The 141674-nt window shown below is 40.4% G+C and overlaps 8 protein-coding genes and 5 non-coding genes across 26 annotated transcripts in view; 12 read left to right on the top strand and 1 right to left on the bottom strand.

The window, feature by feature from the left end:
- Nucleotides 1–9638, top strand: part of micu3a (mitochondrial calcium uptake family, member 3a) — a 27708-nt gene extending 18070 nt beyond the window's left edge. For 3 of the 4 annotated variants that reach the window (XM_069166624.1, XM_069166623.1, XM_069166621.1), the window contains 6 exons: nt 5834–5928; nt 6021–6192; nt 7431–7539; nt 7634–7791; nt 9193–9257; nt 9547–9638. In XM_069166624.1, the coding sequence (XP_069022725.1) occupies nt 5834–5928; nt 6021–6192; nt 7431–7539; nt 7634–7791; nt 9193–9257; nt 9547–9553 (606 nt within the window). In that variant the 3' untranslated portion in view covers nt 9554–9638. Of the gene's footprint in view, nt 1–5833; nt 5929–6020; nt 6193–7430; nt 7540–7633; nt 7792–9192; nt 9262–9546 lie in introns of those variants that run through there. The other variant, XM_069166622.1, reaches the window with a different exon arrangement.
- Nucleotides 9639–12179: 2541 nt separating this feature from the next.
- Nucleotides 12180–12395, top strand: LOC138209713 (small nucleolar RNA U3). Its single transcript, XR_011179183.1, has one exon. It is a non-coding gene; the product is annotated as a small nucleolar RNA U3 (small nucleolar RNA).
- Nucleotides 12396–13688: 1293 nt separating this feature from the next.
- LOC138209715 (small nucleolar RNA U3) lies at nt 13689–13904 on the top strand. Its single transcript, XR_011179185.1, has one exon. It is a non-coding gene; the product is annotated as a small nucleolar RNA U3 (small nucleolar RNA).
- A 1290-nt stretch (nt 13905–15194) lies between these two features.
- On the top strand, nt 15195–15410 carry LOC138209716 (small nucleolar RNA U3). Its single transcript, XR_011179186.1, has one exon. It is a non-coding gene; the product is annotated as a small nucleolar RNA U3 (small nucleolar RNA).
- A 1916-nt stretch (nt 15411–17326) lies between these two features.
- On the top strand, nt 17327–17542 carry LOC138209714 (small nucleolar RNA U3). Its single transcript, XR_011179184.1, has one exon. It is a non-coding gene; the product is annotated as a small nucleolar RNA U3 (small nucleolar RNA).
- A 303-nt stretch (nt 17543–17845) lies between these two features.
- On the top strand, nt 17846–18030 carry LOC138209717 (small nucleolar RNA U3). The gene has a single exon (XR_011179187.1). It is a non-coding gene; the product is annotated as a small nucleolar RNA U3 (small nucleolar RNA).
- Nucleotides 18031–18998: 968 nt separating this feature from the next.
- On the top strand, nt 18999–28338 carry vps37a (VPS37A subunit of ESCRT-I). 2 transcript variants are annotated; one of them, XM_069167065.1, is made up of 13 exons: nt 18999–19185; nt 19363–19499; nt 21160–21234; nt 22010–22127; nt 23212–23315; nt 23562–23784; nt 24057–24127; nt 24301–24428; nt 24544–24602; nt 24718–24786; nt 25290–25433; nt 25546–25634; nt 25878–28338. In XM_069167065.1, the coding sequence occupies exons 2-12, from the start codon at nt 19390–19392 to the stop codon at nt 25624–25626; spliced, it is 1182 nt and encodes a 393-aa protein (XP_069023166.1). In that variant the 5' UTR covers nt 18999–19185; nt 19363–19389; the 3' UTR covers nt 25627–25634; nt 25878–28338. The 2 variants fall into 2 exon arrangements, with proteins under 2 accessions (XP_069023166.1, XP_069023167.1); XM_069167066.1 differs by having other exon boundaries at nt 19000–19499; nt 23565–23784.
- Nucleotides 28339–28617: 279 nt separating this feature from the next.
- nsmce1 (NSE1 homolog, SMC5-SMC6 complex component) lies at nt 28618–33433 on the top strand. Of its 2 annotated transcripts, XM_069167067.1 has the most exons (8): nt 28618–28851; nt 29691–29822; nt 30179–30300; nt 30454–30531; nt 31026–31172; nt 32143–32259; nt 32827–32953; nt 33275–33433. In XM_069167067.1, exons 1-8 carry the CDS (start codon nt 28803–28805, stop codon nt 33307–33309), a joined length of 807 nt encoding a protein of 268 aa, XP_069023168.1. In that variant the 5' UTR covers nt 28618–28802; the 3' UTR covers nt 33310–33433. The 2 variants fall into 2 exon arrangements, with proteins under 2 accessions (XP_069023168.1, XP_069023169.1); XM_069167068.1 differs by lacking the exon at nt 28618–28851 and having other exon boundaries at nt 29693–29822; nt 30184–30300.
- A 1101-nt stretch (nt 33434–34534) lies between these two features.
- LOC138209179 (trace amine-associated receptor 13c-like) lies at nt 34535–35527 on the bottom strand. Its single transcript, XM_069167575.1, has one exon. It carries the CDS (start codon nt 35525–35527, stop codon nt 34535–34537), a length of 993 nt encoding a protein of 330 aa, XP_069023676.1.
- An 8838-nt stretch (nt 35528–44365) lies between these two features.
- On the top strand, nt 44366–52212 carry LOC138209156 (neuronal vesicle trafficking-associated protein 1-like). 2 transcript variants are annotated; one of them, XM_069167545.1, is made up of 5 exons: nt 44366–44607; nt 46607–46849; nt 47542–47664; nt 48474–48587; nt 50599–52212. In XM_069167545.1, the coding sequence occupies exons 1-5, from the start codon at nt 44455–44457 to the stop codon at nt 50959–50961; spliced, it is 996 nt and encodes a 331-aa protein (XP_069023646.1). In that variant the 5' UTR covers nt 44366–44454; the 3' UTR covers nt 50962–52212. The 2 variants fall into 2 exon arrangements, with proteins under 2 accessions (XP_069023646.1, XP_069023645.1); XM_069167544.1 differs by having other exon boundaries at nt 50596–52212.
- A 35534-nt stretch (nt 52213–87746) lies between these two features.
- LOC138209074 (homeobox protein MSH-C-like) lies at nt 87747–90229 on the top strand. The gene is made up of 2 exons (XM_069167426.1): nt 87747–88334; nt 88971–90229. The coding sequence occupies exons 1-2, from the start codon at nt 87914–87916 to the stop codon at nt 89381–89383; spliced, it is 834 nt and encodes a 277-aa protein (XP_069023527.1). The 5' UTR covers nt 87747–87913; the 3' UTR covers nt 89384–90229.
- Nucleotides 90230–91495: 1266 nt separating this feature from the next.
- atp5pd (ATP synthase peripheral stalk subunit d) lies at nt 91496–96020 on the top strand. The gene is made up of 6 exons (XM_069167939.1): nt 91496–91564; nt 93347–93473; nt 94036–94132; nt 95059–95130; nt 95395–95457; nt 95563–96020. The coding sequence occupies exons 2-6, from the start codon at nt 93352–93354 to the stop codon at nt 95692–95694; spliced, it is 486 nt and encodes a 161-aa protein (XP_069024040.1). The 5' UTR covers nt 91496–91564; nt 93347–93351; the 3' UTR covers nt 95695–96020.
- Nucleotides 96021–96425: 405 nt separating this feature from the next.
- On the top strand, nt 96426–127455 carry pnpla6 (patatin-like phospholipase domain containing 6). Of its 8 annotated transcripts, none has more exons than XM_069168486.1 (36): nt 96426–96506; nt 101736–101824; nt 104008–104052; nt 104360–104447; nt 104559–104641; nt 104765–104856; nt 104986–105126; nt 105238–105397; nt 105740–105820; nt 106245–106373; nt 106583–106663; nt 107670–107805; nt 107946–108017; nt 109069–109169; nt 109455–109634; nt 110569–110646; nt 110824–111029; nt 111230–111361; nt 111505–111628; nt 111938–112051; nt 112124–112199; nt 112288–112437; nt 112578–112641; nt 112930–113098; nt 113247–113429; nt 113558–113676; nt 113968–114124; nt 114317–114433; nt 114565–114634; nt 118094–118210; nt 122146–122294; nt 122513–122665; nt 123811–123927; nt 124061–124148; nt 124489–124634; nt 125489–127455. In XM_069168486.1, exons 2-36 carry the CDS (start codon nt 101777–101779, stop codon nt 125561–125563), a joined length of 4041 nt encoding a protein of 1346 aa, XP_069024587.1. In that variant the 5' UTR covers nt 96426–96506; nt 101736–101776; the 3' UTR covers nt 125564–127455. The 8 variants fall into 8 exon arrangements, with proteins under 8 accessions (XP_069024587.1, XP_069024585.1, XP_069024588.1 ...); XM_069168484.1 differs by having other exon boundaries at nt 113555–113676; XM_069168485.1 differs by lacking the exon at nt 96426–96506 and adding an exon at nt 99959–100038 and having other exon boundaries at nt 113555–113676.
- The last annotated feature ends 14219 nt before the right edge of the window (nt 127456–141674 follow it).

Genomic DNA, 141674 nt, shown 5'->3' with positions numbered 1-141674 from the left:
AAAGCCTGATCATCACAGCACCGCACTCATTTCGAATCACGTGGAATTCATGAGTAATTTCAACTACAGTAGGTTATTTCTGAACTTTGAATTATAAAAGTGTGTACATTTAGAAAGAAATGTAAAATGTAGTTCAGCCTTTCAAATCAAGTCGGGACTTTAACTACCAGTAGCTGGCAAACAACTCGCAAACGTTTCTACTTCCATGATTAGACGGCTTCAATTTTATTTATTGCACATTCAAGTACTTTTGGTGAGATTTAATATTAAAAAAAACACACAAAAAAACAGACTGCAGGAGAGTCTCCAGCAATGCTCGCAGCTCCGAGGCTGTACATAGCCATAGTGTTGCTAAGCTAAATGCTAATGTTAGCATGCTAACATGTCGATGTTCAGAGATTATGTTCACCACGTACACCAACTTAATTTACACGTGTTTTCCCTAAACACAAAACAGAGCTGTGGCTGAAATTATTTTTTTTTTTACAAATGTTTAGTTATGAACCAAAGTATTGGTGGTGTAGTAGACAAACTGACATAAATGTGTTTTGTTTTTTTCCAGGTGATGATGTCGCTGGATATGCATTAAGGGGATGAAAGTTATTGTCGTTTATCCTGCGGGGATTATGAACGTTCCGAATTTAAGGACAATTCAATAACTGCCGAAACATTTCTCTAAAAATTCTCAATGCCTCATGGTGGCGCTAGAGGAGAGGCCAGTGGGTCAACGAAGTCAGTCGGCTTCATGCTTTCAGGACCAAGAATATCTGTCGATCTATCTCGTAGCTGTTGAGATATTTCTGTGTGGACCGAAGTGGACTGACTGGAGTATCATAGCGTCCAGAGCAATGCTACTGGCATCAGATCTGTTCAAAACAAACAGACAAACCGGTCTAAAATTTAAAAAAACTTAAAAAAAAAAAACTTTTACACTGTTCAAAATGCTGGGGCTCTTTAGATTTATATAGCACTTATAATCTTTTTTTTTTTTTTTTTTTTACCTTTTCATTGTTTACATGTGTAACTCACATTGTCTGTCTGATCATACAAGGTGAAGGTGAAGACCAGTAATGATTAATAACAGTTAACGTAGTGCTGACAGGCTAGCTGACTAATGACAGGCTGTGTGCTGCGGTGGCAGCGGAAGCTGAGGTTAGGGTAATGACAGTGGAGCATAATGGGGCTGACCTTGTATTTACACCGAGCAGCCTGTCATCTGCCGGGATGTAAGATGGACAGAACAGACGAATTAGACAGAAGGGAAGGAGCAGTGAGGAAAATAAAAAGAATGAGGGATATCAAAATTAAGAGGCAAGAAAAAAAAAACATCTGAGATTAAAAGTGAGAAAGAGGGTCACACAAAAAATGAATAAACAACAGATCTGTGACAAATCAATAAGAACACCTGATCAGATAAGCAGAAAACCTGAGGGTGAGGGAAAAAAGAAAGAGATACAAATCAGAGTCAACAAACAGGTGAGAGGGGCCAAAGCAAGGTGACACAGGTCAGTAGACAGAACAAATGTGGAGGAACAAAGTGGGTGAGAAGAAAAGAGGTTCGGGAAGTGCATTTAGGGGAAAAGAAAGAAACAGGTTGTATTTAGCGAAAGATGTGTTTACTCAACAGATTAGTCACCATTATCCCTCTTTGCTTTTGTCTGGAGGAGGAGGGACTGACTGACAGGCAGAGCAGGGAGGGAGGTAGAGGAGCAAATCACCTCCGTGTTTGTCAGGTGAAGGAGGTACTGACGGGTAGCACTGAAGAGAAAGGAAATCAGAGTAATCAGAGCAGGGCCAGGACGAGAGAGGAGAGAAGCGATAAGAGAGGGAAAGAAAAAAAGGAAGAAAGAGAAGGTGGGAGATGAAGGTGCGTGCGGGAAAACGATGAGGTCGTGAGAAGGGAAGGAGGGTGAGCTGTTTTTTTAACCCTGAGAGGTGTGACTGACTGACAGTCTAACTGACTTGACTAAAGACCGACAATGAGCTCTTCCTGCGGAGCATTACTCACAGATAAGGGAGGGTGAGGAAGAACGTTTAGCGTTTACATCAGTAATTACTGTTTTTACCCTCAGCCTCATGATCAAAGCTCGCAAACACACACACACACACACACACAGATGGACAAATAGACACATGCATACACCAGGTGTTGGCTCGTGCCTTGTGGGCGTGGTAACCATTACGTTGTCACGGGGATGTTGATGAGCTCACACCGGTGCTGCCACATTTCCAGGAATGATCCGCTTGTTATGGTCAGTTTGACGTTACACTGATTTGTCTTCTTAAAAGAAGAGGCAAAAAAAAAAAAAATAAAAAGCACCAAACTTGTGTACTAAGAAAAACTCCTCCGTCAAATTCTTGCATAGCACAATGACACATTTTCCTCGGTTTGACATGATGGAAAAGGTAATTGATAAAAAAACAAAAAAAACAGCTCTAACTCGAGGGACTTACAATACTGATGCATAGTGCTACATCTATGTTAAACAATCATCAGTTGCCAGCCAGTCATCCAAATAGGTTACTACTTGGATGATAAAATGCTCAATGATTGTCGGTGTCGCTCCATAGTGATGAACCCGCCGAGGATTATTACCTGACTTTGTAATTCCTCTCAACTCTATGAAACACCTTTGAGCTCAGTGTTCATTGTTTTGGTCTCTTGGTTGCAGGTAGCTGCTTCTGTGAAAAAGCTCTAGCAGACTTCCTCCCCAGCTCCAAAGGGCAAGCAGACAGTGAGCTAATACCTGGTCAATATAGTGGAGCGTTTAGCAGCTAAAGTGACAGATGAGTTCGTAGAGACCAAAACAGAGATCAAAAGAGAGTAAATATTGGATTTACGTTTTGCTAAGTGGCTGGAAACGTAACACCAGTTGTAGTGTATGCTACCGTGTTCACCATGACAACTTTATGTTAGCGTTGGGTTTACAGCCGCTACTGCTGCCCCCATGTGGTCAAAAATGATTCCATGCAACTTTAATAATCATTTTTGACCTGCTTGTTTTACTCGTATGGAAAGAACAGAAGAGTGTGACCACTCCTGTTTCATATTGGACACCCATCGTGTTCAGCATTCAAGTCTTAATGATTGCTCTTTGTACCTCGCTCAGTTCAGGTAAAATCACAGCAACCAAAGTGTCCTCCACTTCGGTCCAACACTCTTTTTTTAATTACAATAAGTGCAAAACGTGGATCTTCCATAGATTACTATAACAGTGTGTAAACATCCATTGATCATTATGAATTAATTATTCCCAAACATGCATTTTACTGAGGATAAGCAAAATGCTTTTCGTGTTTTAAAAGCAAAACAACAAAATGTTTGAAAGTTTGAAAATAGAAAAAAACAAGATGAGGGAATCCTCATAGGAGGGACGAGAGGCAGAAACACACCACCTGGATGCTGTCTGGATGTATGAACAGATCATGTGTCATAAAGACATCAGTAATGCGTCAGTCAAAAGATAAAAGAGCAAAAGTGTTTTTGTCCTGTTTTTCCGTAATCAGAGGCTTAATGAAAAGACCCTCTAGTAAGTGAGACACAGAAAACAAGACGGTGAAATGATGAGTCTGTAATTGGTTCAGTTTGTCTGTGTTTATAAGAAGGATCTCTTCCTTTGTCCCTAATCAAAGACTAAAAGGCAAGACTATAAAATGAATCGGAAACACACTAAACCTCTGTGGTCCTAAAACACCATTTACTTTTAATGTTGGTTTCCCAGAAGACATTTTTATCCTGTGAGTTCCAAAGGCCTTTAATCTATGATGTCTCGCTGTTAATCGAATGCATTGATAGTCGGAAGAACCCAAAACTCTTCTGTCACATCTCAGATGCTTACACAATTTACTTTAGCCAAAGGAATTGTTGTTATTAATCGTCTTATTCAGCAGTTCTCACTGTGGAAAGTTGTGATCAACAAGTTAAGAAAAAGGGGTAAAAACATAAATAATTTGCAGGACATTTGTCTTTGCATTGTTCTTGTAAAATACAGGGCAGTTTTATTATTTTATTGTTTTATTATTATTATTATTATTGTTATTATTATCCAGTGTACTGTATTTTATCATTATATCTTTTTTTTATATTTCACCCTGATAATTGAAAATATCCTTTGGATTTCTGGACTTTGTCTTGACTTCAGTTTCAAACCACTCTTACTTGGCTCTCAGCCGTATCAATAGTTGTCTCTCCATCAACTCTCCCGCAGCTCCATCATAGACACTCGCTCATTTCTGACTAAACGATGACACACTCGCACCAAATAAGCATAACAAAAACTACAACATCTTGTTTTATTCTGACCTGTGTCATCTTGTTTGACATTTTCTTCTTATCCCACATTGGATTTTAGGATTTTACCCTTGAGGTAGAACCACGAATGGCATCGTGGTGATGATGATATTTATGATGATGATGATGATGGAAATGGCACAAATGCTCCTCCTCCAGCATGGCCAAGGATTGGACTTGGGGGGTGTGGGAGGGGGGGTGGAGGTTGGCTGGGTGGGGCATGGCAGGCAGTGATTAAAAAAAAAAAGAAAAAAAAGATTTGCTTTTGAAGTTATTTCTTTTTGCTCTAATGCTGGTTAAGTCCTTTCTGTAACTGCTCTAAAGCACAGTCACCTTTTTCTGAGATAGATACATGTTGCGCAGCATAAACAAAGGCAAACATTAAACTGCAAAGGCTCAAAAACTTCTTAAAAAAGGATAGCGCGAGCAAACAGAACAAGCTGCCTAATGCTCATTGAATGGATTTCAAAGGGATCAGCGAGTGAACGCGCACTCCAAACACCTGAGGGAGGATAAAAGGATATTTAACCACAAAATAGAAAGAAAGAAAGAAAAAAAAAAAAAAAAAAAAAAAGGCCATAAAAGTTGCAAAGGTGACAGCCGAGATGCTCAGATGTTGACGGAAAAAGGTGGAATCGTCTTCACAAATCCTCTGCATCTGTGCTTGTGTGGGTTTTCGTTCGGCGCTGCTGTTTGTGATTCGAGGTTCTGTTCAGGTGTGGCGTTTGCAGAGGAAAGCATGGGATGTGGTGGCTTTGATGTGTCCGTGTGTGCGCGCGTTTGGCATCTCGGTGTTTTGTGTTTGTCCCTATCACGCTCAGTTGTTGTCCCACAAGTCTTTGATTCCCTCTTCTCTTTCCTCTCACCGTTGTCCTCTTCTCTCCCGTCAACATACTCTGTTTAACGCGTTGTCCTCTCCCACCGGCTCAGCGAATGAAGGCATGACTGTTCTTTACTGTGTGTCTTTATTTGGGCTGCCGCCCGGACGTTCGTGTTGTCTTCATCCGTCGATCAGCCTGTGTTTTTTTTGTGCTGCTACAGCAACTCTCCCCACCAGTCTAGGCTGCGTAACGAGAAAAACGCTCCATACCTTTAATTTGGTTTCTGTACTTTACTTTTATAACCCGATGACGATGGTGACGATGATGGCCTCGATTGTGAGAGTTCAAATGGACCGAAACCTTCCCGTTCATTTTACCTTCAAACCCCAGTTAACTTGTACATATTTTTTGTTTCTGCACACACGTCATCGATCTGAAAACGATACTCTGCGTTACATTCTGCGGCCTAGACTGGTACGTTTGACGCCATGATGGCCGCTTACTGTTTGTCCTGATTCTTTTGATTGACATTTTGTTGTGGCTCACCCGGCGCACGTTATGCACACGTGCAGCAGAAACCTGCTCCCTGCTCGCCTGGCACAGTGATGGCCATGTTGGATTAATTACGGACCCCTGCGCCGCCCACTGCTTCTCCTCCAACCACACCGAGTTATTATCGATTAGCCATTGATCGTCCGTCTTACTCCTCCCTCTCTGATAGCGAGCAGACGAGACCATCACAATTGACACAACCCTGCTGGTCCATTTCTTTGGGAAGAAAGGGAAGGCCGAGCTTACGTTTGATGACTTCTACAGGTACGAGACGTTCGTAGGCCGCACAGAGTGTTTCCAAATGTGAGCAATATTAATGAGTGAGTCTTTGCGCTTCTTTTGTTTCTGCTTTTCAGGTTCATGGATAACCTCCAGACTGAGGTGTTGGAAATTGAGTTTCTCACCTACTCTAAAGGGATGACCACCATCAGTGAAGAAGACTTCGCAAAAATCCTGCTGCGCTTCACCAACGTGGAGAACATCAGCGCCTACCTGGAGAATGTCCGACAGTGTATACCTGACGAAAAGGTACAGTGCGTACTAGCACAGGGTTCTTTACTGCGCAAGGATCTCTGCGAGTATCAGTTTAACACATTTTTCTTCAGATAACATCGGGTAGGTTTCTTAATCTTTATCGATCTTTTAATTTTTTTCCCCCTCTCAATGGGTGCTCCTGCCTTCCAGCTCTCTACAGGACCTGTAATTTCACACTATTGTCTTTTCGCCTGAGGGTGTTGTGGCTCTCAACACTTCAGCGCTCCATTGCTTCACTTGACCTCACACACACACTCGCACACACACACAAACACACATTTGACTTTTCTGTTACATGTGAATGTCTGTCTATTAAAGCATCTTTGTATCCTCATACCAATCTGTCTATCTCTATAGCTATCAAGCTATCGACCTACGCTAGCTAATAGCTACCTAGCTCTACTTAGGCATGTCGTCCTTATGCAACCCAACTCTATTTCTGTCCCTCCCTTCTTTCCTTTTCACGCTGTGGAAGAAGCAGGAGGTTGGTCCCTGCCTCATACAATGCACAACCTGCAGTTACAATCTGTCAGTCTGTCCTGCTCGTTAGTTCATTTGCCATCTTCTTTATTTTTATCTGCATCTGTTGAATACATATTGCAACATTTCTTTATTTGCTTAAAGGTGTGGATTGTTTTTTGTTTTTTTCACGATTATCATATTCATTTCTCTGTTATAGTTTTGAACTTGATTCACAGCAAAGAGCATGTGGCAAAATGCGCAACCATTTTAGGTTTTGCCCACATGGGCTTATGTCATTCATTTAATTAAATGCACAATATTTTTATGTTTTATATAAATCCCTCTATTTGTTTGAAAGTCTTAATGTGAATAAGATCCCACTGAATGAAATTGATTATAGACTTCATGTTTACATTGACAATGTAAAATCTCATGCTACCTGCTTTCAGTTCATGAAACACTGCTAGAAGGCTGCTGTTTAAGTTTTCCATATCATCTACACTACCCATTCATTAATGACTTCTGATGTCATTAATTGGGCTATTTCATGGAATCTCTCGTTTACAGATTGATTGTATGAGTTTTTTTTTATTTTCCAGACAACAGAGTGGATGTGCCTTAAGGAATGCTGTATGCACGTCTGTTAAGGCCCCTTTTAAATCTCGCTGAAACCGTCATTGTTCTCAGTTTGGTGCTTCTTTCTCTCCAGCGAATGACATTTAGCTCAACGCTTTCCCCGTGGTGACACTCACTTTCTCCTTTTGTTTCAGGGAATCACCTTCGATGAGTTCAGGTCATTCTTCCAGTTTCTCAACAACCTTGAAGACTTTGCCATTGCCATGCAGATGTACAACTTTGCTTCGCGCTCCATTGGACAAGGTAGTAAAAACTGTTTTGGGGCGGAGCAGCAGCCACTGAAGAAGCAGCAAGCAGCCAAAATGATTTAAATGTTTTTTACTTTGTCTCCCGCCAGATGAGTTTGCGAGAGCGGTGTATGTGGCCACGGGGCTCAAACTGACACGTCACCTCGTACACACCATCTTCAAGATCTTTGACGTCGATCACGATGACCAGCTCTCCTACAAGGAGTTCATCGGCATCATGAAGGACCGGCTGCACAGGGGAGCCAGGGTGAGGACCTCTCCGCCCGTTTAGAAAAAGTTCTTCTTAGTCCAACTTGTGCTAAAAAAAAAAATCTGACCCAATCTCAGCAATAAGGACACGAGGATGAGTGAGATTTTATTGATCTACTTTCGAGAAATCAACGTCCCTTCACAGAGGTCAAATCAGCTGTATAACACCTGTGTAGAGATAGTGTTCGGATTAAGATTCAGTGTCTTCATTTCAGCAGCATACTGATGAGCCAAAAATGATGACATTCTCGGATGAAGTGAATAACGCTGATCATGTTTTAACAGCTCCTGTTAAAGTCTGGGATATAATACACAATAAGTGAACAGTTGGTTTAATGTGACAGAAATGGGCAGGCCTCAGTGGCTCTGACGAGGACCAAATCAAGATGGCCAGATGAGTTGTTCAGAGCATCTCTGAGGTGTTAAGGTCAGCAGTGGTGAATACATAGTGAGCCAGCTGGGAACAAGCGACTGGGATGTGCTGGAACCAGTCTGTCCCACCGGATACCACAAGGCACCTTCACATGTCCTGTAGACTCATGTAGAGCTGTTTAGGCTGCACACAAAGCACCAACTGCTCATTATGCCAGGGTGGTCATAATGTTTTGGCTGTAGACTGTGTAAAAAAAAAAAAAAATGGCAATGGCCTCCATGACATCACCCATAGGTTTTCCTGAGGAGCAGTTTTGAAGGTCAGTGTGGGTGGCTCAGACTGTCCTCTTCTTGGCAGCACCTAACCACCTAAATTCTGGCTCATCCAAAAATTGTGCATGGGAGGAGCTGTGGTGGGCCAAATAAACTCTGATTTCTGGAACCAGCACCATTAATAGTCTCTGTACAGCTCCGACTGAAAGTCTTTTTGGCTTCACCTTGTGGTTGGCAGGCCAACTCCAACAGTGTCCACCTATCACTCAAAGCAGCTCCCAACTGAGCTGGAAATCACCTTGAGTGTCTCCATAGTGTTGGCTCTAAAGCCCATACTGCCCTCCAGTGGTGTATTGTGATACAGCGCTACAGTTGAGTCATATTTTACAGAGGTGAAACAAACACGAAATACATTATGTAGGTATGAGCTTAGAGTTTGTCTATTTTTCTGCAAATTTCACTAACATTGCAACCCGTAGGACGTTCTATAGGTTTCTTTTGATACTGTCTGGGCCTCACAGTCTTGGCTTTTTAACAATGTTCTCCTTTTCTATGTCTCTTTTTTCCTCTCTCTCTCTATTTGCTGTGCCTGAATCTCTCATCTCCTCTCTAACCCACACCTCCTTCCCCGTTTCCATCTACTGTCCTGCCCTCGCCCCCCCTGTTTTTGTCTCTGTCTTTCCTTTCATCTTCCCTGCTTCCTACATCTGTCCTGGTTTTCCTCTGTAATGATGACCGTCTACTGACATCTCAGGGCTATAAAGCTGTGGAGCGCGCCACCTCCTTTAAATCCTGCCTGAAGAAGGAACTGGCTAGCAGATAAGTATCACTATACCTTAGTGTTGTACTTTAAGTCTAGACTTTCAAAATGTTTCTGGAAGTCATGCGGCGGGGGTGGAGCTCAAACAGCTCAAAATCTTGTTTTTTCTAAATGTTTTACTCCACTTGAGTGCTTTTAACCAGAAACAGAATGATATAAAGGAAACAGTTAAGGACAGTGAAACCAAAATATGACATTTATTTGGAAACAGTGACTGCAATTACTATCAGTTAAGTTGAAAAGAACGGACTTGTTGAAATGAACTGTCTCGCTTTGCTCTGTGTGTACCAGGTGAAGGGCCAACACCACGCCTCCTTCTCCAGCTGTGTTCGCTCTGAGGCCAGAAGACAAGTGCACCGGCTGTGGAGAAGGTACAAGGAGAACCCGTAGAGGATGGAAAACATCCGACAGAGCGGCGACTTTAATTAGCCAGCATGCTGAGTCAGCAGCATTGGCTCAAGTCAACCTCCGAACCAGAAACCTGTAATAACTACAAGCATGACCACACACAGCTGACTGATGCTCTCTATGCTGATGATAAGCAACATCATTTCTTTTTAGTTTGCTCTTTTTCCAGTTATCCATCTTGATCTGATGTCAATCATCTCCAGTGTGATGTAGTGGATTAAAAAAAAAAAAAAAAGAGTTGGAATAGAATAGAATTTTATTGACCATGAATGGGACCTCCACAATGTTTCGACCTGCAACTAATGATTACTATTTTCTGACAGCCTCAAAATGCTTAAGTTTTAGGATTTTGTAATTTTCACCAATAAAAACTATTTATATTTAACGAACGATACAGTCAGTCTAGCTCTGCTCTGCCCGGCAAACAGTAACAACCGAAAGAAACATATTTCCATAACAAATTCTATCTGATCATGGTGACATTATACAAATGACATTGATAAAAGTAATATGATAAAAGCTGCACATCACTCATATTTTAGAATTAAATGAAGGTTTGGTGAATATGTATTGTCCTCCACCTCTTTTTAATCATGTCGGTTTTGTTTCTTTTTAAATTGTCTGATCCAGTCGAGTCACTATCTTTTGGTTATTTCACTGACAGTATATAAACACTTCCATTACAGTTAGGAATACTACATTATCCTACTACTACTAAAGCACTTGGGATGACTTTGACTTGGAAATATCGTACAACATAATTTTTATTTTTTATTTTTTAATTTCAATGTTTTACCTTTCTTAGTCTGTAATATCTTGACCTGTTTTGTGTTTGAGTCTCAGTTGCATGTATGATACATATTTCCCAATACGTGCCTTCTGTCCTTTGTTCTTCTAATCTGAAAAGTGTCACCTACGAACCCACTTTTGGAGCAATAAATCCAGCTTTGTGTATCTGTTTATAGCAACATAGCTGCAAAACATGTGCTATGAAAAACCACGTTCCTTTTTATTATATGTTGTTTATAACACCCATATTAATAAATGAATATGATTTGTAGACGCCCTCCTGTGAAATATGGGATATAATTTGAATATATCGTAGTAAAAAAAAGAAGTTTTGAAGCATAAGAAAGTTATTTCTCATACTGTAAATTATTCTCATATTTGCAATAATCGTGTATTTTTCGTGTCTGTTGATCTGTTGAATGAACCTTCATGCATGAATAAACTATTTTTAGCGAGACGTGCGGAATCCGCGGGTTTCATTTGCGCATGCGCGACGCAACGCCTTTACGTAACCCGCGGGACACTTGCGTCACCTGAGTTTATTTAGTGTAAAAGCTATGAATGTGCTACAGGCCCACGGTCTGTGACATTGGTAAGTTTGTTAGTCTCGTTTCTGCTCATAAATGTGTTATAAAGAAAACGTTGACAAAAACCAGAGTTTGACGCATATTTGGAGCAAATTAAGTTAACCGTTAAACTCGCTTGGACAGTTTGCGTTAGCGTGAGCTACTTTAAGGGAGGCCTTCTCCTGCCGCCCTCTTCTCATTTTATTATTGTAATGTGAAGCTTTATTGCTTTTGGTGGCGCTTTAACCAGCTTGAAGACTGGAAAAAAAAAGAAAAAAGAAACGTGTTTCACCTGGCCTCGCTGGTTGAGGTGAGGGACTTTCTGGGTAACCATGTTGAAACGGTTACGCAGCTTTTCTAGAAAGTTCAGAAGCGTGCTTCTTGAAATTAGATTTCAATTTCAAGTTTGGTGTTTTCAATTGTGAATGGCTCTTGTGAAGTTTGAACCTTGTTGGCCGATGAAATGCTGACCTCGTGTGTCGAATCCAACCAAGTGCTGCCGGATCTCTAACCGGAAGACGGACGCATTATGTTACGGAAAAAAGTATACGTTAAAAACAAATATTACGGATTATTATTTTATTTTTTTTGGACGTGACGTTCTCGGGTGTCTGTTGTCAAAACAAATGTGTCGAATATGTCAACATTTAAACTGTATTAAGATACGGCACATTAAAAGCCCTTTATTCAAAGCGGTTAGGCTTGCAACCGGAACTATTCTTCCTTCTGTTCTGTCAGGAACATTAACGACGACGCACCGTGCTGCGTGTACCGCTTTGTAAACCTAAATAAGTAACTGTCACTCCTGCTACCTAAGTAATTTTTTTTTTTTTAATTTATTTATATACATACTGTCCCGACTAATATCAACGTAATCTCCCGTATGCCCTAAAACATGAATAAATAGATTAAACACAGCGGCATGTTCGCAAAGCATTCTGGGTCACGGACATTAGAATTAACAATTAATAAACAGCTTTAGGAATAATCTAGACTCACGCGATGGTTGTTGTTGTTGTTGTTTTTACCTCTTTTATGTTTTTTAGTTTGGTGACTGCTGTGATCTGGTCGTTTTGTTGACGTCAGGCAGCAGAGATGAACTCTGAGTGAGAACGGTTGTCCTGAGAATGACTTCGTGTTTGAGCCCTCTGTTACGTTAAGACTATACTTTCAGGGATCATTTCTATAGTTCTTGACTTGAGAAATGTGTTTCTAAACTGTTTGGTCTCGCTAACCACGATGATGAGTCGTGATATTCTCTTCTGAGCGTGAAGCGGACAGAAAATAATGATTCACTTCATATGTTTTCTGTCATTGATGATCGTTCTTTGCTTCCTCGTGGAGCTTTGAGGAAGAGAATATGATCAGAGTGGTTTTTTCATAAATGTGAATATAAAAAATATATTTAATTAGCTTTTCTGTTTTCAGTGTAAGTTCCTTTTTCGTAGCTAAAATCAGTATTTATTTATATGTTCACATTAATAGAGTTCATTAATAACTATGATATCTTGAGTTAGTTTCTGTGACTGTTCAGTGTTCATCCTCAAACAAAACAACTTTTCTTTCAGACTGATTTTCTTCAGCTCCTATAATAATCTATTTATTGTGTTTTGTTCAGGCAATCAAAAATATTTCCTTTACTTTCTGATTTCTATTACTTGTACTTATATTACTTTCTGATTTCTATTACTTGTTCTTATATTACTTTCAGATTTCTATTACTTGTTCTTATGTTACTTTGATTTATATTACTTGTACTTATATTACTTTCTGATTTCTATTACTTGTACTTATATTACTTTCTGATTTCTATTGTGCTTATATTACTTTCTGATTTATATTACTTGTACTTATATTACTTTCTGATTTCTATTACTTGTACTTATATTACTTTCTGATTTCTATTACTTGTGCTTATATTACTTTCTGATTTCTATTACTTGTTCTTATGTTACTTTCTGATTTCTATTATTTGCACTTATATTACTTTCTGATTTATATTACTTGTACTTATATTACTTTCTGATTTCTATTACTTGTACTTATATTACTTTCTGATTTCTATTACTTGTTCTTATGTTACTTTCTGATTTCTATTACTTGTGCTTATATTACTTTCTGACTTGAAGTAGACAGAATAATGATTGTCACTGATGTGTGATGGACATGAAATTGAATATGTCAACATTTAAACTGTATTAGATAGAGCACATGAAAGCTCTTTATTCAAAGCGGTCAGACTTGAAACTGGATGTTTTCTTCCTTACTAGCTCTGTTCTGTAAATGTCACTCCTGATAACTAGGTTATTTTTTTACTTTTATTTTTACACGTATTGTCCAGATAAAGATCAACGTAATCTCCCGTACACATGTATGCCCTAAAACATGAATAAATAGATGAAATACAGCGACATGTGTGACTATTTTTGCAAAGCATTCTGGGTATTGAATATTGGAACGAACAATTAATAAATAAACAGCTTTAGGAATAATCTAGACTCACATGATGGTTGTTGTTGTTGTTGTTTTTTTAATACCTCTTTTATGTTTTTTAGTTTGGTGACTGCTGTGATCTGGTCGTTTTGTTGACGTCAGGCAGCAGAGATGAACTCTGAGTGAGAACGGTTGTCCTGAGAATGACTTCGTGTTTGAGCCCTCTGTTACGTTAAGACTATACTTTCAGGGATCATTTCTATAGTTCTTGACTTGAGAAATGTGTTTCTAAACTGTTTGGTCTCGCTAACCACGATGATGAGTCGTGATATTCTCTTCTGAGCGTGAAGCGGACAGAAAATAATGATTCACTTCATATGTTTTCTGTCATTGACGATCGTTCTTTGCTTCCTCGTGGAGCTTTGAGGAAGAGAATATGATCAGAGTGGTTTTTTCATAAATGTTAATATAAAAATATATTTAATTAGCTTTTCTGATTTCAGTGTAAGTTCCTTTTTCGTAGCTAAAATCAGTATTTATTTATATGTCCACATTAATAGAGTTCATTAATAACTATGATATCTTGAGTTAGTTTCTGTGACTGTTCAGTGTTCATCCTCAAACAAAACAACTTTTCTTTCAGACTGATTTTCTTCAGCTCCTATAATAATCTATTTATTGTGTTTTGTTCAGGCAATCAAAAATATTTCCTTTACTTTCTGATTTCTATTACTTGTACTTATATTACTTTCTGATTTCTATTACTTGCACTTATATTACTTTCTGATTTCTATTACTTGTTCTTATATTACTTTCAGATTTCTATTACTTGTTCTTATGTTACTTTGATTTATATTACTTGTACTTATATTACTTTCTGATTTCTATTACTTGTTCTTATATTACTTTCAGATTTCTATTACTTGTTCTTATGTTACTTTCTGATTTCTATTACTTGTACTTATATTACTTTCTGATTTCTATTGTGCTTATATTACTTTCTGATTTATATTACTTGTTCTTATGTTATTTTCTGATTTCTATTACTTGTACTTATATTACTTTCTGATTTCTATTACTTGTGCTTATATTACTTTCTGATTTATATTACTTGTACTTATATTACTTTCTGATTTCTATTACTTGTTCTTATGTTACTTTCTGATTTCTATTACTTGTGCTTATATTACTTTCTGACTTGAAGTAGACAGAATAATGATTGTCACTGATGTGTGATGGACATGAAATTGAATATGTCAACATTTAAACTGTATTAGATAGAGCACATGAAAGCTCTTTATTCAAAGCGGTCAGACTTGAAACTGGATGTTTTCTTCCTTACTAGCTCTGTTCTGTAAATGTCACTCCTGATAACTAGGTTATTTTTTTACTTTTATTTTTACACGTATTGTCCAGATAAAGATCAACGTAATCTCCCGTACACATGTATGCCCTAAAACATGAATAAATAGATGAAATACAGCGACATGTGTGACTATTTTTGCAAAGCATTCTGGGTATTGAATATTGGAACGAACAATTAATAAATAAACAGCTTTAGGAATAATCTAGACTCACATGATGGTTGTTGTTGTTGTTGTTGTTTTTACCTCTTTTATGTTTTTTAGTTTGGTGACTGCTGTGATCTGGTCGTTTTGTTGACGTCAGGCAGCAGAGATGAACTCTGAGTGAGAACGGTTGTCCTGAGAATGACTTCGTGTTTGAGCCCTCTGTTACGTTAAGACTATACTTTCAGGGATCATTTCTATAGTTCTTGACTTGAGAAATGTGTTTCTAAACTGTTTGGTCTCGCTAACCACGATGATGAGTCGTGATATTCTCTTCTGAGCGTGAAGCGGACAGAAAATAATGATTCACTTCATATGTTTTCTGTCATTGACGATCATTCTTTGCTTCCTCGTGGAGCTTTGAGGAAGAGAATATGATCAGAGTGGTTTTTTCATAAATGTGAATATAAAAAATATATTTAATTAGCTTTTCTGATTTCAGTTGAAGGCTTTGGTGCCTTTTTCGTAGCTAAAATCAGTATTTATTTGTATGTCCACATTAATAGAGTTCATTAATAACTATGATATCTTGAGTTAGTTTCTGTGACTGTTCAGTGTTCATCCTCAAACGAAACTTTTCTTTCAGACTGATTTTCTTCAGCTCCTATAATAATCTATTTATTGTGTTTTGTTCAGGCAATCAAAAATATTTCCTTCTGAGAGTCAATAGCTCTTCACATTATGTGCTCTCTGTCACATATTACTGTTCTTTACTCCTCCATGGAGCATATGATGAGAAGAAGAGACAATATGAGACTTTAGTAGCAAACAACAACTGACCTACTTTGTGTAATTAGAATTATTACTTTCTGATTTCTATTACTTGTACTTGTGTTACTTTCTGATTTCTATTACTTGTACTTGTGTTACTTTCTGATTTCTATTACTTGAACCTCGGCGTGACACTCGACAGTCAACTCTCTCTTTCTGCCAACATCGCTGCAACGACGCGTTCCTGTTGATACATGCTGCACAACATCAGGAGAATACGTCCTCTTCTCACTCAGAAGGCGGTCCAGGTTCTGGTCCAGGTTCTGGTCCAGGTCCTGGTCCAGGTTCTGGTCCAGGTTCTGGTCCAGGTTCTGGTCATCTCACATCTGGACTACTGTAACTCCCTCCTGGCAGGTCTACCTGTTAGTACCATCCGACCTCTGCAGCTCATCCAGAATGCAGCAGCTCGACTGGTCTTTAACCTCCTAAATTCACTCCCACTACTCCGCTCCTCCTCCTCCTCCTCTTCCGCTCCCTTCACTGGTTACCGGTAGTCGCCCGCATCCGTTTCAAAACATTGGTACTTGCGTACCGTGCTGTGAACAGATCGGGTCCAGTGTACATCCAGGATATGGTCCAACCTTACATCCCAGCCTGCTCCCTCCGCTCTGCTTCTACCAATCAGCTTGTTGCTCCTCACTGAGCTAAACACTCTACAAAATGAAGACTGTTTGCTGTCCTGGCTCCTAAATGGTGGAATGAGCTCCCCACCGACATCAGGACAGCAGAAACTCTGTACATCTTCCGCCGCAAACTAAAAACACACCTCTTCAGACTTTACCTTGAACAGTAGAACTTTAGTAGCGCTTAAAATGACACTTACTGATAGAACTTTGTAGTTTGGCTTTCTTGAAGAAATTGTATTTTCTTGATTCCTGTTGTTCTGGGTTTTCTACCCTCATGGTTGAAATGCACTTATTGTAAGTCGCTTTGGATAAAAGCATCAGCTAAATGAAATGTAATGTAATGTACTTATATTACTTTCTGACTTGAAGTAGACAGAATAATGATTGTCACTGATGTGTGATGGACATGAAATTGAATATGTCAACATTTAAACTGTATTAGATAGAGCACATGAAAGCTCTTTATTCAAAGCGGTCAGACTTGAAACTGGATGTTTTCTTCCTTACTAGCTCTGTTCTGTAAATGTCACTCCTGATAACTAGGTTATTTTTTTACTTTTATTTTTACACGTATTGTCCAGATAAAGATCAACGTAATCTCCCGTACACATGTATGCCCTAAAACATGAATAAATAGATGAAATACAGCGACATGTGTGACTATTTTTGCAAAGCATTCTGGGTATTGAATATTGGAACGAACAATTAATAAATAAACAGCTTTAGGAATAATCTAGACTCACATGATGGTTGTTGTTGTTGTTGTTTTTTTAATACCTCTTTTATGTTTTTTAGTTTGGTGACTGCTGTGATCTGGTCGTTTTGTTGACGTCAGGCAGCAGAGATGAACTCTGAGTGAGAACGGTTGTCCTGAGAATGACTTCGTGTTTGAGCCCTCTGTTACGTTAAGACTATACTTTCAGGGATCATTTCTATAGTTCTTGACTTGAGAAATGTGTTTCTAAACTGTTTGGTCTCGCTAACCACGATGATGAGTCGTGATATTCTCTTCTGAGCGTGAAGCGGACAGAAAATAATGATTCACTTCATATGTTTTCTGTCATTGACGATCGTTCTTTGCTTCCTCGTGGAGCTTTGAGGAAGAGAATATGATCAGAGTGGTTTTTCAATATTGTAAACAATAACATGTCATATATTATCCTTAGACGATAGTGCTCATTGTTTGCTATATAATCAATGTAATATAGACCGTATTATAATAATATAATGTAATTATAATTATATATATATGTATATATATAAATAATAGTCTCGTGTGAGATGACAGCTTATGGTATGACATCTTGGGAAAGTCACTTTGTCTCTAAATGACATGAATTATTCACTCTCAATAAAGACAGGACTTTTGCTTTCAGATATCATTTTACACTTTTTTTACACTCCAATTTAAGTAATCAGGTTTTTTTTCAGTGTTTCATCAGATCAAGCAGATCGATGAAGTGTAATAATATATAATAACCTCGATGATGAGTCGTGATATTCTCTTCTGAGCGTGAAGGGGACAGAAAATATTGAGTCGCTTCATATGTTCTCTGTCATTGATGAGTTTTCTTAGCTTCTCATTGAAGAAGGGAATATGGTCAGAGTGGATCTGAAAGTAAGTTAATATCACAGCTCTTAAGCACGAACATTTATTTGTTTCTCATTTCCTTACAAAAGTTAGCTCTAATCCTTTTAACTCATAAAAATACAATTTTTTTTTTAATTATTTTGAGGATAATGCTGTTGGTTGAGAGAGAGCTCAGGTTTAGTGCTTAATGCAAGAATCAATCAATGGTTTTGTTGAGTGAGAGAGAAAAAAACATAGGACTTAAATAACCAATCATCTGTTAATTTTGTATTTTGTATTTTGTAAAAATTAGTATTTTGGTACTATTTTTTGACAATATGTAAATATAAAGGTTCTGTGTGTACGATTTAGGTCGATCTGTTGGCAGAAATGGAATATAATCATAATAACTTTGTTATCATTAGTGTATAAATCACCTCAAACTAAGAATGACCCTTACGACTCTCCATTGTTTAGAACTGACATATAGTCAGTGTAACGTTTGTGACCTTTATGATTTAAGGTTGAGGGTCTCCCATTTGACCAATCCCCGCAGCAGTTACATTAACAAACATTAAATAAAAGAAAGTCTAATATCCTACTCAGCTTTGTCCGTAGTTCTTTTCAGGGCCATTCCCTTGATCTCATCAGCTGTATGGGGCTTATGTTTTACATTATCATCGGACATTTCTGACATTACCATTGCCTAGCTATCCCAAATGATTTTCTGTATATCAAATACCTGTTTTTATATTCATCATGTGAATTCATGAATCAAAGGAACTATTGCGATCATATATTCTCTTCATCTCTCCCAGACTTAGAAAAGGAGGGTTTATATGCAAACATGTCAAAGGCTGCGTCGTTTTTTGTCTTGAAATCATTACACAGTTTGAATTTTGAGTTTTGTTTTTTTTATTCTAAAAAAAAAAAAAAAAAAAAAAAAAAAAAAAACAGGAAGTGACGCACTACGTACGTAGACTTGTTGCGTGACGTAACACGTAAATAAGTTGATCAAGCTGTTATTAGCTGGGTTGTTTTCCTCCTTTAGCAGCTAACCTCTCTCGCGTCAGTGATATTAATGACAAGAGATACAATTACGCACAAACTCTCGGAGATAAAAAAACAAAAACCGGAGGGGACATTTGAAGCGACACAGAAGGATATGACATCCGACTTTGTAACGTAAATACAAAGTGAGCCTCGTGTGGACAACAAACCGAGTCTTTTGACCAAGCTAACGGGGGGGGGGGGGGGGAGGTGGGGGGGTGTTAGCGCCACAAAATCTCCACACCGTGTGCCGCTCATGCTCACTTTCTCCTTCGTCTGTAATCGGCCTTTTTTCTTCTTTTTTTAAATATTCTATCACCAAGTTCAGTCTGTGGTTTCGCCAGGAGAGAATGAACTGGCTCTTCCCCCTGTCCAAAGGCTCCGGACCGCTCCCTCCTCTGAACAGCCTACAGCAACAAAGACAGCGGCAGATCGAGTCGCTCAAAGCCGCTCACCCGAGGTAACGACGACCCCCCCCCCCCCCTCCTCCCCTCCTCGGTGCTGCTCGGTAGCTACTTAACATTGTCATTGTTTTGATCAAATTAAATCGACAACGGTTTTTTTTTTTTTGCCACTTTACTAACGTAAAATAAGGGATCGAGTCGACTCGGTTTACGCAGACAGCTGGTGTTTACGTAGCGTCGTTAGCTCCCCTTTGTAAATGTGTCGAAATGATCTCACGGGATTTTGCATGAACCCACCACCACTGCTTTGGCACACATATTGTGTGGTTTTGTTTTTTTTTTTTTGTGGGTGTGCTAACCTTTCCACAAAGCGTCACCCAGCGTCAGCAAACTGGCTAATCAAGTCAGTCGGTGACATTTAACAGTGTCATTAGGGAGATAATGACACAAGTTTGTGGCTTGCTGGCAGCGTCCTGTGATCAGTCCAGTGTTGGTCACGCGTGTAGTTTTAGGATGAGCTCGTTCATTATACGTGGAGATTAAAGTATTAGCCTTTGTTTACCAAGCAGTTCTTTCCCCTCAGTAACCCATTTGTTGTAGCTTTGTTCTCTGACCAACAACATGTACAGACTGTTTTACACGTCCAGCCAGATGCATAGAATCAGTCATCACCCTCCAGATGTAAAAGTATGCAGAGTCCGTGACAAAGATTGAATTATATACACTTTTTTTTTTGTTTTTTTGTGAAGGAATCATGGGATTTTAGAGGCTAATATTGCAGAGTTGACACTGTACCATGACGGTGATTTTTTTTTTTTTTTACAAAATACCAAGTATTGTGTAAGAGGACACAACTCTGTACGGGACCATGTGAAAGTTCTGGCTTTCTTGACAACCCGCTTTCACCTTTTGTATGTGTTTATTATTTGTTATATATTGTGTATAGATTGTTTTTCAGAAATCTGATATAAATTTCAGGACCAAAATAAACATTACAAGCTTTTAAATGTTAATTTATTGTCATAAACTCTTTCTAGCAATGACTGCATACTGTAAATATTGTAGTATTTTAGTTATTGCGTAATTTGAGGTGAATGTCACTGGTTGAACGTACCCACGTGAATGAGTCAATTAAAGAGTGGGATCAGAATTTGGGGCAATGAACATGCAAGTTGATTTTCTTTACATATTGGTGAACACTTCAGTATTATTTAAAAATAAAAAATCAACAAAAACAAGTTTTCTGCTGAGTAAAACTTCTTAAATCTGTTTATTATAAAGTCAGATACAAATACAGAAATGTTTGCCCTAACATTCACACTGCTTCATATCAGTAAATATAAAGTGTAATACATGTGAGGAAATGTAAAACTGGATAAAGTCATCTTTAAGAAGCAGCAGCAATTACACATGAGCACGATACAGTCCACCCTGTTTTTGATCAAACCGCTGCTTATTTCTATGCCAATCCACCAAAACTTTATTTTATTTTGCTCACAACTGGAAAGCTGTGTTCTACTTCAGAGCTGTGTGCGACTTGGATTGAGAGTTATTGAGATATACTTTACAGACCTGCTTCTCTCAATCTGTCTCTTTCTCTCCAAAGCAGCAGAATGTTCTTAAACGCTCATTGTAGACATGTAACACATTTTATCTACGTGACTATCAATGCAAGATTAGAAGTTACGTCATTTCTGTGTTCCTGTTTCTCCACAGCCTTGCAGAGATCCAGAAGGATGTGGAGTACAGAATACCATTCACCGTCAACAACTCCACCATTAGTGTTAACATGTGAGTAAATCTTTCTGCATACAAACACAGTGTGAGTTTATCAGCAGCAGGAGGTCGGCCGGCCGACCTTTAGCCACCGATGTGTTTGGAAATCTGACCTCGAGGGACTGCTAGCATCACACTGCAAACAAGATACAAATTGTCTTGTCTTTTTATCCACTATTTGAAAAGTTGACAAGGAAAAAAACAGGAACCAGATGCATTTTTTATATTCACGAGAGATTAAAGTGAGTACCGTTAACACGTTCTCTCTTATCAGTGCTACACTTCTTTTTTTTTGTCCTCTGAAGCCTCAGAGAACACAAGGCTTCGGTGTGTAGGAAATATGTGTGTGTTATGAAGGCTGGTCTGAAATAGGTTGTGGTACTGGATAGGTCAGAACCGAAATACTGCCGTCAGTCAGTGTTTTCATGTCCTACTATATCTCGTATATATTATGATGATTCGCTCATCAGTGCAGTGAATTTATCCCATCATTTTCTTGCTGTCAACATTCACCAACGCGTTGCTCTGAGGTGTATGACGTGTTTTAAACACTTTCTTAAATCTGATGTGTTACCTGTTTTGAAACATCTAAACCACCCGTGCACATGTATTCGTTCACTGCTTTTAACACATAGGAGTCTCTGTGTAGGTTGTTCTTCCTGTATTTAAACACATGTAAGATTAACAGCCAGTCATCAAAAATACCAATCGTTTATTACAATATTGATATGCATATCACATTATTATATTCTGATAAAGCTAAAGCTGTCACACTTTTGCCTTCTTCCAGTCTGCTGCCTCCTCAGTTCCCTCAGGAGAAGCCGGTGGTTAGTGTCTACCCTCCCGTTGGTCATCATTTAGTCGACAGCAATAATGGCACCATGATCACGAGCCCCCTCATCAGTAATGTAAGTAATCGTCTTGGATCAGGGGGGTGTTTCATCAGACGCTTGTTATGAAACATTCCAGTAAAGCTTCGGCTAATTTGTTTTCTCGTTAGACGACTGCAGCGGATGTTAATTCAGAGTTTCCCTGCAGTTGAGTATTTAGTCATGGTGGTGGTTGGTGCTAATTCAGATTTTGTCAGTTTCATTGAGCCTGTTCACTCTGTAATCAACCCTCAAAATGAGACTTTGTGTCAATACTGTTGATACTTGGGATCAATCTGCCTCCGTCGACCCACCAGTGGTCGAGGTGGGTTGGTATTATTTAGACTGGTAACATTATCTTTCTTGCTTTACATTCATGCAGTTGTTAACTACAAGTATTGCTTCAACATGTTTTATATACTTGGTGAAAAATCTTGAGACAACCCAGCTCAGGGAAAGCACTGCTGTGGCAGCAGTATGGCAAGTTGAACGGAAAGACCATTACTCATCATGGCGTCAGAGGTAACGAAATCTAGCCTCTGACTGAAAGTGAAAGTGAGCTGAGTAATTCACAGTAAGGTGGTTTCCACAGCCAAGCAATCGGCCTTTCACAGATAGAGACACATGCACAGTAAAGAAAAACTGTGTGCTGAGTCGAGCTTGTCTTCTCACTGCATCCAGTCAAGTGCTCTGACTGTTTGATATTATGTTGACATGGAAAATGCGTTTTGTTTTTTCCCCTCTTTTTTCATGAAGTATGTGGCTGATTGTGTCTGTGGAGCCTTTGTTTGACCCGCTGAACGTCCAAGCCTGTTATTTCTGTACCAAACTCGGTGTAATGTCATATCCAGTTTTCTGAATCTAGGGTGCGTTGTTTAAACACACAAATATATACCAACCCATAACAAAGACACGGAAAGAAATCTGATAATTGAGGTTCAGTATGTAAGCATAGCTTTTTCTCCAGAATTCTTTGGTAACCTTGTTTCTCATTTTCCTGACTTCTTTCTTTCCTAATAAGAAAATCCTTTTACTTTATTTCAGTTTCACACTGTAGCTTTAACTGTAATATTGTTCTCACATTTCTGCAAGTATTTAGTTTTTCTTGTTGTCTGTGTTGTAGTTTGGGATGCACTCCGATCTAGGGAAGGTCATTCAGAGTCTGCTGGACGAGTTCTGGAAAAGTCCTCCTGCCTTGATGTCTGCTGGCCCTGGTGGCTTTCCGTAGTGAGTCTCCTCTTACATTCATTCTGAAAAACGGACTCCACTTTCTCAGTACTGTCTCAATGCAATTCTCTCCAACCTTGTTCTTGGTTAAATGTGTTTGACGTCACACTTCTATTTGGTCAGTGCAGCAACCTGCTCTAAAAAGCAGTTTATTATTAATATGTAAATTTAGGGCTGTACTTTGTAATTTCTTTCACTTCCAGATACATTTGACATGCTTGTTATTTCCTCCCACATTTACCTCAGCAGTATGTACAAGCCTGCAGGCATCCCCCCTTACCCCACTCAGGCTTTCCACTATGGTCCCCGCCATGTGGGTCCCAGTCAGACGCCGCCTCCTGGTCCGGGCCAAGCTCCAGCTCCCATGCCTCACCCAGGGGTCGACAGTACCCACGGGCCTCCTCGAGCTCCAGCCCCATACGGACTCATATCGGACCTGCCGCTACCTGTACCTACCGGAGACTTACAGGTACACTGAAGATGGAAAATGTACACGTGTGCAGGCTTGGTAACATCCATCCTGACACTAACCCGCGTAGAACGGAGTTTTTAAGAAGTGAAATAAATTTAGATTTGTCGAACTGTGAATGGCTTGTTGTTGTTTACCATATTGGAAGAAACTCCGCAGCTCTAAAGCAAATATCAGGTCAAGCATTTGACAGTTTGCGAAGCATCAGTTTCCATTTAGGTGCATGTTGATTGTAGAATGTGACGTGGTTGTAATACCTCTGTGTCTTTCAGGCTGGACTGAATGGACACGTGTACAGGATGCCTGATATTCCTGAGTCTTTTCCTGAACTCTGTGACATGAAGTAAAGTATTCCAGAATATTTTCAACCTGAAATGTCTTTCAGACTTAATTATTGAGACACAATTTAAGCAATTCATAATGTGTTTTTGAGAAAAGCATTGTATTTGATGGATTCTCTTGTTCACCGTTTTATCTCTACCTGTGTGTCCACCTTGTGCTTCACTCCCACTCCAGTCTGACTCAGTTGTCGACTATGTCTGAAAACGAGGACGTGTTGCTGGAGTTCTTTGTGACTTTACCGCAACTCAAACAGGTCACCACTGATAAAGAGGAGCTGGTCACCAATATAGTGGACATGGCTAGTAAGTTCCTCTCCTGTCCCACCTTGTACAGAAAGCCTGCATGGTCAATCATAAAAGAGGAGCTCAATTGAGTTGAGATTTACAAAGACCTGCTTGTGTGTTTGTCATTTTACAGAGAAAAACCTTCAGATGGAGCCACAGCTGGAAGGAAAAAGGCAAGAGATGCTCTACAAGGTTAGTTCTTGCGTCAAATCTCTCTCTCTTTCATACACACCCACACGCACAGCAAACACGTTCATGCCATTGTGTTGCTGCTCACGACGTGTGGTTATGTCTGTTGTGTTGACAGTATGAACAGCTGACTCAGATGAAGTCGGCCTTCGAGACAAAGATGCAGAGACAGCATGAACTCAGTGAGGTAAATGGCTGCACTCATCACACGTTGGTTTCATTGAAAACAGATCAAACACATGAACACTTCCGATTGAGGCTTCTGATATGTTTAGATGCTTGATGCAATTTTATTTTCACCATTTCTGTGACAAAAATGGGCAATCTTGGTTTTTACTTCAGTTATAGGAACAAAAAAAAATCTCATAGTGCCGTTTTCAACTTAAACTAAGCATGATAGACGGGTTAGTGTCAAATACACTGGTCTGTAGTTAAGAGAACAAAAAGCTTTGATTTATGCTCCAGTCCAGACTGAACTCACTAGTGACCACATATTGATCTCTCACTACACTTGTATTTTGAGGATCTATTTTCCATGTTTGATGGGAATAAGTTACCTATCCCAAGTGAAGGAGGTCTATTATAAGTATTAAAGAGATTAAAGAAACCAATCTAAACATGCCTCTTATCGCTCAGTGAAATTTGCTCTCTCATTTTTTATTTATATTTTATCTCTTTTATCCCCACCAGAGCTGCAGCCTCAGCACTCTACAGGCGCGGTTAAAAGTTGCAGCCCACCAGGCCGAAGAGGAGTCGGAGGAGACGGCTGAAAACTTCCTGGAGGGACGCACTGACATCGACGAATTCCTGACCAGCTTCATGGAGAAGAGAACGGTGGGTGACCAGAAGTGCAGTGTTTATGTTTCGTTTATTAAGTCTGAATGTTATCGGAGGTGTAACAGCAGAAGAAGAACGGTACATTGATGAATTTTGTGTCGTTTTACAGCTTTGCCACAGCAGAAGGGCCAAAGAAGAGAAGTTGCAACAGTCCATCAACACACATGGACAGTTTCCTACCAGTCACTAGAACACAAGGTAGAACACAAACACACACACACACACACACACACACACACACACACGCACGCACACACTCTGTCACACCACATTTGTCTCATGATAAAGGGAAACTGGTGGTTCTCAGCTGACAGTTACTCAACAGGCAGAGCTCCTGGTTGGGGTTTACAGATACAGTTTCCACCGTTTTAAATTGGAGAAATCTGATTTGTCACAGGCACATGTTCTTTCTACTCCTCATGCCATATCTCTGCTCCACAGGTTGGATGTTTTCTCAGCCAGCTGCTGCCAACTAAAAAGGAAAAGACATTACAGGGGCCGAAAAGCACACCGATTAACCAATGGGCAGTTTGTAGAAACAGGAATATGGTGATGACAATGCTGGGCTTCAGATCTAAGCTAAAAAAAAAAAAAAAAAAATGGGGAAAAAAAAGAAGAAAAAAAACTGTTCATGATCATTTGAGAGCGAGATGGAGAAAGTGTTGAGTCAACACAGGAGGCCGAAACTGGGAGGATGAGCGACACATGCCTACGTGCTCCAGTCACAATAATAAGGAGGTTTCTTTCTTTTCTTTTTCGTGCACATTTTGTTTGTCTAGTTTTGATTTGGCGATGATGAGAAAGAGTTGTTTCCTCCGGGAATTTTATGTCTCGTGGCTCAGCTCAGAGGATCACTTGCACTAGATCAGAGTGGTCAGTGATGTGAACTCATTTGGAAGAAAGTGCAAATTGCTTAGCACAGCACTCCCAACCATAGGTTTATACATGCCGTGACTAAATTAATATCACTTTGAAATTATTCTGAATTGTGCTCTCTTGAGATCATTGTCCAGTCCTTGCTTTATTATCCCACGAAGGCCGTTTCTTAGTTTACAGAGATGCTGTGCAGCCATTGCACGTCCATAATCCTGTTTACATCGGAAAGGGTGTTGTAAACATTTAAAACACTTTTACCAGAGGGAGTGTCTTTGAAATAGGCAAGATAATTTGTCTGAGACATTTCCTGTTTGTAATTTAACAAAACAAATTCGTAATTTACAGACAAAAAAAAAACAGAAGCAAGAACAGGGCGCTGGTGTCGGTAGACCGTTAACTCGGGCTGTTCAAATTGAAACTGTGCATTTTCACTGTGGAAAAGTGGTTGATTCCTTATCAGGTTGTTGGGCTTCCCACTTTGAACGCTGTCTGAATATAGTGTGTTTACATAAACATGTGTAAATCCATGTTAAAGCAGTACTCTGATGATCCCCATAACAATTCCATCTACTGTACGTTGTGATGAATGTTATGAAATCAAAGTCAACGTAAACCAGAAAGCGTAACAGTTGTGTGTCTTCTATATTGTAATTCTGCTTGATGAAGGTATCGTTGCAAACAGGATGCTAACATGGTTAGCAGTTGCGGTTCCTTTTGTTAGCACAGAAAACAAACACCATTTGTTGTCTTATTTTGTGGGTCAGACGTTTACTGCATGTCAGCACACATTATTTCAGCCACGGACCAGTTAAGCTAATTATGCAATTCAAATCTGAAAACTCGAGACCATGTGAATGGTCAGTTTTACCTTAATGCCGTGCTTTTGTACATCCTGATCGCCACTTCGCGCTGATATGCACAGTTCTGACAGCCCGACTTTTTTGTGACACCTTCTGAACTTGAAATATCTGCTGAAAAGCCTCAGAAGATTTGGGATAAGGCTGAGAAATATTAGGTTAAATGCTGCCGTGAAAACTCGATGACATTGGATACTGTATTTAAATAATGTTAATAATAGGCTATATTGTAATCAAAGACTCAGACACCTTGTATTATATGTTCTTATTTAATTTGTTAGAGTAATAAAGCATTTAGAATAAATACTGTGTATGTGCTGTTTGACAGTAACTACTAATACACTCAAATAATAATGAAATAAATCCTAATAGATCGGTCTTAAACCCAGTCGGTCTTAGATCTCATAGGAAGTAAGGAACTGTTCATTCACATCAGCAGAATGTTTTACAGTAATGTGTGATCTGTCTTCCTTCAGGGTTCCTTATTGCCCTTAAAGTTTGAATTATAACTGGCCAGATCAAACTAAAAAACTTTGGTGGATGTTACTTGTTACAACGTAAACGGCCATTATGGGTTCTCTTGCAGTTGCTGAGCTTGTTCACACATCTTTGACGAGTCAAACCAGGAGTGGGTTCAACATGCCAACAGACATTTATAGTTGTGAGCAATGAAGGTAGCACAAGCTAAAGATTCTGCTTTTTGACAAATCGTCAGAAAAAAATATAATGAGAGATTAAATAGAAGCTAGCAGAATAAATCTGGAGAGGTACTTTCACGACGATGGACAGGACATTTGTCAACGAAAGTTTTTTTTTACGAATGCTCATACAAAATGTAACATTGAATAGTAAATGTAAAGGACAAGAGCAACAATGATCAATTATTTTTGAAACATAAACCGTTTACACTGCGATGATTTATTAAGAAATGTCAACAACAATTTACGGCTTCAGCATTAAAGTAATTGTTCAGTCATTTACACAGTAGAGACAGATGTGTCAGACCATCATGTCTCAGACAGAAGGGCCAGTGCCATGGAGAGAGATCCGTGTATGGCTCTGCTACATGACATCAAGAAGGTCGGTGCATTTGTGGAAGCTGAGGAATGACACGGATTCAGCATTTGTTCTGCTTAATAAGAGTAAGGAAACTATGGCAGAAAGAAGGGGGGGGGGCTCAATCAAACCGTGGATGTTGTAACTGAGTGTTAAACATTACATATGCCTTAAGCCAATCGAACGTCCCCATTAAATGAAAACAAACTTTCACTTTTGGTTTTCAAATAAAAATGGTGAAGTTAAAAGTACAATATTTCTTTCTGAAATGTGGACATTTGAAAGTATTATGTAACTACAAATAACTCAGTTAACAGAAATTCCACCATGAGATAACAGTCAAAAAAAAAAAAAAAGCTAGCATTGTCATGAATATGAACATAGATTTCAAGGTGCGTTTCTGTATTTTAAAAAGGAAAATGTATCTTGTATTTGTTGTTGTTGCATGGTGTGGTGCGCATGCTCCTGCACAGCGGCAGGTGGCAGTAATGTAAACAAGTGCCAACTACCGGAAGTCGGCGAGCAGTAGGAGAAGACGAAGAAGAAGAAGAAGAAGAAGAAGAAGAAGAAGGAGGGGATGAAGAAACACGGAAGGCGCGCGGCTAAAGAAGGTAGAGGAGCAGCAGGTACGTTTGTTTTCACTCCTGAAGTTTTATAAATGAAAGCTGCTGTAAAACTGAACACCAAATAACCGAGGTCAGCCGTTCACTGACAAAGTCTCCCCGTTGTCACAGGTTGGGAAACCGTCAACGGTTAGTTTGTTAAACGCTCGTCTGTCAACGTTAAGTAGCATTAAATAATAGTTCAAAAAAAAAAAAAACGACAACACTCAGTCGTTCATATAACATTCATTAAATTAAAACTACAAGTCGTTGACAATAGTTTTAGGTTCAGTTTCCCCGTCGTGGAGTAGTTCTCAGTTTTAAATGTGCTCTTCACGGCCGTGCAAATACTTCACTGTTTACTTGGCAGGCGTCAATATTTTTCTTTTAATGTGTTGTATTTTAAAAACTTTTTTTTTAATATTTTCCGTTGTGTCAAAATCTATATCTGAAGAGTAACCAAAGCCTCCAAGTAAATTTAGTGGCGTAGAAAGTACAACACGGCCCTGTGAAATGTAGTGCAGTGAAAGTGTAAAGTAGCATCACGTGGAAATACTCAAGTAAAGTACAAAGAACTCAACATCGTACTTAAGTACAGTACTTGAGAAAATGTACTTAGTTAGTTTCAAACACATCTTCCAGACATGTTCAAATATTTATTAAAAAAAAAAAAAAAAAAAAAACCCTCCTTAGTATAATAATTTGTTTATTTTTCTTTCCATAAAAAAGTTAAATTACCTGGTTAGAAGATTTTAAGATGACATCGACACTCGTGCCTCATTGAAAACAAACTCCTCGCAACAAACGTTTGTCGTCTTAAAAGTTGAACTGTCGTGTAACTCTCGTTCCTCTTGTGTGTCCAGTTCATTTTACAGACATGTCACAACAGATGGGAGACGGCCATCGAAGGTTTCTACAAACCATGATGGCAAACGGCATCGTTGATGAACCAGAGGCAAAGAAACTCTACCAGTTCTGTTGTCAAAAACACAACAGTGAGTCATTTTCTAAGAAATGACCGTCGTTTTCTTTAACAATTCATCCTAAAACTGTCCCATTGGCCTTAACGTTAAATCCCCACAGTAAAGAATTGTAAAACTCGGGATGAAAAGCAGAAGAAGAAAAAAAATAAAAATCGGGCATTTTAAATGAATTTTTCTTTCTGCCAGATTCAATTTGTCTAAATTGACTGTTAAACTAACTAAGAAATATATATAATTACATCCGAAAGCTGCCAGGTCGTCGGATTTATTTAACTGCTAATTTGAGTAGGCAGAAGAAGTGCAAATATTATGGGGGGTACGGGTACGATTTCTTGCAACTAAAACACCTACTTTTGTCTTTCTTGCAGCACAGTGTGCCCCTGACAGACTGGACAATTTCATTGACACCATAAACTCGAAGCTTCAGCCGATGTTCATGCAGATTAGAAAAGGGATTTCTGAAAACAACGGTGACCAGTACTACGCCTTGGTGAGCGGCTTTAGCTCCAGTATCAGGTCTGCGGTGTCGAGATCTGTTTGTAAAGCGATGACTGTTTTAAAGTTACGAGGGTTTTTGGTTGTTTTAGTGTGTTGGGGAGTGGGGGGATGTTGTTATTTACAGTTCTGCTGTAATCCTGTCCAGGTCAACATGGCTGAAACTGAAGTCACCAGGATGTCGTCAGATTACGCTGACAACGAACTGGAACTGTTCAGGAAAACGGTGAGTTAACTTCACTCCAAGAAAACCTATTTCTGACAGATTTCTAACATCTAACATGTTTACGGGAAAAATTCCACATGTATTTTTTTTTTTATTTTTTTTTTTTTTTTTTTACATTTTGGCTCTAGAACAAATCCAACCCTGAAACATCAGCTAGCTGTCATGTTGTTTACAGTATAATGCAATTCAGTACAAAAGTCAAATAATACATTTGTAAATGTGTTTTTAAACCAGTTAACATTTTGTGCAGGCCGCCATTGATCAGTTGTTCACATGAATTTTTAGTTTTAACACATCAAATTACTTGTCGATGACCACAGACTGAGAGGTTTTTTTTTGTTGTTGTTTTTTTAATGAAGTTCTCAATTGCTCATCTGTGAAATGTAAACTGCTTTTCAACAAGTTGAGTAATGGGGCATGTGGAGAGCTTCTTCAAAACCAGTGTTTAACACTGAGGTTGGTTATTGTGAATAAGTTGACCTGCTAAAATTCAGATGGACCTGATCGTGGGCTCTGAAAGCGGCACAGCCTCCTCCATTGATATCCTGAACAGCGCCGACACCATGAGCACCAAGAAGTTAAAGAAGAGTGAAACGGAGCACCTCTTGCACCGACTCGTGCACGACAGATGGCTCAGCGAGGTAAAACGCAGTCGTCTCCCGCCGTGGGTCTATTTTTAATCGTTTGATAGCAAAGCGCCGAGCAGACGGTGCGCCCACAGATCAACAAGCAGTTGCTCGCTGCGTCGCCGCACAAAGTTAGTTTCGTGTTGGAGGTGAAGCGCAGAAAACTGCTGTCATCTCAAAGATGAAACTAAAGATGCTTCTCATCTCATCAGCTGTCAAATGAAAGTGTTTCTAAAGTTTGATGGCATTTATTAAGCAAGAGTTTATGGCGTAATGACTCGCTCTCTTTCGTTTTGTGTGTGCGTGTGCGTGTGTTGTGGGTATCTTTGAATAGTAGTCCAATTGTTCCCAGTGAATATGTTTTATTTATTTGCTGACAAAGCTAAACCCTGTTCCCTTCCAGGATTTCAAAATCACATTTTCTACAAACTATTTGCAGCGTTTGTGTTGACAGAACATTTTTTTTGTTGCAATTTCATATTTCACATTTCATATCATTTGGTGCCTCTTTTCCAAAGCCAGTTTTTAAATACCAACGGGTTTCACGTCAGTGGTGCAGCTGGTAATGAACGACCTGCGTTCCCTGCGCATTCTCTCGAAAGCTTTGTGCATTATTTAATAGGTGGCGTTTATAGTAAATCACACAACTACTGATCCTTGCTGGAAAATGAGATGACTGCAGCAGGGAAACGTCACGTGATTCGGTGGGCTGGAAGATTTAAAATGTGAAAGAAGATTAGTGCGCAACAAGAATGTAACTGCTAATACAAAAAAAAAAAACAAGGTCGTAATTAAATCCAGACTTTGCCGCTCACATTGTGGAGCGGCAAAATGTGAAACAGGTCAACACAATAATGATGCGGTATTCACAGTGTAAATGAATTTTCATCTAAATTACACTCGCGCGCGTCCTTGACCAGATGAAAATGGAAACAGTCTCTTTCCTGTATGGCGTCACCACCTCTTGTGCTGTTTGTTGAATCAGAAACGGGGTGAATACAGCTTGTCCACCAGATGTATCATAGAGATGGAGCCGTATATTCGCACAATGTATCAAGACCAGGTCAAATTGTGCCAAATCTGTCACAACATCGCCCTCCAGGTAAATGTTACCTTTTTATTTCCGTTGTGCATGTATTTTGGAGCATCACGTGTTCACCAGTCTGACTGATTAACGTTAACGTGCAGGTAGAAATACCCTCCCGGCGAGATTTTTGGTTGTTTTAATCTGCAGGTTGGCCGCCGCAGTTACATGACTGCATTTATAGTTGTTGCCAAAAAAGTTATCCTTATCTGCAATATTTTAATTAAAAGACGTGTTAACATTAAACATATCAGGTTTTTTGTTTTTTTTGTTTTTTGTTTTTTTTGTTGTATCTATAAAAGTTTATTGAATAATTTTGCGGTTCTTAAGCCATCTGGACACGAGTGGTAAAAGTAATTTTTTATTTGCTGCCGCAGTACAAAGAGATGCATTGAAATGGATTTGATATTCAATACTGATGTGGTTTGTTGCTTCTTTTTTTTTTTTTTTTTCTTTCTCTCACTTTCATTTCTGTGACATTTTTACAGCAGCTTGATGTAATGTTGTGTTGTTGAATATAATTGTGACAAACCCTGTTTATTGTTTGGTCACAGAATCTGAATGATTTATTACATTTTTTTTCAGTGCCAAATTTGCGAGAATCCAAGTTGCGGCATAAAAATACACAACCCATGTGTGGCCAAATACTTCAAAGGACGACAAGAGCCAAGGTGTCCGGCTTGTGAAGACTTTTGGCCACATGAAATCCCTGGTATTTATCATTAATTTTTCATATATTATATATTTTTCATATATATTATATATATATATATACATACATACATACACATATCACATCACACAAGTGTCACCCTGCAGAGTCTGCTTTGTAAAAACAGATTGTACATTATAAATTTCATGATTCAGTATATTGATCTTTAGAAATAAGGATGGAGATGAGATTTAAATGTTGGCTGACGTTATCAATATGAATCGTGTTGTGTATTTCATTTCATGTGAATGGCAGCGTGAGTTCAACAAGAAAACACGCTCGCGTCCTGCATACTGCTCATGTTCTTTCTTTTATTTCCAGAGTTCAGACGAACCCGTTCTCAGTCCAGGAGATGAGGAGTTCACTATCAGCTGGGTTTCTTTTTTATTTGTAGAAATTGTAGTTTGTAACATACCAAGTTGTTAATATGCACGTCTTCATCAATATTTTTTACCGAAATAAAATAGACATTTAATTTAATTTCATTCTTTATTTTTTTTCTATTTATATACATTCATCAAAAAAAAAAAAAGATAGTGTCTTATTGTGCTCATGTTGCAAACATCATGTCATCTTTTTTCTTTCCTGATAGAATTATTTTCCTTCCAAATAGTTCCCCTCTACGGGATGCATCATCCCACGATGAGTTATAAAAAAAAAATAATAATACATTTCTTTCCAACTTGGTTCTTAAACTAAGAGAAATCAAGTCTTCTTTCAACAGTGTTGATAGTGTTTTCTAACCAGCAGAACGTCTGCAGCAAAACATTTTCCCCATAAAGATAAAGGTGGTTTGGATATTAGCTTTGCTCAATAACTGCATGTTTAATTCACTCTGAATTTCTGACATAATGACGAAATACATGCAAGTTAAAATGTTGAGTTTTTCTTTAAACTGAACTACTCGGCAACAATAACTGCTTTTCAATGTTATTGTTTTTATGTTGCTAAATTCCCTGACAACAAAATCATTGTGACACAAGCAAATTAAACTTAAACCATTCCAGCAGAAAAATCAATGTGTAGTTAAGGTCAGAATTAAACAGATTTAATATAATATACAGTATATATTTCTCCCTTTTTTTTTGGAAAATACCTAATGAAGGGCAAAAAAAATGATCACTTTTTACACAAGATCAGCAATATTTACATTTTTAAAATGATGTGATTATTTTTTCATTCAGGCCGTCATCAGTTTGTATGTAAAATAGTAAAAACTGTTGTTTTGTGGGTACAGTAGTGTAGAAACAAAATGAAGAAAAGCAGCAAATCCTCACATTTTAGAAGCTGAAACTATCAAAAGTTTGCCATTATCTTTTTGATATGTGACTTAGATGTTTAATTATTGAGTAGCAGATTCATTTTCTTCAGATCGACAGAGCAGTTCTGCATTACAAATTAGTGAGTCTCAATCCTGGCGGACAGAATAGAGACCGTGGCACAAATGAATTAAGACTTACACAGATGTAAAATGTTAGAAAGTCAAACGTGCTACCAACACATGTGACCTATAACTGTTTAAATTTATTACACTCTCTTGGCCAGGTGATATGGGTCATAAAAATATATACAATAGTGACTTTAAAGCATGTTTGTCTGAGAGGAGTCTTGCTCGAGTATGTTCAGGGTGACAATGTACCGAATAGCTTTTCTAAACCACGGGTAGAAAAAAGCATAAATCAGTGGGTTCAAACAAGAGTTAAAATACAGCAGCCAGGACACAATGGCCCAAGATGAAGCACTGTTTGAGATGTCCTGCCCTGCCAGAGAGGGATAGTAATATGGACAGAAACTCATCAAAAACACCAGAATCACAACACCCAGGGTCCTGGCTGCCTTTTTCTCCGACTTCTTGGCAGCGACTGTGACTGTGCCCGCGGCAACAGCCGTAATATGAGACCGCATGGCACGAGCCTGAGACACGGCCACGACAAACACCCTCATGTACAGGAGGATGATGACGGAGCAAGGGCAGATAAAAGTGAACACGAGGTCGACGGTCCCAGAGATGTAGTTAATCACCACCAAGCACTCCCCGTGGCAGGAGTTGTATCTGTCTGGCTGCCTGAGATGGTCCTTTAAGATCAGCCCGTTGTAGAGAAGGGAACAGGCCCAGCACACACTCACAGACACCACAGCCCTGCTGAGAGTGATTTTGTTGGGGTACTGCAGAGGAAAACAAATGGCTACATAGCGATCAATCGATATGAGCACCATGTTCCCCACAGAGGCCGAGGTGAGGGTGAAGCCGATAATGTAAGACAGAGCGCACATGAGGTCCCCCAGCAGCCAGCAGGTCTCTATGAACCGCACCGTTTCCACCGGCATCACCAGCAGCCCGACGAGCAGGTCTGAGATGGCCAGGGAGAGCAGGAGCACGTTGGTGGGGGTGTGGAGCTGTCTGAAGTGGGAGATGGAGACGATAACCAGCAGGTTGAGAGCGACAGTGAGCGCTGCGATGGAGGAGAGCAGCGAGTAGAGGAGGACGGCCTCGGAGCGAGGGCGCATCAAACCCCTGCAAGACAGGTTGAGGAGCGTCGGGTAGCAGAGTTCAGCTCCGTCCCGGCTCTCCATCACTGTGTACTGAGGAGAGGTCGGCCTGCCGAACGCCAGAAAGCTCTCTGATCCCTACGAGACACCGCACAGCTCATTTATCAGTGATGGCACTCCCTACTCCTCCTCAACTCCCCCCCCCCCCCGTCGTCCTCTTCATCACTGTCTGCTCAGCTCATTCTCCGCTCTCTCTACTGAACCTTTTCTCACCTCCCTGCTTGTCTCCTTACTCCTTGTTTTTTTGGGTTGTTTTTTTTTACATTTCTCCTCACCTCCTCTTCCTCACCTCCCCTCCCCCCTCCCCTTTCATCACCCTGTCAACATGCTGTCATGAAAGCAAAATGGGGGCAGACCAAATACTAAGCTACTCTGAATCTCATGCACGTTTGTCAAATCCAACTTTTCTTATATTATCCTTAGAAATTAAAAAAAAAAACGTATTGAAATGGAAGCAAATGTGAAATCGAAGTATTTTCACCCGTCATCTGTAAATCGTTGTAGTTCCAAGTTTTTGTGGCTTTTTGGGCTGCTGGTCGGACCAATTACTGTTTTAACGAAGTAGTCTTCTGGCAACTGCTGTGAGCATTTATCTTAATATTAGTAAAAATTAAAAAAAAAAAAAATAGAAGACAAAATAATCACAAGTTGCAAGCCCGGGCTTTCAGGGAGGTGAGTGAACAGGTCAATGCCTCAAGGAAGACCTCATGCCGACCGCTCTGTAGCTTATATCAGGTGGATTCGTGTCATATTACTGCATTAAAAGCTTGTTGAGGCTTTTTTTTTTTTTTTTTCCTGTGGTGCAACTCAAATAAAGAGTGTAAAGCGGCCAGATGGAGCTGTTTGTGGTCGGGTACTAGGTGTGGTATTACATGTATACATCTGTCTGAGGTACTAGAGGCACCTATGACTTTACTGGGTCACAGCTGCAAGTAGTTATTAATCGGAACAATCTGTTCATGCGTTTTCAGAGATCCTGCAGCCTCGTGATTTTGATGACGCGTACAAACATTTTACTGCGCCGCTGTTGGTTCTTTTAGGAGGAGTTGGATTCGGTTCGGTGTATTTGTTGGCCTCTGCAGCTGTGTAGGCATTTTCACGGAAGCCATATTGACATATTACGCCAGGAAAAGCGCCGGTGTAAAATGTAAAGTCATCGATAGCTGAATTTGAATCAGCGGCTTTAGTTTGAGGGTCCCGGTCGGTCGGTCATGTTATTAATCTGTTGAGTTGGTTATGATGAGGAAAATAGCGGAGTACTGCCGTCTTAAAATGTTAGTGGGGAGTTTGTGGTTACAACTCCGGAAGCCTTGTGCACATGTGCCTGGCGTTTTCAGTGGTTTAAGTCGTGAGAGCGCTGTTGCTAGACAGCAGTAACACGGACGTCTTCGAGCCCGGAGAGGCAAGCAGGTGGGTAACGTAATGCCGGAAACCCAAAAGGCAGAATTATAGAGGCCATTTGCAACATCAACATTTCCCTCGGACATATTATTAGATGATTAGGAAAAACTCAATACAACTAAATCAACAATGCATTGGTTTAACATCCAAACAGCAGTGAACCTCCTCGGCCTGCACACCATCCCCGAAAAACGTTGACAGCTCGTGAACTCGGCCCTTCAGAAAATTCTGAAATCGTAAACACCACAAGATCTGGACTCTTCTGGTGAACACAGGAAACGGTACATTTGAAGGTGGCATCTCGTCTCCCCCTTTCTGCCTGTAAGAGGAACATGTGGGCACCACATAGACTCAACCGTGGCCTACTACGTTGCTTTGCGGCTGTAAAACGGTGGATAAATAGTAGTCACAAGAAGAAGAAGAAGAAGAAATTAAATTTTTTTAAAAATGGGGGCTCACAACCCTGTTAGAATTTGATCCATGTGATCAGGTAACATTAAAAAAAACCTCCAGAAGAGTTATTTCATTCCCGTTCAAGTTAGCGTGAGCTTAAACCGGAAGTCAGCCGGCCACTACGGGAATAGAAAAACTCTGTTTTACTGTCAAATACAGCGTGATTTATCCGGTGGTGTTCGGCTGAGCCAGCAATGTCAACTTTTTTGAAAAGGGGTTGAATGTAACATATGCTCATTTATTTCTAAAAGTCACACACTAAAGCTTCAGGTACTCCTTTCATTGCATGCGGCTGGTCGTGGATGTTGAATTGTTGAATATCTCTGCAACCTCTGGAAGACAGTTGTCATCGAAATGAAGTTTGATTTGCACTTGCTGCAACTCTGAGCTACTGAGAAACTGTGTGTGTGCGTGTGTGTGCGTGCGTGTGTGTGTGTGTGTGTGTGTGTGTGTGTGTGTGTGTGTGAGAGTTCATCAGGTTAAAAACAGTACGCTGTGTACTACCTCATCATAAACTGGTCCTGCTCACTGGACCCCATTAATTACATGTTCAGCTGATTGTGTATAATGTTCACTTCCTCATGAGTTGGTTTCTGTCTGAACTCTTTCTGCCAAAGCGTCCAGGCCAGATTTCCACTTTCTTTCCTTCACAGAAAGTTGCATTGACTCATTTCTTCCGTGTGACGTATCTCAGTGTGTTTTTAATGTTTGATGTTTGTACCATTTTAATTGCACATTCGACCCTTTGCTTTTTAGATACGAGTACATTCATGGTTGCATCAGGTGCTGTTGTTAGAGAGTGTTTATGAACACCTTTGACTGGAATTCACCTGTGGTTTAATGTGTTATCAGACATAATTACAAGGTGTCCCTCTTGTGCGCAACACAGTCAACAACTTTGATGTTTGTTTTTCTTTCTTTACACCAATGTATTATCTGAGGTATTGAGGACTTTTAGTTTAAGTGCGTCATAAAAAACGTTTGTCTTTAAGGTGCAAAGTAATATTTTTTTTTTACCACAGTACCTTTATCTAATAATTACTGGTCGTTTTACATTCAAAGTCCATCTCATTAAATAATACGCTTGACTTGAGTTTAAAGTGGCATTTTAAATATAGGGATGTCAAACTTCAGTATTGAAATTATTAACATTTAATGCAGGTTCATGTAATTATTGGAACCATAATAGTTCATCAGACTGCTGACCGGTGCATTCACAGATGATGAAGCAGAATGTGAATGCAGGCCTTTCTCTTGTAACAGCTCAAAGGTGTTTTTTTTTTATCCTTAAATGTGTTGATATTTGTAAGGAGAGGTTTTTTTTAATTCTCATTTTTAATTAGTATTTTTTTTTTTTTTGCTAACAAATGTTTTTTATATTTTGATTGCTTTTTCTCAACTTCTAAAAGAATGCGTTGGGTACACATTGTATTTTTCAAAACATCTCAATACATTTTTTTTAGTTTGTCCCAAAATGTTGGCTCTTGTTCGAGACCTCTGAATTCCTGCCCACAACTTTAGAGGTTCAAACACAATAAATGCACAGAAATGAAGTGAAAAATATCAGTCCGACTGTCAGGATAAGAAAATGCAGCAAATCCAGTTTACTTTTGCGAGTTCACAAAAATATAAGACATCCGAAACTTTAAATTTATGTGATTAAAATGTCAAAGATCGTACATATTATTAAGTGTTTGTGACCATTTAGAATGAGTTAAAGAAAGGGTCAAATCATTTTTTTCATGAGCACTTCATGAGGCTTGAGGTAACTAAACAAGTTTGGGAGCACATTAAGAAGCTAATGGTTGTCAATGGACCATCAAAACAATTTAAATTAAAATTAGGTCATTTTTAAATTTGCCCTTTTAAGAGCGGGCCATGAAAATAAGCTATTGGGCCAACTTTACAGCTCATTTTCCTGCACCGTTCCGGTCAAATAATTAAAATAAATCTGCTAATTCTAATAATCTTAATCTCCATTGTTGATACCATCTTTCCACATGTGCATGAAAACCCAATAAACAACTGCTTAAAATGATTTATGAGCCAAATTTGTAGAGCACCTTGGAAACCTTTTAGTTCACAATGAACATATTGTAAATGAATGACTTAATAATTATCTGATTTTTAATGTAATTTATTATTAATTGACTTGACAGGGGTGATACATGTAAGCATTGTAACAAATGTAATCTTTATAACTCAGGCTTTTACGGAATAAAACATAATACAATTCCGATACGGGCATTAGTAAGACTAAGAATAAAACATAAGGCATGAACAAAGAACAACTACGAGCAGTAACTGAAACAACAATGACAACAAACAACAATTATAAACAATTACTGAAACAATAACATATCAATTCTGTTCTAGATTATCAGAATGATACTTTGTAAGTCATCATTTGCATGTTTGCATTTTAATTTGAGAAGTTTTGCTATTACAAAAATATGACTCATCACTTTTCCTTTCCTATGAAAACCACACATAAAAGATTAACTTTTTATGACCTAAAAAGAAAAATCAGTTTTAAACTTTGGGACCTTTTCATGTCAGCCAGCAATTCTAAATAACAATTTTAGAAGTGTTCATTTAGCTTAAGAAATGGGTGAATTTTCTCAATTTCCTTTAGTGATAATATTGTCACTGACAACCTCAGAAATGCAAGACTTTCAAGGGATCATGACAATAAAAATAAAAACTTCCTCTGTAGTAATAATTGTAGGATACAAAAATCGTGTCTGAATTATTCTCGAGTAACAGATTGTTTGTCCAACTATCCGATCAAGGACATCTAGTAGATTTCAGTCACACGTTAGATCATTGTTGTCCCTGACAGGATGCTGCTGTCGTTGATGATAAACACTTACTGTCCCAGTAATGTGTGACACTGTGGTTCAACTGTCGAAGGTCATTTCATTTTATTGACCAATGCTTCAAAACCAAAACTGCACTGACAAAAACTAAAGTCTTTCTGCTGCTGGCCTTGGCTTCTACTGCAGTGGTTATGTGGCTAATCAGACACTAGATGGCGCTGTTGGTAAAGCTTCTCTCACTGTTTTGAACGACTTGATCAGCTTGACAAGGTGTTGCTATTTCCTCCTGCACACTTTTTGTCGAAAAACACCCACTTTCTAAACATGCCTATTTCTGCTTTTAGAAGATAAAATGTCAAGTGGCATCACATCTTACGCTAATGACCAGTTTTATTCTTTGTTTGGATATTTTGTTATATTAACATGCTGTTTTGTTGTTTTACTCCCCACCCAAATTAGATTTTTATGTCATCCAGATGGCCTTCAACAAGATATTGTAATCAGACAACTTGTCCCGTGTATCACTGTCAGTAACTGCTGCACAAATTATGAGGATATTTACAACCTGCACAGACAAGAAGTGGAGAGCAAATTAATGAAAACTATAGTTTTACTAAATATAAATATATTGTTATCATGCCTTTTCAAAGTTTAAATATGAAAAGTTAAATTTAAAAAGCTAAAAGAAATTATCTGATAAATCATGCAAATTTAACATCAACATTTTTGTGCTACAGAAATAAAAACAGCAATAAATTATATTGTGTAAAATATTTCTCAAAACATGTTGATATAACAAATGTTGAGAGTTAATGACAACCCAGCTGAACTTTGTTAGTCCTGACTTTCTTTTTTTATCACCATACGTTTTATATTTAAGGCACTGAATTGACTCATAATTTGTGTCGGCTTCTACAAAAACCCAAATCTCCGTCCAAAAATAACAAGCAGCATAAAATAAAAGTAACAGTCACCATAACCTTGGTTTTCTTTTAATATCAGTGTTACTCACTGTATGCGGAGTGACTGCTGAGGAGGAAACAGAATTAAACTTGTGGAGAGACAGACAGGCTATTTTTAGAGAGCAAGGACAGGTTAAATCATTCTGTGGAGGAGGACAATGTTTGTTTTGAAGGTGACTTTTCGGTCGAGGAGGGAAGACGTGAAAGGGCCCAATGTGTTGAGGGACAAGGCTTCATGGATCCTGATGAAGGTGCTCCAATGTTGCATGTGGACCTCGACAGCATATTAAGGCTGGAGATTGATCAAATCGACACGTTTGTAGGTTAGGCTCCCTTCATCTGCTGCGTGACTCATTAGCAGATGTCTTCTAAATGAGGGTTTGAGTTGAACTATAAAATTTGGTTTTGTTGACCATTTCTTCTGTTTTGTCTCAGAGATTTTCCCAAATTCAGTGTTACACAGTATCTTGGAAGGCCATAAGCACTGAGCATTTTAATAACGCTGAAATTAAAATCACTGACTCAGCTTGTTCTCACAGAAAGAGGTAATTATTTGGACACAAATTAATTGCATCTGACGTATACTATATGGCAGAGCAGACTCAAGGGATCGTAATATGACATCAAACTGAACTAAAGTCCTCATAAAAACACTGATTGTAGTAAATCCTATACTTGTCACTTTTTATGGTGTCTTTCAATCCATATTTAATCACTCTAAGAACTCATGGGAGACACAAGGAAGCAGTGTGCATATATTATTAATGGTGAACACCAACATCTGCTCTATTCCTTTAATCAAATCAACATGGATACAAAAATAAAATGATAAAACAGCATTGAATGCACAGTTAGTTGTAGTGTTAGGTTGTAATGTTCATTCATTTCATATTTTAATATTTAGTGCCATTTTGTTGACGTTTACATCTATGATTTGTGAATTAACTTGGTGATATTATGCTAAAAATAATTCAGAAACGTTAATTAAGTACTAAATTGGGATTTTACTCTTTCATTTTTGTGTTTTAGAGGCTTTTATGACCTTGAAATGTCAAATCAATTCACCAGTTACAGAATTGAAAATGCAAAATATTTGTGGTGCTTTTTGGGAACTATGGGCACAGATATGTATTTAGTTTTTTTTTTTATCAATAATGCCTCAACATTTTCTGACTTCTGGCACCGAAAAAAATAGTAAAATTGCCATCAATGGAATTCTTTTTTAACTGGTTTTATTGTAATTTGCAGATTGATTTGTTAATGAACACTTAAATACTAATGGATATCAACTCAGATGGAATTTAGTCGATTTTTCATATAGACTATATAACTGTACAAAAAGAGAATTCTTTATACTATCATTACCAAAGAATATATAACATATACTTTTAGTTACTGTGCAGTTTCACAAAATGTGCAATGAATGCATGAATACAGAAAGGGTTAACTGTGATGATAAAAAGTTGATATTTCAATAAGTGCAAAACATTTTTTTTTTACTCTTATGGGAATATGTAAATGAAATATAACAGTTTCATCTGATGGAACAAATTACGAGCCTTCAGGATTTATACACACTCAGACACACACTAGTAAACATGCCCATGCACACCAGCAAGCCTGGTTTGACACGTTTTTTTTTTCTCCCATACACTGCAGCCTAATTGATTCTCATTTTTAATTACGGTGACCCAGACTCTGTCTCTCTTCTTCACTGGCAACAAAACCAGCGCAGGCCGGCAGTCTGCTTCTCACACTGTGAGGATGACACCTCCGTCTCCTCAGAGGAACGAGTCGAGGATCCACTTTGATGTCACTCCCCCTCAAAGGAAAGGTCAAAATAATAAATGTAGGCCCAATTGATGGGTTGGCAGGGGGGCGTGGGGGGTTCAGTGCTGATTTTTGGACGAGTGCTCCCCTAAAGGCGTAATGAATTCATACAGTCAGCCCCAAGAGGAAAACAGCATGAGTCCCCTTTCCATGAAAAGGTTGATCTAAATCTGCAGACAAGCCCGGCTCCTTCTTCCCACGTCACACTCCTCTTTCTCTCTCACACACAGGCTCACACATGGATGAATACACTCTCAAAATATCTTTTTCTTTTCTTTGACAAACACCTCTGCAGGAGCGTCACCTCTTCCTCACCTTCACTAAGAGGTGAACCAGAGGACTGTGCATAAAACAAAAAAAAAAACCTCACTAAGCTGCAGTGGCCAACTCTTCCTCTCAGCAGCACACCTTTGATTTAAGAGTAAATATCAGAGAAATACCCAAGAGCTTAAACATGTCTTTAAAGACTCCTTCACCCAGGTGTAGATCAAAGGCAACACCACGTCCACAACTCTTTAACCTGTCCGTCATTACAAAAATTACTGCCCGACAACTTTCATTTAAATTGTAATGGAGAGATCTCAACCTTTACAAAGATGCTAAATAGTTCAGGATGAATGCACTTAAGTCAAAGTAGTGAAGCCTCTGTGTAAAAATACTCCATTACAAGCAAAAGCTTTAAATTAATGTGGAAAAATTTGTTGCAAAATGTACTAAAATGATCAAAAGTAAAAGTACGTATGTGGAATTTCCCTTTTGAAGATTATTTCCTTTTATTATGTCCACATTAATATTATTTTTTTTATGTCGACCTGAAGTTTTATACGGTTGGGAAGTTTAATCTAAAATGTGTTTAAATGTGTTTAAGTAGTTTTATTAATGCCTTTATCAACAACTACAACTCCTCCTGTGGGCAGGAGATGCTGATATGTCAACAGGAAATAACTGTAAGGATATCAAATGTTTTCACTTGAGAAATGATGATTTCAGCAAATACTGTATCCCATATTAAGAATATTTAAAATAGGCTACTTGTATATGTGCTTGTAAATCATGTATTCAATGTTCATAGGCTACTGTTTTTTTTAAAGGGGGACTGCAAGTAAAGCGGGAAAGCAGCCAGGAATAAGCTGTCATGTAAATGTTGTGTCGTAAAAGAAATCACATTTCCATCTGCAAGTAGTGCACTCGATTTAAGCAGAAAAACTGCGCTTAAATCCAGCACTTGAGTTAATGAAATCAAACCTGGAGAATAATGAGAGAATATAATATAAATAAGGCACTTATTATGCGTTTCCAGTTAGGCACAAAACAGACCTTTAAGGCCCCCCCCTTCCGCCCCGCCTCGACGTCAAACACTCAACACAAACGACGATATGATTATTTGCCACTGTCAAACGCAATTTCCCGATCAGCCACAGTCCCCGTGATCCGCGGTGAGACGCCAGTTTCCACCGGAGGACGGAGCCGCTCGAGGCTGAATTACATGCGCAGTCCTGCCGTGAATCACTCGTCACCACGGCAACCAGCGTTCACACCGAGTCTCCCGTCAGCATCGGTGAGATCCGATCCGATCCCATCCGCAGGCGACTCGGAGAGCCCACAAAAAAAAACAAAAAAAAAAACAACCCCACACACGGTAAGTTTTCATTCCCCTTTCTGCATTAATATTTCCGAGGGCATATTTGTGTATTAGACAGGTGCGATTGCGCAATATGTCGACGGGAGACACCGTCGTGGGCTCATGAAGTGATTTAAGGCAGGTAGCTTCTTTCGTGGCTTTTCATCTGCTTCCCAGAATGAATGGACTGGCATCAAAAACCTTTAGCCCGGAGACGAGGCTGAACTGCCTTATAACGCGCGCTATTATATAAGAGGCTCCTCTTAAATGCGTATTTGTGATTGTCCTCGTGATTTATAGGCGTTAATTAAGTCTGCAACTCATCCAAAACAACCCCAATCCTGTAGAAAATGTAGAGTGTGAGAGTGAAGATCATTAAGGTTTAAAAAAAAAAAAAAATGTTCTTAAAAGCCTAAAACAGAACCTTATTAGCCCTTTTTTTTTTTTCTTTCCCCCCCCCTCCTGTCTCTGCTCTCTGATTATTAGTTGCACAGCCTGTATATCTTGTCGCAGCCGCCTTCAATGCAGCAAGTTCAGAAATGCATGACCAGTGAACCCTGAAGAACTTGACAGGCGCAGGTAGCAAACACTGTGCTCGGACTTATTCACAGCACAGCATGTGTTCGCCTCTTCCACCGTCCTTCAATTCACGTTTTGGAGATGAATTAAACTACAACTTCAACAGCAGATCAATCGTGACTGAAAACAGCGGCTGCGCGTTCAAAAGATGTCATTTGCAGCTCCTTCGTTTTGCTGGACGTGTTTCCTGTCAAGAGTGTGGGAACACTTGAGTGTTTGACAGCAGCACTCATTTGTTAATTACAGATTCGGGATGATTCATCCTACCGACACTTCACTCCAACTGTGGGGAGGAAAAAAAACGGTGGTCAGCACAGATGACCGCTTTTACCACCCACTCGTGAAGAACTATGTGCTGTAGTACTGAGTAATACCTCCATCCGTTATCAGGGTTTTTTTTTGTTTTGTTTTACCCGATAAAGATGTCGGAATTAATTTAGCTTTCCGTAGAGTCGGAAACATAAAAATCAACATCGCGTACGGTGTCCACTTGATTCAGAGCGTTTACTTCCTCCCTCGTCAGAGCATCCAGAGCCTGAGTAAATGATCCTGTAACTCCTTTATCGAAAACTCATTCCCCCACGAGCGTTTAACTGCAGCTCTTTACCTCCTGCTGTGTGCATCATCATCATCATCATCATTGTGAGTCAGTGGGATCCCCGGCTGGGCGAAGGTGTTGTGTTGCAACTGTGTGAATGAGATAAGTGGCTCCTCACCTCTTCCCTCCACATTTAGATGGTCATCTGATGGAGGAGAGGAAATGATCGGAGCGGAGAAGCAGTCAGATTGAGATGTGGATTTCAAGGTAGACGCTGGAGGGAGAGGTGAATCGTACACGGTAGTTGTGAAGTCGGCAGTTATGAAACGGGTTTACTGAAGATGGTTGGTTGGATGAACACAACGAGAACGGTACCGTGTCATCTAAACGTGTCCCCACGCTGAGTTACCAGGAACCTCACTGTATTGTTCACACGGCAGTTATTAGAGGGAATAATTTGAAATCAGCGCTTTCTTCCTGAGAGTTATTTGAGAAATTACATACCGCTGTGCCATATCCGTACTTTCCAAATGGAGCTTAGCTTAGCATGCGGGAAACTGGGAAGCAGACAAACGTTGTGTTTCCTGTTTGGACCCGTTCGGGTTTTCTGTATTTCCTGTCATAATGTAATGCTACAGTGTTGGATGTTCATAGTAAATGTGGGCCAAAGTTTCTAATAACACGGTAAACACATGTAAATGCGATTCTACACACGGCTCGCGAGATAAAAGCTCGTCTGAGCAAGATGATGCTGAAGCAGTTATAATTCATTATGTTCGCCGTCTCAGCATGTAACACGAGGTGCGGCTAAGTCTGGCGGGGATGTCATTATATTACTCCCGTCCCGCGTCTTCCTCGTCCCACCGTCATCGTCTCCGCTTTCCTTTTGTCTCCCGGCAGGATCTTCGACCGGCGCCGTCACGTTTGATTACAAAAACACACACGGTCGGAGTCGGTTTGACCCGAAACTTGTCTGTCCCTGATTTCGACATCCGTCCGGGCGTCGGAGCAGCCATGGTGAAGCTGGGCAGCAATCTGTCCGACAAGCTGGAGAAGCAGCCGTCTGCGGACGACGGCTTCGATAACATCCCCCTCATCACGCCCCTGGAGGTCAACCAGCTCCAGCAGTCATTCGCAGACAAGGTAAGTACACCCCCTTCCCCCTCCCCAATCTGTGTTTCCGTGGCTGCCCGCTTGTTTTTCCTCTTCAAGATATTGCGTTTCCAAGGTCAACACTGACCACCGGCAAAAAAAAACACACGCGCTACAGCATCGCTGAAATGGCCGCGAGCCATTACAGGTTGCTGCAAAACTTTGGCGGACAAACACCGTTCAAATTCATGTGGGGGGGTTGCTTGCGTAAGACGAGGCACCGAGACCGCCGCGCCGTTCCTCGCATACCGTCCCGGGTCGAAGCCCCGGCATCGGCCTACGCAGCGCGAGCGCCTCTCTGAATACATAATGCGGGAAGAAAAGCCCTCACCATCCTATTTTTGATCGGATGAGATGCACTCAGCGGCGCGGGACGTTCCCACCAGGCTGAGCAGGTTGGTGGTGAAACATGAACATAAAAAAAATCACAGCGCAAGGTCCCAAATGTCTCGTTAAAGCGTCGATTCAAACCGGCCGGTTTTTTTTTTTTTTGAAAACGACGCTCGTGTGTTTTTTTTTTTTTTTTTTATACATGTGAAACAGCGTTTTCGGTAAGCACAGGACCCCCCCGAACCCGCGCTCGAGCGCCGGACAGCACCATCCATCGAACGTAAGGGATCATTAGGAATTATTTTTTTTTCCAGGAAAGTCTCTTGACAGTGAATTCATTGCTTCGGCTGCAGGTCATTGTGAAGACATCGACGCAGTACCAAGTGCAGCAGAAGAAGAAGAAGAACAAGCTGTACGTCCCCAACATCAGGAAACTCAACATCAACTTCTACAGCGATGTCTCAGAGAAAGCCAAGGTACAACAACCTGATGTCCTGAAATCTGCGCGGGTTCTTATTTCAGGGTGATGTGGCCCAGTCGCTGCCTGAAGTTCACGAATGTCCTCTTTATGCTTTGCTAGATGAGAAGTGATCAGTAACTGTGAGCTGTCTAGCCAGCTCGTTTTCCCCCTTTCGATCGGTGGTGCTCTGAGCTTAATGAACTTATTACGCGAGCTTGCTGAACACAAACTTACCAAAACAACCCCTCAAATGCCTCCCGCGGCAGTTTGAAGCGGACGGTGATGGATCGCGCGGTTAAGGAAAGGAACACGTACCGTACGTACGAATCACACACCGCAACTGCTTTACTCAGAGCAGCTTCTATAGCATCAAATAACAAATCAAAAGCAAAATGAACAGAAAAATGAAAAAGTTGAACCTACGTCAATGTGACGTGACAGCTGAGTAAACATTTATTGGAGTTTTATTTTGATTCTTTTAGTTTCATGTCACATCCGCTAATGTGAAGGGGGCGGGGTTTATGAACATTGTACTGCCACCAACCACCAGGGGGCGATGTCGATATTTTTGGTTTTACTTGTGGGGAGCCCTTGTATCATCTATCTTTGTATACAGTAGGTGGTTGGAACTAATGGGCCTGGGGCAAAGAGCCAGAGTAAGTTTTCTCATTTAATGTTTTGATATTAAAAATACAATACCAGCCTCATCTTAAAAGTACAGTTGAGGCGTGTTATGGAAGTGGTGTATATGGAATATATGTGAGTGTTAATGTGTGTGTGTGTGTGTGTGTGTGTGTGTGTGTGTGTGTGTGTTTTGTTGCTCAGATCACAGGTCTGATTCTCATCACTTTGGCCTTCTTGACCAGCCTGCTGCTTCTGCTCATGTACAAAGCCATGTGGTACGACCAACTTACGTGCCCAGAGGGTTTCATCCTGAAGGTAGGCGGCAAGTACTCACGCGCACACACGTGCAAATGAGCTATTAAAACCCTGCTTAGCATGTGTGATTTTGCAGTTTAAGGGAGTTTTTTTTAATTTTTTTTATTGTACACTGTCCATGCAATAAAGTGTGCATAAGCACACGCGCCCACGCAAAGTCAGGTTTCCATCACTTGTTCCAGTGACTCCTTGGAGATTTACCCTAAAGATAGAAATACCTTCCCACACCTTAACTTAAATCTGACCTTAAACCAAGTCTTCAACTTTAATCATTTACGTCATGAGAACTTGCTTGCAGCCCCCACGACGTGTTTGTAAACAGATTTATGTCCCCGCAACGGGAGGAAAACAAGTACACGCACACACTCTCTCCCTCACAGATACATGAATATGGATTTACGTGATTTAGGGAAACGGGAACGCTCAATACCTCGGCAGAACTATCGTATTATCTTCCTGCATTGGCGCAGACATAGCTCGGATCACAAGTTTCATCCTTGAGTATCAAAAACGTCATACTGCCGAAGCAGTCAGTGCAACAGCCTCTCGCACAGGACATACGCAGTCTGCAGTGCAGCTCATCAGGTGCTTTGCTTTTTGGCACATCAGTCACTTCAGGGGGATTCTTGTCCCGACGACACCTTGGAGGCAGTTAGTTAAAGAGTGTGTCACGGCGAAGAAAATGAGAGAGTGGGATAGATAGAGAGAGAGCGGGAGAGGGAGAGAGGGAGAAAGAGAGCGAGAGAGGAAGGAAAGGGAGTGACGGAGGCTGCTTTCTGGTCAGGCAGAGATTGGGATGCCCGCCTGTGAATCGGAGGGGTCTTTAATTAGGGCTGAGCGTGACTAAACTGTGATTAAAGGCTTAACAGTGAGGGGGGAAGCAAGGAAGGGGAGAGGGGGAGAGGCGGGGGGAGGACCTTCCGGCAAGGCTTTTGAAGTTTTTGCCGGTTACAGTCGCTTTTAGCATTTTTTTTTTTTTTCCTTTTTCTTCCTGCTAATGCGCTGTTACAGACATGAAAAGAAGATAGAGGGTGGCGTAGTCGCTGCTGTGCTTTTGAGAGGTTCGACTTCTCGCTGTGATGGAAGGTCAGGTAGTGGATCCTCTACAAGGAAAGACTCGTAAGGTCAGGACAATTTACTGAGCTCCTCCAAAGGCATTAACAGGAAGAGCATCCAGTTTGTTTCACTTATTTCGCCCACGTTATTTCAAACAAACCTTCCACTTCTCTCAAAAACAAGCAAATGTCAGTTTAAAGATCCCTTTTTCCTGACGTGAGCTGATCCTGGCATCTCTGGTGTGTTAGCTCTGCAAGACTTGAACTACGTCGATCTTATTCGTAGAAACTTTTCCTGCGCAGGTTGTTAAAGAAAGATTTTTGTCACACTAAGAATTGTTCTCACTTGTATCACCAGTGCTTTTGATCGCAGAATCTTCACTCGAGGTCAACTAACTAGTTTTGACAATGAGCCGTTTACCTGAACAGCCATGTCAACACTGTGTGTGTGGATTTAGTGCAGCAGTCCCGAGCTGGACTGGATCCTGTTGTTTCATAAACTGTGACAGTGTCTGCATGTTCCATTACATTTCTGCAAGGTCTTGTTGTAGAAAACCAGACCAGTCGAGAGAGCAGCTGCACGCGTGATGTTCTGACATGTCAGCAGATACAAGGTTAACCAGGTGAAACATTCAGAAGTAGAGCGATCACAGTTGTGGATCATTTTAACTCATTTTGACACGGACATAAACCAGAATACAGTTTAACATCACGGTACTTAGAAATCTAGAGAGACGCATGAGGAACTATTTAATGCGGACCATTAATATTCTGATGATTTCATCTGCCTCCAGAGCTTCGATGAATTTAGACAAGCTATTTATATATATTATTATTGTTGTAATGTCAAAATTACGTAATAAAAATAAATGTACGCATTCATTTGTGTAAAAGCAGTGTGTCACTGATGCTTTTATTTACTAATGTTTTTATCACCTGTGTGTTGTTAACAGCAGAAGCACTGCACCCCCGCAGCTCTGGAGATGTACTACACAGAGCAGCAGCAGCAGCAGCAGCAACAGCAGCAGCAGCAGCAACAGCAGCAGCAGCAGCAGCAGCAGCAGCAGCAGCAGCAGCAGCAGCAGCAGCAACAGCAGCAGCAGCAGCAGCAGCAGCAGCAGCAGCAGCAGCAGCAGCCAGGCATCCGCGGCACAACCAACGACGGGCTGTACGCCGCTCTCAGCCACCTCAACCAGGTCAAGAGGACCGGGCCCGAGCTGCCATCGCCATGGCTACCAGTCATCAGCGCTCTGAAGGAGGCCGAGGTGGCCAAACAAGGCGGCGAGCTGCTGAAAGCGGAGCTGGAGGGAGAGGAGTGAAAGCAAACGGAAATGTAGGTGTTAGAGCAGAAAATGATGATGAAGATGTAGTGTTTGTTATTTTTTTTTTTTTTTTTTTTTTTTTTTTGTCTGACTGTGTTCAAGGTTGTTTTTTTGTTTTTTTTAAATTTGATTTTCTTCCCTCAGACCAGTCCATTGACTCACTTGCTTTTACTGGTGCTCCAAACTCTTTAAGGCGTCTGAATATCGACTGACAATTCAAAGCGGTGATGTGAGGAAGTGTGTGCGTGTGGTGAGTTGTTGTGGTTAGAGGCAGGAATGTGCCCGACTTTTACAGTGTTACTGAGTCATGACTAAAGTCTGCCATCTGGATTCTGTGTGAGTACACACTCATGTAAAATACTCACAGAGCACATGTGTCCCCTTGTGTGCTTATTTGTATTCACGTGCGGTGCGTGCGTGCACCGCGCGATGTTCTTGTCTGAGTAGGTTGGAGGTGCGAGGAGAGAGGCGAGAACTCGCAGCGAGAACAAGTGAAGGTAACACGTTTTAATGAGATCTCTGCGAGTTCCTCCTCATCACTTCGCCTCGTTATCGCGCCGTCTTTTCATTTAGTCTCAAGCAGAATGTATTAAACCGTGAGAGAACGTGCTCAGTTTTTATTATGAAGAAATGTTTAATTTGGCTGAAGTGAGTTCATTCCACGTCCTTTTATCTGTAAGACTGCGAATTGTAGTTCTATAAAGTTAAACTACTATTTCTGAAGATGTATGGTTCATTTTTTTTTTTTTATTAATATGGGTTTTTGTGTTTAGAAGTTAATGTCCAGAAAAGCTTATTTCATCAATGTGAACATAAATCTAAAACACAGTTAAGTGTGCAATAAATAAATGGACCTGGATACTTCCTGAATCCACTATATGACTCCCAATTTGACGACCCTTAATATGTTACATCATTATGTGAGCTTCTTTCTGTAATTATGGATACAACTTGAGAGTTTTGAATGTATTATTACAAGCATTTACATTTCATTGATGCTATACAATATGTTCATATAAGTAAGATAATAGTAAACAGTTTCCACGTCTTAGTTTTTTATTTGTTATTTCTAATTTTGTTTTTAATTTATGTCGCTGTAAGTATTATTTAATACTCTTGTAAAAGAACATATACAGTGTAATAATCACAGGGTTGACTCATCATGATTCTTGTATGAATGTATGAAGTAGCTGCTCTAATCATATAATTATTGCTTTTAATGTACTACCTTAAAGCTTTTATGGTGTTTACAGTTTTCTATTTATTTGATTAACAGTATTTATCTGTGCATTACTGGACGTCTCTTAAACGGAAACATTGTATTTGCACATCTTGAATTGTAAGTATGAAGAATTATTTTCAAATTTATTATACATCCATGTTAAAGCGAGAACAAAATCGTGTTATCATTTTCCAAAACAGACGCAAATATTGTTTTTTACAACGACAAATACCCAGAATTACCCGACAAGTCTTGTGGTTTGTCTAAATTCACTCACTCTGCCTGATCTGCTGAATCTCTTCTTTCTGTTTCACTCAAACAGAGGCAGTTCTTTTTTTTTTTTCTTCTTCTTCTTCTTATGGCTCTCATGTTATTTTGGAACAAATCTCTTCATGCGAGTAGGACGAATGTGAGATCACAGCACAGCTTGTCCTCCGAGTTCAAGTGCCAAACGTTTACATCAGGCCCATCTGCTCTGATGTCACTGACTTGAACAGAAATAGATGACTGAAGTGTTGACTTCTCTCATTCACAAGCAGCCCTGTTGATTTAGATTCACTGCCTCTAATGACCTGAACTGATGATTTGCCAGGACTGATGACATTTAGGTGCTTTGATTTACAAGAAATAACTGATGAGTTGTTTTTATCCACCGCGGTATTTGTTCTGTATTTGACGGTTAGCCAGAAGAAGTTAGTGCACAAGCTACATGTTACCGGATGTGATGGGAATAAAATGCAAATGAAGGGCACGGTTATAACATACCAAACGTAAAGTAGGTGTATTGACCACTTTATTATTCATCAATTTCAATCTCAGTAAACCCTGTGAACTCTTTTCCCCAGCATTTCATGTAAAACTCTTTTATGTTTACGAGTTGCTGTCCAACATAATTCACGTCTACTCTCCAGATTTCTGAGCGAAAATACAGAGCTTTTTACTCTGACTGATTTGAATGCTGCTGGTTACTTGGATTTTTACGTCGGAAAAAGCCCTCTAAAATCGTTAAATATGATGCACTGTTGTAGGTTTAGTTACTTTACGTAATAATAATAATAATAATAATAATAATAACTTTATTTATATAGCACCTTTAAAAACAGAGTTTACAAAGTGCTCTACAGAGAAAGCAAAGCATAGTCATACATAACGTCAATACCGGTAAACATTGAAGAAAACAGGAGGCAAAAAAAGACCATACCATAAAGGGAATGAATACAACAAAACCAAACAAATAACCAAAACGAGCAAATGGAAGAGAAAACAAACAAACAAACAAATAAATGAATAAAATAAACAAACAAAAACAGGGGAACAAAAGAACTGCATAAAAGGACGACATCGCTTAAAAGCAATTCTATAAAAATGTGTTTTAAGAAGTGATTTAAAAGAAGTAAATGATTCTGCAAGCACACAGTACACAGAATTGTTAAAAAAAAAATTAAAAAAAAAAATTCTACCTTGAAATGTAAAGAGACTAAATGACTTCTTCCACATATATACATCAGTAATATACTTTACATTGGGTGAGATGTTATGTAGTGTAGCACTTCCCTACCTGTATATTGTATTCAATATAGACCTGGCAGGAAGTTGCACAAACTATCACCTGAGTAGGAAACACATCAGGATCATCTGATAATTAATTAGGTGTATGAATTAGTTCCTGAAAAACGTATATAGGTATTGATAATTTACTTGAAATCCAATCTTGAGTGTATTTTGTTGGAAGCTTGTATGATAATTAGTCCTAGATATCTGCGTATTCACACATCGATCACTTTCCTAGTGAGTTCGGATTAACACTGAACCTGCTCCTGTGTGGTCCTAATGACTCTTTCATTACTAATTACATGTACATTGCTGTTGTGTGCCTCAGAACTAACAGGTAGGTCCAGACGTTTCACAGAGAGCTCACAAGATATTCTTTGAAAACAAACTGGAGACAGTTTGTTAGTTCCTGACTTGTCCCTCAGGCATTCTTCTGTGACTTTTGTGGGACATTCTGCATGATGATGCATTTTACTTTTAACTTTTAAAGCACATTTTCCTCATAAACTTTGACTTAGGTATAAATATTTGATGCCAAACTTCACCATCTAATGGAGTATTTATACAATCCCACTTTGGTACTTTTAAGGCATTTGAGCTACGCCGGACAAAGAGGTCAATGCATGTGTTTTTGTGGGAACATTTGCTATTCAGGCTTCGGCTTTTGAAAAAACAAAAAACAGATATAATCCTAAATTGCCAGCAGAAGAAAAATATACAGCTCCTTTTCACGCTCCCGTGCTCAAAGATGATCAGTATGCATAGAATTCAAAATATGATTCCTTCCATCTCCTCAAACTTTAGTTTAGCAATTCAAAGCCAAGCCACATCCTCTCGTTCGCTCTGTTTGCTGGGTTCACTGCTGTGAGCCTGTCTGCATCTCATTTACACTCACATATTTTCACACCATAGCTGTAAACCCGGGGATGTGTGGCTTGAAGTGTGTGTGTGTGTGTGCGTGCGTGTGTGTGTGTGTGTGTCTGTGTGTCTGTGTGTGTGTCACTATGAAATCATTAACCTAAAGTTATGTGTGTGTTTGCTAAAGTTTGAGCGTGTCTTGTGTCTGTTACAGTGTGTGTTTATGCCTTGATGTGTGTGTGTGTGTGTGTGTGTGTGTGTGTGTGTGTGTCTGTCTGTGTGTGTGTCACTATGAAATCATTAACCTAAAGTTATGTGTGTGTTTGCTAAAGTTTGAGCGTGTCTTGTGTCTGTTACAGTGTGTGTTTATGCCTTGATGTGTGTGTGTGTGTGTGTGTGTGTGTGTGTGTGTGTGTATGTGTGTGTGTGTGTGTGTGAGCCCATGCTTAGCCTGTTAATTAAATCTACATTACGCCCTGTTTAGCCTTTAGGGTTTTTTTTTTTTCTCCCCCCACCGTTACTGGGTGACATACTTTAGATGCTGTTGGCCCAGGGCGTGGAATTAAATAAAGTGCTGAAAAATATTTATTAGGGTATTTACAGATCCCATGCTTGGTCAAGGCACAGCGTGTTGTGCCAAAAAGGCTGAGATTCAGGGCCGGAGGAAAATCACGTAAAATCAGCCGAGTAGTCACGTAAAAGGCCGCCAAGCCCATTTTCCTGCTTTATAGCATCAACAGATCTGAACAGTAAAATAGCAGGTTGGCTTTTTAATTTGTTCTGACCGTTCGGAGCCAGCCCCCCCCCCTCCCCCCTTTCCCTCCCTTTCCCCCGCGTTCCCCCCCCGAACATTGCGAGGGAGGTCATGCCAAGAGTCATTTCGCCGTTAGCATCCCACCAGAATCGCATTCCTTTGAGCCCTGATGTCACTCAAAATGTTTGAGAGGAGGGAGGTTTCATAGTGATGCAAGTAGTGTCTTCCTCTCTTCCCTGTGTCTCAGCCTGCAGTGTCATCTGCTCAGTAAAATGGAAACTATAATAATAAAAAAAAGATAGGTAGGTGTGAATCTATGGAACAGAGAACAGGGCTAATATTTGTTAAACGGCTACAAGTGAGATTTTTGGACCAATGTGAAAAAAAATTACTTTTACTCACTTTTACCTGCAAAAGTTAAAGAAATAGTTCTCATTTTTGAAAATATGAAAATCAGATGAGAAGATTGAAACCGATTTCAACACAAAGTTACAAACAGCTGCCAGTTAGCGTAGCTTAGCACAAAAACTTTCTTAGTTGGGATATAGTAGTTATAGTATAGTTGGGATAATAGTCTCGGGTCAAAAAAGTGATGCCAACGTGGAAGTGCCTTAAAGTGCAATACCACTGAGGGCCACTAGAGGCGGACTCCAATAGACTCCCACTCAACTTCATTCATGAAATACAAAGTCAGTAAATTTATTCAACAAGTCTTCATGGTGTCAGTCGCTATAGTCACGCCTTCTTATTATTTTTCTGGCGATCCATCTGAAAATAATCCTATCGCTAATTAGATATTAGGCCTCAAATAGCGGTATGTTTGGGGTCGTGTCTGTTTGATTGACAGGCCTGCGGGGCAGTCAAATATCCGCTATCAGTGGGCGGGCGTTGTGTACTCGGGTTCTTCGTCGGATTGAGTGAGATCCACAGCTCACTTCTCCCCAGTTTGTTCAAGTATGGTTTGGCCTCTGATCATCAGATTCTGTTACCTCTCCACTGAATAATACGGTAATATCACCAAGTTATTGTTTGTGTTACGCAAATCCAGAGGGTCAATTTATGTCCTTAGTTTTCTTGTGTGCCCTCTAGAGAAATCCTCCGTTATGACACAAAGTGCAAAGGCAGGTATGTGAAAGTCACAGCCGGTTGTCTACGTGAACACGAGCGTGAAAAAGAAAGTATACCGTATCTCCAGCCTCAGAGGTGCTGATAGATAATACCGCTCGGATTCAGCAAATAACCTTTTTTCTTCTTCTAATTTGGCTCTTCAGAGCTTCTTTTTTTTTAAATGCAGTTTTTAGACGATTGATAAATAGGAAGAGAGGAAATGTGGATGAGAAAAACAAGACAGGAAAGAAATGAAAGGAGAAAACAGGAGAAGAAAAAAAAAAGAAAAAAAAAAGAAAGAAGATGAACAAGAGAGAAAAGAGCAGATGAGAGGCGGCCGGGCCTGGGAAGTGAAGGTGGGGGGTGAGGGTTTGAGCAGGAGAAGAGGAGGCGGCGGAGGCCAAGAGGCATGGAGGAGGTAGCGGTGGAGGAGGGAGGGTGAATCCAAGCTGACCCCTGTGTCTGTGTGTGTTGTTGTGTGTCTCAGTGGGTTTCCTCTGCCCTGGCGCCAGCTGGAAATGCCTCCACTAAGCAGAGGCAGTACACACATCATCCTCCATTCACCCCCATTCAGTCCCCTTTGATGAGAGTAACACTATACATGCCCAGCAAGCCTCACAGATCCTATCGAGCTGCTGTTTAAAGGGCATGAGCGAGAGCCGGGGCAGCTGATCATAACTTATCGAGAGCTCGGACGCACTGTCATCCAGTTTCGCTGCCCTGCGGAGCAAATAAAAGCCACGACAATGGAGCAGGTTTGGTAATTGGAGTGATGTAGTTACAGTGGGAGAGGTTTCGTGAGGTGCGCTGCCACCTAGGGGTCATCTCCCATAGCTGCAGAGAGGAATGTTGTATTTTGATGAGCAGAATATTCGAGTGGATTATGTTTTTTCTGTAAAGCCTTTAAATGATTAAAAAGCTGATGTCTTCATGCTCTTTTTAAAAAAACAACTAATAATTACACCTCATTGGGCTTAACTTGAATACCTGCTGGTCACAGTTGCTTTCTGAAGTAGATCCTCGTGATGGTCTTTGTAAAATGACTCAATAGCCATGAAATTAGTCATTAGTTTGTTATCCTGCCGTGATGTTGCCCTCATGCAACAAAAACCTCGCCAGTAAACAATTATCCGACCGACATGGCGAGGTAAAGGCCCAGGGCTGCAGCCCAGACATGCCATGAGGAAGAAAAACAACCGGCTTTGCTTAGCTTTGCAATGGTTTGCTTTGTTCTGGCCATTACGGAGCCGAAATATTGTCATTACTCACAGACCAAATCATTTTACGACATCCTGCAATTAAACTTTAAGCTAATAGGTTAATGAGACAAATGAAGTTTGAATGCTGAGAGTTGGTTTCTATTAGTGATGGCATTGCAGGGAGAAGTGCAATGTTGCATGCTTTACACACACAGACACACACGCACACACACGCACGCGCGCACACACACACACACACACACACACACACACACACACACGCGCACGCACGCACGCACGCACACACACACACACACACACACACACACACTCAGTCATGCAAACACAAACAGAGAACAGGCTGGTTTGATTTAGGTTTTGCGGTCCCCTCCTGGTGCAGCCTCAGACAGGCAGAGAGGACCAGAGTGCAGTGAACTCCGGTTCAGCCTGAGCCCGGCTGTCTCTGCTAAGCTTCAAATTGAAACCCTCCAAATTGGGTTTAATCTGTGTTTTGCTTTGCCAATTATCGACCCTCGGAGCTGCATGGCAAATGGGGATGAATGAGCTTTAGATGGGTCCGGTTGAGAGGAAGGTCACAGTGTGATTAATGGTGATCTGTTCAATCGGCTGAAATGTAACACGGGATGAGTTATCAGCAAATGAACATGTGCAGGACAAATGCAGCAGAAGTCGTTTGCGTGTTGGAAACCGAGTATAAAACAGAATTAAAGTCAAACTGTTAGTAAAAACTAGAGCGGGTTCATTTGTTTTTAAATCAACGGGGTACCTAAATGTATCCAGACAAGAGATCTGGTTTCTGTGTCATGTAACACCAAAGCTGCGGTATCAGTAGTTTTATGAAGATTAATATGCTGTCTGTACGTTTGCTGTTCATTATAATCACTGGTAATTACTTCATGTTCAGATCATAGTGGGGCACTCACAGAAACTAAATGAAATGTCACTTCTTCAGCTTTGAAGTCTTTTTACTTTAGATGCTGAACTTTTTGAAGGTCACATTCAGAATTTTGTTCAAAGGGGCACTCCACGAATATGAATTCAGTTTATTCAACCTTCGAAAATTGCATTGGTTTTGGCTTAAGACCTTTAGCAAAAAAAGCCTGTTCTACAAAAGTGAACTGTTGGGTTTGGGAAAGAACGTCCGTAAACAGCATCTGATCCTGTTGTGTGTTACAGAGTAATGGTCCGCTGCTGTGACCGCAGAAAAACATGCATACAGGTCTGTTGTTTTATGATCGATGTTTCCCGAATATTAAAAAAAAAAAAAAAAAGCAGCTTTCCTTTTGCTGCTTCACTTCAAAGTGTTTTTTCACTTTAACTGATGAGTCGGTTGATTTTATTCTCAGTTAATGGCTTGGTTTCTAACATAAGAGAATAGTAAAAATGTTCTTAATTTTCCAAACCACAAGAGCTGTGGGTTTACTGTCGTGTTGCATCACAGGAGTTTTGCAAAACGTTGTTTTCGAGTTTGACACAAACTAAAGACAAATTTAATCGTTCTCATTTTAAGCTTGTGAGTCATCTAATTTTTATGGAAGTGCAATCATTTCCCCTTTAAACAAACTAAAGAAGATATTATTTTTTGTTGATTAATTCTCTCATTATTTTTGGTAAAATCATGTAAAATATCAGATCTATAAAATGCGAGATCGCAGCAACAAAACAATGAATGAGATTAATTTCTGTTTACTGGCTAATCAATTTCAAGTGCTAACAAGTGTTTCCTTAAGAGCTTAATTTATCTTCTGTATTTGTGATCTGTGCTAAAACATCAACTGAAAAAACACTTGGGAGTTTCTCTTACTGTTGTCTTAGGTTTGGGTGTTTCTGTCCTTCTGTCTCTGTGTGTCTTCAGGACGCTCTCACTGACTTGTCTCTCTCTCTGTCTCTGCTGCTGCTCTCCGTGTCGACACACAAGGCACATGTACGATTTCATCAATTATAAAGTTGACAATGTTCATATGGATTTACTCACCGTAGCAGAACACTCGGTGCGAATCCCTTCAGTTTCTCTTCCATCCCATAAAATAGAAATGGTCTCCTCCCATTTGTTACCCAGTGCTCAACATTTAAATTCCCAATTGTCCAAATTCTCACTGTTTACAGTGTCCTCAGTAAATCCTATAATGGAGTGAAAAAAGTGGCACCCACGATGTGAGCATTTTATAAATGTCAAATTTACGGCTGTCAGCGATGGTGCAAAATGATGTCTGAAATGTCAACTTACCATTCACAACAGACTAAACTCTTACCTTTATTATTTAGGGAGCTGTGAATAAGAGAGTAATTTGAGATACGGTGTCAATTCTTTTTAGCTTTGTCATCGGTCCATCATCATCCTGATTTAAAGCTTCTTTGTCAGGACCTTTCTTAACTTAAGTGAAATACATACTGTAGTTTTCCAAAAAAGCAAAGAAAATTGAAATAGTAATAAAGTTGATTTGCATTTCTGGTACCCCCCCACTTCCAGGGATATAATATAAAAAAAAATAATGAACTGTTCTTCTGAGTGTACTTTACAAACTCTAAACTCTCTCAGTCTGAACCTCAGCTCACTGAAAACTCTCCCATCAACTAATTTTCATGGATTTTACTCAATGACCATTTATGTACGAGCAGTGACCCTTTTTGCCACGTCCAGACCAGCGAACAGGGATGTGGCAACAAATTCTGGGATCCCTGACAACATCCCACAACTCCCAACAAGTTTCTAATCCCTGACATGTTCCAGGGACCCGGTCCAGAATCTGGACTTCCCGAAAAGGGCGTCACAGCCCAGGAACGCTCACTTACGCTCCAAAACCAAATTGATTTACTTAACATTTTTGAATGTCACTGGAAATATTGGAACAGCCACTAAGTAACACATCAGAAATGTGAAATATTTCAAGACTTAGCACAGAGTACATGCGTTGTTTCAGGCTGTGCAGGGTCGACTGAAGATTTTGTCGTAGTTGTAGTTGTTTTGCAGCATCACTGTCAGCTTTTGAGTTACGCATAATGTTTTTTTTTTATTGTGGCATCTGTGAAATGCGCGGCATTGCATTCTGGGATTGTTGGCAAAGAATAGCCAGCTCACTATCACGTAAAAGTGTGTACGCCTGTCCCTGAAAGGGAAGCGTGTGTTTGACACTACTGTCATCGTCCAGGCATGAAAACAGCATTATGTAAACAGAGGCAGGTCACGGAGATAAGAGGGAGTATAAAAAAAAAACCCGCTGACGTCTGTGTGAGGAAGTTGGAGGTGTGGCCTGATGGCGTAAGTCGTGGACTTTCACCATGAAGGTGAAAGTGTTTTTTTTTTTTTTTTTTCCCGAACTGTACATGGTTTTTCACGTGGTTTTGTTTTCTTAAATCGCGTGACACTGCTAGTCGATGGCCATGTGTGTTACGCGCTTTTTCTGTGATACCGGGTTGAAATAGTGTCCATGCACGGGCTCAATATTTTTTGTTCCAATTTTCGGAGGCAGTCTGTACTGAATACATTTACAAACTCTAACACTCTACGGTGGACTGTAAATGTGGCTCACCCAATACTAAGTCAGGATTGTTATCGGGCTCAGCTTTGGTTTCGGTAAGGTGATTCGTTGCCAGTAGCAACCACTACTGGCACCGTTTCTGACGTCGTTAACCCTGCAGTGACCCCCTCTGGCAGTGAGAGTAATTACATGTAACAGCTACAAAGCCTACTACAAATCTTTTCCAAATACCAACCCGTCTAAGAGGAGCAGTAGAATGACATCTGCGTCGAGGAAAACTTAACCGATGAGTGTTCGTGTTCGTCGTTGATCGCTTTCTTTTTTTTGAATGTCGTCATTCCTCTTTTTATCAGCTAGCATCCACCTCAGAAACTTTTTTTAGATGCTTATTGGATTTCTCCGCTGTACTCTTAGCTGCTGCAGCCTCCTTCTCTTCGTCACTACGGTCCAATTGTTGCTCTGGCAAAAGAATTATTGCTGGTTGACGTAAAATGCATCACAGCCAGTACGGCATGGCGTTGATGTCTCACCAGACACCAGTTTTCAGCTTTAAAGCCACTATTTATCTGTACCCAAACAAACGTTCACAGGCATCTTTTGTCTACTTCTCAAATCTCCTTGTTGGAACCTTCTGTAGGTACTTTTTACATTTGTTTTTACAATTTAGTAGTTTTACCTTTTTTTCAGATTAGTTTAATGCTAACGAAGCTAGATTCCATAGTTTGCCGTCTGGAGCTAACGTCTTGTTTAAAGAAACAATTTGTTAGATTATTGTTTGGAAAACTGTATTTTACTTTTTCTAGTTTCTTATAAGATTAATGAATGTTCTGTACTTCCTGTGGGGACTTCTGCTGCTTTTTTTTTTTTTTTGCTGGTTGTTTCTTCCAACCACGAAGCACAATGTAATTTACATTGACAGCTACTTTTGTCAATTTAGTTTAGTTAATCTGTAATCTCGGTCATTCATTTATAGGCCTGTTTTCACATCTTGAAGTGCGTTTAGTTCACTATGTAGCTGTTCACATATGTGAAGCCTGACATGAAGCTCTGTCCATGCTTCACTAGCAGGTGGATCCACTGGACAAGCTCAGTGCTCCATCAGCTGCACTACATTGTCATTATCATGTAGAGCCTCAGTTAACAGGCAGCTACGACACACATTTTTACAGGATTAACTTTGATTTCCACTGACGACAGATTCCCCGAAATCCCTCAGTGGGGGGTCTCAGGGCCACTTGTGAGTCAGTGAGTTGACTGTGAGCCAGCGCCCCCTCCCCCTCCACCCACCCATTCTGTTAAAGTTGATACAGAGCTCACTCACACTGAAAAACACAATCCTGCTTTTCTCTTATTTGCCAACGAGAGGATCATCCCGCTCGCTGCCCATAGATGATGCATCATTATTGTCCATTATAAAGGGAATGAAACTCTCTGACGATTAGAGGTGCTGTTTCACGTCTCTTAGTTACGCCGTGTAGCATGGAAGACAAATGTGAGACAATAAACTGTTGTAAAAAGATTATTTATGACCATATCTCTTGAGCAAGATTCGTAGCTGTGTGAGGTTATTGTGAGAATCCCCCCCCCCCCCAACCTCCCTTTAAAATAAAGATGTTCGTCATATGCTCGTTGCCTCACAGTGGCCTAATTCTTGACATGTTTTCACCCCTCACTTCATTTGACAGTGGTCATAACTGTAGAGAAAACAAAGAAACACTTTCAGGGAAACAATAAATTTGGAAAGGATGACGAACAACTGTCAACAAATAATGACAGTCACTATTAAAAACCGAAGCGACCCTCTTGCCGCAAGCTTCTCTCGAGGGGGGATGAGGGAAGCCAAGAATAAATTGCCTGTCTGTAGTCATTTGAATGCAACATTTAGCTGTGATTTATGTGAAGGCCGAAAAGCATTATGAGAAAACATTTTCCAAGTGCAACAGCTTGCAGCAATTTACATTATATAGGGGGAAAACCGCTGAAACAAATATTTGACTGGCCTCATAATGAAATGGATATATTTATACACACTGAATTGAGTCAAAGGCTCTGTAACGAACGCATGGCTTCACCAAAGGACTTCTCTGTGTTCCTGTAGTAAACATTTTACTGATGCTACAGGGGCCTCAAATGAAAGTTATTAGAGCCATAATTCTTCCAGCGGGCCAAGAGATACAAAGATAATCCACATAAAGAGGGAGAAGATATGCTCGAGGGAAATCAACGCTGTGTGTTTGTATCAGTGACAGAAAAAGATTCAGAGATTTACAAATTCAATTTCAATTATCTTTAAGCACAAATAAATGTGCTTCTGCTCTTCTAACTAGTGTACTGAGTGTGTTACTTCAATTTACAACATCTTTCTTCCCTTCCTGCAAAAGAAAAAGGCAAATATATTTGCTGCACATTTCTCTAAGGCAGCATGAAAATTTCTTTTATACAAGTTTATGTGTTTTAGCAACAATTATTTACACAGGAAGGGTTTTTGATGCACTGATTCTAGTTGTGTGTTTAAAGCTATTAAACTTGTATATTAACTTAACAAATAGAAATGTGTCATATAAAACACATCATTCACAGTGATGAACCCAAAGAAAATTGGAGCTCCTTCAGTTCCCCTCAGCTTTAAGCACATCTAGGCATCTTTCACCTTCTTGTTGTAGTTTTACGCAGGTTTACTCTTTTGATTCAGTCTCAAGTTACACTTGAACGATTTAAAAGGTTCTACTTATTTGTTTGCAATCGAACTTGTAAAGTTGTCTCTTAATTTAGAAAAATGTATAAAGTAGATCTGTGACTTATTCGTGTCTGTTTCTGCATAACTGCATATGTTTAAACACAAGTCGCTCGTGAAAAAGGGACCTTATTGAAACAATCTATTTAAATTAAGAGTTGAATTAAAAGAGAATCACACAAATCAAGAAATAGACGGTTCTAAAGAAGAAAATCTAATTGTTTAACACACAAACTAAATTGCACTGCTGCCCTCTAAACTCTGACCTTCCCTGACTGGTTTCATATTTTTCTAAATGATTTCACACAAACTACAAAACCTTGTATATGGTTGCACCTGATATTGAGCGCTAGAGGGCTTTTTTTTTTTTTTTTTTACTTTGAAACAAGGGCCTTTAATTTGAAATTGATACAGAAAGTGCCGGAATTCAGTCCACCAATGGTGTAACTTTGCACTCATTGAGTCACTAAGTGGAAGATCTGCAGGCAGTAGCCTTTCTGGCTCACAAACAAGAATCAGGGTGTCCGCTTCAACAAGTTTAATTGACCCACACAGCGACATGATATCATTGAGCATTGAGCAAATGAGCGAAAGAAAACCTATTACGAATATTTTTTTTTCAATGCCTTCTAGGATGTTGCACATGTTACCTATACCTAAATCCACTTCTGTCAGACAGTGTTTGAAATGCTGCTGAACATCCTCCTCTGGATTAGATAGAAAACAAACTGATATAAAAGGAATGTGTTGTACAAAGACAAAAAAAAAACTTAAGGATGATGTTTCTGCATACAAGACGTTGAAATAAACACCTGTTTGTCAACACACTTGTAAGGGAATAATATATTTATGTTGTGTTTAGAGTTTATTGGGCTGCCTCAAAAAGTGGCTAAAAATCAATTGTTTCCCTCTAAAGTTAGACGACTTTTAGGTCAACAAAATACAAAAATACACAATTAAGGGGCACTGCATGAGAAGTGATTTGGTGGTTTTATGGAGGCTTTTAAGACTTTTAAGCAACACTTAAACCTTCAAGTTGGGAAATACAGTTTACAGAAAGTAAAGCTGAACAGTGACCTAAACAATTCAAATGTTTCAAATTCAAAATTTCTAATTAATTTGGTGTGTCCGGTCAACAATTTCAGTCGTGTTTCTACGATCCTGCTCCAGCCATGTTTGCTAACTAGAAAGTGTTACGAGTAAACTTCTTAAGACATCTGTGTGATTGTTTTTAAATGGAGAGCCGATGTGTTACAGATGGTCGAAACTGATAAACAGCTATCTTGTCCCTGTTTGTAGAGCATAAATGATATCCACACACAAACACACACTTGTTAGCAAGCCTGCAGACCTTCTGTGCTCCTCATGCACAGGCGAGAGGACGAACGAACAGAACACTTTAATTAATATGTCACAGAAAATATTTTAATGGCTTACAAATGGGGGTGACTGCACACTGCTCTGTGCCATTTATTTACAGTGAGGCTGAGACTTACTGGCATGAGGCAGCACATAGAGCAAATTCTTAGACATCTAAATTAGAGGGGACCCGGAGTGTCGTGGCTTCAGATACATGTGTGTAACCCCTGTGGTCTCCAAGCCCCCTCCTTCCAATTTGCGTCTCCCCTAATCAGTGCCAAATGGAGACTTTTTTCTCCCCCTCCTCTCTTCCCCACCTTGGACGATACAAGCCGCTAGTGAGAGAGGAAGGAAGTCATTGTATTCAATGAGAGCCTTCCATTTTTATTTTTTACACTCCTCCCCCCACCTCCCACATAAACGCAGCAACTCTTACAATTACCAACGCTTTCATGTGTCCCAGTCAGCGGTTGGTGGGGAAGGAGGGCCAATTGCTTATAATTAAGAGGTATTTGTTTGGGAGCTGCAGGGTGCTAAATTCTTCATGCACATGGCACTTTTTTGTCATATTAACAGCACTGAAGGGCAAAAACTCCACTAACATATCAAAGAGTTTATCAAAAAAGGCCATCGGCTCTGTGTCCCATTCGGGAAATTAATAGAAATGTGCTTTTAAATAAAAACTAAATATGTAGTTGACACATCTTTGCCTGTTTCAGGGGAAACAAGCTGTCAGAGGTGCTGCTTAAGGTGAACGTGTTTGGACGCAGATCCCGAACAGCCATTACTGCACTTTTAATCTCATTTGCACCTAATGCCACAGTAAAAGAATTCCACACTTCACCCAGCATATGCTAGTGATTATTAATTAGTGTTTTGCCTGCATTTTAATAAGAGAGAGCACCAGTAAAATTGTTCGCCCTCGTACCTAAGGCAAATGCCTACAATTAAAGTTTACTATGTGTTTGTTTTTCAATAGGTTTTTAATGTTCGGCTGATGCAACAACTTGGCAGACGCACACTCGGAGCAGCTAAAGTCCCTTCTGCAGGATAAACAGAGCTGCAGCGAGTCGGCGCGAAGGACAGTGAAGCTCGAGGACGATGTCACCGTGCACGTGAACGTGTGAAGGTGAGCAGGAGGGTAGGACGATTGTGACAGAAACATCTTTTTACTGCCAAAAAATATCTCACCAACTCAAAACAAATGTTCAGTTGGAACAAGAGGAATAAAATGCACACACACAAAAAAAGAAGATCTAAAACAGTACATAACAAACAAACAAAAACAACAAACAAGCAACGAGAGAGAAAACAAGTTGTATGGGATGTTTAAAAGAAATTAAAAAAATAAACTGTGTTTTCATTATTGGATGGTTTTATGTGTTGAAAGATGTGCACGAGCTCAAAAAGGCAATTTCCTGCAACTTTTTAAAATATCAATAAAGTTACAGAAACTTAGACTCAGAAAATAATGTAGTTTTAATTAGAGGATGAACAAAGGATCCGCCTGCTGTCTGATCATTTATGGCAATTTCAGTGTTTCCCCAAATATATTTTGGATTTTCTTTTTTTTAGCAATCACATTTGTGATATAAACCCTCAATTTAAATTGCTCATATGGTGAGACTCATGTTGTAAAATTTATTGTGATAGTCTCTGTTTTGCTGTCATCAAATCCCATAAAAAAGTGAATATCTTTGTTGCTAAAGCTTCCATAAAACTCTGTTGGTCTCGATGAACTGGTGGGGAAAAAAGCTTCAGTGTTGCACTGATGGTCGACATTAAAATTAACACCCACACTAACTGTAGTTTATTTTCACCAAATGTGCATTAATCCACATCAGAAAGTAGTCCCCCCACACATGCACTATTTAGCCGGCCTGAGTAATGTTTACTGAAAACTACAGCGATCAGCTGTTTTAAGAAGTTACTTAGCCTTTGTTTAAAAAGAAAGAAAGAAAAGATGGATAGAAGAGAAAGAAGGAAGAAAAGAAAAGTAAGAATATGTTTTTAACATGTTCATATGTTCAATAAGAAAGCAGCATGCTGGATTTACTGACAATAAGAAAGTATATAATCTACAATTTCATCAGACTCGATAATGTCACGACGACACTGCTAACTCAAAAATTAGATTTTCAGTTTCAAGCCTAAAATCTATATGAATCTTTTTACCGTGTTGAAGAGAGTTGTGCTGCTGTCTGAAGCTGGTCGATGGAACAAACAGGGGCTCACTTCTTCTCTGCTCATCTCCAGGGGCAGCGCAATCATTCAGCTGATCAACAGAGATGTCTAATTCTCCACAGCAACACTCTGCCCTGCACCGTAGTGTGTGTGTGTGTGTGTGTGTGTGTGTGTGTGTGTGTGTGTGTGTGTGTGTGTGTGTGTGTGTGTGTGAGTGAGTCAGAGTGTGTGTGGGGGTATTGCTACCATAGCACTGTCATTTGGTCCTGCTGACATGGCAGAAAACCGTCTGGGTCACAGAGTCAGCTGGCACCAGAGCTAATGGGCCTGGCCTCCATGTGTGTGTGTGTGTGTGTGTGTGTGTGTGTGTGTGTGTGTGTGTGTGTGTGTGTGTGTGTGTGTGTGTGTGTGTGTGTGAGTGACAGAGAGTCCCTCGCCGGACCCCCGGCTCTGCTCTCCATCCACAATGAGCCGCGTTCTGAAACATGGAGCCGCGTGATGACAGGCCGATCGGCGGGAGACAATGTGCTGTAATTTGTGAGGGGCCTTGCCGCGAGAGGAATGATGGGTAATTAAGAGGAAGACACTGAGAGACACGGTGGGGGCTCGGTTACAGGCAACAGGCCATTGGCTGTGTGTGCCGACAAGCCAACAAACCCTTCTCTGGTTCTCCAATAACTCGCTGGTCTCCTGCTCGGTTACACACACACACACACACACACACACGCACGCACGCACACGCGCACACACACACACACACGTACAGACAAAAACACACAGAGCTCTTTCCCTGCTGTCCCAACAATATGCCACATACTAATAACTGTGTTTTTAGTGCATTAGCTGTTAAGAATCCTTTCAGTTTTTTGCACTTTGTATTTTATTTTTATATTTTTAGTGGATACATTTTGGATCAAGTTCGACACAACCAATGTGACTCGTTTCGCTATCAGAATTTGATCCATTCGGTCCGATAGCATTTGGAAAGTCCAGAAGAACTGCATGATGGAACTATTTTATCCCTGTTCAAGTTAGTCGGTTGGAGTCTTTAGCGAACATGCTCTATCGCCAGAGCATTTACGTAGGGCTTGAATGAAATGGACGTTCATATATGTGCAAGAGAGGGTAACAGGAAGTTCAGCTCTACGATCCAGGTAAAGGGCAGCGCCTCTAAAAATACCTGAGACACACCTGAGAGAGCCGCTCATGCACGCTTTTCTTTGGGTTTTGTTTTGATTCGCCAAATTTGGTAAAGGGATTAAAACTTTTCCCCAGGCCTATTACATTTGACCTTTTAACAAATCAAATGTTTGGGCCATCTTCCGTATTCTCTCTCTCCAGTGAGGCCTTCTGTCGTGTTAACAGGTAGCCTAACTCGCTGAGTAGCCATCTTGCTACATGTGCTTCATGGAGAGGTTTGAGTCACGTTTCGCTTGCTGTCAACGGGTGAATTTAAGTGCTACAGAACAGTTCTGATTTGGTCCAAACTGGTTTGTGTGGACTGATGGTTCCTTGAAAATCTGCCCACAAATGCATCTTATTTCTGCCGGGTAGCAGGTAAAGTAGACAAATTAACATTAACTTATCTTCTGTCAGTTTTTGTTTTTTTTAGACAAACATCATCAAAACCATTAACAGAATTTTTAAGTAATTTTTTCTGCTATAAAACTCAGTTGTAACTGCACTAGATATACAACCACGCACCATCTTATTACCTTCATTTTATCAGTCAAAACTAACTTAAATCCAATGTACAGTTTGTCATTCTTAGCCGTTTTTGACAGTGTCCTCGTGATTTAAGTTGCATTTTTGCCTTTGAAAGCAAATTCCAAAATCACTACAGAACAGTTACGCCTTCTGTTTTATATCTAAAAGCATTTCCATAACATATCGCAAGACTGCAGAAAGAGACTGTGGTTGAAATCCAATACATGTGAAAAAAAAGGCATTTAGCTGTCCAGAAAATCCCAAACATTTTCTCTTTCTTTTGCATTTCTTCTCTTCCTCCGCAAACCTTTTCATCTTACGGAGTTTTCACCGCATTACTACAGGGACCTTAAACCGCGGGACCAAATCCTCAAGGTGCACAGCGCACAGGCTCCGTTCCCACAGACCTGAAAAAAACCCATATCAGCCCGTGTCTGCACATCTCTCCCTTACATCTCGCTCACAGCCTGTAAATCACCGAAGCTCACTCCCGGCCCCATTAAATAAATGTGCTGGAGTCGCTGACTAATTGATAGCGTTACAATCTGAACTGCTTCATAGTGGCGCTAAATTGAAAACACCGGGGGAGTAGAACAGGGGGATGTTGGCAGTAAAGAGAGGGAGGAAAGGCCTGCAAAGAGACAGAAAGAAATGTCGGGAGTAGACAAAAGGGAAGGAAAGCAAGAGGTTTAGATGATAGAGACAGTAGAGGAGGAGAGGGGAGATGCTAAAGGGAGGAAGGTCTTCAGGGGAGAATGACATGAGATAGAGAGGAGGAGAGATGAGTGGGCAGAGAGAAAGACATGGAGGAGAAGAGGGACTGTATGTGCAGGGAAGGTTTACATTATGTCCACGCTAGAGTGGCTAAATCTTTTAAATATTCTGGACCCACAGTGAAACATCAAAACAATAGGAGTCGACAGCTAAATGACTTCTCTTTTGTTCTCTTTTGGTCAGCAAACAACAACACTGTGCAACACAGCCAACATCTGGAGAGGAGTCGACAGACAGTGCCTGGTTACTCTGCTGTTGTTTAACACGTTAACATTTACCCGCTCTTCACAAAAAACAAACAAACAAAAAAAAAGGCTAAAATCTTGCAGGTAAAATATTATATTATTGTATTATTATATCATTACAGCACATACAACAAGTGTGTGATCCTGTAGATGACAGAACAAGTGAGAAACCAGCATTTTGCTGTGTATGCAGTCCTATTACAAAATCAGGAACTTTTGCTGCCGCTGCTGCTGCCATAGTAGTGTTGTTGTGTTTGTTGTGTTATTGGTATCTGAAAATGATTTACACCATTACAGAGGATTTGTGCCTCCAGCAGATTTTTCACTCGGCCTGTAGCTGGTGAGTGTCGAGGCAACACAGTCTGACATCAAAATGTGTAACAGCGACAAAGGTCCTCAATGCAAAATGTATTAGTTTCACAATAATGGCTCTAAAGTCATCAGGTGCTTAAGTTTCTCTTGACCTCTTCTTTTTGAGTAGCCTTGTTCACATCTAGCCCGTTCTCAAACCACGATCTTTTTCTAATCCAAAGGAAGTCGTTTTTGTGCCTAACCTTAACCAAACGGCATATTTAACTCAAACCATGAACTTTTCATAAACATAAGCCCTTTGGTTTTGGTGTGCAAATTTAAAGCACCTTGTGCGTCTCTTTAAGACACCAACAGCTTACATAAAACATCAGTATTTGACGCACTGGGAATACAAACACGTTGCACACGTTCACATGCAGCAAAACCACGTGATCAGCCTGACGCATTTTCCGTCGGTTTATGTCGAGGCACCAAAACTGCTTGCTTACGTTCAGGAAAAGATTGTGGTTTGGGTTCAAATAGATATACTTACCTCAGTAACATTATGTACGTAAGTTAAGTTCTGTTACATCAGTTAAATACGTTCCATAAGTTTAAATACCTGCATTATTTTAAATATGTCCACCTTGATTTCCACTTTCTCACAGACAACAGCAACCGGGTGGAAATCCTGCGTTTGATCCGCCCGACCACTCCAGCCGTCCTTCCCCATGCAAACCTTTCCACTCTTTACACTCCATCGCCTGATTAGTTTCTTACGACCCAGTCTCTAACTGAATTATATCACAGTTTTAGAGCTATTATTGTGAAACTAATGTTTTGCGCTGTGGTCCAACTTTTTCATTACACATTTGAATGTGAGCCCGGTTGGTTTCGGGGTTAAACCTCCCTTTAGTCCTCGCCTGCTCTCCGCGATCACCGTGTTTTAATACAAAGCTGAATTTAGTTGCTTGTAATTAAATAAAATGGATCCTGACTTTGTTAAAATAGACCTGTGACCCCACACCGAACAACTAAACATGTCCTTTATGAATGACTCACTAAATACAGCGACAATATTTCTCAAAACATTCACATATGACCATTATCTTTGTGGCGACCACTATTTTAAAGGATTAATGACACACGAGCGCAAAATGAATTGGCTCACCTTAATTTGACTATTGTGCAGCTACAGAAAAACAAAACAAAAAAAATGTAAGCTGGGAAAGCTAGCAAGCTAAGCTAAAAATCGTCAGAAAGTCGAAGCTAGTTAGTTTGATAGAAATTGCACTTTTACTTCTTTTTTTGTTCATGTCACTTCAAATCCTGCGGGCAGTCTAATCAACATTATCTGTCTCCCTTACTGTTGTAGTGGCAGTAAATCACCAGAATGACAAAAAGTCAAGACGTTACAATTTGATCCGCTACTTTTACAGCAACGTCATAATTGGTCAAAATTGACTCCCTCTGTCGGACATCAGTGTTGGGTTCACTACAGAGCAGAAAAATGACAAAACTTACATGACTTACTTTTTAGAATTTTGACCAAATGATTACAAAAGTGGAAATAAACGCCGAGTAGACATATATGTTGATTTCTTGTGAACAATGCGTTTAATTTTAGCGAGACTCTAAAGTCTGGACAAACTCTGAAGATTTGGACGGAGGGAGGGAACGAGAGATAGAAAGACGGAGAGCTGGATGTGGAGGAGGAGGGAGGAGGAGGAGGAGGGGGTGTCGTCTTTGATCTCAGTGCATGTCTGCCATGCTGTTTTCCTTCAAGGCTTCCTGGTAAGTTTCAGTAGACACCAGTGGGTCCACTCTCAGGGATCGGACGCTAATGGATCAGTTCAAGGGGCCTATTCTTTATGGCCGGGCTAAGCGTTATCATGTGGGGTTAAAGACACTGACCATGGAGCAAACTCCTGCCAGATAGCCTCTCCTCTGGGGGATTACAGTAGGTCCTCTGCCAAAGTAGGGAGCCAATTGAGAGAAAGTGGTTCTCATTCTTTGTTTTGTTTTGGTTCATTCATCTCACTTAGATCTCTCTCTTCATCTCATTTTTCTCCTTCTCCTTTTTGTTTCTTTCCACTTTACTCTTGTTCTTTCTGCAGACACACATCAGGGAATACCTCTCTAAAGCCCCCTGAATGCTGTTTGAAACCATTTGTCAGCCGCGCAAGACAGAAAGCTGACGATGGATTCCAGAGGTTGAGGTGACCCCTTTCATACAGCAGTTTATCCATGGGACCTGTCAGGGCCGCCTGGTTCAAATATGATGCAGGGCCCGTCAGATAAGGATCACAAAGACAGAGACATGCCTCCTAAAGTGAACGTACTCGGCCTGTGTTTGTGTTTAATGAGCGAGCCGAGGGCTGGATTGACAGCTCGTAGACTCCCTCTAATTGAATGTGATAGCTTCAGTCATTAAGTTAATTGGCAGCTGGTTTTGATCAGACCTGTCATACTCACTCAAAGATTTTATAGCATCATTTTTGTAGTGAATTGGAAAAGCTCCATCTCACAGGGAATAGCAGGCCTGTGGGAAAAGACCGGACCTCTTTCACTTGTGACTTTTCGTCACGTCATGTTAACAGCATGTGTTCGGCCAAAGTGTCGCTACTGATGCAAAGGTGACATGGATGCATGATTTCACAGTCTGTGGTACAGGTAAAGCCCATTTAGAATGTATTTCAAATCCAGGCCTTATGCTGTATTGGTATGTTGTACTCAACTAAAACTCATTGTCATGTCTTTAATTCTTCAACAGAAAAGAGAACAAAACCTGCCAAATTTGTTTGGTCATATTTGCCTTATTTATAGCAAATATCATGACAAAGCCAAACCAGCTATGAAGCGATCTTAGTGATCACCTGTCGACCTGATACGCCTTCTTCCTCCATGGAGCTTCATTGTTGTCCGTAAACTATTAAAAACACATCAGTGAGCTGCACTGTCGCACTGAATGACATGATATTTCATTTACAATGAAGGTGGGCACGATGACTTACTTTGAGGAATTGCTTCACACACCATTGTTCTGTAGGCATTACGAAATATGTAATGATTCGCAGTTGAAAATAGCCTCATTGTTTTAGGATATTACCGCGACTTTTTAAAAAGGGAAATTATATATTTATGAGCTATTTTTAAAGATAAAAGGGACATAGCGGAAACTAGTGGGAAAATTTGTTGACAATAAGAACAAATATTAAGTATTGACATATTTATTTCTTTACAAAGGAATGGGACATTTCTAGAGTTGTTTTGGCGTGCCTAGAACAGCAAGCTTGACCAGCAATAACACAGCAAGTAGAACTTGGGAGTTAATGGACCTCTCACGATCCACACCTCAGGCGTGACTCAGTCTCGTCGATGGTGTGCGCACTACAAGTTACGTCATCACGTCTCTCGACAACTTACGTACAGCAGCAACCATCTACATGCTTCTCTCGCGCTAACATCTTCAATCAATCAATCAATCACATCTTCGACAAGTCGCCTGGCAAAATGGACAGTCAGAAGCAAAGGAAAGGTGAGGAAGAGGGAGAGATCAAAAGAGCCACAGACACAGATAAATGCAGCAAAATAAGCAACCAATTTGCCAGTAAGGAGCCATGTCAGTCAAAAACATGAGAGAAAACACTCTATCTCATTCTCTTTTTTAAATGTGAAGGCTGATTGTTTGTCTAGCCTGGTACATTTGTATGTGCTTGGTGTATTGGAAGTGATGGTGCACCCACAGCCAGAGCATACCTTGAAAACTCTTTATTCAGACAGGCTACTTGTTGGTCTGTCCTAAATGTTGGTATTTTGTAATGTGCATTACTTTCTAGTCTGGTACCTGTTACATGAGCAAATAGGTTCAGCCTACAACATTGGAGGATTGGTAGTTTGCGTGAAGAAGGTGGTCCAGGATGAAGTCAAATTCCCAGTCTGTGTTATTGTTTCAGTCCTTTCCTGAAAAGGACAGTGTCACTATCTAAAGAAGACTTGGCTTTTAAAACAACGATTGACAAACCTGTCCGGCAGTGAAAACATAAACTGTTACAACAGAAGAAACAAAGGAGATATACATTTTTATGTTTTTTTTTTTTTTTTTTTTGAGGGCTGATTAACCCAAATTACAAACAGCACAGATTTAGATTCAATAATCCAAAAGGAAATGTTGCTGGTAATTACGTTGTATTTAACAAGTCATTTTCAGTGCTGTGAGCTTCAGAGACTAATTTCCATTCACCTCTCTTGTACAGTGACAGCAGAAAACCATCTAGACCATCTAGCTAGATAGAAAATACCCAATACGCTCATCTTAAATTCGTAAAGTAACCAGTTTAAAATAAGTTTTTCCAACATTATCTGAGGTAAGATACACTGACACACATTGGCTTTGCTCCCCCATCATTTCTGTTCAGTCTGTCAATCAGAAAGTGTTCCCGTCTACATTTAAAGAAGTCCTTCTCGTGCACCAAAACATCACGTTAAGTGGGGACCTGTTGTAAAATAGCCAATAACACGTGTTTTAAATTGGCCATTGGTTATAGATTGGTTTACAAGGCTGGCTGGTTATCGGCCCAGTGGCGTTTCCCCGCGTTGATAAAGCACCAGGGAGTTGTGGGTCAATTAGTTTGCCAGAGCAGAAATTCCTGCAGACAGCCAATTAAAGCTCCTTGGCCTGCAGTCATGAAGCATGCTCTTCCTGTTGACGGCTCACGCAGTTATTCTGAGCCCCCGGCAGCCCGTTGCTCTGCCAGCATAAAACCTTATTCTGAGTCCAGTGCTATTATGAGAGTGCTTTAGGAGATCTCCACAGTTAGCTGAAATGACTTTGGATAAAAGTTAAAGCATGTGTGTTTGTGAGGGGCATGCGGGTGATTCCAATGCAGTGATTGAGCTCCTTTTATTTTGTGCTTTTAAGTCACTGGATGCATACAGATAAACAAAGAAATAAACAAAATCAAATAGGGTTAGAACAAGTTCATCTGTTCAAAGGAGCACTCTGTGCGGGGATGATTGGAGTGAAGGCCAAAGTGGTGCAAAAGACGACAGGAGATGATTGCAGGGAGTCAGTTTTCCATTCTGCTCGGCCCGTCTTTGTCACAATAGGCCTCCGAGAGCAAACCTATCTTCTGCACCAAGGAGAAACTTTTTCATCTTTTTCCCTCTGCTTCTGAAAAAAAGTGCTCTCTGTCACAAGCTTTTATTTTGAAGTCTTTTGTTCATGTACGGGCTGTTTCTTTTCTTTTTTTTTGTGACGTGATGCAAACGGAGCATAAACAGTAAACACTGGTCCATTGTGGGATGTTGGTGGAGGTTTGGAGATCAGCAGGCTCTTTGTGAAGGGCAGGAAGAGCAGCAGCTGAGTCATAGGCTGACCTGAGTATGTGTGTGTGTGTGTGTGTGTGTGTGTGTGTGTGTGTGTGTGTGTGTGTGTGTGTGTGTGTGTGTGTGTGTGTGTGTTTGAGTGTAAAAGTAGCACTATAGTCTGTTGTTCTGTAATTTTTGCTTTCATCATCATCAACTTGCAAAACAACACACTCGTGTAACTGCATTTTTTAGCATGAGGTCTGTATTTTAACATCACGATAATCAATTCTGCGGCGAGTGTAAAACTTCAAAGATGAACCACGTAATTAGATCAGATTCAGTCACACACTTTTAGGCGGTGTGTCAGTCTTTGTGTCTGCCCGTGTGCCAGGGGGCCTCAAATAAAAGAGACCTGGTTTTTGGGGATCACTATCATCCCTGCAGCTACAACGACATACACAACCACTTATGATCACTTATAACAAGTCTATAGACACGGCGGGCGTCAGCTGATCCACGCCGACAGGCACAAGAAGTGGCAAACCCGGGAGAATACCCCTTTAAAACCCAATTATCCCGTGGAGCCGGTGTCGTTTCAAAGGCCAACAGTAGAAGATGTTGGCCCCCGATAAGGGACACATGTGTTCCATCACACTTAATTGAAGCAGGGTTTCCTGAAAAAGAAACAACCCCGCAGCAATATGACAAAACAAACAGATTTAAGGACATAACAACTGTATTTGTAATAGGAAAGTTTTTCATGGTGCATGGAAATTGCTTTTTGTGGGGCATATTTCTCCTTTGGAAAGACCTTTTCTCATCGTCTAGCTCAGCATGGCAAATGTGTGGGAGAGTATTTTTTTTTTTTTACTGGACATCATTCTGTCTTGGAGAGCACACCATGACGATAGGTTTCCAAACCTTCCCAAATTTGATTACAGGTCTGCAAAAACCTCAAACAATGCCGTGGCAAGCATGTCACTTACGGTCACAAGCCAAAGTCCGTCTCCGTTTTACTCTTTTTTTTCCCTTCTCTTCATTTTCTTTTCTTCCTTTATGATGTGAAGTTAAGAATAAAGACATAAGTCATGTGTTTTAACAGGAAACACGCAGAACAAATTTACAGTAAAGAAAAAAAAACACGAGTTAAGCTGCATCGGAGGAAAAACAGGGATTCAGATTTATGTGTAGCGTAAACAAAAGAGCAGCGTATCGTGGCTTTAATTTGGGAAAACGTTAGAGCAGCATGAGCTAATACCTTTTTAGCAATTTTGATCATCTTTGTGCATTTAAAAGCTCATATTTAGAAATGAGTCCAAGGAAAGAAACACAGTAATCTTTGGTTAACACTGAAGATATATTGGCACATTTGTCTCCATGTATTATTAATACCGAACTGAAACACAGGAGTCTTCTGTATCTGGATTTATAGTGTTGCTCCCAGTCTACTCCCATCATCTGCAGGATGTATTTTGCATTTACAATTTCTCATTTACAGGGATATTGTTACCTCTCTGGCACTGAGCCCCGTTCTTAGAATCCGTCCCTTTTAATGTTAAATCATGTGGACATTAAAGTCATTCCTTGACTTACAAGACATGACATCTCTGGAAACATACAACCCGGGTCAAAGATGGAGCTCATTAAAGGATTGCACATGACCACAAATTCACTGAGAGAAGAGGGGATAAAGAGAAAAAAAAAAATGTTTAGTTAAGTCAGACTTCAGTCGTCGGGGGAAGCTCGGCTTTGTGACTGGCTGCTGGAGATGAGAGACAAAGACAGTTTTGTGCAGACTGCTCATCGAGTCTCGCCTGTCTTACTCAGTTCATCACAAGAAAATTGTGTTTGTTATCGACAATGGCTTTTAACAAGCACCACAAGCACCGAGGGGATATGACTATGAGGAGATAAAACCTCAGAACAACGCACAGTACTTTGCTCCCTCTGATCTTAAATTAAGACCACGTTTTTAAAAAGGTCAGATATGATTAAAAGCTTGTGCAGCTATTTGATCACAAACGGTTTTCCCCTCATTCTCAGTGGCACCTAGTTGATGCAGTATCAGCTGTTTTCTCATTTTTTAATCAAGCAAATCATTCATTTTCTCCGCTCATGGTCCAGGTATTCATACTCCACCTTTAATTACTGTTTAGCTAACCTAAAACACACATAACACACACCGTTCAGCCAGTGAGTCTCACCTACAGAGTACAAAGAAATCTCAAATTGAGTTGTTTAGTCTTCACAGCATCTGCAGCCAACAGTCAGCCAGGCGTAACTGCAGCTAACTATTTGTCTCATTAACTGCAGTTTGTATCCCATTAAACTGAGTCAGGAAGACTCTTAATGACCCCACAGACGAGCAAATTACAGAGTTAATATCGCAAACGTTAATTAGACTTTACTAGCTGCCCTCAGATTTGGAAAGTTATTTCAAAGTCTTGTTTTTCCAATAGACTAGGCTACAGCTCCACGAGACAATTTTACAAGTTGTCAATAATCCCGTCCGCATCATTTGGAGAGCTGTTTTTTTTTTTTTCCTTGCACCCCTCCTCCTCCTTTGCTAAATTGCAAAAACATCATGATGCAATTTGGGTTTTTTAATCGCCGTTTTAGCAGTTACAGCGCGGCTGTCCGATTTCCTGCAACAAAAAGTGTGTAGCGCCATTAGTGCGAGTAATTCCACACAGCAGGCTTCCAGTTGTGGATGTGATCGGACCGGAGGAAAATAACAAGCCTCACAATGGAAAACCTGAGCTAATGTCCTCGATCGTCCCACCTTGTTGTGGTTGTTTTCTGGGGCAATTACATTCTTTAGACATTATGGGGGAGAAATTCCCGCAGATGGGGCATAATCCCTCGGCTCTGCTGCTCTGTGCAGTTTATGTTGATGCAAGACTGTGTTTCAGGTGTGTTTAGCGTTACTCGTTGTCATATGGAAATGTGTGTCCCTCAAGATTTTCTAAAATGGGTCTGGAGGAGTGCTGGGAAGTTGTTGCAAGGTCAGCGGTGAGTCAAGGAACTGATGGCAGAGCACTGGGGAGTGGGGTGCCTCGCTGGGATCGTTTGCTACTGTGTCATTGTTACATTAAGAGATGTCAAGGTCAGACCTTTTTAAGTACTTCCACAAAGGATCGCCTATTCTCTCTGCACCGGCCAGCACAAGTCATTTTGTGGTCAACCTATAGTTAAGTGTATTTTTACATACACCCAGTGCCATATGTCTGACGACATGGAGACCAACCTCACCGTAGTAGTACGGTGCAGAAGTAAAACAAGCAGAGCCACGCAGCGGGTCAGATATTGAAAATCGTGCACTGATGGAGTGAAAAGCAAAACAGAGCGAATTCTTGTCCTGTTTTAAACTTTGTCTTATATAAACGTAGCCGGGGCCGGGGCGATATCTGATAAAATAGATCAAAATTACATTATTGGCTTTTATAGCCCACTGAAAACATAGCCCAAAGGTATGCTATTTGGCAGAGTGCAGCTCGTAATATGTCTAAGAATTGTTACCATCTGGCTTGACTGCAGGGAATGCTTCTCTCTTAAAAACCTCAAAGTCAAAATGATACAAGTAAAACGCCGCATTCATAACCAGGTTGGCTTTTTATGGATGCCTGTCCACATTGATTTGGCTCCACGGTGTCTTGAAGATAACTTGTGCTATTTAAAAGTAATCAGTTTTCTTTCTAAAAGAGGGTTTCAGCCTCCCTCTGTGACGCTGCAGCATCCGAACACGGTACAACACGTGAAGCGTAACGACTCCGTTCGACAGGAGTCGTTCTTTGTGAAATTTGTTATCTTTGTGCTAAAAAAGTGACTTCCAGCAATCCTTTTAGTTACGGCATGTCGTAGAGATAAGGAAAAAAACAGATACTCATTATCATTTTTAAGTTTGTCTGGACGATTTCATCAACACAAGCTCCCAAAAACACAAACACACAAAAGGTAATCTCTCCGCCCGGACCAGAGAAGGTTACCCACTGACATTTTAACCCGTTTTTTTTCTGAGCTACACCCTTTTAATCGCACTCCTGTACACAGTTTCAGCCCCCATTACCTCATTATGAGATTACAATGTCAATGTGGTCAGAATTGTCACAATTACAGTAAGTGGTGGAGTAATTTTCGGCATTAAATGGGGTCTTTGTGCACTATGTTGCTGTATATTTCCACAGCCTGTCATTGGTTGAAAGGAGAAGAGTCCAATACATTCTCATATGTACAATGAGGTAAGCAGGTATACAGATGCTGGTGTGTATGTTCAGGAGCATATAAGTTACTCGTTCGTATTAGCAAACACACATGTAGAGTCACACTGACGGGCTGCCATGGAGCAGGAATGCGTGTGTGTGTGTGTGTGTGTGTGTGTGTGTGTGTGTGTGTGTGTGTGTGTGTGTGCGTGCGTGCATGTGAGGCCTGTGGCATATGAAACATGAGTCCCTATTTAGCAGTGTGAACCGTGGGGGGGAGGGGGGGTACGGGGGAGGCTGTTTTCTCAATGCCTCCTTGACCTGTCACTATTGATGATGTGTGTATGTGCGCGGTCGGTGCGTGTGAGTGTGTGAGAATCAAGCAGACATCTACTGGGGGACAGCCCCCCCCCCCTCATACCTCCTCCCTCCTCCCCCGCTGCCGATATCCTCTCATGCCACCATCACCCCCCTCCTCCCTGCCTCCTCTCCTCTCCTCCCCTCTCCTGGCGCCCTGGTATGAGAGAGAAAGCTGTTGTTAATAAAAAGTTTTCAAAGAATGGGATGAAAAGGGAGGTGAAATTGAGCGGCCCTGGCCGTATTATTTCTTCTCCGTATGGGAGCTGGCCTCTCGCGGTCTCTCCGACGCTCTCGGACCGGGAGGGGGTCGCTAGCTCTGTGACCATTACTGCCCCGGGGCCAAAGCAAATGATTTGCCTCTCTGAGGCTTCAAAGGGGAGCAATTACACTTAAGTAACCAAATGAATAGATAGCCCAGCTTGGCAGCAGTTTGGGGGAAACAGTGGAGGCCTTTGAGGGAAGAGGCACCACACCTTAGGAGTAATATGTAACAGCTCGCATCTCAGAGAGGAAAGAAAAAAAAGAGAGAAGAAGAAAATAAACAAGGGAATATTGTGCCACTGAATTCAGAAGAAAAAAAGGTGCTGAAACCTGCCCAAACCAAAACAACAACATCATTTAGAGTGGTTTACCAATCCACCCGATAGCTTTTAAAGTAATTGTTGCCTTACAGAAATAGAGACCCAACCACCGGCCACTTTGGCGAGCATATCACATAAACACATATTGTCTGCAACATCATATCGTGGCAAATTTGGGAGAAATTAGATACAAAATTGTTGTTGTTTCTTTGTTGTTGTTCTTAAAATGTGCTGTACTGCAGTTACACTGATTTGTTTTTGTAAGTTGCTTTTCTGAAATATGCCTTAAAAAAAGAGTCCAATCTCTATGACGCAGGGGACAGTGTCTTTTTGCATGATGCTTGTGTTTGTTTGTTTGTTTATAGATGTTGTAATTAGCATATACACAAATTTCCAAAAGACTTCCAAATGCGCTTGAGAAGATGCTGCTAAAAGAAGATATAAATCACCCTGGCGCTGAATCAAACTGCGTGTGTTGCACAATGAATAACATTAATTGCGATCTTGAAAGCCAAGAACTGCAGTTCTGTGAGTGGCACACACATAAAGTCAGCCTCTCCCCGCTGATAAAAGACTTGAAAAAGGCCCTATTGAGTGAAGTGGAGACTGCGAGTTTGGTAGGGGAGCTCACCTGTGGAGAGGAGTCTATAGCTGCATAGAAGGCCCAACAGCTGCCAGGGTTGTAAGTCTAGGCACCTAGCAGAGCCGCAGAATGGGAAATGCAAGAAGCTCTTTCAATGCACTGCCACTTAGTAACAGAAGGCATGTGCCAAACTTGCAGAATGAGAATGAAAACTCCCCCTTCGGAGTTCACTAAATATCAGCAGCGACTCTCTTTTTATCCCCTCCCCTCCTCGGTCCCCCTCTTTGTCTCTTTTCTCCTGCTCCTTTAGTCTATTATAATTCCTCCATAAAAGAACAATGGTTGACTGAAAGACCCCCAAACCACAGAGATATACCAACAATCGGCAGGGAGAAGGAAAGAGGGGGGACTCGGCTGAAGTGTGGAAGCCATCAATTACTGAGGGCCTAAAGTTAACATCCCAGCGGGGTACATGCATTAGAATGCAGATATGGGCAGGCTATGGGCAGCAGATGCCTAGCGTAGCGGTCAAAAGAGCATCTCGAAACCCATGAGAGGACATATGCAATGTGGGAGAGTCTCGCCTCCGCTGCTTCGCCTCAGAATCGGCAGAAGAATAGAAAATTTTAATTGAATGATGATTGTAGTAGTGGCTGAAAAGAGCCATTGTGTGGAACTAACTGGAATTATGGGTTTGAAATGTGACAAACAACTGACACCTCACATAATACATGCCAATACACATGGCTGCGGTGCAGTCTCAATAAATCTCACACATCAGCAGTGAGATGGGTTCACCGCCGCAACAAGTGGCCCGATGAGCTCCAGTTGAGTCGAAAACGCACCGTGATTCCTCCAAATGCGCTGCCCTAACAGGATTTTCCCCTCTCACCGCATCTCTCTGTTCTGGCTGCCCAGCAAGACTCGGCCCTCCGGGCTTCCTCGCGCTGCTAATTTACACTAGCCTGCAGGCTACCTTCACAGTCAGGACAGTGCAATTGTATTTTCAGGCTCATTAAACAATAGCACAAAAAGGGAGCTCTTACCCCCCATCTACTTTCCCGTCCACGCTCTGTTCATCGGGAGGGGGGGGGGGGGGGGAGAGTAAGCAGGAGATAAAAGGTGTGATAAAGAAATGAAGCAAAGTGCTAAATTATAGTCGAGGCTCTATCAGGTTGTTTGTGTTTACTACCTCAGCTTGTTTAGGAGCAGGAGGAGGAGGAGGAGGAGGAGGAGAGGCAGCACAGTCGCTGCTCTCGATCTTCTGAGAACCAATCCGGCTGCTCGATAGCAGCCCTATTCAGGACCGACCCATGCTTGTTTATTTGAAAGAGACCCCGCTTTTTTAACTTCCCACCCTCTCCATTGTTCGACCTCTCATGGAGAGGACTTTGAAATTGTAATCTCAGGATATTCAAACACACACATTTGTCCTGACCTTTGGTGCCTGCAATAACATTATTACTATGAGACGAACACGGCCAGCCTGGATCTACAGTGTATTTAACCTCTTGAGAAAACGTGCATTCAACATTTTATTGGCCTCATAAAGATTTAAATAATCAGTACCATTTAAAACAGGGTTGGTGAGGAAACCAAGAGTAATAAAGAAGAGTGACATTAAAATAATTAAAGGAGCAATTCAAACTCAACTACATGTGTTCTCAATTGCAGGAATCTTGCCTGAAATATGGAGAACGATCAATTTGTTTAAACAAAACAAAAAAATATCCTTAACTGCAGATTATTTCCCACAAGAAATCTACTTAATGATTCTGCCAGCAGTCAGTTTTATAAAAGAACTGGTGCATAAAGTAAAAAAAAAGTGAGATTGTGATTTTACTTTGTTAAAAAAAAAAACACATTTTAAAATCTAAAACTTCAGTGTCTTTTTTTTTTTTTTAAATCAAATGCTTTTAATTGTTTTTCCCAATTAATTAGTGTGATTATGATTATTGTTTTCCAGAGAAATTAAATATGATACTTGTCAGCAGCATCTTATTAATCATTCAGCATAACGTGGCTGAAAATTTAAATGCATTCTGCTGAGTCTCAGTCACATTACGTTTGACAGTAAAACAAGACAAAATAAGAAAGTTATATGTATATCTTCCCCTTGTTTAAACATCAGCTAATACTTTTTTCATTATGTGAAACAGAAAATATCATATTCACCAAATTGCTATAATTTATACAATAGCTCCTGGTTTTGGCCTAGCCACCAATAAAAGAGAAAATTGATGCTGCTGCCTTGGCTTTTTTTATTTTTTTTATTTCGTAGATATACTGCATCACAGCTTTTGGCTGCTATGAGCGAATGAGATTGTGGTGACATTCTTGGGTTTGTGAATGAGACCACAGAGCAGCCACACAAAGTTCCTCGTCCCCAGCGCTCAACCTAACTCGCCCACTCGCATTGTCTCTAGACTTTCCTCAAGAATGTGGATTTCTATGGCCGATGGCAGGCCAGATGAAATTGCCAATTGCATTGTCACCTCTCGCGGTTTTACTCCTTAACAATCTCTATTGGCAGCAGAGCTCAGGAGGAACCCTCTCAATGAAGACATCTGTTTTTGAAGGTACAAGGGAGGTAGACGGTGCTAAAGATGCTACTTAAAAACTGTCAGCATATGAGCACACATTAACATAAACTCGAGTTCAAAATGCAAATTCCACCACCGGTGACGAATTAAATAAACCCTGTAGTGTTTCGCTTTGAATCCAAAAAGAGCAGCTATAACACCGCAGGACACTCCACCTCCTGATTGCTTTTTTACAGCCCAAAAAGCAGCCATGATGAAGGCAATTTGCTTCCTTTACTTCAGCACGGCAAGAATATTTCCCTCATTACCCGACATTCAAACACAGGGCACTCTGATGCCACAAGAGGAAGTGGCTTTGGCAGGAAAATGTCAAACCAGCGTTTAAGTGCAGGATTGAAGCCAGTCTGATGTGGACTGGATCAACTTGTTAAGTCAAATGAAAGGTCAAAGATATTTTCCAGAGCACCGAGCAACACAAATAACTGCAATTTAAAGTGCTGTTAAACGGAGAGCGCCGTGCTGGTCACCTTATGTGATGCCGGTGAAACAGATCAAAGTGTTGACAGAGGTAGTAAATCGATAGTTGCCTCTTGCTCTCAAGCTACATTTCTCCCCAGAATGTTCCTTCTCTTACATCTAATGCCTGAGTACTATTACTGGATAATTCTGTGCAAATTTAGCACAATATCCCCTCCTCCTTCTACCAACTTCAGACACAGAAAAGTGGGAGTGAAGCGAGAGTGATGTGTCGATGTTGTCCCCATCTGCTCTGCACTCTGTCATGTCAGCAAAGTGTCCATCTTGTCGCGGCCTGTAGCTACAGGTCTTTGTGCCACCGCTGACACATCTCACAGGGATTGGGTTCCACGGCTCGCTCACTCCTCTAAATGATCTGTTTGTTTGTCACAGGGCCTCGCTACAGTCGGGAATTCACATAATGTTGATGGAAGTCGTACATCAGCTCACCTAGAACACGTCGGATTCACTTGGTTTGGATTGAGAAAACTCATTAAAATTTGGTCTCGGAACAGAAATGTGACATTAGAATCACCTGAAAGGCCTCAAACTGTTTTATCACATAGCGTACCGTGCCGCCACTTGGCCCTTGCACTTTATGAACTTGCATGAGAGTATTGGAAACGGCCCCTTGCACAGTACATGTGAAGAAGTTTTCATTTCTGGAGCCAGCTGAGGGGAAAGTGCTTCCCATCGCGCTCGCATCGACCTTGGAGAACAGATCTGCTTTCAAACTCACTAACACCTTCTGACACAGTTCACTTGCCTGCATGCTGTTACAGAAATGTCTTGTCGGGGCAGGGGAGAGGGAGGCCCGGAGATAAATACACTGGGCCGAGCACCGGGGGACGAGGGGCAACTGTACTTCTCCTGCAGATTTATCTCTGGGTGTACCTGTATCGGATGAATCTCTACACGAGCCCGTTGCACTCCACCGCCCGACTCTCATCCCCGTCTCACACAACAGTATGGAGATGAGATAGAGGGAAAAGGGGGTACACGTTCGCCGGGACTTAAACACGAACCAGCTGGGTGACGAGAGGCCGCGGTGTGTATGTGTGTGTGAGTAGACAAAGAGCTAGTTTTGTCAGATAGGAAATGAAGGAGCAAACTCAACATCAGGATCTACTCAAGCTGAAGCATCAGCCTCTTACCTGATGAGGGCTAAATTGTTCTTTGCACCTGAGGGCTTTCAAGAGGCCAACCATTAGTGATCGCAATAAGACGTTTGTCAATCAAAGAATTGTTCGTTCTCTGTTGTTTTTTTTAAGAGAAAAGGCAGCAAATTCCAGTTGCCTGACAGTCTCAGCTGAGTCATGTGAGACACAGCGTAAAGCACAAACAATTACCAATTGCTTGTGAACAAGGCGATTCTTAATATTTTAATCATTCATTGTTTCATCCCTTTAAGCGATTAATCATGAAGGTGGCTAATTATGTTAAGAAGTGATGATCTTACGTTGTTGGACTGACCACCGGTGTGGGTCCATCTTCTCTCTAATCCACTTCTTGTGTATTTGATAGTGTTGATGACTGTGGAGCTCTCAGTGGGGCCTGTGTGTTGGGTCGGAGGCCACGGTGTGCCGCTGACACATTTAATGTGATATCAGCTCAGACATGTTGAGAGAGAAGAATTTAGACCATGAGCATCATTGAATTTGAGCGAGTTTACATCTGGTGTTGCGAAGCCCAGAGCTTCTCGCGAGGAAGATGGACTCTATAGCCAGTTGTAGAAAGCTACTAACTACATTTATTCATGTATTAGTGCAATTTTAGGGCATTTTATTGGATTATTTCCATTTTTAACGTGCTTTAACGTCTCATCTCACAGATAAATACTATTTTTTATAACGTATTCGACTACATGTATTTTACCATTTGCTCTGCAGACTAAGACTAATAATCTCTCTGATATATGATTTATTAAAGCCCTAACTGTCCAACAGCATGTAAAGTATTTTAAATCACCACCAACTACAGTGAAAACTGTTGATATGATTATGTATCACACTAAATTGGATCATCCTATATAATAAGTACATTTACTTTTGACACTTAAGGTATATTTTGCTGATAAAATGCAGGCCTTTACCTGTAATAGACTAATTTAATTTTTTTTCAAGTGGTCGACCCTTTAAGAATCTGAATACTAACTTACATTCAGTAATTGTCAGATAAGTTACCTGTTGTCATGACAGCAGCTCATAGTCTGCAAATGCTGCACAGTAATGGCGCATGTGGAAAAAATAACCCCGCAATTCTTTCAGATAAATTTACAATGAACTTAATTAAAGACTTTTTATACTCACCCGGAAGCATTTTTTTCTGCAGTTGTTCTGAGCCCATAATAGTTTCTGGCGTTGTTGTTGCTGCTGTTTTAATGAATTAAATTAGAAGTCGTAAATTTTCCCCCTCGACGTGAAACAGTTAACTGTCAGCGGCTGCTTCCTCCCAGCTCCACGCAGCGGACTATGAAATATTTGGAGGACAATTGGTTAAGTGGAGTTAACCGTTGCCTTTTTCTCCCCGAGGTATCTTCCTTTTTGATCCTGCCGAGCCTGGCGCCTCGCAAAACACAACTTGTCTGGCTTATTAAATAGTATGACCTGGAGAAAGAAAACGCCTGTTGCTTCTCAACCGGAGCCATTGTTGAAGGAGAAGAGCTCATGACAGGCCTTAAATTGCTATAATGCTGTGTGACCAACAGTCATACCTAATCAATTTATATCCTGACTCCGCACGTTTTCTTATCTGATGAGTTTCTTTTCGGTGGGATTTACCCTTTTTTTTTATTTTTACACTCATAATTTGATCTCTTATATAGCCTGCTATTTTCTTTAAATGTAATTCACTGTGTTATATTTAATTCTGTGAATTGGCCATTATTGAACTTTTTTTTTTTTTAAGTATTAAACTACTCTGATATTGACATGTGACTCTGAAGTTCCTGCCCAGCTTTACAGTAAGGGAGTAATAGCATCGATGCAAGTACCCTGCTAATGGATTTAAATGGTCAAGCGAGTCCTCCCCACTGGTTAATTGCGCTAAAATTGGTCTAAGCTACTTTGTGAGAGCCATCAATACCCCATGCACCGCATGGGGTCTGTATGATTAACGTCTCCTTCCTTTCAAAGGCCTCTTGATGTTCTCTTGGAAGGCAGCGGGCCAATCAAACCCGCAATCGGAGACGTCACAGAGCCAACTCGAGGGTCTGATTGGCGGAGGCAGGCAGGAGAACAGCCCCTGTCCTTTTATAGACGACCCTGTCCAGCGCGTAAAAGCTACTGGGCACCGCTGACAGCGAAAAGACGCACATTGGACACTGTACACCTCAGCCACACAATTCCTCTGAACGGGCCACACCAGAGGTGCATGGCCCCATCCCCTTGTATCATGATGAATCCTGTGCAGGGGTCGCCGTCCCGAGACGCCAAACAGCTTCATCAAAAAGAGGACACGGACACGGAGGGCGAGGAGCTTCAGCCTAAAGACATGACAACCGAGAAAGGATACAAACACCAGCGGAGCAGCCTCCCGTTTAGCGTCGAGTCGTTGATTTCCAAGAAGACCACCTGTCGGACTTCTTACTCTCCCTCTGATTTAGCGCTGGTGCTGCCGAAGCCCGTGGCCGGACAAGGAGCGCAGTTCTCTCCAAGGACTTTTTACGCGGACAGGAAGGTTTCCGCGGAGAGCTCGCAGGGTGTTTCCAGTAGTTCCAGCGAGGACAGTCCGCAGTTTTGTGAGAAAGAACAGAGCACTTGGTTCCAGACTTCCTCCTTTTCTACACCTCCACGTAAGTCCATCCCTTTGCTGTTATCAGACAAGAACGCAGTACATTTATTCATCATCTCTACTGTCAATAATTGTGCCTGTAAATAATACCACGTTATATATATATATACATATATATATATAATATAATTATATATTTAAGTTACCTTCATGTGTTTAGAATAATATCAATGTGATCTTATAGCACAGACTGTGCGTAAATGTATTTCTCGTATTTTGCCTTTGGTTACGTCTTGACAGCAAATAAATAACAGCGAAATGTTGTTCCATAGCAGCATATGAAACAATTTCTTCGCTGGTGCAATACGTTTGTGCCAGATTGCTTTTTTCTCCAAAATTGTAAATATGTAATTCATTTTAAAAGTAAAAGCTGATATTAATAATCTGAAGGTGACAGCGCGAGTTAAATTCCCATCCATATTTACAGGACGAAGTGTGGCCATGTGTGAGATGCAAGTTGACACAGACCCTTGATTTCTCACCAAATAACTGCTAAAGTATATTTATTAATGTGTGTTTACTTGCATTATGTTTGTTTTTGCATCTCATCGCTTCGCCCGCTGTGATGAGCCAGAATCAGATCAACTTCAATTAAATCTAACCTCAGCCATTTTTCTTTTCAATTTCTGTTTAACAGGGAGCTCAAGTCCACCTCCGTGTACTTTAAGGAAACACAAAAACAACAGGAAACCTCGCACGCCTTTCACTACCTCCCAGCTTCTAGCGCTGGAGCGCAAGTTTCGCCAGAAGCAGTACCTCTCCATCGCCGAGAGAGCCGAGTTCTCCAACTCTCTCAATTTGACGGAGACTCAGGTGAAAATCTGGTTTCAGAACAGGAGGGCCAAAGCCAAGAGACTGCAGGAAGCAGAGCTGGAAAAGTTTAAACTGGCCTCCAAGCCCATCCTGCCCGCCTTCGCGCTGCCTTTCCCCCTCGGAGCGCACATGGGTTCCCCAACGTGGGGCCCATCAAACGCCTTCGCGAGACCCAGTCTGCCGGTCCCAGGACTGTTCAGTGGACCCGTCACCTATGGGATGTACTATTTGTCTTAGTGTGTGTATGTGTGTAAGTGAGTGTGTGTGTTTCTGATGGTTGCAATACACTTATGAATGAGGATGATGCGTCTTATAGCGCACATCCCGGAAAACGTGGGACAAATTTTGATACATAAATGTGTGCGTAATCGGACTGCGTGCTCTCACTTGTTTTCCTCACGTTGTTTCCAGCTCTGTGGATTGTGGATTCACGGGCTTAGGTAAAACTCCAAAAGTAAATTACAGGTTTTTAAACGACATGCCTTAAATGTCTTATTCCAGCCCATCCGGCGTGCTCCGCAGCAGAAACTGCGTCCGGACCTGAAGGCAGTAATCCACTGAAGCGCAGGAGGAATGCTTAAGAGCAACAGAAAAGTACTTAATCGGTGTCAGTGCCTTATAGACCATGCAGTGAGCTCTCTTTATTATCACTTGAAGTATTTCTCCTCATTCAGCATTGACTGTTTTCTATCATCCTCGGGTAAAACTGCAGTTTCCCGGAGCTGCTGTGTTAATGTTTGTATTTCCTTACAGCAGTTCCTGTCACAATTTCTATATTTTGTAAAAAGAGGACAAAATTATATTTTAGAAAAAAAACATGTAGGCCTATTATTTTTTTGTTGTTGTTGTTACTCTCTGTGGCCTTCATGGAGTGATTTTAGATTTTCTGCGAGGGATTTTGCTGTAAATGTAAATACATTTTGTAGTGGTCACAAAGTCCTGCAGATTCACTTGAAAAGCAGGAAAAGTGGTATTTATTGAATATCTTTGTATCTGTACTGTGTACATACGTCGGTTTATCTGAATGTTCAGTTACTTGTAAAAACTGATTTTTAGTAAATAAACATTATACAAGACATGAAAGTGACTCATTGTTTAACTTTTTTTTTTTTTAATTTTTATTTTGTATGTTGAAGATAGTCTCTTCGAATTAGGCCTAATGAACAGAAGTCTGAAATTTTGCAGCAGGTTTATGTACAGTGTAAAGCCAAAAAATATAAGGTTACACAGTCAAACCATATTAGAGTATTGTATTTTGTTTATTTATGTCGTTTTTAAATGTAAATTAAGCATGCAAAACATCAACCACTGTTACCAAAAACCCACTCGCCTGACCTACATTCTCCTAATGTTGTTATCTAATTTGAAAATTGCCAAATAATTGTGCGATTTTCTGTTTTCAATTGCAGTGCCACGAGTTTTACTTCACCTAAATTAGTGTATACTTGATTTAACACTTTGAAGGAAAATGTTAAGTTTAAGTCTAACAAGATAACATCATTTACACTGCAAATGTGTTTAAGCTTAACACATTCCGCACGTCTTCTTTTGAACAACACTTATTTAATTTACTTTTAAATGGAAAAAGTACATAAAAGATATATTTACCCAACATGTTTTGTCTTTTGACAGATGTTTAAAATCAAGCAAGTATGTGTTGTACTAAAAAAGATGCACAAATAAGCTAAATGAACCCATGACATGAAACAATTCACAATAAAATATATTATTTAATTTCAGATTGATTATTGATATGATTCACTTGTGTAGTTGTTGCACACCTCAAGAGATGCCAGTGTTTTTTTTTAACCTGTGTGTGACATACAATACCAACATCAGTATGATCACTTAGTGAAATGACCACAAATTAACTGCTCTCTGAAAATGTACCTTTTTGTTGGAGCTGCTGATTTTGAAAATGATGCACTTTAATGTCTTAAACTATTCCCTGGTATCACATACTTGTATCTCATCGGTATACCCTATACTACACTTTAATCCTTTATTTTAGGGTAAATATTCTGCCTTTAACCAAACATTTGACAATTGATTAAAAAAAAACTTCAAATGTTTCTATTTTCCTTCAAATTTCCTTTCGTTCTTGTTATTGAAGTAAGCCAGAACCTCCTTCCTAAATAAAATCCCAGAAACGTTACATATAGTGAGTGAGATTTAGGGTTTATTATCATTTATTTAGCTGTAAAGCACCCAGTTGCAGATTTGTGCATAGTAAAACAACATAATTGCAGAGCTGTCGACGAACATTAAAGGAAAGCAGTTTAACTCACTGCAGGTACCCAGTCTGTCCAGCAGGGTGCGGTGGCGGCGGACGGCGGCGCTCTGCTGCTCCTGTTCCTCGTGAAGAAAACGGCACTTCCGCCGCTCCGACCTGTCACAGACGTCACTTGAAGCGAGGAGGTGAGTAACGCTAGCAGAGCGGGCTAATAACCAAGAGACCGTCTAATGAAAACCTGCTTGAATAGTGATTTGTTCTAACGACGCGTGTATTTTTGTGCACCCAATGTTAAAGTCGACTCACCGTTCACGCGGTGTTTTCGTGTGAATCATGACGTCCGAGAGGAAAGCGTCTGACCTTGGCTAGCGAGCTAACAGAGCTAGCCGATGTCCGCGAGCTTTGCAGGGAGCTGCAATTGAACAAAAATGTCAAGGACGCTGTCTTTTATAGGTTTTAGGTCCAAACTGGTTCTTTTAACCTTTTTTTAACGAATGATGTAACATGCCGATGGCTGGCCTTTTTTTTTTTTTTTCCACTTAATTTCAACTGACCGTCGCGCGGTGTCTTGATTTGTGCTTTAACATAAATTAAATACAGACTCATTATATCACCCAGATCCTGGAGTCAAACATTAAAACTCAACTCGGCGCACTGAATATTTTTCACTTTGTACTGTATTGAATCACTGTCGGCTGAATGTGAAGGTATTTTGCATGTATATCACAATTGTCACCGGCCACTCGTGCACATAACCTTTTGAAACACTGGTTACGTATAATCTGACTAGATAATAACAGTAATAATAAAGTTTATTTGGATAGCACCTTTCGTCCAAGAAATGCAGCTCAAAGTGCTTCCTCTGCTGCGGTGTTCCTCATGAAAACACACAAAGGAACACACAAAAATACAGAAAAGAAACTCGATAAAATGCATACATTTAAAAAAAATAAAATAAAATAAAAAGTAGATCTGATTTGGGTCGTTCTCTAGGATTCAATTTATTATATGAAGTAGCAGAAAAAAGGCAGTTGTACGTCTTGTGCACTTTTTCTAGAATTTTACTTCACACAGTCTAATATTACCGTAACACACGAGAGATTAAATCTCCTTTTCTGCTGATGTTTTAGTAAATTCTTTAAGGTAGACTCGTCAGTATACCTCCAGGTTTCTGCTAAACCTCGGATAAAAACTTGATAGGGTCAGATTGTATTTTACAGCATCAATTACTCAAAGCTAAAGCTTAATGGAGGCTTAATACAATAATTCGACAGCATCTGGCATCCAGTTAAACAAACCGCTCTCTGAAACCTTGACGTTAGTTCTGTCTTTACCTTGGTCTGAACAGCTTGACAACAGAAACAATTATAAAGGCAACTGAACCGTGAGTTTATCATCTCGTTTTAAATAGACAATTTAAGATACATTCATTATTTTAACCATCATTAAAGATGTTTGAAAATATATAAAAACCATTCATTAACTATTTGTTTTTATTTATAATTTATTCATCATTTTTAGTCACTCTAAAAGTCTTGTGAATATTTTCTGCAGTTTCAGCCCTACACTTTATGTCATGAACATTTTTGGTCTAATATGGAGTTAAATTCACCTGGTAAGAAATTCATAAAATGATATACAAGTTTGCTTCTTCCCTGAAAAATCCAGAATCAGTGAGTGTGTATATATATATATATATATATATATATATATATATAATTTTTTATTTTACATTACTGCATATTAGCACTGTGCATTGGCAATAATCTGGTGAAATGATATGTATCATAGTACAACGGTGGCAGTTTATTCATTATAACCCATCTTTTGAGTGTAGGGGGACTTCAAGAGGGGATTTGTTGAAACCAAGCAATATTTGTGCAAAAGCTGATATTTGCCGCCTGGCTGGTTTTAATGTTTTTCCAGAGGGTTTGTTTGAACTAAATAAGACGTCCCTCTGATTTCAGTCGAGATGGCTGGCCGTCGTGTTGCCCTGAAGGCCCTTGACTGGGTGGCTTTTGCCGAGCGGGTTCCTCCCAACCAGCGGGGAATGTTCAACGCACTGAAGACCCGCAGTGATGCCATCGGTGCGAAGTACGTTACACTCCAACTGCAATTAATTGATAGCATTGGTATTTTACTGTGAGAATTGATTTCTCTGCTTTAGTTCTGTGAGAGAAAGCTGCGGGTGGAGTAAAGCAGTAGTGATAGTTTATCAGAAGATATGAGAGGAAGGCAGAAACGTCCACCGCTCTCCTGGCTGAGAGGCTTTTTAAGATGCCGTAAGGGAAAAATCGGATGTGTAAATGAAATTCTTTACTGTAGGATCTCGTTATTTACAGTATGCAAGTCCTTGTATTTAAATGGGTTTTTTTTTGCATATGTATATATCACGCCTATAAGCATTCAATTATTGACTGAACATTTTTTAGAGAACAGATTGATCACGCTCTCAGCCACCAGAGTTGCATATACACATTGTGTGTCAAACCTGCAGACGGTTGCTGGTAAAACAGCGCAGCGGTCAGTTTATTTTCTACAAAATCATCATGCGTCTCATCAGTAAACTGTTGTTGTATTAATTGGACCGTTTGTTAATGTGCCCACTGTACCGTCACGATTGTCTCGTAAACGTGATTTTCTGCCTCAACACCAGACTCCGCTCCCTCCCAGAAGTTCCTGCCGCCATCGACTGGAGTCACTACAGGAGCGCAGTGGCCAAAGCCGGGATGGTGGATGAGTTCGAGAAGAAGGTGAGCTTCTCTCGACATTTAATGAGCATCATGCACGCACACGGCGAGGCATGTGTGAGAACTCCGCTTTTAACATTACATAGCAACTTTTGCTTTCTGTATAGATACTTTTTTTTTTTTTTTTTGGCAGTTTTGCCTTAAATCAGGAAAAACAGGAAATGAGGGGACGGAGAGTACGGTAATGACATGTAAGTTAAGTAAAGGTCCTGCCGACTGGGAATTAAACCTTCCTAACCAATAAGTTATCTGTTCGCCACTTCATGAATTGTTTGGAACATATTTTTATAGTATGCCGTGGTGCTCTGAGACTTTTCCAAATAATGTAAAAACATTGTTGAATCCAAATATTTGGTGAATTCAATGTAAAAGAGTATCGTCGGTATTATATATTCTAAATATATTTCAACAGATCTAACAGACATAACTCAGCTTGTCACTTTTAGAAATTGTGAAATTCTTTTATCCCTGAACCATAGACTGTACATAAAGATGGACACCATGACAGCGCTCCAAAAGTAAAGCCACACTATTTGGGAAATGGTCTCTGCTTTCTTGAACTGCTGATGTTAATTGCCACCAGTGTGCACAGTATTGACAAGGAGCAGAGAAACTATACCATATCTTCTTCTTACTGTTTTTTTTTTTTTTTTTTTTACAATGGTAGGAAATGGTGATGCGTTGTCCATCTTCAAATGCAGACTGTGACACTGTTAGTTAATAGATGTGGCAGGTTTGTTAAAGTTTAAATTCCCTTTTTGTCACCCTGCAAGACGTGGGATGCCCTCTTCAAGAATAGAGGGCATCTAGTATTACATCTAGTAGTAATAGTAGCAGGTGGTCATTCAACCGAGTTATAATTCTGTGAGTTTCATTGCTTTCTGGTTTGTATTACTGTGTTGACACCTTAATGTTCCTCCTACACACAGTTCAAAGCCCTGAAGATCCCTGAGCCTGTTGATACGCAGACGAGCGCCATCACTGCACAGGAGGCCGAGGCTGTAAGTGTTACATTAATGTCGTTGCAAAACGTTTAGCTGGAACTTGCAAGGTATGAACATTTATTGTATTTTGACATGAAAATTGGAACTACGTGTATTTTTCTAATGATTGTAAGAAATGGGCACAAATTGTCCAAAGGTCTCAATATTCTGCAAACAAAGACAAAGAGAGACAGATTGAACATCTGGAATTAAGAACTGTACTGATAAGATGTGCAAACGTATTTGTTTAGCTTTTTTTGATGTATTATTTTTCTCCAACAGAACAAAAGTGCTTCAGCCTACATTGAAGAATCAAAGGCCCGCATCGTTCAGTATGAACAAGATGTGAGACATTAATTGGATTAGTAGCCAAAATCCTTCATGAACACCTGAGAAGAACTTATTAAAATCCTGATGTTTCTCTTTCTTTTCGGCTTTGTGTGTCCTCAGCTGGATAAATTTAAGAACATGATCCCCTTCGATCAGATGACCATCGAAGACCTCAACAACACCTTCCCCGAGACCAAGTTGGACAAGGTCAAGTATCCGTACTGGCCCCACAAGCCCATTGCGGAACTGTAGTCCGATTACTGGACACTCACCTCACAATAAAGATTATGTATTTTAAAAAGAACAATTTGGTGACTTCATGATTTCATAAATGTGTGAAAAAAGCTGTTTCGAAATATGGTGGTGAATACAGTAAATAGTAGCTGTGAAGATGCAGGCAGTGTCCACGAGGGGGCATTGTTGCATCAGTTTAACTTGAAGTAAAATGCACTTTCAGGTAAAAAAATAACTGATTTCTTACTTTCTGACATACTTTAAAATGTTATTGTGAATCTGCTTTTCTTCTGGAATGATAATTGTAACCACTGTTTGGTTCAATAAAAGTGAACTGAGGCTAATGTGCTTCTGGGAGCATTAAATCAATTGTGTGGTGACGCAAAGAACATTTCCACATTCTCAGTTTTGGGATAGAGAACACAGCATTGGTAATTAATACAACTGGCATAATCACATTACTTGTGAAAATGAATGACGACGCGTAAATAACATACTAGTACATTGTCGTATATTGGGTAATGCAGTGTCCTGTGTTGAAGTCATATTACAGGTTAACTTTATGTCAATCGTTCCTAATGTCCAATCATGGGTTGGCTGGTTGTTTCCTTCAATGGTCATTGGACACCGACTATTTATTTACATAAAAGTAGGTGGGAAATCGTGCATTAACTCCAGCGTTGCATTCCCATTGGTCCGGTCTTACAGCATCTAGGCCGTTGATTGGTCAGAATTCTGACGGACGTAAAACAAGGAGGAGCTTCAAGAAAGATGATTTCCGTTGTTTTCCTTGACGGGCAGTGACGATTGACGGGAGTTCACCAGCTCAGGTAAAACCTCCTTTTTTTTTTCAGTCATTTATCTAGAAATGAAATGACGTGACTTTAGTATGTGTTTTCGTACCCGGTCGAGTAATTCAGGAGAGTTTCACTTCACTGTTGGGCAGATAGGAGTGGTGAAAACAGGAGCTACTCGCTCAAGTGTGTCAATAACGGTAACGTTAGAGCTCTGGCCGGTTGTTGGAGGTCAAATAGGGGGAAACAACAACAACAACAACAAAAAACAAATGACGTGAAATCACTTTCATTATAAGCATTTATGGTGGTTAGAAACTGCCGTTATGATAAACAGTAAACAGCCAGCAGTAGCATCGACAGCGAGCTAACATCAAGCTGTGACACCGTTAGCCATCAGAAATAACGTTGTAGATGAGAAAGTCAGTCAGGTGCCCCGAAGGAGGGAGATAGGTTTCATTTAGCTGGTTTTAGCTTCTTGAATTTAACTAATGTACTAGTAGGAATAATATCATCGCTAAATGTTTCTCCAGGGTTAAAATAGCTCATTTTCTGCTCGTGTGTGTGTGTGTGTGTGTGTGTGTGTGTGTGTGTGTAAACAAGGAGGCCTGCTTAACATGTCACCTGTTTAGCCACTATTATCTACTGTCCAGGTTTCATCAGCTTGCTCATGGTACACTACTGCGACAAAACACGCTCCACTGGTGTGAACCGGCTCGATCAATGAGCGTCCTGAAAAGAAAACTCCTCTGTTAAGCGTTGTGCTAAACGATTCCTCACCAACCTGGTGTGTTTACAACACAACTAAACAGTCCTGCCAAAGGGATTCACCAGTCGTCAGTAAGCCACCGCCTTCCGTGGGTGCAAATTATGCAAAAAAAAAAAACTATTTTGGCTGTAGGGAAATACGAGCTGAGGTCATCCTTGGTATCTGTTTTGCTGCCGTTTGTGTTAGAGCTGATGCCCATGTTAGTTTATTGAAACATCCTATTTGTGCAAACCTAAAGACACATTTCCATAAAGGTGGGAGTGTAAAATGAAATGTAATAGTTTGGCTTGAGGGCCGAAGACATCAAATTAGTGTGGAGCAGCACATGCGACCAATAACTTGTTTATCTGCTGGCATCTTATTTAATACGGATGCAGTGCAGAACCATTTTGTACTGGTGCACTAAAGAGCAAAACAAAAAGAAAAACATGAAATGTATAACTTGCAGTCCTGAGCTCCAGAACGCGTACACTACAAAAAGCCCCCCCCCCCCCCCAAAAAAAACCAACCAACAACAACAACAACAACAAAAGTCTTAAGAACCTGTGGTCCTGAGGCGAAAAATGCAACATATAAAAACGTAAAGCTGCAGCCCTGAAGTGCAAAATAGAAAGACAAGAATGAGCAGTTCTGAGGTGCAAATGCAGCTTTCAAAGATACGTTGTTCTTTTAGGAATGGGAGAATTGGATCAAAGCAAATATGATGTTTTTGACCTAATGCCTTGATATTGATAGAGCAGCAATAATGTCAGGATGACTATTGATGCTTTCATAATATATTTACACAAAGAGATTTTTAATAAATAATCACTAGTAATGTGGAAATATTGACTACCGGGAAAGGCAAATAGCAGAACAGCTCCAGCAGCATGCGGTCTTTAAAACCAGGAAAAGACAGCAGTTAAGCAGTTGCAATATCTGAGGTTTTTGGGGGTATTTTTGTGTTTTCTTTTTGGGTGTATGCGTTTCGTATTGTAAGTTTTTGTTTTTGTGTTTTGCACTCCAGTGCCACCATAATTTTGTAAGGCAAATTTTACCTCGTCAGAGAATTTCCAACCATAAATGATCTTAATGTGTATTGTGTTAGGTGAAAACAGACTTGGTTGTGTTATTAGCTGTCAGCCCAGGTCTGACCCTGGACAGTGGAGGCAACACCAGCTTCATTGTTCAAAGAGAACAATGGGAGTAGGCCTGCGTGGAGGGAGGCACTGCTAGGAGGTTGGATGCTCTCTCTGTTCACTGTGGGACTGTAGGCATCTGCTTTTCTTCCAGTGTTACTGCCACACACAAAGCAACGTGAAACAAACGGGAGACAATCTGAAACAAGTGTCAGTCAACTTTCTTGTCTGGAATGATGAAAGCTGTAATATGAGATCACGGTTTAAAATTTTGTGTTACAGTATTGTATTTTAATTTACAATCTCACATCGTTTATTAATAAATGGGAGAATTAGTAAATAGACTAATGATTATAAATGAGTGTTAAACTCAGGATAGTCTACATATATGCTCAAGATTTTTGCTAAAGATTGGCAGTGAAATTGTTTGTCCTTCTCCGCAGCATCCTATTCTTTGGTTTGTTTGTGATCCACAGGGTTACGTCATGTAACACGACACTCCACCCTCAGCTTTTCACTGATTGAATTTCATCTCTACAGCACTTCCGTCGCCCTCTCCCAGTCACTGATGGCACAGATTAGGCAGGAAATACCGCACATCTGACCAAAACTGCAGCTGATGCCAGTCCCTGTTGTCACTTCATAAGTAGCCAAGACAATATTGTGAAATTGCCTTAGTCATTGGCTCATGAGTTTTCCAAATTTGAGCGGTCAGAATTAGTGCAAAACATAGTCATTGTTGTTTGTAACCAAACATCACAACTGCTTTAACAATTGATGAATAATGCCAGACATTTTTCAAGCAGAATAAGTAAAAAAAAAATAATAATAAAAAAAATCTCTAAAACTTCTGGACTGCGATGATTTGCTGCTCTCATGTGTTTTATGTCTTTGTAAATTGAATTTTTTTGAGGTTTTGGACTTCAGTTCAGACAAAACAGGGCATCCCCAGACGCTGAAAGTTGTGATGAGATTACTCGTTTGTACGATTTAAATCAGAAATACATGTAAAATATGTACCGGATTAATAATCAAGAACAAAAGTTGTTCCTCGTTATCTTGCAATAGCAATATTAATTATTAATTAAATACAGTCATTCTGAGTAAACGGTTGGAATCATAATGTATAATCAGATTAAATAGCAATCCTTTTTTTTTTTTTTTTTTTTTTTTTTTTTTTTTTTTTTTTTTTTTTTTTATCTTCGCGTATCAACACTGCCATGCACTCAAGACATCCTTTCAGATGAAGGATGGTAGAACTCAGTGCAAGAGGCCTACTTGTGTCCTGTGGCTATTGTAACGTCTTTTCTTAGGCGTGAGACGCTTTCTTGTTTTTAAGCTTCCTCATGCTATATAGTGCAGCAGCCTACTCTGTATTCCCTCAGCAAACATAGACCGTGTGTTGTTCGCCAGCTTGTTTTCCCTCCAGCGCCACTTTCTGCTGGAGTTGTCACAGTTAGGAGTGGGTAATCGGTTGACCTCAGCGAGCTAAGCTAGTATAGCTGTTTATTTGTCTGTAGATGGTGAATGAAGCTTGTTGTCCCTGCTGCTATAGCATATATGGCTGTGTCAGCTGAATGTCTGTGCCGGCAGACGTGGGCAGCGAGGTGGTATGTAGCCGGCCTGGATGAACTTTAGCAATCATCGCTTCTGTGCAGCAGCTCAGTCTGTTCTTCCCCGGGTAGGTTCAATATTGTAGTTTGAAGTAACAGAGTAGTTTACTTCTCGACGGCACAGGCAGCTCGGTTATTTGTCAAATATTAGTTTTGTCTAAAGCATTCCTTGCAAAAGCATCTATAAAAAACACTTCTACAGTCAATCTAAAAAATAATAACTTCTAACAATAAAAAAAAAAAAAGAAAAAAGAAGAAACTATTTAACTGCCAACACACTTTTTTTTTTTTTTTTTTTTTTGGTCAGTATGATTTATTTTTGTCTTATGCTGTGATGCCTTAAATGTCCTGTCTAAATCCCTAATCGGGATGGCACCAATTTACTGGGACAGTAAGAAGATCATCCCTTTTTTTGGGGTGAACGGGGACGGATGGATGGATAAAAAGAGGTGAAGGGGTTACCATCTGGAGAGGTTTTTATCTGTTATCTGGAGAGCCTGCTGTGTTCAGACAAAAGCCTGGCCCTCTGTTCTCGGCAGTATGCTGTTGTCTGACACAATAATTTGATTCCTCACTGTCTGTAGAGTGCAGTTAAAGCGATTTTGAAGGAGAGATTAAATATGGTTTTTCGAACCAGACAGTTAAGAATACAAAGAGTTTAGTCTACTTCTCTTTTCTAACCACGTTGTCTGATTTGTCTTCAGACCGGTTTTGCTGTAGCCTGGAACCGTTTGGTTTGTTTGTTTGCATGCCGGTGGTGGGAGACATGGCCTGAAAATATTTTGGGGGGGAATTTCTCAGATAACTTTGTTCATGACGGTATGGCAAAATATTGAAAAATATTTTATTATTTGTTTCATGAAGGTACAATTGCAACAACATTTGTTTCGTAGTTGTGCATGTTTGCATAAACTTGACAGTTTGTACTCAGTAAGCAAGAATTATCTCTCAATTCCTCAGTTTGTAAACCACAACAGTTACTCAAGAGTTTGATTTGAATTCTGTTTAAGATATAACTGTACATAGGTCATGCATATATCAAATGTGTTGCGCTGTATACCAGTATAATGTTACATTACTTGTTGTCATTTGGTCAACAAATTGGAGTCTTGCCCTTATCACTGAATATTTTTTTTTTTTTTTTATAACATCAAAAATAATACTGACGATATGAACATTATCATTAGTATAATTGAACAATGCATGATGGCACCCCCATAGTAGCAATAGTAACAATAAGAAATGTTCTCAATAGTAAAAACTTTGGTGAGGTCATTTTGTCAGCCTTTGGAAATCGCCCTGATATGACTTGTATATCCTGACGTTTGGTTTCGTAGCTGGGTAGCAGCCACACACAAACTCTGCTGAGTCCTGACATGTGACTGGATGTTTGATGAAGTTGAGTTCCAACAAGTGAGGGGAATATTTTCATGGATGCCACTGCAGAGTCAAGAATTTAAAAAAAAAAAAAAAAAAAAAAAAAAAATTATCGTCTTTATGCGTTTGTGCATGAATGAACATGTCTGCTTAGACCTTTAATCTGTCTTTTTCGCAGCAGACATTTTCACTCGCAGAAAAAGCCCAGATGTTGTTTACAGCCGTTTAAAATGTCCCAGTAAGCAGTGACAGTGAGCTAACAGGCACTCTAGTAGTTCCCTGAAACTGAAACAAAAGCAGCTAAATAGATTTCACTCACCATGAATTTTAAACAGTGACATGTCACAGTAGCTTTCTGCTAAATAGGCATATCTGTCTTTGTTTCCAGTGGCCGTTGATGGACCATCCCTATGAAGAAACAGGATTACAATGGGACAAAGTACCTCGGAACAAGAGGTCCAAGGAGGCAATCCAAAGGTTGGTTTGTTTACTGTATCTATTTGTCTATGGAACAATTGTAAATTGTGAACATGGTTGTGGTAAATGGGCTGCCAGATATGGGTGTAAACAAAAGTGGGGAAACTGAGTCTATTGTGCCAGAAATGCAAATCTACCCGTACTTGTTCGACCAGAAATAAAAACAGAACTGGGTACAGCCACAGTGGTCTGACACTGTGACCTGCGAGCACAAAATACTGTGCTGATAGCTTACTGGATAATAGCCACTTCCTCTACATCTGTAGTCCCTTTAACACAACACAAATGGCAGCCAGCCATTACCACAAGACATAACAGCAGATTATAAAATTGCAGCATCAGTCAGTATTAAGTAGAACTGCACCCAACTCAGAATTGGACTATTAGTTCTCTTTTTTTTTTTTTTTTTTTTTTTTTTTTTTTTCTTTTTTTTTGTGGTCATATAGACTGTTTGGCAATCAGAAAATTCTCAACACTCCTTTTTGGCCAGATTGCTAAATGGCCCTCGCTCGGCCTGCTGCCTTTCACCCTTCTTCGATTTCCCATAGTGTCCACGTAGGTCTCCCAAAGCGCGCGAGTCCGCAGCTCTCTGAGCCTCACGTTACTCCCGTGCGTGCCCACAGACCTCCCACGGTGAAGGCTGCAGGCAGCCAGGACCCGTGTGGTCTTTCCCAACTGAACTTGACAGTACAAGCAGCCACAATTACAGGTTATAACAGTCCCTCAATGAAGCAGATTTCCCAGTCACTGGGGACTTTCAGCTTCTCTTTGAATTAGAGTTAGCTTGCCAGTCCGTCTGCCAAACATTGCTTCTCATTAAAAAAAAGAAAATTCTCGAAAAAAAATTTGTAGCCATCGCCTGAAGACAATTGGACATGCTGCTTGTACATGTTCCACACTTGAGCTTTGATATCTAAACTCCATCGTGCCCACTTGAAGTCTCTAGTTGGAAGTATATTTCAATGTGCACATGCTGCCTATGTTCTCACCATCTGTTAGCCCCACTGTCAATTTCCCCTGTGTCCAGATCGGGCCTTTTAGTGCCAAACAACTTTTAGCTCCTCACATGCTAATCAATAACCACTGATAACAGACATATAGTCTCACTAGCTATCAGCCAGAGCACTAAAAACCTATTACTCTCGCTCTTACTAAGCACACACACACACACACACACACACACACACACACACACACACACACACACACACACACACACACACACACACAGCACACAGTAAAACAAGCAAGCTTATTTTGGCTATCTTTGAACCCGCTGCACTGACAGTCTTGTTTTGTTAACTAAAGAAGTAGGAATGCATGATATTGGATTTTCTTGCTGATATGATAATATTTTCATATTTTGTTTCACATATTTGTCTTCTTCTTTACCAATTCATAGTAAAGATCGGGAGGACTTTTTCTTGGCGTTGTAGCTCCTCCTTGCCTGACCGACGCCGAGCAATCATTGAATGAAAAAACTACGGCGTTCATTACGCACGCTTACAATAAATTCCACACTGCTGACACATTGCTGATTCTTGATTCAAAAGCACTCATACTCTCGGGCAATGGCATTAAGCCTTTAGGTGTAAGTAAAAGGTTATTTTATCTGCCTGTCACATACAACAGACATTTGTATTTTAGGCCAATATTTCATTTTTAAGTCTTTATCGGGCGACACTGATTGGATCCTGATGATATTATCATGCATTCTTATAAAGAAGTATTTATCTTTACAGCATCAATCATTAGTGATGAATGTGTCCTTAATCAAGCCAAAGGGAGAACATATTTTTGCTGGGCTTCTTGCTTGCCTGCGAGCCTAGCAGTTTACATCTGGAAACCCTAGTCTATAAATAGTGGGCAGAGCTCTGTGTGGTGATCTGTCTTTAATAGTGTGAAACATGGAAGTAAGGACACGAGTGTGCAGAAGATCAGATGAAATGCTGCATCTTTTATCCCCTTGTCCTCTTGTTTGCGCTGATAGCCAGACAATCCTGCCCCCGAGGCAAATCTCTCAGTCCCACATTCCTTTACACCTCAGTGGAGGCGAAGTCTTCGAGCTCAGGCTTCATACAGCTCTGTTTCAGTCTGAAGAAGTTAGCGTGCTGACTCTGCAAGTTGTTGTATTTTGTATTTAAGATTAGTAATGGGTCTCTGCATTTCTCTTGTTACATTAGGATAACATCAAATCATTTGTGGAGGAAGAACTACAGACGAGCATGGTGAGTATGCGATGAGGTTTCACTGAGTTTCACTTTTCTCATTGACTGCATTCAGCTGCTGTTTGGTCACCGCAGCAAGGGATTATATTACAGCCAGACATGACTCCCCTTTAGTTACTGAAAACAAGAAAATAGATTTTAGCTCAATATTATTAAGAAACGCATAAGTAGGTTCAATAGTACTACAATATTAAGTATTACTTACGTAATACTTTTAGTACATTTAAAACACCCAAGAAACTACAATTACATTTATCTCGTTGTACACACGTCCTTGACTCTTCCTCTTTTCTTAATCTTTCTTCAGATGGTGGGGATGGTGATTGGTGCAGGCATCGCCATAGTCCTCATCGCCATCCTCATCTTTTTCATCTTGCGGAGGATCCAGCTTCGAAGTCAGTAACTGTCGAGATGTATTTTTTTATGCACTGAAAACATTTATTGATTTCCATGAAGGGTAGTTGTATATATTTCTATCTTAATTTGTCATTTACTCTGATTTGAAGACCTGGAAGCTCAGGAGGCACCAAAATACCGCTTCCGCAAGAGGGACAAAGTCATGTTCTATGGGCGAAAGATCATGCGTAAAGTGAGTGTGTATGTTTTAAAACAATAATCATTCAAAAGCCAGTATAGTGGCATTCCTTCACTTCCAGTGTTGTACATAATGCAAAAATAATACCATACTTAAGCCAAAACTGTTCTGCGACAGGTCTCCCAGTCTACCTCTTCTCTGGTGGGTACTTCCTCCTCCTCCCGGCCACGCCTGAAGAAGAAGCAGAAGATGCTCAACATTGCCAAAAAGTACATCACAAAGCTCACTCCCAACAACCGGAAGACTTTCCTCACTGTACTGATGTGATGACAACAACACGCTTCTCATTCTTTTTTTATCTCTCCATCCTGTTGTTTCCTTGCCTCTCCTTTGTGTAGGATCCTGCGCTTTAAGAAGGAGGTGCCGATCCTTCAGGCCAAGGAGCCCCCTCCCTCAGTGCTGGAGGCGGACCTTACCGAATTTGATGTGGCCAACTCCCACCTCCCCTCTGAGGTGCTCTACATGCTCAAAAATGTCCGGTAGGTTTGTCGTCTGTGTGACAACTAAACTCCGACGGAATGAATTACTGTCCAGCGCTCAGTTTTACAAACCAGGCGTGACCTAACCCCTTCTTTTGTCTGTCACTGCAGTGTGCTGGGTCACTTTGAAAAGCCCCTCTTCCTGGAGCTCTGCAAACACATGGTGTTTCTGCAGTTCCAACAAGGGGAGTACGTCTTCAGGCCAGGCCAGCCCGACAGCAGCATCTACGTGGTTCAGGATGGAAAACTAGAATTGTGCCTTACTGGATCGGTACGCAGGCTTGTGTGTCCCACTTTTGCCACATTGACCTGTGAATTTCATGTAACAATTTAATGCAAGCTCACACACACAGGGGAGCAAATCTACCTCGGTGCTTAACCATTGGAGTTTAATCTCTAACAACTCACTAACACTAATATTTGAATTAGATCATCATTAGGGATGTATTTTAGAACCAGCATACAGTTTCAGAGGTGTTTAATAAGTATTACATTGGATATTTGTCCTGCTAGAGATATTGGTGCAGGTTTTATCTTTATGTGTGACACTGAGTGTAGCTACTCCAGTTTTTAGGAAAACATGTGAACACAAGTTGCTTTATATGTCTTCCAGGATGGCAAAGAAAGTGTGGTGAAAGAGGTTTACCCAGGAGACAGTGTCCACAGCCTCCTCAGTATTCTGGATGTCATCACAGTAGGTCACGCCCACTTCTTGCCACACTCACAAAGCTGCACACATAACTCCACACCTACACACACAAATGCTTTCCCAATACACACACACATATTTCACAAATTCCAGGAGAATGGCATGAGATAAGTGCTTTTATGTCACTGTGTGGGACCTCATCCACTTCCTGCTGCAGATTATTTGATCCTCACATCATTAACATTCACCTGATGACTCGTCAAACCAATTCCACTGATGTGGTTATGACTCTCATTCATATTCAGTTAAAAAAACAACAACTTTGAATTGGATATCATTGCAATGGTTTCAAAATCTGTCTTAAATCTAGTGGCTGGTAGTGATAATAAAGCATCATTCCACTTTAAGCTTCTTTAAATACATTTAGATTCTGACAATGTGAAGTATTCTGTGGGATCTTTCTGTGCAGGGCCACCAGAAGCCTTACAAAACAGTGTCAGCACGGGCTGCAGAGGTTTCCACTGTTCTCCGTTTACCTGTAGATGCCTTCCTGTCGATATTTGAGAAGTACCCTGAGAGTCTAGTGCGAGTAGTACAGGTGAGTTGTGGGTTTGTGTAATTCTCTGCAGTATTGTATTTGTTTTCCAATATTTATTCCAGTTTTAATTTAGAGGACATATTTAGAGGTTTAAGTTCTACATGGAGGCTAGACATCTATGCACTTACAGAGATGATGTGGTTTTGATAAAGTAATGTATTTTTTCATGTGACACATCAAATGATTAATTTCCTGTTTTATCTGTTCAGATTATCATGGTTCGTCTCCAAAGAGTAACAGTTTTAGCCCTGCACAACTATCTGGGGCTGACCAATGAGCTCTTCAGTCATGTGAGTTTATCACACACACACACACACACACACACACACACACACACACACACACACACACACACACACACACACACACACACACACACACACACACACACATTCACAGTGGACCAGGCAGAACAATGCAAACATCTTTGGTAACAGTATAACCACTGCCAAGGTATAATCTTAACCAACTGTGGACCAGATAAGCAGATAATCCCACCCACCTTCCCAGTGTGTGAGGAAGTATTTTACAGTCCACAGTATCAAGTGTTTTATGCGTTAAGATCACCCACTACCACAGCTGTTTTACCTGAATCAGTAATCGGACAAATGTCATTCAACATCTCTGTCAGACCAGTCTCCAAGCAGGGATGTTGTTTTGAGGCCAGATCGAAATCTGTCCAAAAGATCATTTACATTCATGTGTGCAATTCAGTTCAGAAAGTTTAGTGAATAAAAAGAGCTTTCTCAATATTTTTTCAAACAAAGACAAGATTACAGAAGCGTCTGTAATCACTTAATGCTGAAGCTAAACTAAAAGTGCCAGAATGGACTTAAACCAACTGCAGTGTTCAGAAATAGGAAGTCAGCCATTGACAGTTTTCAGCACATCAATTTACAAGCAATTGAAAACATTTTTGAAAAGCTGGTTGGCAGGATGTCACAACAGAAGGCGGCCGAACTGAAATTATTCACGACATCCTCCAGAGTTTTATTATGAAATAGCACTGAATGTAGCCAATCCAGCCAAATAGCTTCAATTTTCTGATAGGATGGCTGACCACACTGCAATAGAGAAAGCAACCATTGCACGCAGTCCTAACTTGTCCTGTGAGCAACCACGAGTGCCTCTGTCCTCGTGGCCTGGACGCCACTGTGCTCCGTACTCAAACTGTTTTCATTATGATTTGTGTCACTAAATGCTGAGGTGGTGTCTTTCTTTCCACTTTCCTAGCACACGCTCTAACGAACCATGTACCTCACACACATCATCCGTATACTTAAACTTGTTTTATAGGAAATGCAGCCCTGTCGTCTGCCGCCTCCGTCACCCCACCCTGCTCGCACCAGTCCTATCCGCCATGGCAAGCGCTTTGGCAGCCTGACGGTAACTGAGGAGCACCGGGAAGCTGCCATTAAGGGTGAACTTTCAGGTAAAGCATACAGCCTAACTCGAAAAAAACTGAATTTTAATTGTATAAAGGGTTCAACTAAAGCTTAAGATTTTTTTTCTTCCTCTGCTATTTCTGTTTTTGGTTGACTCATGAGTGTTGCACATTTAATTTATTCTCAGGAGGAGAACAAGGGAAGGATGGAACAGTTCCAACTCTTAGTAGGACAATCTCCATGCCTGTGGACATCGCTGGTGAGGGACTTCTCTTACTGTTTTTTACTTTTACAACTGGATAGTTTGTTCCTGTACACTGTGCTATTTTCAAAATGTACTCATGGGGAAACAATGCTGAAATGCCTTAAGTTCAATTATGTGACCATGACACCACAAAGGGTTCAGCTCAACTGAGGTCTCCTGATATTGTATCCATGTATAATACACTACATGTCCTTATCTTTGGGCATGTCCACCTCAGTCATAGTGAAAGCATTTTATTTAAGGTGCAGGCTCCTTAAGTTTGCTTCTTTTGAACAGGTTAGAGCAGTTCGTAATCTCACCGCAGCTGATTGAAAGAGAAGTCAATGACTCACATCGGATTTTCAAAACCGTAATCAACAGTGCAATTAAATAGGCAGGTAAAACTATCTAAACCATTTGCAGGTGAGGGCACATTACCACAGAGAGTGAAACCCAGCAGCAAAGTCAGACATGGAAAGTCTAGTATGACATAACTTTGGCCGGAAAGACAGAGCCAGACTCATCATATCAAACTTTAGATTTGATTTGTTTGAGCGTATCAAACTCTGCATCCAAACTCCTCAGACTCGGAGTAAAGGTACTTCTGGCAAAATTTGCAATTCGATTTTTTTATTTATATAATTTAAGTGCCTGAATTTGGGCTGGACAAATCAAAGTCTGAAAAGATGCAACAGGACTTGGTTTTCTTGCTAATGTTTACACTGATTAAATGCAGATATGTTCACTGTCATACAAGTAGTCAAGTCTTCTCTGGCATTGTTGCTTACAAAAAGGATTATAGGATGTTTGGACAGGATAGCTCAAAGAGAAATGTGTTTATTGAGACTTACTTTTACAGAAAGATTGCTGTCAAATGGAAATATGTGTATACAAAGGTTCTGAAAAAAGCTGTACATTAGAGATTGATGACCTATTTTCTGAAATATGAAATGCATTTTGACCCACTTGTATTATTTAGACTATTAAGCTTTCACAGCTTTTGTGTTGTTTACAAACACAAAAATTTTTTTTTCATTTAAGATCAATTATTTTGTTGTTTGTACAGGCATACAGAAAAGTCTGAGATCAGATTTTGACATGGCATATGAAAGAGGACGGATTTCTGTCTCTGCAGAAGATGGCAACACTCCTCCCACCTTTACTCGGGTCAGTACTTTGCTCAATCTTGGGACACAAACGAGATAAGGTTGACTTTTTATTGATTCACAAACATAAAAGTTGGTAATTGCAGGAACAACGACAGTGACATTTGATAACAAAGACTAAAGGTGAGCCACAGTATATAGCAAAAAAGTGTGACAATAAAACACTTTGCAAAAAAACAAAGTTATATGTCAGTGATAATTTATAGTTTGTTATGGATTCAGATTTACTGTTTTTAACAGGAGTGAAGCCCCATTTTAACATAGTCGAGTTTGTATATCATTACAGTCTGTATCCCAGGACCAGCGTGAGAGGAAGGTGACGGTAGATGAAGTTCCATCAGGGATCTACCTGTATCGGGAGGAGGAGCCGGTTGTGGACAATATGTTTGCACCTGTATCCAACCGATCCAGCGCTGCTCTGTTTGAGGAAGCTCAGAAAGAGATTCTCAAGCTCATGAAGATTGAGGTTTGCGTTACTTTTTTGTTCTATGTTCTGTTATTGTATAGAGCGGTTGGTCGATATGGTTAATATGACGATATTTGAGGGTATTTTTGCGATAACGTTATTCTTGAGGATATGACAAAATCCTGATATATATTTTATTATTTCAAGAACATACGGTTTTACTAAAATAAGTGTTGTTGTTTAAATGTCAGTATGAACAAAGCAGTTTAGTTTAACAGTCAAAATAAAACCAAAGTTTGTTGCACATCGGAATTTTTGTAACCAAACCACTTCCACATTACTGAAGCTGCTCCCCCTTTTTGGAGCTGACTTCTCCCACGTTTAATAACTGTCAGCCGTGTTTGTGGTTGCTGTGCATAAGTTAGCTTGCGTTATCACCACATGAATGTTTTTTATCATAATAAAAATGATCATGAGTAATGCCATATAGAACACCACTACTGTGTAGTATTGTCTCCTGTCTGTTTCATATGACGTCACTCATTGTCTTTAAAAATACAAGTGAAGAAAGACACCATCCCAAAACAAATCTTACCAGCAGTGGCCATAATAGGAGCTCCATTTTGTTGTGATGAATGATGTTATCAAATTAGCTTCCATGTCATTGCACTGATCATTTAGAAAACTAAGTGTTGATATTGAGGCTGAGGTGACAAAAAAAACAACCTCTGGACTTAATCTATGGTAGGAAGTTGCACACATTCATTTGATGCAATATGATGTCAGCCGTCTCTGTGCCTCGAGTAGGTATTGCTACACTTAATCTTTCAAAATATCATGTTAGTGTAACGACATCAGAGTATGATAGAAGAAATAAATGTTGCAATGAATCGAGACCTTTCATCCACATTGTTGTGTCATATTTTTCTTCTCCATTTATCACTGCTTTTCATGATATTTTTGCCTTTTTCTCTTCCTGTCTTGTCTGATCCAGGACCCTTCCTTGTTAAATGGGAGAGTGACTCTGCACCATGCAAAAGCTGGAGCCGTCTTGGCAAGACAGGGAGACCAGGTACTTTACACAAGACATGCTCGAGTTCCCCTCTTTGAGAATGGACTGATCTGTTCTGATCCTTTTAGCTGTATTAGTAAACCAGTAGAAAGTATAGTCGTCAGATACTGTAGTAAATATCATAACTAAACCTCGCGATTCTGCTTCCTCTGTCTCTTCTTATTTTCACTTCTTAAGGACGTGAGTCTGCACTTTGTCCTGTCTGGTTGTCTTCATGTCTACCAGCGGATGATCAACAAGCAGGAAGCCGTCTGCTTGTTTGTGACCCACCCAGGAGAGATGGTGGGCCAGCTCGCCGTGCTCACTGGAGAGCCGCTTATCTTTACCATCAAGGCTATACGAGACTGCACTTACCTGAAGATCTCCAAGTCAGATTTCTATGAGTGAGTCGTAGGGGAAACATTATTGTGCAAAACATGCGAGTCATAAGTTTACGTCACAGTTTTCTTCATATTTGACATTTAAAAAAATCACCACGGGCAGTTATACATCTATATAGTCCCCCTATATTTACTTTGACCACATTTTAAGGTGGTTTACAGTCTGCATTTGCTATCTTTGTGTTGTGTGCTGCCCTCTGCAGGATCATGAGGGAGCAGCCCAGTGTGGTGCTGAGTGCAGCCCACACAGTGGCCATCCGCATGTCTGCTTTTGTCAGGCAGATGGACTTTGCTATTGACTGGATGGCTGTAGAAGCTGGCAGAGCTCTCTACAGGTACTCTACTATTAGCTTTTTCTTTGCACAGACATATAAAGAAATATTTAGTTTCTTGTCCTTTTTTTTGGCACCGTTCATTTACAATTAACTTGTATTGGTTACTGTAAAATCTTGTTTTTTTTCCCACTTCACATCTATAGACAGGATGACCAGTCAGACTGCACCTACATTGTTCTGAATGGACGTCTGCGTTCAGTCATCCGCAAGGCAAATGGAAAGAAAGAACTGGTTGGGGAATACGGTAGAGGAGACCTCATTGGTGTGGTGAGAACTAGACTCTGTTCCCCTCAATCTCATTCTGCCTTTGTAAAACAATAAATAAAATAAAAAAACACAGTTATCAACATTAGCTGAAAATGAAATTGTCACAAAGTTTGGATTGGATGTCATTTCTACACGATTTACTCAAACAAATATTTTTGAACAGTTTTGAGTGACTGACTTACCCAATCATCCAGCTATAAATGTTGATGATACAGTTTATTATTATTATTATTATTATTGCTTTTATTACCCTGCTGTCATACCACTTTTTAGTTTCATAAATAATATCTTATGGTTGTACTTTTTAAGGTGGAGGCTCTGACCAGGCAGCCAAGAGCCACCACTGTCCACGCTGTAAGAGACACGGAGCTGGTTAAACTGCCCGAGGGGACACTGAACAACATCAAGAGAAGATACCCACAGGTCAGTTACTCTGTCAATGAAAACTTGAAGTGATGTGAGTGTGTAATACTCAGGTTTAATTTCTGTGTTTAGGTGGTGACGAGGTTGATCCACCTACTGGGTCAGAAGATTCTGGGGAATCTGCAGCAGGGTCGTGGGCCATTCTCAGGTAAGATGATGATGATGATGACGACGCTCTTACTCCAGCCTCGTGCTTCTCCCACATACTCCATTAACACACTGTGTTTATCTTCCAGGTTCAGCCTTCAGTCTGCCCAGTATGGCAACAAGTGCTGATGTCACCAACCCTGCAAGCAACCTCTCCACTGTGGCTGTGCTGCCTGTATGTGACGAAGTGCCGATCAACGCCTTCAACCTGGAGCTCAGCCATGCCCTCAGTGCCATTGGTAAGACCCACCAATTTTCAGTCCTTTATTTTCTTTGGAATTTCTATGCGTCCTACGTCAGTATGTTAACAGATTGGAGTCATGTGGACTTGTTTACTGTTTTTTGCATTTATACTTTTTTGTACTGCCTCTGTTTGTAGGACCTACTCTACTATTAACCAGTGAAATAATCAGAGAGCGTCTGGGTGCTTCTGCTTTGGACAGGTCAGTCTGACAATCAGAGAATCATCTCAGTCAATCTTACATCATCACAAAAGCCAACTACAACCTGTTTTCATTATCTTCATAATTCCTTTATTGGTGGCCATCGTTTCCACTCACTGCACTGTATCTCTTTATTCTTCATAGCCTTGTTCCTGTTGCATACAGTACAGTACATTTGTTTGTCTAGTTTAAGTTCAACCCTGTCACTTTCCATTCCTCTCAGTCTGTTTCGGTCAATTGAAATGCTACTCCACATCCTCATGTCGGCTTTTATTCCCTATCTGTCAGTATCCATGAGTATCGTCTCTCCGGCTGGCTGGCCCAGCAGGAGGACATCAATCGTATTGTCCTGTACCAGACTGACAACACCATGACCCCGTGGACCCAGCGATGCATCCGCCAGGCCGACTGCATCCTCATCGTTGGCCTGGGGGACCAGGAACCTACGCTGGGAGAAGTATGTGTGTGTGTGTGTGTGTGTGTGTGTGTGTGTGTGTGTGTGTGTGTGTGTGTGTGTGTGTGTGTGTGCAGGCATGGAACTTAGGAGGGAGCAATGAAATGGTGACAACTGAACTTAAACTCTTTGCACCTGTTTTTCTCTCCAGTTGGAGCAGATGTTGGAAAACACAGCAGTCCGGGCTCTGAAGCAGCTGGTCCTTCTGCACAAAGAGGATGGACCTGGCCCTTCCAGGACGGTCGAGTGGCTTAACATGCGTAGCTGGTGCTCAGGGCATCTCCACCTCAAGTGTCCCCGCAGAGTCTTCTCCAGACGCAGTCCCAGCAAACTGGTATGAAGCAAACCTATTTATTATTTCGAGATGTTTGCTGTCAGTTAGTTCCCCATTTGTGTTGCTACATGTTAATTACAATTTACTCTTTTATTGTATTTTCATGTGTCTCTTCGATGTTTGAGCAGAGGGAGGTGTATGAGAAGGTGTTTGAGAAGACAGCAGACAGACACAGTGATTTCTCTCGGCTGGCCCGAGTCCTGACTGGAAACAGCATCGCTGTCGTGCTGGGAGGAGGCGGAGCTAGGTGAGCGGGTTTAATGAGATCTGAGCCACAAAAAGCTGCACAAACATGTTCAGCAACCCTTAACTACCCTTCAGTTTACCTTTTGTGTAAGGAAGTATTTCTAATGTGAAATACACCTGTGTTGTGCCCCAAATATACGAAAAGAATCAGCTTTGGGAAAATGTGTCCATGTCCTCTTTTTCAAACCCTCTGTGATTTGGACTTTTTTGTCTAAATTAAATTTATTGTATATGTACTCGACGTCTTGTGTACCTGCCTATTGTAAAAAATGTTTTGCTTTCCCTCATGCAGAGGCTGCTCACATGTCGGTGTGATGAAAGCTATGGAGGAAGCAGGGATTCCTATTGACATAGTGGGCGGGACATCAATCGGCTCATTCATTGGTGCACTGTATGCTGAGGAGAGAAGTGCCGTTCGAACCAAACAGAGAGCCAGAGAGTGGTCCAAGGTGCAGTACACGTCTTTATCGTTGTCAAGTCATTTCTTTTGTGGTTCATGTCCGATAACAAGTTTTTTTTTTTTACCTGAAATGACAAAAATAATATTTTACCCAGCAAACTTCAATTCAACTTTTTGAAGGGCAAAGTTTGCTAACTTTACATAATTGTGTATGATTTATCTGTATTTTGTTGTTTAACAGGCAATGAATTCGGTGTTTAAAACGGTCCTGGACCTTACCTATCCTATCACCTCCATGTTCTCTGGCTCTGCCTTCAACACCAGCATCTATAAAGTGTTCCAGGACAAACAAGCTGAGGTGAGCGACTGCGGTACAAAATCCTTTTTTTCTCTGTCATGCGCCAAAAGACAGATAGGTCATGTCTTTAATCAGTCATTAGGAAAATACTGATAAAGTTTACAACACTGAAATACATCCTGTGTCCCCAGGACCTGTGGCTGCCATACTTCAACGTCACCACTGACATCACAGCCTCAGCCATGCGTGTTCATCAGGATGGTGAGTGACAGCTGATCTGACTGCAGGGACCGTGACCCCTCTCTATTGATATTTCAATTTGTATAGGTTAAATGTTATCTTAAGTTTTGTACGAGATCAAAACAGCACTTTTGGATGTTGTAGTATTTTTGCATTTACTAGGATTATTTGATAGGACACATGCTGTTCATACACGTAGACAGTAAATGGAATGACAAGATTTAACACAACTTAATCCAATTATGCTGCCCTGAATGACAGAGAACTAATGTGTGAAATTGGCTTTGACTTCAATATGTTTCGAATGTAACTAAGCTGTGAGGAATGCTTGAAGCAGGCAGTCTGAAGTAAAGTGGCACTGTGGCTAAAGCTATTACCTAAGTGAATACAGTGGCATGTTGTTGCACTCATCAATCCCTCAGAAGTTACTTTAGGCAATGTAATGTCTCTTATTCTTCATAGGACAAGTCTATAAATATTATGTTTGTAGACATAACCTGGAGCAGTACACACAAATTAAACTGGTTTATGCATCATCTAGAGTGACTGCATGTCTTCAGGATTATGATTTGAGGCAGATATACTCTAAATCAAACTGAACCTGTTGTGTGCTCAAATTCCACTTTGGCCAAATACTACAACTGGAGGTGTGTTTGGTTAATAGTGTCCCCGCCAGCCGGAGGACACTTGTAGTCATGCTCGAAGTAGAGGTTTGATTCTTCGCCGTCCGTTTGGTTACACACAATGAGTTTAGAGCGGGAAAGTATGACCTATGTTATTTTCTCTTGCTATAATTTCTGGACATCCTTTAAATGTCTCACATGCTGACTTTACATTAGACATTACATTTTCCTAATATTTACCTGAAGGCCTCGCATGCAGACCATGGATAGACGCTACAATTTACCAATGTTACCTGAAGGCCTCGCATGCAGACCATTGATAGACACTACAATTTACAGATGTCCCTTAAATGCCTCAAGACTATCTGTAGATGCTGTAATTTACGTGGGTCTCCTAAACGCCTCAAATTAAAACTATGTGCAGATGTTGAAATTTACCAGTGTTCCCTAAACGCCTTAAATGCAGGCTATCGCTAGATGCTAGCGAGGCAGCTGTGCACAGAGAAGCTTCTGGTCCCCACTCTGTTACTGCAGCACACAAACAGGTGAATTTCACGAGAGTGAAATTTCAAATGTTTTGGTTTCCGGTGATACTCTCTACCCTGGCAGGCCACGACAGGTAGATCCTCTGTATGGGGGAAACGCTGGGTTATAATTTGGTGCGGTTATTCTCTGTCACTGCATCAACACAGAATCTTCTAAGTCCACATTGAGATGTGTCTTTGAATCAAGTCATTTGCACACCTCGAGCTGGAACCAGTTTTAAGTTCACATTTAAAACATTATAAGAAAGCGTATGTTGTGAACTAGAGGACTAAAAATGTTTGAATGGCGGCCTACATACGCTGCACTCATCAAAGCTGAGTGCATTCCTTCATTTTAGTTGCAGTTATTTTGCCTTCACAAACATGCCAGTTTCAATCTGGTTTGGAGTATCCACTGCCAAGCAGTTACAAGGTCATTTTAATAGATACGTGCAAAATAAAACACTTAGGTTTCTCTGCTTGGATCTGTATTTGCTGCAAATGTTCCGTTTGCATAAAAATGCACCATCGCTAACATTAGCTAAAGTAGTTCTCTGTAGCCTAAAATGCTCCCCCCATAAACCCCACAAATCCATTGACAGTTTTCTGTGCCAATATAAAGCGAACTTGTAATTTACAGTATTGTAAATCACATTAAGAAGTTGCTAGTTTCATCGTCAAGTCAATGTTTTAAATTGTTGGATTTGAGGAGTTTATGGGTTTTCAGGCCTGAGTCCTGCAGGGAAACACTGAATGCTAACGTTTGCATCTTGGCATGTGTATGAACTAACTGCTGGCGCAAAGCCTTCTCCCTGTTTCATCGTCCCCATCATCTGCTTCTTTTACTTTTACTCCTTTCTTTCTTTCTTTCTTTCTTTCTTTCTTTCTTTCTCTCTCTTTCTTTCTTTCTCTCTTTCTTTCTCTCTCTCTTTCTCTCTTTCTTTCTTTCTTTCTTTCTTTCTTTCTTTCTTTCTTTCTTTCTTTCTTTCTTTCTTTCTTTCTTTCCATATGCTAAATTGATGAAGCTTACTCATTGTTCTGTGTCCATCACATTTGTGTCTAAAACTCACAGATTAATTCCTAGATATGACCCGTATGTCAAGTCTTTCTCGACATAGAGACATCACAGAGATGCCCTTTTATAGGTGACGCCATAGAAAAAATAACCCGTGTAGTCGCTGACCTTAAAATGCTGAATCCCCCGCCCTTATGTCCATGTCAACATGTAGGATCCAGAACACTTCACCTTGCCTTTTCCCTCCCCGTCCATTTAATGACATCCCATGTTGCTTCCCTCACTCCTTTACCTCCATTCTGTGCTTTCTGTAGTTTTCTGGTTTGCTGTTGTCAAACATTTCTAGCTCAGTGGTCTCTGGAATATGTCACTTCGATGCCAGTCATTGAAAGGGAATAATAATTGAATGCCATTTTGATGGGTGTACTGTAAGGTACAGAGTGTCCTGGGTTTGTGTCACTTTCTTTGGTTCTGTCCAGTGAGAGAGACTCAAGACTGAGATTTAAAACGTGCCAGAACCCAAACAGAAAACCTTTCCTGTAAAACCTAATTTATTTCGCAGTTTTGTCCTCATTCCACAGTTTGGAGAATTTAGTTGAAGCCCCAGCACTGTGAAAGTGATGGTCTCTCTCTGTTTCTGTCTGTCTTTCGTCTCCTCTGTTTCTGTCTCTGTCTCACATTTTCTCCCTCTTTCTGCCCTTCGCTCAGTTTTTCTCTCTCCGCTCACCTCCCTCCTGCCCTGCTTGTTGAACCAGTCCTCTAACAGCCTTAATACTATTTTTAATGTTTAATCAACACAACAAAGAGACTGTTTTTTGACAAATCAAGTTTGCATACACGTGTTGTCATTCATTCTCCTTTTTTGGTTGATATTTACATCAACAACAGCTTTTAATGAAACTTAACCTCAATTATATTGTTCCGAACGTGTTTTGGTATTATTACTCGGAACAAAGCTTCGTATTTCTTTGCCTTCGAATAGTTGAATTTGATTGGTTGTGGAGGCAGTCCTTGAGTAGGCTTTTGTATGAAACTGGCCTCATTTAGAATTTTTTTTTTTAAAACCACAGGCCTGAGTAAGTAATTTGGTTGAGATTATATTCCCCCTCTGTTTTGCTCCTTGCAGCCTGTTGCATTCCTCTTCACTGTGTTGCAGCCATTTCTCTCTCTTTGTTCCTCCTTTTCTTTTTCCGCACTCTTCTTCTCTGTTTCTCTCTCTGTCCTTCTCTCTCTCTCTCTCTCTCTATTTCCATCTGTGACGTGGAGTCCGGGCCCATATTTGATGTGTTCCTCCTTCTCCATCTCCATTTCCCGACAGGTTGCGTCTGGCGCTATGTTAGAGCCAGCGCCTCCTACACCCCCTATTTACCTCCCCTGTGCGACCCCAAGGATGGCCACTTGCTTGTGGATGGTTGCTATGTTAACAATGTCCCAGGTCAGATTATAAACACCCGCTCACCACCACCATCCCCCCCCCCCCCCCCCCACCTACCGACCTCCCCCCTCTCCCCCCCATCCCTAAGTCGACAAACAACCACTCGGCTACCCTCCTCTTCTCTCGTCTCCCTCCCGAGTTCTCACTCGTAACTAACCCCACCTCAACCAGGTGGACATTGGGAGCCCATGGTTTGGAAGGAAAGACTTAATCCCACATGTATCTTAAAATTGATACAATTAGTGCATCATGTATTACTGAATAATTACCGAAAGCAAATCTTATCCTCTCTCCCATTGGCTTGTTATTCACTCAGACAACACACTTTCTTCAGCTGGCTCGGTGCCACCTTCACTTTATTTGTTGGATGTGATGTTTTGCCCGTGCATGTTTGGACATCTGAGGGTCATAGAGAGATGCATGATCATCAGGCTTCTTCTGGCAACACATATTTTCGAAAAACTTCCCCTTTTTTAACGTTCCGGATGTGGCTTGTAAAAACTGATGTCGTCCTGCACCACCGTACGTGCTTTTATTTAGGTAGTCTTTATAAAAGCAGTCGTGAATTGCAGATGGCTACACTTTGTGATGCGAGTCAAACTTGAGGTCAGGCACAGAAAACAGACTCTACTTTGTGTTTTGATGGAAGGAAAGCTGATTGTGTTGAAAGTGATATTTGTGCTTCACTGGAGACGGTGAAAGGCCGCGCCATGTCAACATCACATCAGCCTGCTGTCGCTGTGGGTCACTGTGCGTTTCGGTGGGTCTAAACGCCTCCTTGCTGTGCAGCTTGTTTCCCCAGAGGGTGTCCTGCTTCTGTTTCATTTCAATCATCTCTACCCTACACAGGAACATGTTCAGTCACTCCTTTCCAAGCTGCTGTCTTCTCCCCTGGCTTTGCTTGCTCTTATGTGCATGCCAGTGTTAGATACAGAGAACCCATCTATATGTTTTTTTCATAAATATATATTGATGGCATGCATTACTTTTTTATTTTGAATTTTTTGAGAATATGTTCTGGATCCTTGTGTTGCATATTATAGCCTCCTGTTCAAACTGAATACAGCCCTTACATGTGTAGTACAGCTAAGAAATGTGAAGAACTGGTAATGTGCAGGTGGTCGTTCCCTTAAAGTCTTGTTTCAATGAGATAATTCTGCCTCAGCATTCACATATACTCCATGCACAGTTGCACCCCTCGCTTTTGTCTGCGGTGCTCCTTATCCTTCCAACCCATGCAGCGCCCGGCCTGCTCCTGCCCCCTGCTGCCACTGACCTGTACTGCAGGACTGGATAGGCTGGTAGCTTCCCTGCCATGTTCACTGTGAAAGATCTCCAAACATTGTCACTTCAACATCTGCTGCTGCTCCTTCTCTAGACACGTTGACAATCAAAGTAAGTCAGCTACACATTTTTTTTTTTTTTACTACTTCAGATCAGTTAATTATAATCAGATGTTACTATAATAACTTGATAAAGGAGCAAAACCAAATCATCACCTGCAACAAAGCGCTGTTGTTGGGACATAGTTTGGAGATTTTAACTACCTTGGCTCTCTGTGATGGTTGCCATTTACTTTTTTACCTGCTGCACAAGTCACTCAGGGTGTGTGTGTGCGAGGTAATGAGGTTTTCAGTGGTGTACAACAGAGTCTAAAGGTGAGCAGAACTACAGTCCTGGCCTTTGCAGGGAATCGGCGACCTTCTTTTTGTCCGACTTCCCTCTGGTGTTTGGATTGCGGTCTGTGTCGACACTAATCTGAAACGTATAGCAAACGTTATTGAGATGTTATTCCCCCTCCCCCTCACCCCCTTACGCCTCCCTCCTCCCTCCCTCCTTCCCTCCCTCCCTCCCTGGTGTGCCAGGCTCTCTGTGGCGCTATGTACGGGCAAGCATGACCCTCTCGGGGTACCTGCCGCCTCTCTGCGACCCCAAAGATGGCAACTTGCTAATGGACGGTGGCTACATCAACAACCTGCCAGGCAAGTACAGGTGGTAACCCCCCAACCCCAACCCCCACCCCTGCCCAACCCCACCCGCCCAACCAGCGTACTGTACCATCCTCAATGTCTGCCTACATCACATCCTGTCTCCCGGTGGAGGGGGAAGGTGGTGTGATGGATGGGGATGCTTTTTATGGGGTGGGTTAATCAAGTTGATAATATGTAGACGCTTGGTAAGTAAGTAGGGCTTACACCGACGGAGAGAAGTTCAGTGCTGGTGCCGAGTTTTCCTCATCTGAATATTGAACCAGTTCAGATCATTGATTAATCCATCTCATGAGACAAATTAGATCAATTCATTAAACTGAAAAAAATAGTGATTATCCATGAGTGTGTATTATTTAATCAAACTTTAAAATATTCTGGTTTACTCGATGGGGAAAAGTCAGCATTTATACTGAGAATGGATTCAATTGTATATAAAGAAAAGGTTATTTCTCAAACTAAGAAACACAGAATTGAACAGGAGGAATGTATTTGTCTGTCAAACCGCCTGGTGTCCCATAGGTATAGAATTAAAAAAAAAAGGGGAAATGGGTCACCACCAGTATAACATTTGTTGGGGGAAAACAACATAGCTTCTGACATTAAAACTATAGTGTGATTTTTGCTTTTTTTTTTTTTTTTTTTTATGCCATAAAACACCAGTCTGTTTTAAGATTAAAATCTGATTCCTCTTATGGTAAAGATGAGCCTTTTTTTTTTTGTAGGGCTGGTAATATGGTCATATCATGTTATCATTCTGTCCAAATTCATTATTTCTGGCCAGTATTAATTTAAAGCACAACTGTTTGTTGAAGTTTTACATGTTGGTCTCATGTAAAGCACAATAGTGGAACACTATTAGCTTGATTTTTCGAGGTGATTTGTTGTATTTCATGTCATCATTTATTTTGTGATACTGATTTCAACCATATTGCAGAGCCCCACAATTCTATTTACCACAATTTAAAAAAAAAAAAAAAAAAAAAAAAAAAAAATCACTATTTACCTTCTTTTCAACCAAAAGAAAAAAATGTGCAGTGTGTGTGTGTTTAGACTGAGGGGAGGAGCTTTTATTTTGTCTGCGCACCATTAACTATATTTGAATTACCTCAAAGTATTCAAAACTGCCCCAAACCAAATGTACATATTCCTGTAATGTTTGTGTAAAAAGTAAAACTGAAGTAAGACATAAGCTATTTTTAGCTTTTATTATGATGCGCAGATGAAAACTCCCCAGAGTCTGTGTAGTTATGATATCGAATATACTCTGTACTGATGAAACAGCCATATTTCACAAAGTTGCAGACCGTTCTTTTGCATTACTCTGTTTGTTATGGGAACTATGTGTCATTGTGTCCCAGGCGATGCTCTTTTCTGAGGTTTGTGAAATATGGTGCATTCTGGGCTCAAAGATTGATCCAGCAAAAGGGAGCCTTGTGAAATCGACATCCTTTATTTCTGAATTGTATTACTCTGCCTTCTCCCTGAAGAGTCCGTCCGCCATCAGCTGCTTTTATAGTTGTTCTTGGCACATTGGATCAGTGCTTTGGGCTTGTGGGATGTTTTCTTATTTCTGTCTTCGAATAGGCTCAACACCACAAAAATGCCGCAAGGCTCTTTTTTACACTAACTAGTCAATGAGAAAGGTCATGACCTCAGGCCCTGTGCTCGCTAGCCAGGAAAGTATACGGTTTTCTTTTTTGAATTGGAGCGTTCTATGTCGCTAATTGGCCATAAATGCATCTTAAAACTGTGTGTTTTTGTGGTGTAAGTCTGTTGGAACATTCTGTCTCCAAAAATGAATGTTTTAAAGAAGTTGAGATTATCCTGAAACAAGCTTAATAACACGGGATTCATTCTCTTATCATCTGTGCTGCTGGTTTTTGTCATGTCGTGTTTGTGCGTCTGTGTGCGTGTGTGTGAATCCTGGTGTTAAACACCCAACAGCGGACATTGCAAGGAACATGGGTGCCAGAACAGTCATTGCCATCGACGTGGGTAGCCAAGATGAGACTGACCTCTGTAACTATGGTGACTGCCTGTCGGGCTGGTGGTTGCTGTGGAAACGGATCAATCCCTGGGCAGAGAAAGTAAAGGTACAGTACAGGTTTGCAGCACAAGGCCTCGGTAACTATTGATGACTCAGCTACTTCAAATATAGAACACTACATTTCATTGCATCTGATCGATACGTGGTATTGATTGTTCTGCTGTGCGATGAGCAGAGAACAGTATGGTTTTTTTTTAGGATTGCCAGTAGTGGATTCTGTTAGCCTGTGGTCTAATGTGATGCTCATGCTGCCCACCTCTGCAGGTGCCGGACATGGCAGAGATCCAGTCCCGGTTGGCCTATGTGTCCTGTGTGCGGCAGTTAGAGGTGGTGAAGAAGAGCGCCTACTGCGAGTACATCAGACCCCCCATCGACCGCTTCAAGACCATGGACTTTGGCAAGTTTGATGAGATCTATGTGAGTTCATTATTATTACATTAATTATTTAGAAATAGGGTGCATATGTGTGAGCAAGAAATTGCTTTTGAAATCGCTTTTTATGACCATAAACCCTTTTCCACTGCCAGTAACGGCTCGACTCGCCTTTCGGTACCAGGTACTTTTCTGGATTTCGTTTTCCACTGCAGACGGCAGCTCTCTTATGCGTCTTCTATTTCACTACAGTGACGTTGCATAAAACTTCCCTTAAATCATTTTCAACGCCACACACACAGTGGCTTAATCCGTTAATCTGCAACCAGCGTCCTCCTCAGCTAACCACGTTGTGGTTTTGCGGGTTAATTAACCGGGTAGTCCAAGGAATATAAAAAAAAAAATGTCAGCCACTAATGTTGCTTGGCTAGTTAACAGAGACCGGTTTGTGAAGGATGACTGTTTCGCGTGCAGTGTTTTCACGTCACCTGTTCATTGCGGCAGCTCACTTGGAGCCTCAACATAGGTGATACCACATACTGTAAAGTACCAGGTACAATCCAAAACTTTTGCCTGATGTAAAACCAACAACAGTCAAGAGTGGAGTCAAGCTGAGCCAGCATCAGTGGTGGAAAAGGGTGAATATCCAGCCACCGTTGAATGTAGACATAATATTTATTTTTGATAAAACATATAGGTTTGAAACGTTTCAATAAAAATAAATAAAGATACATACAAATAGACTGAATCATATACAAGGTGGGAAGGTGGAATATGTAGCTATCACAGTCAGCACTGATTCTGGTTATGTTGATGAATTGTTGCTTTGAAGACTATGTGAAGCAGTTTGAGTTCAGAAGAACCTGTCCTGAAATTCTTCTGTGGGTTCTGTCAGCTCTCTGGGCCCGGCTTCATTACATTATTACATTTCATTTAGCTGATGCTTTTATCCGAAGCGAATTACAATAAGTGCATTTCAACCACGAGGGTACAAATTCAGAACAACAACAACAATCAAGAAAGTACAATTTTCTTCAAGAAAGCCAAACTTCAAAGTGCTATAAGTAAGTGCTTCACTGCTGACGGTATTTATCAGAGTCACAATCAGAGTGAGAAGTATTTCCTCTGAACATGCATCTACCCAAGTTACAAACACTTTGTGCTTCTGTTTAAACCACTGTGTAATTCAGGATGTGGGCTACCAGCACGGCAAGTTATTGTTCACCGGCTGGGCTCGAGGTGACATCATCGAGAACATGCTGAAGGACCACCGTTCGGCCGACTACAAAGACAGCAAGAGAACCGACGTGAGAGGAGCGCGCGCACACACACACACACACTTAGACCATACATGTAATATGGTTGATGTATATCATACATGTTCACCATCAACGTTATTACTTGAATTCGTTATAATATTGTTAACTTCTTGCCTCTTAGTCCTGCACGTGTCCAGGAGCTGACTTCACTGACCTTGCAGAGATTGTATCCCGGATAGAGCCGGTCCAAAGCTACGTAGCTGCAGAAGGTGAAAGATCGCTTCAAGAATTCCTTTTATAGTGGTTGAAATATGTTATTCTCCTGCTTTTAAACCATATTAAGTTAGCTTTATGGCTGTGTATAAAATATTGTGGCCTTTAGCACAGAGCCTGCCCACGTTAACTCCTTGTTACAGTCATTCACTCGATGTGCAGCTCCCCTTCGAGATTTAATCAGTGTAATAAATAACGGTTTGTCTTTCACCAGCTCCTTTTTATTGAAATACAGCAGGAGATGTCCCGGATACTTTATGGCTGCTATATAAAGCGGGTGGATCAGTCACACCATAAATTCTGTCTGTAATATCTCCTCTAAATCTTTCTATTCAGCGGAGGAGTCAGACTGTCTGACGGAGTACGAGGAGGACGGGATGGACACGGTGAGAGAGGAAGAAGGGGAGGAAGATGAGGACGAGGCAGAGGACGCTGATGACCACTCCCCCGGAGAGTGGGGACAGAATGGAGTTTTTCAGACTGTAAGTAAACACACAAAAGCAGTGTTTGTAGAGCCGTGTTGCCCGCAAATATTTAATTTACACATTAGAGTGCCTCACTGGTACATTTGATGACATGGTCCTCCGTTAACACAAACACACACTCATTAATTTGGTGCCAATTAGAGAAAAAAAATGCCTTACTGTCACGAATCCTCACTAAACCAACGAATATGTATTAATAGAAATTATAAACATTATATTCTCAAGCTTTTTTAAAAATATGTAAAAGTTTAGAAGGACACAATGGGCCTGAGCCTGAGGTCTGGAATTCAGAGTGTTGACATACAAACTTATCACGTCGTTGTTTTTTTTTACTTTTATGGTATTTGTTGAGGACGAGCAGATATTGACACTGCATTAATAATTCTGTAACCCAGATAAAAATTGACTTTGATTCGAGTCTTGTCAATGAAACTGCCAATATCGTTCATGTTTCGAAGCACAGCTCTCCAGATGTGTCTTCACACAATTTAAGGACTCCAATGTTCATTATGTACAACAATGAAGGTGCATGATAGAGCAAACAGAATATTGATGATATTCTTTCTCGTTTGGATCAAAAATATTCTGCGCAAATAGAAAAAAAAAAAAAAACATACATACTCTGTTATTTTATTCCCAATTCTTTTCATGACAACAAAACTTTTACCTCGGGTGGCCTCGCATCATAATCAAAAAGTTTACTCCAAAACAGGCGGATAAACACGATCTGTTATCTGTCTGATATCTTGTGTGCAAATATGACATTTTGGCACCAGAGGAACACTTAAATGTCCTCCTTAAGTTTCAGCTGCACTGAGCAGGTAATAACGGCATTACCTCATGCTCTGCAGGATGAAGAGAAATCGGTGAGGCAACGCAGGAAACTCGCCAGTGACTCCAACACCTCTGAAGTCTCGGACTGCTGACAGAGAGCCACGGAGGAGTAGTAGGACAAGAACAAGGGTCTCAACTTCTGGGTCCATAAATTGTCAAGGCTAGAGACATGGATGTCACACTCAGCCCTTGAAGCCCCTGAAACTCTGAAGTACTGTTTTTCTGTTTTCTGGAGGGGGAACCCCTTTTTGTCTTCTAAGCCGTTGAATCTTTTTTTTTTTTTTTTTTTTTTTTTTTTCCCCATCAGGTGGCTTCTTCTTGATAATTACAGTTTCAAGTAAGAACAGGCTTTGAAGGTTTCCTCCTGCCCGGTGTCTTTATTCTCACCGACACATCAAACCGAACCCGTTTGCCAGAATCTCTTCCACAACAAAAGACTGACTTAAACTACAAATCCAACAATTCAAATCACCTGCATGTCCCATCTGCATCTCTGAATCTTTATGTACGTTCTTTAACGTCGGTACAGCTTCCCTCGTTTATGTGCGTGAATGTTACCCGTGTGTGAGCGGGAGCGTCTGATGCAGACGTGCAAAGCTGTGATTTGTTGAAATGGTAGCGGGACACTGAAAAGAAAGTAAGAACGGCGGACAGAAGATTTGTAGTTACTAACGGTTATGTAAGTTTAGCTTTCCGGGGGGTGAGGTAGGCAACGCAGGAGGACCGGATGTTCATGTAGACGCCAAAGTGGACTTGTTGAATTAACAGAGGTTGGACCAAGTTTAGGAAGAAGGACGAGGAGAAAATAAAATGAGGAGATATTTAGAGAGAGAGAGAGAGAGAGAGACGTTGATGAATAGTGTAGAAAGCTAAAGTGGGGGTTTAAAACAATACAATTATGAGATAAAAGTGTGTAGAGAAGGAAAGCGATGGATCAGTGAGAAAAGTGTTATTTTGAGTTGATTTATTTATAATTTCCGTACAATAGGGTGAACTATTGGTTGGCTAAACCGATCAGAGGGTGGACAGAATGCGTGTTGGAAATTCGGGGTGAATGAGAGGATTTCCGCGAGTGGATGACATCGTGTCTGTGTGCTTGAATTTGTTGTGTTTTTAGTTGTTTTGTTTGAGACGATGACCGATGAAGACGATGCCTTCTCAACCGGTGTTCGACCCGCTCGGAGCGAACATGACCGCGGAGCCATCATCTCACCGACACTACACAACAAACGGGTGTGTGCCTGCCTCTGCTCGCACAAGATCACACGCACACACACACACACACACACACACACACACACAGACAGTACTCAGGGTTCCTGCGTATAACTTGACATTCATGAAAAAAAGGTTGTCCTCTGCTAGTGGATATAAAGGTGTAAGTGAGAGTGTATCTCAGACTGTAAAGGTACAATAATCTCCCAAAAAAAAAAACATGCCAATAATTTACTGTCAACAAATCAGTTATTTTGACTGAGTAATACGCAGAAATCCCGAGTAATCAGACACCTCTAACGGGCAGAAATTCACCTCGTGTAACACTTAATTCATATGGACCTCTTGTAGAAATTGTAACAAGATTATATTATAATATACACAATGTTAATATTCATATATGTATATGAGGTGGAAATTTGTAAGTTGATGCTTTGCTGCAAAACAAAGGAACTACACTTAAAACAGGGCGTTTGTTCTCTTAACATCAATCTGTTGTTATGAACAGTTGCCAGACTTGCTTCTTTTTCCTTTTATTTATACGTGTTAACTCATGGCTTTTTAAATTGGGGGGGGGGGGGGTGATGATGTCTTATTTTAACAAACTTGGCTTTAGCGGTTTTGCACTGAAACATTTGAAATATTCCTTGCTCAGAAGATGTTTGGTTTAATAATTGCCATCCACCTTGATATGCCAAGGGAATCTAAGGAGTAACCACAGGTTATAATTTAATATGCATATTGGGAAATAAACATAATATGCATCCTGTTATGTGTATTTTTTTTGTTTTGTTTTCTTCATTACATGCGTCTCATGACATTCACTGGTTTTTATTTCCAAGCTGGATGCAGTCCTTTTACTAATATGTTTGCAAATCAGTAGACACTTATTTGTGGGTGCAGTTGGCACCAGTAGTTGGTTCACAGCACTGATGTTTGTTTTTCCACACAGGAAAAATATCTGAAGTTTTTCAGTGGTACAAAAACTCCACAGAGGTCTTATTTCATTTTGAAAACAGGATGATTTGAAGTCATTCTTACTGTGAAATATGCTCAAGTTCACACTAGTAAAGTATAAGTTAAAGACTGCATTCTTTACAGTTTGTAGTTTTAGTTTGAAGATAATTTGGATGCCTTGTGGCTTTGAAACACTGCAGTACTTGCTGTCCTACACCAGATGGAGGCAGCATTGCTCTCTATTTCAGTGGGTGCTGCCTTCATTTATGTATTTTCCCCTAACGTGTTAAATAGAAGGTTCAGCCAATTTAAATGGACCTTGATTAAACATAACACTTTATTCGACCAACCAACACCTTATACACATTATGATGTCACTGCAACGTCAGGGTTTGGAACTGCAACTTACAAGTCCTCGTGTCAGACATCCAAGACAGGTGTAATATAGTATGCTTGTTAAATACGTATTCATGTAGGAATCTGAAATAGGTGTCTATCTTAAGATTCAACCTACAGTGCAGAACTTTTACATATAAATAAACATCCATTGCAATCAAGCCCTCAAGTTCCAAAAATGCTGATGAAGTCAGTCGGCATCGGATCATTTCTCTCTGTATTTCACAGTGTATTGAATTTTTTTCATCTGTTGTCTGGTGAAACATTCCTGCTCTGACAGGACAAATGCAATCTGGAAAGTAGAGCGTGCACACATGACTTCATGCCGGCGAACTTCCAGTTTACCCCCATGCAAACCTGACTGGGGTAAACACAATTCTGTGGATCAAATTTTTATTAGGAAATGAGTCATTTCATGAGTTGTGTGGCCTTTTATTTCATTTATCCCCCGTCTTAAAGCCGCATCAAAAATTATTTAACCTCCGTAATAAGAAAGCTAATTTAATTCACTGATTAAGAGTAATTAGCTGCAGCTGAAAACTCCGGGGGAAAAAACAAGTATTTGTTTTGCTTTGGGCGAACTATTTTTTTTTGAAGATAATTGATATCAAAGCCGAGAATGTCTGAACATGTTAATGAATGGAGAATGACACTTTACGGAGTTGTTCAGGAGTATGATCATATAATATATGATGTCAGCTTTACATTCTCCACCAATGCTTCACAGTAGAAGGTATATTTGTTGACAAATAAATCAATACATTCTTTAAAATGTCCTTATGTCAAGGTCAACTGTTACACGTAAGGTAATATATATGACTAGTCCTGACGGTAAAGCAACTAAACTGACATCACCACGAGACACTGCTGACCTTGTATTTTCTCACCGTCATGTTGCTACACTTACAGTTCCATGTTACCAGATTATATTTCTTACACATAATAGGAGTAAGTATCCTTTTAAAATTGTTTTATTCATTTTGCATTTTTTAATATTTGAAAATTTCTTGAGTGACTGAATGACTCCACTGTGTTTTCTTAGAGTAATGACTGACTAACCTACCGAACGTAATAATAGCAATTCTTTTTTTATCATTAGAGGCTCTTCACACTTGTTTCACCTCTGGGATTCATGAGTGATCTTCTAATGATCAATGTCAGGTTGTTCAGAGGTGGCTACCTAACCCCAACTATCAAAAATTAGTCATCTGTCCTGTGTGATTAAAAAGATGAGAGTCTGCTCTGTAAGAATTAGAAGCAATGATAGCCTTGCTAGTCTGTCCAATTATCAGTCTAATGATTCTTTAAGCATGCTGGGACTTTGGCTCTGAAATGTGCGGTAAGAGACAAGGCTGGGTGTAAAGTTCCTGTTGAGATAAGGAAATAACATTGTGAAAGCCAGTTCCACCTTCTAATTTTACCAGGTTTAACTGAGCTTAAATATTAGAGCAGGGAGATGCTGAATGCAGATTTGTTAATTTTGCGCCTGAATGGCAGTCGATGACAAAGTCAACAGAAAGTAGAAGCAATTTCGAACCCTGTCGCCTTGAAACTCTCGGCAGTATCGCATGAACACGCCTAAATGCGTTTGACACCTGCATACAAGATATGAAACGACAAAAAAAAAAAATCAGACACAAAGGTTATTATTGCATCTATGTTTATTGTATAAAGTAATTTTAAGTTGTAGCGCATGTACCGAGCTGAACCTCGCAATGAAGCGCTGACAACCACAGAGAGGAAGATTTTAACCCGACTATGAACCCTGCTGTGAGGTCACTCGGTTAGACTGGAGATCCAGCAGCTCTGCATATCTCAGCATGTTCTGATCCGACTGTCATGGCATTTGCTGTTGAACCAGAGGGTCTTTTATAATGTTTTGATGATCATCTGCACCCTTGGAACCACCATTGCATGTCTTTCACAACCCTATGTCCAGCGTCTACCTTTCAGCTGTAGCCATACTTCCATTTGTAGCCCCGCTAGTGATGTTTTGCACAGGAGGTAATGGTAGTTTTTGGTGTTGCCATGCTACTGATTTCTAATCATCACTAAAAAACAACAACTGAAGATGATACAAAATGTTTTGTAGGCAGTTGGTTAAATCAAACTAAGTTATTTGACAAATCAGATTTTGACCTGATAATGGCACCGGATGAAAAGCTGCTAGCTTGACTAAAAATAACACAAAGGAATTATTGTCATATGACTACACCATGTGTAAATTATTCTATTATTGGATGAATCACAAATCATTTTATATAAAGCATATATTGCACAGTAGAGAATACTGAAACCGAAAGCAGAATTTTCCCTTTAAATCTGAGTTAATGAGTTGACTCCTGAAGCAGTGGGTGAAAAACCAGGATGATTAATGTTCCAGTATTTAGTGTGTGTGATTGTAAATCAAGCATTCCCAGGCATTACAGGGTTTTTCATCCATAACTGATGCTTCATCAATATAACCAGATGCAAATCAATGCATGCTGTCATCTGGAGAATTTAGTGACTTACTGAGCAATCTGCACTTTTCTTCAATTGGGGTTTTGTCTGAGCCTCTGAATGAAATTCAAGAGGGGCAAGCTGAGGTGTTTGGGTTTATCGTTGGGTTTATCGTTGGGTTCACGTAGGTTGAATGATGGTAATAGCATCAGTTTTTTCCATTTGAGAACATAATAATGATAATGTCTGTAATGAAAACCTGTCATCTTTTGGCTACTTTGGTTGCATGATGTTTGATTATCACGCACCGTTGTAAAATGGAGTGCACAGAGAAGCTCTTGCTGTTTGATGCCAACACCCACAGTGTGCATACAAAAATTTCCCCCTGATGTAATATTGTTTCCTTGTTTGAATTACAATCCAGGCGTAAAAGACCTAGAAAAGTGTGCTGCATTGCGACAGCTTTTTTTTTTTTAAATTCTGAACTTAAATGTGTCAAATTCCAACTTTTAAGCATCTTAATTGCAGCTTTATACTTAGTGTTTCATCCAAAAACACACAGTATTAAATGGTTCTGCCATGAGATTTACATATCTGCGGATAATCCCTCAATATTATGAAACACTGTCGGAGGAGCTAGGCCCTGTGTCTTAACAATGATCCTGGAGGAGCATATTTCTTTGCATGTTCTGACAATTTCTCTTCAGTCTTTGAGCTGCATTGAACATACATCCGTAAATGCGTTCGTGAACCCTCTCTTTCACTCACCACACACAGCAAATGGCTACGACATCTCCTGTATTAATACCCCGTGTATTTAATGAGTACTCATCCGGCCTGATCAAAGAGCCCTAATTACACACATTAGTGAGTGATGACTCCGGTGAGTGGGTACTACACAACAAATAAGACTCTGCACGCAATTGTGTGTGTATGACAATTTGTGAGTGTGTGAGCGTCGAGTGTGAACTACAGTGTACGTTGTTTCTCGTGTGCCCATGTGATACAGCAGGACGTTGTTAGTCACTGTCACCCCGCTATTCAGCAGAGCGTAATAGATGTAGGAGGGTCAGCCACCAATTATCCTCCTCACACTGATGAGAGAGGCCGTTCCTCCTCTGCGTACTCTTCAATCTGCTGCCTTCTTCCGTTTGGTTTCTGTCTCTGCCTCCTCCCTCTGTGTTTATCTGTTAAGATCTGTTAAGATCTGTTAATCATCTACTGGTGGAGCAAATTTTTACTGTCCACAGACCAATATAAGTCCATTTCTAATCACTAATTAACACAACGGTCTAATTTATTTGATTTATTATGTAAAAAAGAAAAAAAAGCGAAGGATAAGAAACGACAACATACATCTTTTTTGGAGGTTTACGTGGTGTTCATTTTGAGATGCACCTTGGCGACCGGTTGGCGGGGCGATGACGACGGCTCAGGGAAACGTGTTCGCGACAGCATGTCCTTGATTGACTGCAACAGAATTACACCCGCTCTGTAATTGCTATTTGTTCAGTCAATTGTCGGGTTGCACTGTGGGCTGGTGGGCCATGGAGAAACACCAATGAAAAGCATCACCATGTCCTCGCTGAAGCCAAAGAGGCTAAACTTAATTGGAAAAATATCCATTTCCAGAGCGACTGGACTGAAAGCTATTTGTTTATTTTGCCATCGGCAACAATCAATAAACATGTATAGAAATTATTATAAAGTAGCATTAAAGCGAACGAAAGTGATGCATGTAAGTATTTTAGTCCATGTAGTAATATATCTATTAACATTGTACTGTTAGAGGTATTTGTAGCCATTAATTGAGGAAGTATTCAGTGTGGCCAATGGTTCTTTTATTCTTACGACTTGCTATTGTAGTTGAATAGCCCTGCTTTATGTGGCATTAAGTGAGTGGTTCCCAACCTTTCTGCCTTGTTACCCATTCAAATCTACTCTTCAGCGTTGTTATCACTGGTTGAATATGCATTCAATTGTTTTGGTTGTTTTATTTGAATAATTTTTATTGGTAATTATTTATTAAAATTGTGACAACAAAATTTAGACTAGAAGACTGACAAAAATTGGGGCAGCAGAACTATTTAAAAAAAAAAAAAAATTAAAAAAATGTATCTCTCCTTTCCTCTACTGTCAATCATCTTCAGTCAACTAAGATTGATTTGAGACCCCCAGATGTGGCTTTTTTTTGTGCTCAAATAAAATAAGTCAAACTTTGTAATGTGAAAATGTGCAGAAAGATTAACTGCAATAGAAGAAAAAAACACGTTTGTTCAATTTGTTTTGTACAATTTCAATTTGTGTTGTCGTAAGATGGTTGTTTTTAAATAGGACTCACTTATTTCATCCCTGCTTACAGTTAGTTGGACTAGTGATGGAAATTATAGTGATTTTATACAACAGATGTATTTTTGTGTACTATTGAGCTCGTTGGCTGAAGTGTATACAGTTGTCAAACAAATAGGCACGGAGATTAAAAGACAAGAACGCTTCGCTCTAAAATTTTTGGATGAACTACTGTGGTACTGTAACTAACAGCTCTTGATTGCTGGCCTACTAAATGTTGGGAAATGTCTTTGTTATTTAAAGCGAGGTGGGGGGGGGGGGCGGGGGGAACAGAAGTTAATTGTCTATAACGCATTTCATAACTTTGCTGATTGGCTTGCTCTAACACACGGTTGTTTAAACAGGCTCCAACATGTTAGTATAGCATATGGCCGTGAATATGTTTGTATAAGTACGAATGCAAAATCCCAGGCGCAACCACTTACCTGACGCCTGCCATCATCAAAGGGAAAGAGAGTAAAAGGACATCAATATTCAATTTGCATTACATTAGCACTTTTATACATTAAGGAATCAGTGAAACAAGAACATAATATATGGGTCACACACGGCTGTTGTAAGTGGATGTGGAAATGAGCCGTGAAAGCCAGAGCTAAAGATTAGCGGGACAAAATAGAGGAAACCCTGCAATTAGTCTTCTTCATATCTTTTGCAGTTAATTAAAATTGCCCTCACAAGCTGGCAGAGAATAAAATGTCCAGACAGTCCTCTCGAGAAAACATATTGTTCCCCTTTATGTCATTATCCAAGAAAATCTCACCACATGGGTACCCCATCTGAGCCTGCTCTCACAGAGGGTGACTTTTAGCATAAAGTTAAACAGGATTAAAAGCAGCTTTTCTCAAACTGTATGATTAAATTCAGCCGCAGGCAAAACATGTTGACAGAGGGTGTTAATCTTATTACATGCCTGTTTTGAGGTCTCTCTCCCAGTGTGAACTACAGAGCTGAGAGCAGGAATTTGGACTCGAGAAGCGATGCCAGCTCTGCAGATATGAGGACGTATTGTAATAATACAAATGAAGCTACTGCAGCAACCTAATTCCATATTGCTCTCCTTTAATTTCCTCCATATTCAAATGTTTGATAAGTTTAGCTTCTTGAACCAACTGTGCATCATTTCGCTGCCTAAGATTCAGCAATATGTGTTGTTTGTATCTATTAAAATAGACCTTTGTCAAGCAAATATGACCACCATGTTTGACTTTATTTTGATTTCATCATTAGAGCTATATTTCACTTGACACGGTTGAATTGCTCTGTCGTTTCGTTTAGCTTTCAGTCAGCAGGGGTAACCTGTTTTTCCCCACAGCACTGTTGTCTTTCTAATAACGCAAAACAAAATGTCTTAGGTTTACGTATTTTATTTTACTTTGATAAATTGTTTAAAAAAAAAAAAAACCGTGATAGACCTCGTCTCTGTCATGCTTTGCTCTCTGTGGTCTGATTCACCTTACGCTGGTATAAACCCGCCATTGGCCTGTTGTGTCATTCGGCATTCTCCTACCTTTCAGCAAGCTGTGTCTATTGTTTTCAAAATCCCCGTCGCAATGGGAAACAACAACAACAACAACAACCCCTGAACAGCAATCTACACGCTAAAAATAGCAAGTTTTGATGACGATTCGGCTCGTGCAATAAAGTAGAGATGCTTGGCCTTTCCACATGCAAATGTGCCACCAAAACGAATTCCCCTTGGCTTTATTTGGCAAGGCCACCGCCTCTGCGTGTTTGACTTAGCACCCACCAAGACGATTGTGATTAGTTTAAAGAAATGCAAATAAGCCAAAGTGTTTTTCTCTTATCGCAGAATGATATATGGGCGCAGGCAGACCATTCTGTAGCTCTTGCACAGCACGGTGGAGATAGGTCTGACTTTGTGGGACGAGCTGTGTGAAACGTGAAGATAAAAGGCTGTATGCAGTAAAGTCTGTAGGTACCGTGGCTACAGCATATAGTTATTTGCATTGATTACATCAAATAGACTGTTGTCTGCGCAGGAAAAGACAATAGTGTCATTCCTGTTCTGCATGTTGCGTTCCCGCCATCTTGTGACCCGTTTTGTTTCGATACCTGTACGCCTGTACGCCTGTACAGGGGAACTGTACGGCAGGTCAGACTTTAAACCGTTATTTTGTAAAAACATGGTTTGACAGGCAGTTTTGGGTCATCGTTTTACTGTTTTCATTTATTTGGTCTTACAAAATAATCTAATTCTTGGGATGTGTTTCCAACCTTTACGATTTTTCACTTGTCTTTGATGCCTGGTTGGAACTATTTGTATTGATGTCTTTGGCAAATGGAGTGGTATACCCAAAGGAACCAGTGGCCATAACTACAAAGATAAAACCCAAGTTATTTTAAAGCCTGCCTTTTAAAACAGGTACCTCTGTTTGTGAATACGTGTTATTAAAACCCTTAATATCAGCTGAGCTCCAACACTCCCCGAGTAATTTTGAAACCATTCAATAACACTTGCCCAGCATAAAGAATTTCACACAAGCATTTGAGATTCACAGTGAGGGGACAGATCATGTTGACTATGTGAGGCTGACCCTCTTTTTACAGCCTGCGTCTCATTAAACCATTTTAGGGGCCCCTGGCCCTGACCTGCCCCCTTTAACAGATGGACATGTCTGGACAATCAGCAATTACTAAATAGGCCCTGAAATGAATAGTCTAATTGATTTTTGTGGGGTTGTTGAGTCTGTACAGAAGGTGTCATCATCCACAATAGGCACAAAAAGAGAAGCATATGTGTAATCACTGAGGCTCACTACAGGTCTGGCGGGGTCCACTCTAATACTCTAATTACTTGTGTGTGTGTGTGTGTGTGTGTGTGTGTGTGTGTGTGTGTGTGTGTGTGTGTGTGTGTGTGTGTGTGTGTGTGTGTGTGTGTGTGTAAGTGTCAGAGCATAGTAGTCATGGAAATATAAGACACCCACTACCCTGACACTAACACATAACCACACATGTAATATAACGCTTCAGAACCTTTCATCTCCAACAACCTAAACATTAGAATTCATACCGATTTTACACTTGTTGAAGCCCACACTGATATTTAAACATCGAACACATTACAGCAGCGTTCATTTGCTCCCATTTTGAAAGGTCACTCAGCTGCAACAAAGTCAATTTAGCTAAACTCACTCTTCAAAAACCATTAGAAAGGTTACAGAAACATTTTTGGGCAGGTTCAGCCATCAGGGCGGTTGTAATGATTCAGATGGTGATGAAAAACTACAATTTGTGAAGTTCAAATTACTTTAAACCCGAACCACCCTGAAGGTCCCTGCAACGGGAGCAGGCGGCATCTGTTGGAGAAACGCAACCGCCGCCATTTTTCAAAGGTTACCAAGCGTGACACACTCAATGAAGAGGCGGCCTGATATTACTCTCTGAATGAAATGGATGTTGTGCTTCGTTGTAGTTACGTATAACGCATTTCAAAATTCTACCAAGTGTCTCATGCATAGAGTCCAATGTTGATCATTGGCATACAGTTTTACAGCTAAATATAAGGATGTGTTTTCAGGTGGATATCTAAACAATGAAGATTTAAGGGGTTAAAAATTGGAGGACATAAAACCCGTTACGAACATCTCTCAAATACCTTCTCCATCTGTTTCATTACTTTTGATTGTCCTTCTGCAGATGGATTGCTCAGAGTAACAAAGACAGGCTCCTGTTTAATGTGGCACTGAACTGTTGATTGTCTCTCAGATGGCCCTGCTAGATAAATTAACACTGTGCAGACGTTGTGATCCGAGATGCTTCGCTCTGCAGCTCACCATTAATCTGTGCGGCCACTGGTTCATATGGTGTGGAGTTTCTGTTGATTTATGCACCTTTGCTCAGCGGACAGCAGAATCACACAGTGGTGGTGAGAGATCCGGCTTGGCATCCGTCATCCAGGGCCCATCACTCATTATGTCAATGCTGCATAACAAATTACAACCTTCAGTGGGATTTCAGTGTGTGTCCACAGCACCGGGTTTCTGTTTACATTGGCACTAAGAGAGTTTATTTGAGCATGATTGTTCTTGTTTGTTCATGTGGGAGGATTCTGTTTTAATTCTACCAGGGATTAGCAAACTTCCTCGTGATAGCTGTGTCTACTTTTTTTGACACCATTTACAAACTCCAGTCAACCAGTGAAATGTTTTAAAAATATCTTGTTAATTACATTTTTTGACACTTTAATAATTTAAAAACTGTCTCTGCAGTAGTTTTGGCTGCAGCTCAGAAGATTAAAAGGTTTAAAAGCTAAGTAGCACGTCTGTAAATTAAGAAAAGTTACGGTGCTGGTGTAAAACGTTTTTAGAAGAAGTAGAAATAGAAGTCAGTTATGCCACAATTCTGGTACCACTTGCAGCCATATTATAAAAGCTGTTGTTTCTATTACAAAGACCATAATAATGGTAATAATAATAATGATAATCACTGAATAATACTTAAAAGGTAGTTTTTAGCATATATTATTTCCTTTGTTACAAATCAACTACATTGAGGATTGTTGCTATTTTCCAAAGCTGTAGTTTTTAATGTATTTTTACACCTTTAATGCATGAAGAAATTTTATTTTTTTTCACATACACATATTAATGTAACCTTTGTCAGGGTCTTTGGCCTAAAGTTTGGCATCATTGATTTGCCTGAAAACTAGCGTCTTATGATGAGTGCATATAAAGGTTTCGGAAAAGTCAAAACAATTTTGATTATTTCACATAAGAGGTTTATGTTTTTTACCTGCGCTTTTCTCACTGATTGGATGTGGGTGGAGGTCAAGAACAAATATATGATGTCATGTACTTCTGAGCATGAATCAGAATGAATCATCTTTTTAATCAAAATCCTTTGAAAAATCCCTTGGTTAGTTTGTTTAGTGTTAAACCCCAAATAGATGACACTGTAAGATGTTTTTGGTTTTAAAACTGAGCGTGTTTTTAGACCTTCAACAGCCAATTCATTTTCTAATTAGCCAGTGAAAGAAAATTATTTGCTAACTTCTTTGATCATTTGTCATTTTTCAAGCTTATGCCCAAAATCAACATTTTCCAGCTTCTCAAATGTGAAGATCTTCTGCTTTTCCTTGTGTGATTGTAAAAAAGAACTAATGATATAATATTGCACTGTTGATCCTATAAGAACAAGCATTAATACATGATTAATTGATAATGTGCATCATATTTTGTCCCAGCTGTAATGATAATGCAAAATAAAGACATGCAGTATGAATGCAGATTGATATCAACTGATAAATCATGTTTGTTGTGATATATTCAAAGATTTAACACTACATGGCGTGCTTTAAAAAAAAAAAGAAAGATTGTAATTGGTTAAAATATCAGTTAATGTCTTTCAAATGTAGGAAATGTGCTAAAAGACACACTGGTGTGACTTTTTTTTTAAAGTAGGTAAAGTGATTCCAAAACCAAAAGATGAATCACTTTCTTTCCACTTTTTTTGAATGAGTACCATAAAGAAACAAAAAAAATATTTCATCTGAGCTGTCTAGACTGTACCTCAACCTACAGTGAAGGCCCCTTTTCTAAAATAAAAACACCTGCCATTACTGTGACTGTTATACAAACATCCAACAGCAGATGATGGAGGAAATAATGGCACCAGCCTATAAACCACCTGCCATTATCCACTCGTTAATCCTCACATATCCTTTTTAAGTTCTGTTTTTGTGTGTACGTGTTTGTCCCCATACCTGCAGCTGCTGAAATAGCTCACTGAGTGGATCTGTAATGGGGAGCCAAGGTTAAGAATGGGTGGCCTCCATTACCTGCGTTGCTTCTGCTCTCAGACATTTTTTTTTTTCAGATGTTCTCCACAGATGTGACGTGTGGTTTATATATATATATATAACCATTATGTGCTGTGTGTGAAGGAGGTGAGGGTTGAGTCTGTCAGCTGGTTTGTTGATGATCTGCTTTCACTGCCATCCTTCACCTTCTTCTAATAATGTCGCCCAGGTCACCTCACGTATTTTGTTTGTGATAATAAACAATGAGCTTTGTGCATTAGCTCGCATGATTCATGCATTATTCATAACTGTGATCTGTTGATAGAGGGAAGTCACTACATGGGCCAAATCACAGTATGCCTATATCCCGTTCAATGCTATAACTTCAAAGACATAAAATAGTACCACAGTTTATATTTGGGGTCAAAGCAAAGAAATTACTTCATTCCCATTTTGACTGAAATCCTAGTTAAATGTTTTTATCATTCATGTATTTTTTTTAAAAGTATTATCAGCCCACTATATTGAAGGTATCAAAAGTAAAAGCATTCAAAGGCAGAATGGGCCTCCTGGATAATTTTCAGTAATGCAGTAATGTGAGCAGAATTTCAAAATTGTACCTGACATGATCAAAGTGTATTAGGTTACTTTCCACCACTGGTTTACAATGATATGTATTCCCAAAAATATGTAATTCCTTGTGCACACTAGAGGATTGTGAAATCTCACGCAATCTTAAAAATATAAGATGAGAACTTAACCAATTTTGAAGATATTTAAATTAAAAGAACTCTGGGTAGGAGCCTCAGCTCTCATACAATCTGTGATTAAACATACCGTCGTTAGAGGTTTGCACTTCGAATCTGGAACGTCCCTGCGGTTGTCAAGGGACAAATCAGACCCAAAATCGCCCCAACGATCCTCTCGTGTGGGGCCATCATAAGCCGCATGCAGAGAAATGAGAGTCAGCAAGTGAAAAAACAGACACATTTCTACTTCCTGTTTATTTATTTAATACACTTGACAGGATTAATGTGAATTCTTTGCTCGGGTGGAACGTTTTCAGTTTATGCAGATAAATCTTTGCGTGTGTCCACGTTGCCAAGTGTTTATTTACATCTAATTGCATCTTTTTGTTGATTTGCAACCACACCACCTCTAAAATTCACTTTGCATTCAGTATGAACACTCATGAGGTTTGATTTTGTGAGTGCTGCCTCTTGAAATTAAACTGAAAAACAAGCAACAAGACTGTGTTCTCTCTCTCCAGGTGTGATCATAATGACTTGTGATGAGCAGAAAAAAAAATCATAGATGCATTCTGCAAATTTCTTCACAAAACTTCAGTGGGAGTCTGAATAAAATTTGTTGCCGATTTAAGTATTGTAAATACAATACAATCAGGCCCCTTCCTGTTTATAATGACAATTCGAATGCCATGCATCCTTTTATTTGGAGTAATGAATACCATTCTCCATCCTATGCAAATCCAGCTCCTCAACATGATCGCTGCACACACACACACACAGGGACAGCTGACATTCTGCAGATGGTGCCCAGTCTCGCAAAGCAGCATACATATGCAGGTTATAACTCAGCCAAATCCTCTACGCTGAGACCTGGCAGAGCGCTGAAGGTCTGCAGCCAACTGACTAACATTTACAGGGAAAGCACACACCTGCAGTCACAATCTAGACACAGATGGTGCTGAAATTCTGGTCAGGAAAAGCAGAGAGAATGTGCCCACTGATTCTGTTCGGAGCCCCGTCTTTGTTTACAGACCTACAGAAGAGGCGGTCGTATGTCACGGATCTTTAGGACTAAAGGGAATGTTTCCTTCTTAGGGCCACCGCAGCCTTTGAATTGTTTGCTTTCAAAGTGGTTCAAGTGATATGATGGCGTCACGGTGGCCTTACAGCAAGAGATCACTTAAGAAAAAAATGATCTGTTCAGTTTCAGCTAGTCATTGTACGGATGACTGATTACATTTCAGGTTGCATAAGCTCAATTCCTGAAATGAAAACTGTAATCAAAAGACGAGTAACAGTTGCCATGACATCAGTCTTCACACACAGCTATTAGTAGATTCTGATGTTCACCGGACAGTTTTATCTCACCGCTGCCAAAGTGGTTTCAAGGTAGAAAAAATATTACCTAACACAAGCTGGCTATCTGCCAAGGTTACAAGTGTGATGAGAGACTCTCACGATCCACAGTGTGCCAAGACCTGGTGGTTTGATGTTATCTTTCTGCAGCAGTGCACAGAATTACAGATGATAGTGACACAACTGCCTAATTAATGGTGGTTTTTTTTATGTTTTACCCCTCAGCCAGTTTAGATACAACTTTTGTTTTTAGCAAAACACCTTTTGGGCACTGCACTGATCCTCCCCTGACCCCTGACACGTTTTCTCCTGCACCACAGCCCTCACCTCCTTCACCCTCTTGACCCAAACCTTAAAATATCCCATGCAAATAGTAGATTTCCAAGCAGTATTAATGGTGGTCAGATATGTAGTCACGTTTCAGGAGAGGTTGAACCTTGATTGTCTACATTTCCGCCCAGAAGTGCTCAGGGCATCCCAGGGTGCCCTAAAATGTAAGTGAGATGAAAAACAAACTTTGTCAATTGAGGTTATTCCACAAAAGGCCCCTGAGAGTGCTTCTTTCATTTGTGTCATTGACAGGTAATAATAGATGATTCTAGCTCGCTTTGTATCTGCCAGTGACGGTTAAAAGAAGAGTGATGTGCGAGTAGATGTTCCCATGACTGTTTCCACAACAAAAATGAAATGCATTTATTAAAATAGCCCAAAAGAAGCAAAATACCAAATTCCCAAAGAAATGATCACTCCTTTTTCTCTACAGATGATTCTTCTTTCTAAAAGTGCTGCTGAAGATTGATCTAGCACAGTCAGTAATGTCTTTTCTTCAGGGTTGATGATGATGATGAGTATCCTTGCTTTTGAAATGGAAATATTGTTATAAATGAAAACAACCCAAAGCGCAACTACTTTTTGAACAACCTGAAGGGAAGCAAAACACAGTAAATACCTCCATCAGTATTCTCAAAGATCCTTAACTTA

This window comes from Embiotoca jacksoni, unplaced genomic scaffold, assembly GCF_022577435.1.
Source record: "Embiotoca jacksoni isolate LCO1_2020_lvr unplaced genomic scaffold, fEmbJac1.0.p SCAF_4, whole genome shotgun sequence".
In the NCBI taxonomy this organism is placed as follows: Eukaryota; Metazoa; Chordata; class Actinopteri; family Embiotocidae; genus Embiotoca; species Embiotoca jacksoni.
Note: the sequence above shows the minus strand (reverse complement) of the source record. Positions and strands in the feature narration are given on the sequence as shown.

What these genes read in the sequence shown, in the direction of transcription:
- nsmce1 (XM_069167067.1), top strand. Translation starts at nt 28,803, where the DNA reads ATGAAGAAACACGGAAGGCGCGCGGCTAAAGAAGGTAGAGGAGCAGCA. An exon ending in AGAAGGTAGAGGAGCAGCAG is followed by an intron (nt 28,852 to 29,690) that starts GTACGTTTGTTT and finishes TTGTGTGTCCAG; the next exon opens with TTCATTTTACAGACATGTCA. An exon ending in GTGACCAGTACTACGCCTTG is followed by an intron (nt 30,301 to 30,453) that starts GTGAGCGGCTTT and finishes AATCCTGTCCAG; the next exon opens with GTCAACATGGCTGAAACTGA.
- vps37a (XM_069167065.1), top strand. Translation starts at nt 19,390, where the DNA reads ATGAACTGGCTCTTCCCCCTGTCCAAAGGCTCCGGACCGCTCCCTCCT. An exon ending in GGCAAGAGATGCTCTACAAG is followed by an intron (nt 24,603 to 24,717) that starts GTTAGTTCTTGC and finishes TTGTGTTGACAG; the next exon opens with TATGAACAGCTGACTCAGAT. An exon ending in GCTTCATGGAGAAGAGAACG is followed by an intron (nt 25,434 to 25,545) that starts GTGGGTGACCAG and finishes GTCGTTTTACAG; the next exon opens with CTTTGCCACAGCAGAAGGGC.
- LOC138209156 (XM_069167544.1), top strand. Translation starts at nt 44,455, where the DNA reads ATGCGCAGTCCTGCCGTGAATCACTCGTCACCACGGCAACCAGCGTTC. An exon ending in AAAAAACAACCCCACACACG is followed by an intron (nt 44,608 to 46,606) that starts GTAAGTTTTCAT and finishes GTCTCCCGGCAG; the next exon opens with GATCTTCGACCGGCGCCGTC. An exon ending in AGCAGTCATTCGCAGACAAG is followed by an intron (nt 46,850 to 47,541) that starts GTAAGTACACCC and finishes CTTCGGCTGCAG; the next exon opens with GTCATTGTGAAGACATCGAC.
- atp5pd (XM_069167939.1), top strand. Translation starts at nt 93,352, where the DNA reads ATGGCTGGCCGTCGTGTTGCCCTGAAGGCCCTTGACTGGGTGGCTTTT. An exon ending in AGTGATGCCATCGGTGCGAA is followed by an intron (nt 93,474 to 94,035) that starts GTACGTTACACT and finishes CCTCAACACCAG; the next exon opens with ACTCCGCTCCCTCCCAGAAG. An exon ending in TGGATGAGTTCGAGAAGAAG is followed by an intron (nt 94,133 to 95,058) that starts GTGAGCTTCTCT and finishes TCCTACACACAG; the next exon opens with TTCAAAGCCCTGAAGATCCC.
- LOC138209179 (XM_069167575.1), bottom strand. Translation starts at nt 35,527, where the DNA reads ATGGAGAGCCGGGACGGAGCTGAACTCTGCTACCCGACGCTCCTCAAC.
- pnpla6 (XM_069168484.1), top strand. Translation starts at nt 101,777, where the DNA reads ATGGGACAAAGTACCTCGGAACAAGAGGTCCAAGGAGGCAATCCAAAG. An exon ending in GCTGGCAGAGCTCTCTACAG is followed by an intron (nt 111,362 to 111,504) that starts GTACTCTACTAT and finishes TCACATCTATAG; the next exon opens with ACAGGATGACCAGTCAGACT. An exon ending in GGTGCTTCTGCTTTGGACAG is followed by an intron (nt 112,642 to 112,929) that starts GTCAGTCTGACA and finishes CCTATCTGTCAG; the next exon opens with TATCCATGAGTATCGTCTCT.
- LOC138209074 (XM_069167426.1), top strand. Translation starts at nt 87,914, where the DNA reads ATGGCCCCATCCCCTTGTATCATGATGAATCCTGTGCAGGGGTCGCCG. An exon ending in CTCCTTTTCTACACCTCCAC is followed by an intron (nt 88,335 to 88,970) that starts GTAAGTCCATCC and finishes TCTGTTTAACAG; the next exon opens with GGAGCTCAAGTCCACCTCCG.